Consider the following 144,179-nt stretch of genomic DNA (forward strand, 5'->3'; position numbering starts at 1 on the left):
TGACATTTATAGCCTCCTTGAAGACGGATTTGCCGCACAGTCCAGTGTTCAGTTTTTTCTCCATAATGGCATAGATTTTTAACGAATAAACCAAAAATCAATTATCCTAGGTGACTTCCTTGTGTGAAACCTATAGGCATATCAATTGACCGAGTTACTCTAACCCTTTATAGGCTGTATTAAGATATTAGATTTTAATCAATTATGATCAACGAGTGAGAAACGACGCTTCTCAACCGACTGACCTCTATTGAATATGGTTGAATCAACACTTGTACTTGGACTAGCTCCCAATATGAGTCTTGGGACGATGTTGGCCAGAAAAATTTCCACATGACATCGAACAGAATTTCTATTTGTGTAATCAGTGAAAGTAAATTGAAAATTCATTGAGATGTTGAAATTTCTTATTGATAATAAAGCAATTATTCAATTTTATGTTTTGCCGAGGAAAAATAAGTAAACATAAAAAGCGCAACAAAATAAGAACAAACTTTGATATCTTATATGTCAATTATAAGCTGAAATTAAATTAACATTTAAATTTGAAGCTAATATTAAAATATTATTTCGTTTTTCTGTAAACGCTTTCTGAGTTTATATTGCTAACAGACCTGCTATAGTGAAACCCTTCATATCGCCCATTGTATCCTGATCGATTGCGTAAAATAGGGCTTGACTATCTGGAAATTAAAAGTATTCACCACGTGTTGTTTATGTTAACAAAATCAATAGCGAAATGGACTCCTTGACGATTAGTAGAGAGAAAAGAATCACTAGGATTCAAGGATCATCCAGATAGCGACACTGGCTATATTTCCAAAGGAAGCTGTCTCTCGTCATAGGCGGCTCCAGCCGGCTGGCAATTGGGGGGGGGGGGGGCACATCTTTCGGACAAAAAGTGTCAAATTTTGGAAATTTATTTCTTAACACGATTCGTATTTAGAGATATACGAATAGTTAGACGAATTATTCGTATATCTCTAAATACGAATCGTGTTAAGAAATAAATTTCCAAAATTTGCCACTTTTTATCCGAAAGATGTGCCCCCCCCCCCCCACTTTGCCAGCCGGCTGGAGTCGCCTGTGGCGAGAGACAGCTTCCTTTGGCAATGTAGCCAGTGTCGCTATCTGGAATTGCTGCTGTTTGAAGAGGGGACTTCGCCTGCTTCGACCACACTGATTGTGGAATATCAAACTCAGAACAAATGAAACCTCTCGAAAGCCAAAAAGTACGGCAATACTTGCGCTGCAGACATTCAACTCGCTGACCGCATGAGGGCACTGTATAATCATTGAAGCGTTTATCCACCGATATGAGCCAATGTGCTAAGTACGCAGTTGCAATGAAAAAATCGACAATTAATAATTAATCCGCAGCTTTTCTTTGTTCCGGCCATTTTTCCTTTGGTCCTTCGAGGATTATTGGTCCAAAAACTACGCGCTACCTGACGACAGTAAGCTCCATTCCGAAATTTCGTTCCGTTCATCTGCGACGCACTATAGGCCGAAAACGTTGACATAATTATTTTATGCTATTCTATATATTATTTTGCAATTATAATTCAAGAGAAGCTTAAATATTTGATCTTGAGCACATTGTTCATTAAAAATCCACCTAACAGTGTGAATTTTGTTTTCTTCTAATATTTCTTCAAAAACTCAATCTAAATGAAACCATTGTGAATGGTGGCTATAGTAACATTCGAAGGACGATTTTCTAACAAATATAATTTTCTAGATTATATTTGTTTATTGGAGACAATACATAAATTACCTTGTTTTATTGATGATCATTCCAAAACTTGTTATGTTATTTTTCTCAAAGCAAAAAGTAATATTTTTAAAGGAGTCGATAACTGATTACTACAGAAACTGCTGCTTTGTATGGATGCGTTCAATATTACAATCACAATAATGCTCGCCTAAATAAATTATTTGTGTCGACATAGATGATAAATTACTAGGAGAATCTCATTCTCTAGGTAAATAGTAAATTCAAGAAAAAAAAACCTGTTTTAATCCACCTAGAGGTGCAATTGTGCCTTTCTCATTTCTTCAAACTATGATTTAATAGCTGGTTCGTACAATATAACATTATAGAAATGTCTTTCATTCTTATTACACTTGGTAAGTATGTATAAGAGCACCTTTTTGCATTCATCGCGGTATCGATTTGAACCAGAGTTTTCTATGTTATCGCACTCCACAACCCGTAACTCCGGAGCCGGATGTCGGATGGAGATGGAATTTAATATCAGTTTCCGGGGACGCAACACCTTTCATTTGAGACTAAGTTGAGCAAATCTAGCCATTTTCGAGAAACCAATATAACCGTTATTCTGACTTTGGATGCTTCCGGATCCGTCGATGGTGGCCAGTGTGGCCAAAGAGACTTTGAATGACTGTTGGGGACCTAGATCTACAAATTCAACAGTTGTGTTTACATTTTGGAAAAAAAATCACCTTTTTACATTCATCGCTGAATTCGTTAGAATCGGGATTTGCTGCGTGATCGTACGTATCACCCTGTAATTCAGGAACCAGAACTCGGATCCACACAAAATTCAACAGCAGCTGATGGACCTTTCATTTAAAATTAAGTTTGTCAAAATCGGTTCAGAAAATTCCGAGAAACTGATTTGGAAAAATCAACAAATTTTGTTTTGTAACCATACTCTTCAACTCGTATTTCGGAACAAGATGTCGGTTGAAAATGAAATTCAATAGCGACCTATGGGAATATTATACCTTTCATTTGAATCTTAGTTTGTAAAAATCGGTTCAGCCATCTCCGAGTAACCGATGTGGACATTTTGTTAACAAATCCGCACATACACACACATACATACACACATACACATACACACATACATACATACACACATACATACACACAGATATTTTGCGATCTCGGCGAACTGAGTCGAATGTTATATGAGACTCGGCCCTCCGGGCCTCGGTTGGAGAGTCTGTTTTTGGAGCAATTGCATAACCTTTCTATATAAGAAAGGCAAAAGAATAATATTTAATTAGCTTAATAAGCATTAGTTCAATGTTATCTTCATGTGATTATAATTTGCAAAGGTTGGTGGAATGGGTTTGAAAGTGGAGGGAATGGGTAGAGTGGGAGTGGAGGATGCGTCAGAAATCCTTCATCTTATTTCGGTATACAGGGTGGATGAAGGAAATGCGGGCGTGAGGGTGGTCCAAGGGGAGGGGAGTGATGAAGGAGGGAGGTGCCCGGGCAAGGGGGGGGGGGAGAGGCGGCGACGCAATACTCAACTGCATATTTTGCCTTCCATTTGAGACTTGGTTTGAGAAAATCGGTTCAGTCATCACCGAAGAACCGATGTGACTATAATTGTAGAATATGCCCGGAATTCCGGACTTCCGGAATCGTCGATAGTGGACAATATATTCAAAGAATGTTTGATTGGCAATCAGTTATCTAGGTCTGCGATTAGAAGTAATTTGGTGACCATTTCAATAGTTTTTAGCCTCTGAGGTATTACGATTGTACCGATTTATATGGGAAATTCCAGTATATCCTTACTAACACCCCTGTAACTCCGGAAGCAAAAGTCAGAACCGAATGAAATTAAGCAGCAGTCAATTGTATTACTGTATCTTTCATTTGAAATCAAGTTTGTAAAAATCGGTAGAGAATTCTTTGGGGAATGGGTGTGATATTAGCTTAGGAACTTGGCGGGTTCCCCGGGGGCGTCATGCACCGTCATAGGTGGCCAATGTGGTCAAAGCTGCTTTGATTGATCATTAGTGATCCAGACCCGCAAACTAGAGTAATATTACATCAATTTTAATATGTTTTACATCATTTGAACATCATGGTGGTACCAGTTTATATGGGAATTTGCTGTGTGATCGCACTCTTGAACCTGTAACTCCGGAACCGGAAGTCGGATCAACTAAAAATTCAATAGCAGCTTATGGGAGCGTTATACCTTTCAGATGAAACTAAGTTTGCGAAAATCGGTTCAGCCATCTCTGAGAAAATTGTGTGAGTTTAAATGACACACACACACACACACACACAACCACACACACACACATACATACACACACACAGACATTTGCCGATCTCGACGAACTGAATCGAATGGTGTATGACTCTCGGCCCTGCGGGCCTCGGTTAAAAAGTCGATTTTTACAGTGATTGCATAGCCTTTCTTTATATGAGAAAGGCAAAACACTTTCAGTTTATCAACTATGAACAAAAGCAATAAAAAACTGTTTTTCGGAAGTGCTACTGTATACTGAAGAAAAGTGTGTAACGTTAACATTCCTCGATGACTCTTTGTTCCTCATCTACAAGTTCTACCGCTGGTTTGAAAAGGTGAGGAGAGAGGGAGGTGAGGGTTTGTCATCGAAAATGTATGCCTATTATAAACGGTAAACAATTTACGAAACTGATAAAAAATCTTAGCAGCGAATCAGTTAAATAAGACTTATAGTTGCTTATAATGTTCGATGAAAAGCACCAAAATTATGAAAAACTACAATTTTCAAATTGCTCTCAAACCAACGGTCGGACGCGGTCGGATGAGTATCTACCTGCGATGGACTGACAATAACCGATAGTTTCGAATGCTTTCAACCTTTTATCTTAATTTGACTTAAATTGATAACTTTTTTAATTGCGAAATAGTACCAAAATCACAAAACAAACAATTATCTTGTTTGTCAAAACAAAATACTTTGACTTTTTTATTTCGATATATCCAGTTAGAGTAGTTAGAATTGGTCATTAGCAACGTTTCCTAGTATAATAATACTACATTGATTGTATTGTTCAATTTCAGTAGAAACTGTTTCCTATTGTCTGATTTAGCAGAAAAAACGTGCTTATTTTTAATAATGTTTTGACCGTGTGTCGCAAATTAAGACCAAAGTTTTTAGTTATCATTTCAATGGTACACGATGTAGAAAATATTGAAGAATGTTTAAAAATATAGTTTCACAGTCTACTTTCTACTTCTGCCCAAGTCAGACGTACAATCGAACCAAGTGAACAAAAACTAGCAACCTCTCGATCTAGTGTGCATTGTCTCGAGAACAAAGGAAACTTTTAATTTATTCTTGCCATCATGAGTAAAGTTGACGAAAAATCTCTGCTTCGACCCAACGCAGCGGTCGTTGACTTTAAATTCTGTTCAATAAGATTAAGTTTTCGTGAAGTGGAATACCTGCTGAAGGTGAAGATGCAGCTTAAGCTCAAGGAGGTTATGTATCTACAGTATCATCATCTTCGTAATGTCGTACTCATATCATTCAACACGTTAGCACAAGCCGAACGTTTCGTTTTGCAGAACAACTTAAAGCACGTGGCTCAAAGTGATAAAGTTGGAATTAAGATTCCCGTGTATATAGAAAAAGACTATGTAGATGTAAAGTTACATGACCTATCACCACGTAGCCCTCCTGATCTAATCGCAAAATACATGTCGCAATACGGCGAAGTAGAATCAGTTACACGTGATACGTGGAGAAATTTCTTCCCGGGTACACCTAACGGTGATCTTGTGGTGAGGATGCGGATCGAAAAACCTATCCCCTCCTACTTGACTATTAAACTCAAAACCCATGAAGCTACTATTAATCAAACTACGTTATGCACCCATGAGGGGCAAACTCCCACGTGCAAGTATTGTAATCAAACAGCACACCACGGACAACCTTGCGCTGAAGATACAGAGGACAAATGCATCTCTACCGATTGCCAACGAATCCACGGTAAAAACGAGTTTTCAATACCAATACCTGAACCACAAACGGTTGCCAAATTTGTGGCAGCTGTTCAGTCCACATTGACAACTGCCAAAGCAGCATCCAGCACCCCAGAAACCACTGTAAGCAACATCGGTGATGAAGATAATAGCAATGACGACGGATTTACATTGGTCACCCGTAAGTGCAAGAAGCAGGAAAGAACATCTGGACGCGAGCACCAAGGCACTTTTAACGATGATGACCTTGATGTGGAGGACAGGACAGAATTAAATGGTCCCCATGACGCAGTAGGCGAGCCGCGAAAGAAGGTCTCCGCTCGCAATAAAAAGTTGCGCGCACGAGATCCAACGGACAATCAATAATATTTGTTTTATTTTTATTTTTTACATATTGTAAACACATAAAAGATCCACGGCTCCGTTAAGCTACCGCTATGAGCCGTGTCAAATAAACGAAATAAAAAAAATATAGTTTGATTAAAAAGTTTTTTCTCTATTTTGTCCAACTTTTTGTTCTAGCCACCCCATAGTGCGACGGTGAAATGCGATCGATACTACCTGCTATTTGAACTGATCCAAGTCAATACTGTGCAAGAGTCCGAAAAAAAGAATATTTTCTCGATGTTGATTGAGTAATTGTCTGATATGGATGTGGTTCATATGATTCACATGATCGTTCAGGATCGCGTGTATGGCACTCCCTTTGTCTTCGCCAGAACCATAGCGCACGTTACAGAACTGTCGGTCTTCGTGAAGCGGAAATATGCTGCGCCGCTGAAAGCCTCTTCGCTCGCATCGACGAACGTGTGAAGCTGTACTGAGCGAATGAACACCTGAAATTTAACACCTCGGACTTTTTATTGCATCAAATTTAGGCGATAAGTTTGTCAATTTTATCCAATATTCGAAAACCGACTCGTCGATTTGGTGATCCCAGTCTACGCCGATTAGCAATGGAAAAGCTTCTGATCATGCACCAAATAGGCCAAAAGATCAAACAGTATCTGTCGCTTAGTCTGCTTCTGATCTTGGCCAATGCGTTTATTAGATTTGGCCAACTGAAGCCCCGAGCAACACTGGTTGTTGACTAGCAATTTCAGCAACATAAAGCGCACTTGTAAAAGCTTATACTTATGCAACTAATCGTAGTCGTTTGCTTGTTACAAGTGCTACTTGGGGACCTTTACCTAGGTTTGTTGGGACCGAGGATTTGGGAGCCCGCTTAAAAGCTCTAAAACGATTACTTTTCGTGTTTTGCGAGATCGAAAACCTAGGATAACCGCGAAGTATTCAAGCGATTGTATGTTAACGCGTTTGATCGCGTGGGCGTTTGTATGTCTTTTGTGCTAGTGTGTAAGTAACTTCGCGTGTATGAATTCGATTGTATAACCGTGTTGTTATTTGCATATTCGCGTGGATTCTTGAATATTCGCGAGGACCGCTGGTCTGATGCTTAATTTTGAGTGTAAGGCTCAGATGTTAAAACGTTCACTTGATCACGGGGACGTTTTTATGTTTGCCAGACAGCAAGTGTAGTTTTACGTGAATGTTCGCAATTGAATGTTCGAGTTTGTGACCTAGGCTGTATTATCGCGGAGGACTCGAGCGTTTGTATCGTATGGGTTGGATCAGGTGGGCGTTTATGGCGCTTGTGTGTAACTTCTGATGCATACATTCGTTTGTATATCCGTGTAACCGCTTACACAGTCGCGTTCAATATTTGTATTTGTATTCAAAAGTTTGTGTTCAACAAATAGTGTGACAATAAGTGTTAATGAACTAAACTAAAAAAAAAATTAATCTAACAGCATACGGCGACGAAATTGAGATGAGTTGGAATCGAAGTCGAAGTGCTCAGCAAACTCGTTGAAGCGACGAACCATCGCTATAATCGGACTATTGGCAGCATAGTTAGTGTTACGCATTTCGATGGTTAGCGAGGGCGAAGAACAGTTTGATTTGTCCAAGAAGATCGAGTACATCGTCTCAGCCAAGATAAGCTTTGGTATGAAAATGGTTTGCGAAGCGTGTCTACGTTCTTGAAAAGTTTGTAGTCCTAATAATATCGTATAAATTTGCGCTGGATAGCGCTTTCACTCCACGTTGCATGATAAGGACACCAGACAATGTTTACAATTAATCCTGTTAAGACAGGTGTCTTCCCTTTAATTCCACTATAGAAATAATGATGAAAAACTGTTGCTTTTCACTATAAATAAGATACTAGTATTTCAAGTTTCACTTATAGTCTTCTTCAGTGTTCAATATCCAACTGAGAGCGCACCAGTGAGCAATATAAAGCCTTGAAAAAACACAGAGAATCTTGGAATTCGCTGTAAATTTTGAACATAAAATCCAGCAATCGATTTGCTTGCTCAACAGTCGCTGATAGGTGATTGGTATTGGTATATGTCGAATTTGAGTGTTCGGTTGAGGGGGAGGAGTAAGCTCCCCAATACCACTAGAGTATCCAGCCTTGGTGCCCTAAGACTTCTAGTGTATGTGACATTGTTTTTTTTGAGACCAAGATTGAAGGCTAGGCTGCTAGGGCCAAATGTAAAGGTTTCCGGACGTGACCGATTCATCTTCGCGTGGGAACGGGTGTTGAAATAATCGCACTTCAAACCAAAAAAAAAAATCGTAGGTGTTAATATATTGACTTGATCACCGAGGCCTTTCAATGAATGCCAAATAGCGTACATAGGTGTGCGCAGATTATCGCGATTACATGATCGCATTACTGACCAGGTTTGTATTATCGTGAAGGACGCGAGCGTTTCTATTTTAATGTGTTTGATAGTGTGGGCGTTTGTATATTGCGTATGGTATCGTGTTTATAACTTTGCGGGTTTCTATTATATCACCGTGTAGCCTCTTCGTATATTCGAGCAGTTTATCATGATACTTTACTTTGAGTATACAGTTCAAATTAAGGTTAGAAATGAGCTTCCTAAATGCAGCTCTGTCGGAGCGTATTGTAAGAAACATTTTGTCAGGTATGGTCCACTTCCATAGCTTTGGTTCAAGAACCGTCTTTCCATAAACGAAACTTCTATGTTGGAAAGCTATTTAACCCCGATTTCGTAGCTTTTGACAAAACTCGCATGGTAAATCCACGTGAAATGCCTCGTGCATGCATACTTGGGAATAGTGCTATTGACGCATACCTTATATACGACCTCACGCCTCGCGATATTTGTACTGTCACGGTCAATATGATTGTTGATAACATAACCAACAAATAGGTCTATTGTTCGGCATATTCGCCGCATAATGAATCATTACCTTATGAGGATTTCAAATGTGTTGTATCATACTGTGGCAGAAATGGATTTCTGCGGTGGTGCGAATGCCCACTACATAATTTGGGGCAGCTCAGATATCAATTTGAGAGGCATCGAATTGATGGCATACTTAAGCAGTAAAATTTTTCACATACTCAATGCGGTAAATCCCTAACATTTACACGAGTTGGTAGAGTAGAGGTGTTAGATGTAACTCTCTGTTCTGACATTATTACGCCTGAGTTGGCAAACTGGCTGGTATTGAACGTCTACATTGTCTTTTATCATTTAAAAGTATCGCCATCACATATCGTCATCCCAAATCTTCGAACTGGGACCTCTACGATCAAGGTTCGGCGACCAGGTTTCATGGGTATCTTTCGATGATTGAATTTCCAGGTGACTTGAATGAGGTCGTGGATAAAATAAACTTACTCATAGTAGCAGCATACCAAGAGGCTTGTCTGCTTCGAGTTATGCGTGCTTCTAGAAGAACAGCTTGCTGTTCGACTCAAAAGGGCCGGAGGCATTTAAGTTGACTCGCAAAGTATACTGAAAGGCCCGTCGATTCTCTGAGCGAAGTGGCTGGAAAAGCCTCTGCAAAAATGTCTCAAGTCTCAACAAGATTAAATAAGTTACTTTCGAAATCGAAAGACTTTCATGTCAATTCCATTAGAACTGCTAATGGTGAGTAGTCGTCTGACGAAGTTGTAGTACTCAACTGTCTTTTTGACACACACTTTCCAGGCTGTACGGAGCCATCACTAAAGACTTCCCCTGAGTTCTTTTCAGGTAGTTCTGATTCTTGTGCACTTGCCCGTAGAATTGTGGTGAATACTGTCCACAACATTGAAAAAGCTTTTTCGCAAAATCAATCAAGTTTAGGAATTTTTTTGGATATTGAAGGTGTTTTTAACAACGTGCCTTTCGTATCCATTTTGGAAGCAGCACGAGGTTATGGCCACCTTTACATATCACGAACTGGATACACGCAATGCTTAGCAACCGACATCTGTGCCCATCGTTGAGAAAAGTAGAGATTAGTGTCTGCGAGTGTCTGGGGATGTCCTCAAGGTGGTGTGCTGTCACCACTTCTACGGAACCTTGTCGCGGATGGCTTGTTGAGGAAACCTAATGAGCTTGGGTTTCCGACGTATGGTTTCGCCGATGATTATCCAGTAATGATCACCAATAATTGCATTAACACACGTTTTGATTGGATGCAGCAAGCCTTATGAGCAATGGTGTCTTCTTGTTGGACTACCAGTTAATCCAAATAAAACATCAATGGTACTTTTCACGTTACGAAGGATTACAACCGAAGCTCGTCCGTTGCAGTTCTTTAACTCTGAATTTATTGTCGCAGATCAAGTAAAGTACGTTGCGATAATTCTTAACTCATAACTTAAATTGATAGCTCACATCGATTTCAGAATCAAAAATCGACTTAATCCACCTAGCAGTGAGATGAGACATTTCTCACATATATCACTGTTGGATTACTCATTAAATTGCAGAACCCATGTAAAGTAGGCACCCTACTAAAGGTGGGATACAGTTTCGAGTCCTGCACAATTAAAATCCCGTATAAACAAAGTAAATTATATTAAAGCAATGAAACAAATTAAATTTAAAAAAATAAGCAAAAAAGTTGACGAATTCATAAAATGAGTAGAATGATTAATTTAAATCAAATTGATAGAATAAATAAACCAAATTAGTTGCGTTCATGAAAAATTAGAAAAGATGAAAAATAAAAATTTAACGGAATAAACTAACAAGTTGGATAAAATTAAAATAACTGAACGGAATTTATAACGTTAATAAGACGAAGAAACAGAATAAAGTATATGAACTGAAAAAAAGAATAAAATGCGTAAGATAAATGATGAATAAATCGTGTAAAATTGAAAAAATGGCTTAAATGGACTAATTTAATGAATTTTGTGAATTAATTAATTAAATGAATTTTGTGAATTAAATGAATTTAATGAATTAAATAATTTCGATGAATTTAATTAATTTAATTATTTTAATTATTTGATGAATTAAATGAATTATTTGAATTAAATGAATTGAAGTAAGTAATTTAAATTAATTGAAATAACTATCGTAATAAAATAACTTTATTAAATCAAAAATCAATCCGTAAAATAATAAAATGAATAATGTGAATGAAAGGATTAAAAATTATAAAATGAATGAAATGGATGAATTGAATAAAATAAATAAAACAAAAAATAAACAAAGTAAAATTAATGAAAAGAACAAAAAAAAACATAAAACGAAGATGAAAGAAATGAATTAAATAGATGAAATGAATAAATAAAAAAAAAAAACGAAGTGAATTAAATTACAAAATAAATAAAAAAAGTAATTATATGATGGTTAAAATGTTAAAATCACTAAAGTGAATAGATTGAATGGAGTAAAAACTGAATAGGGAAACCCGAATGTCGTTCATATTCGTGGAAGTGCCATCCTGAAACATTAGTTTTGACAGATAAATCTCATTTTGCAGTTTTTTAGTAAGGAGATACATCGTATTTCATTTTTTCACCATCTTTTAAACAAAAATCATTATACTGATAAAACTGTGATTAAAGTAACAAATAAAAGTGAAAAAAGTAACTTGTAAGCGTTATGGAAAGCTTGAGGCTTCTATTTTAGGGAATGTTTTTTGTTTGGGTGAAAACACAGATATTTTAAAGACGCTCACCACTGTTGTGCGAAATGAGCGTACGGGGCTATTCGGACCCCCTATTCCATCAAACACCGTTCAGCGGCTAGCGGCCATGCAAACGATTGTACACGCCACAGTAAAGAAAATACATGATGCGCCTATCGACAGTTGTAGCTAACCAGAATAAGTTTTTGCAACAAAATTTATGTTTTTTCTTCCTAAAGAGTTCCTCTAATAAATATTTCATAGGTAAACATAAATATTGTAAAAAATAAAATAAAAATGACGGGCATTGTAAAAGGATGGAAAAACATAGAGTTTTGAAAATCGTCGGCTAGCGCTACCACTGAGTGGTGTAAATGAACTTTTATGGCTGGTTTCAAACTAACGATTAGGACCTTTGACCGACAAATTCTTCACTTCTATCCACCTAAAAGGGTGATTTGCTTAGGTAGGTCCGAATAGCCCCGGGTTCCCCTATAATTGATTAAATGAATAAATAGAAGACAAGACAAACAGAATAAAATGTGAAAAGAATAGGTCGAAAATCCCGTCGTGGTGGTCATCATTGTTTTGAGTGAGTCAGAAAACGAAAACATACCTAAACTATTATTCTACACGTATATGTCTATATTTCCTCCAACCTGTCATTTTTCTTATCACAATAGTATTCTATCTTTTTCTCTATTGTAAACAAGATTACATATATTTATGCGTATAGTAAACTATTTCTATTATTTGCTAATGATCGTACGTCCTACAACATACCTATTTAGCAGCCAAGAACTCTCAAAGTTGTCTCTGTTGGTCTCGGAACGTGTCCGTCCGTCTGTGTCCACATCGTGACAAAATGTGCCATTCCCCATTCCGATAAAGGTGCTCAACGGATTTGTGCACTGGTCAGTCCGTAATTGAAAGGTCGCACATCAAACGAGCCCCCGTCAATAAGTTATGAATTAAATAATCGTTTACATAATTTAGGTAAAATCGAAATAAATATGCGAGATTTGTCATTTTGTCACTTTCTTTTTCTCCTCCCTCATTAGCAGAGGAAAACGGTCGCCACGCAAATAAGTTAGCTAGTTTTATATTACTTCATAATCCTAAGTCAACACGAGTTCCAGGTCGGCTGCGCTTCACTAATTTAGGTATACTAAAGGCACTACAACGTATGATACTGTCTCGAATCTAAAGTTAAATGGAAATTTCGTTTCCCCTTCCCGCTTCCTAATCATCCTTTGGCATTTCAAATACAGTGATAGTCAGGTCTTGGCTTCCTTCGTTGCGCCATATCTGCGATAGTTGCATAAAAACTGGCGCTACCTTCTGAAATCAACACTTACGCAGTAGTACGGATTTTTACCCTAAAAACTTCCTAATCGGTAATTGCCTAACCACTCTTCTAACCGCTGTTGTTTCGATGGGGTTTATTCTCCTTTCTCTTCGCCAGCCGGCGATTTGGTAGCGATTTCGTGCGACGCTCGTTACGCTCGCGGATGACACACAAATCGCTCGCAGTCGTGCTGCCGGATGGCATCGGTTACCTCCGATAGGTGATTGGTCAGAGTAGCTCCCAGCGTTGGATGCATCCTAGAATGAGATGTTTGATTAATGAGATTCATAATTTATTCGCGACCTTAGGGTTTACTATGCCTATGGTATGTATTTTTTTGCTACATTAACTATATCGGATAATCAGCAGTTGGTTGTAATTTATTTATTCTGTCAGAAATTGTCATAACTTCAGTCTACCTTCTCATCTTGTCGTATGTTTCATGAAAATTGCCTGTACGAAACTAATTCGTAGCGATTTACGAATATGTTCTATCAGTGTGTATCGGCTACGAAGTGAAAGTGGTTCTGCGGTTCAATATCATACTTTCGACAAACTTGAGCTAGACCGTACGATTCGTAATATGGAGCAGCTATTAATAGTGGAAATGGATCTTAACCTCCCTACGTAATTGCTTTCCGCCTGTAGTTAACCTCTGATAAAGTTCAATAAGTAAGCCAATCATTGCGGCGAAGAATACCCATCAAATCCTAACAGCGCCCAGTTCCTGTAAACCAACAGCCAACACCGCCAACCCAGACAAACCCACCAACGAAAAGAAAAGAACGCCAAAGAAGACGCATACACAATCGTAACCGGCAAATCAAAAAACAAACAAGAACATTCCTCCATGAGTAGAACAGTATCGATGTCGACCTGGACGTGTGTAATAACGCGAGAGAAAAAGGATCTCAACAAGTAGTAGGTCATTCGTTATCGAGCACTCAGTCGAGATAGAAGTCTTTTGTCATCGGTCCGTACACTCTATAGCGACAAATAGTGTTAATCCGCGTTCAAGGTTATTTGCACACTCTACGCCTAGTTGAGGTTTCAGTATTTTTTCCCTTCTTTTGTGTTTCTGTTTCTGAGTACCGTTAGCCGGTCAGTGAAGTGAAAGAGTGTTCTTCTATTAAGCCGTCTGGATACCGTTACGTACACAAGCTAAGTATTAGTTTTCGTTTCCCCTTCTTGGTTGTCTTAATAACGTGCACTGGGCAATAGGCCCGTGCAAAAATGACTTCCCCTGACGGCGGTTCATCTCAAGGTGAGATGGACGTCGAAATAAAATCGGCTCCCCGGCTCAAGGTATATCCGAGCACGGCCACCGGGCCATTTGTGATCTTCTTTCGGACCAAAGAAAAAAAGTGTTTGAATCTGTTGCAGATTTCTCGAGTTCTGACGGATCGGTATTCGGCCGTGACAGAAATATCGAAAATTCGCCCTGCTAAGCTTCGGGTGGTGGTTAACAGTTCAACTCAGGCAAACGATATTGCTGGCTACGAGCCCTTTACGAGGGAGTACAGGGTGTATATTCCAGCTAGCAGGGTTGAAGTCAGTGGGGTCGTTTCCGATTCGAGTCTGAATTGCGAGGACCTGCTAAAATATGGGACTGGCTGTTTCAAAGACCCCATGCTTAAGCCAGTGAAGATACTGGAATGCAAACGTTTGCATTCAACATCAGTCGCAGCTGACGGGAAGAAAACATACGTCAACTCAGACTCTTATCGGGTGACCTTCGCCGGCTCTGCCCTGCCCAATTACCTCCTCTTTGACAAGGTTCGTCTACCTATTCGCCTCTTTGTGCCGCGGGTCATGAACTGTACTAATTGCAAACAATTGGGACACACAGCCTCCCATTGTAGCAATAAAGCCCGCTGTGGGAAATGCGGTGGGAATCATGCGGATGATTCCTGTGGTAGAGATGCCGAAAAGTGTCTACTGTGGGGGAAACCCACATGATCTCCCTTCATGTCCCGCGTACAAACAGCGCGAGGAAAATCTTAAGCGTTTCCTTCAGGGACGCTCTAAGCGATCTTTTGCAGAAATGCTTAAGATAGCTACGCCACCTGTCTCTACGAACATCTATACCAACTTGTCTACTGACGAAGGCGACTGTGATGAACCCCAGGAGGGAACATCTTCTGCTGTGCCTAGAAGTAGTAGAAAAAGGAAGAACATTTCCTCTTCCAAGCTTCGTCGTAAAGGCCAGAAGGTGTCTCTTCATGGTCCCCCTAAAATAATTACTCAAGGAAGTACTGGTGCAAAACCGAAGCAAGTCGCTCCCGGTCTCAGTAACCTGAGCTCAGAAAAGGAGTTCCCAGCACTTCCAGGAACATCAAAAACCCCAAGTGTTCCCATATCTCAGCCAGAGAAAGAAAACAGTGCTGGCTTAATAAATTTCTCTGACATTGTGGACCGTATTCTTACAGCGTTGAACATTTCTGACCCCCTTAAAAGTATCTTAATAAGATTTCTCCCCGCAGTAAAAACATTCTTGATGCAGTTCACTGCGAAATGGCCCCTCCTTTCAGCGATTGTATCCTTCGATGGCTAATTCATCGAACGAGGTCAAGGATTTAATCACTGTTCTACAGTGGAATTGCAGAAGCATTATCCCGAAAATCGATTCGTTTAAAATCTTACTAAATAATATGAAATGCGATGCATTTGCCCTATGCGAGACATGGCTCACTTCAGAAATAACCCTACACTTCCACGATTTTAATATTATTCGCTTGGATCGAGAAGACTCTTACGGAGGAGTACTTTTGGGGATCAAAAAGTGCTATTCTTTCAATCGGATCGACCTCCCCTCGACACCAGGCATTGAAGTTGTCGCTTGCCAAACCAGAATAAAAGGCAGAGACCTTTGCATTGCTTCCACCTACATCCCCCCTAGAGCCTCAGTTAGCCACTGACGGCTTTGCGATATTGCGGAACTTCTCCCCGCACCGAGGCTAGTTTTAGGTGACTTCAACTCCCACGGCACGGCATGGGGTTGCCTTCATGACGATAATCGATCTACCCTACTCCATGAGCTTTGCGACAACTTCAATATGACTATTTTGAATACGGGTGAAATGACACGGATTCCTGTCCCTCCAGCGCGACCGAGCGCCTTAGATCTGTCCCTCTGCTCGACATCGCTGCGGTTAGATTGCATGTGGAAGGTAGTCTCTGATCCCCACGGCAGCGACCATCTGCCAATCGTAATTAATATTTCTAACGGTTCAGGGCCACCGAATACAATCAATGTTTCGTATGACCTCACACGAAATATTGATTGGAAGAGTTACGTGTCCGCGATATCCGACAAAATCGAGTGCACTCAAGAGCTTCCTCCGGAGGAAGAGTACGGGTTCCTGGCTGGCTTGATTCTCGATACCGCGATTCAAGCTCAGACTAAACGCATACCAGACGCGAACTCACGCGGGCGTCCTCCCAATCCATGGTGGGACAAAGAGTGCTCAGACGTGTACGCGGAGAAGGCCGCTGCGTATAAGACCTTCCGGGACGACGGGCTGCCAGCTAGCTACCGACAGTACGCGATGGCGGAAACGCGCATGAAGAGTTTGATAAAAGCCAAAAAACGTAGCTACTGGCGCCGGTTCGTCGACGGACTAACGAGAGAAACATCGATGAGCACTCTTTAGAGTACGGCCCGGCGCTTACGAAACCGAAACAGTACTAATGAGAGCGTGGAATATTCAAACCGTTGGATATTCGATTTTGCCAAAAAGGTTTGTCCGGATTCCGCCCCGGCACAGAAGATCTACCGCGCCGCGTCCCCTCACAATAACGCGAACGAAACACCGTTTTCGATGGTGGAGTTCTCACTTGCTCTCTTATCATGTAACAATAAAGCCCCAGGGCCAGACAGAATCAAATTTAACTTGTTAAAGAATCTGCCAGACTCTGCCAAGAGACGCTTGTTGAATTTATTTAATAAGTTTCTTGAGGGTAATATTGTCCCTCATGACTGGAGGCAAGTGAAGGTCATCGCCATTCAAAAACCAGGAAAACCGGCCTCCGACCACAACTCGTATCGACCGATTGCGATGCTGTCCTGTATCCGAAAGTTGTTCGAGAAAATGATCTTGTTTCGCCTCGATAATTGGGTTGAAGCAAATGGCTTACTGTCAGATACACAATTTGGTTTCCGCAAAGGCAAAGGGACGAACGATTGTCTTGCGTTGCTCTCAACAGAAATTCAAATGGCTTATGCTAGCAAAGAGCAGATGGCATCAGTTTTCCTAGATATAAAGGGGGCTTTTGATTCAGTTTCTATCAAAATTCTTTCTGAGAAGCTGCACCAGCATGGTCTTTCACCGACTCTAAACAACTTTTTGCTAAACTTGCTGTCTGAAAAACATATGCATTTTTCGCATGGTGATTTATCGACATCACGAATTAGCTACATGGGTCTTCCCCAGGGCTCATGTCTAAGCCCCCTTCTCTATAACTTTTACGTGAATGACATTGACGAATGTCTTGTCAATTCCTGCACGCTAAGGCAGCTTGCAGATGACGGTGTGGTCTCTATTACAGGTCCCAAAGCCGTCGATCTGCAAGGACCATTGCAAGATACCTTGGACAATTTGTCTGCTTGGGCCCTCCAGCTAGGTATCGAATTCTCCACGGAGAAAACTGAGCTAGTCGTATTTTCAAGGAAGCGTGAACCAGCGCAACTACAGCTTCAATTAATGGGTCAAACTATTGCTCAGGTTTCAACTTTCAAATATCTCGGGGTCTGGTTCGACTCTAAAGGAACCTGGGGGTGTCACATTAGGTATCTGAAACAGAAGTGCCAGCAAAGGATCAACTTTCTCCGTACAATAACCGGAACATGGTGGGGTGCCCACCCAGGAGACCTGATCAGGCTGTACCAAACAACAATATTGTCGGTGATGGAGTACGGGAGTTTCTGTTTCCGCTCCGCTGCGAACATACATTTCATCAAACTAGAGCGAATCCAATATTGTTGTTTGCGTATTGCTTTGGGTTGCATGCACTCGACACATACGATGAGTTTAGAAGTGCTGGCGGGCGTCCTTCCGCTGCAAGATCGATTTTGGGAACTCTCATATCGATTGCTCATCCGATGCGATATCTTGAACCCGTTAGTAATTGCAAATTTCGAAAGGCTTGTCGAGCTCAATTCTCAAATCCGATTTATGTCCTTGTACTTCGATTACATGGCACAAAATATCAATCCTTCTTCATACTATCCCAACCGTGTCAATCTCTTTCATGCTTCTGATTCAACTGTATTCTTCGACACATGCATGAAAGACGAGATTCGTGGAATCCCGGATCACATACGTCCGCAAGTGATCCCAAGCATCTTTCATAGTAAATTTCGAGAAGTCGACTGCAACAAGATGTTTTACACCGACGGGTCAAGCCTCGACGGCTCCACTGGCTTCGGTATATTCAATCAAAACCTCACCGCCTCATTCAAACTCAATGATCCTGCTTCAGTTTACGTCGCAGAACTTGCTGCTATTCAGTATACCCTTGGGATCATTGATACTTTGCCCACCGATCATTACTTTATTGTCTCGGATAGCCTCAGCTCAATCGAGGCTCTCCGTTCAATGAAACCTAGAAAGCACATTCCATATTTTCTGAAGAAAATCTGGGAGCACCTGCGTGCTTTATCTGTAAGATCGTACAAGATTACCTTAGTTTGGGTTCCCTCGCATTGCTGCATTCCAGGTAATGAAGAAGCGGACTCTTTAGCTAAGGCGGGCGCTTTACAAGGTGACATATATGAAAGACCAATTAGCTTCAGCGAATTTTTCAGTATTACTCATCAGAGAACCCTCGAAAGTTGGCAAACATCATGGAGCAATGGTGAACTGGGAAGGTGGCTACATTCGATAATCCCTAAGGTATCGACGAAACCTTGGTTCGGAGGGATGGATGTGGGTCGGGATTTCATTCGCGTGATGTCTCGGCTCATGTCCAATCACTACACGCTGGACGCACATCTCCGGCGTATTGGGCTCGTGGATAGCGGTATCTGCGCTTGTGGCAACGGTTATCACGAAATCGAACATGTTGTCTTGGTATGCGCCGAGTACTGTTCTGCCAGATCTCAACTATTCGATTCCCTTCGGGCCCGAGGAAGATCACCCAATGTCCCGGTTCGAGATGTACTAGCAAGCCGCGATATTCTCTACATGTCCCTTATATACACGTTCCTCAAAACCATCAATATCCAAATTTAAATGCCCCTATCTTTTCTCTTATCATTCCCAGAAGTGCCCTCTTCCGACTACCGTACCCCAACGATGGTTTGATACCACTCCAAGACGAGACAAAACATCTGTCGAATGAACCAACAACACGAGATCTACAGTACAACATCACACGCGCAACGCGATGTGTTCCCGATCCGTATCTGAGCCGTACTACGAAATCGTCTGGAGGAACCCCTGCCGACTCGAGGAAAACCGCCCGGCGTCCCAATACTTGATGCATCCGTTCGAATCTGTAATCCTGGCCGTTGATTCCTGATGCCGGAAACTGAAAGTTTATATCTCACCCCCCCCCCCCCCCTCAGCCTTGTCCACCCTCTCTCCCATGTCTCTGATACACAGATGTATGTCTTCACCCCCTTCTCCCCTTGAATATCTTCCCAAAACTTATGTGCCCCCCTATCTTCTAGTTTTAGTTGATCAATATTTAATCTCGTTAAGAAATGCACAACAGTACCACTACTTTTAAATAGCCCTAATTAATTCCCCTTAATCTTGAACCACTCTCTCTAGTTATTTCTAGTTAATAAGCTTGTGAAATGTTCCGCTTAGTTAATAATTAATTTCTCCTACAAACTCCCTTCTAAAAATCATAAAGTGAATTACAATACAAAGAACACACAAAATGACCCGTTCCCCAAATCTTACGAATATTATATTATACCCTCTTTTATATGTATAAGTTAGCTGTAAAGTTTTTTTTTAGTTTCATTATATAAAACAAAATAATATTGAAATGTGTAACCCCCTAGTTTTAAGAAATTCAAAATGTAAAACAATGAAAAAATGGCACCTTTAAGCTAACGCATACGTGCCTTATCAAATAAACAAATTGAAAAAAAAAAAACAAGTATTAGGAGATATAGAAAGGAATTAACATTAGGATTTTTAAATGTCAATTTGTATAAAGCATGTACAAGATTCTGGTACGCCTTCTATATCACATTGAATACGAATTTCGGCGCAATTAGCAACCAGTAATAACTTTAAATCTATTATGTTTGGCAAGCACCCTAAATGTGTTCCTAATAAAGTTGAATTGAGTTATTTTAATAAAGTTTTCAACTAAGTCGAAGATTCCTCGGGTAACACATGATTAGGGCCTAAAAGCCAGCTGTCAAAATACTGTCAAATTCTGTTCGGCACATCTGCTGATAGAGAGGGACAGAGAAGAGTTTTCATTCGTACGGTTATTCTCAGATCGCTTAGACGCTCTTTCTAGTCCGTGAAGTGTAACGCAATATAGCCCCAAGTTCACTAATCCGTTACAAAGGTTATATTTTTATCATCTCCGTCTCGTAGAAGCTTTATTATATTCCCCATTGTCGTCTCTCCTATTATCCTGCACTAGGCTCTAGGCCTAAGCAAAAATGGCTTCCCTTGACAATGATTCTCCTCAAGGTGAAATGGATGTCGAAATAAACTCTAACCTATCGACAGAGCCGTAGTGTGGTCTTCTGGCGCCCTTGGCGGAGTCTCATTTTGCGCCCCTTTGGTGTTTACTTTGGATTTGGAACCTTCAAATAATAATTTGTGTACATGGAAATGGCCAACCTACTCCCTATTTAATTCATGTTTGATAAAATCATGTAAATTTCTGTCACAAATCTTTTACTGAATGTTTAAGAAATCAGTTGACGCTAGGTGTTTGAAGGCGACGGAGGGAGCATCTATTCAGACGACCGTATATCCGAGTGTAAGTATGGAAAACAGGTGATCATCGAATTTAATAACCGGACGCACCTCAACAAAAACGCAAAACGGCCAACATGCAAAAATTTTCATCAGTGAAAAAACACCCTTAGAATATTCAAAAATTCAATGCGATTTTTTTATGCTAAATGTCTTAGGATGTAATGAAACGTCGAGATCTACTGCCACCGTGAATTTCGTTTTAAGGTAGCCTTTATGAAACTTTATGAAATTCTGGATTTGAGTTGATACTGAGGATTGAAAAGGCTGCTTTCAATTTTCTATGCCAAACTGCATGAAACTATGTATCTTGTATCTTCTCGTAAAAAATATTTTGGCAAAAGTTGTTTAATTTTTAAATTGAGATTTTCAAATAAAAATCGAAAAACTTTTTTTTCGAATTAGCACCAGATTTCGACTTTTCGTTGATTTCTAAGAGACACACAAAACAATAAAAACTGCATTTCCAAATTCAAGTCCCAACTCAATTCAAAACTATTTTTCTTGTACCACAAAGACATTACACCAGTTCTCGATGCTTCATTACATTGTTTTTCGATTGTGCTCAAATTTTATATGAGGATTTTTTTTTGTCAAGGTAGGGTGGTGGCTTTTGGGGTGTGTTCGTTTTGAAATTTCAGGAGGACCATAAATATTGGCACTCTACCCTATATTAAGTGTGGATGGATGTCTAACAAGATTCGTCGTCAAAGATCCGAGCTTCCATTTAAAATCAAACAAATTTAACTGGGTTCGACCGTATCCGATCTTCTTTCGGATCAAAGATAGTCCGCGAAGTATTCTAATATTCCGCAAGACATTGACATTGATAGATTGTCAAAATAAAATTGACATGAGATGTTGGCTTTCAGATGCTTTTTAGTTGGACAATGGTGCTACTAGCGGAGGTCCAACTAAAAAGCGGTCCAGTTAAACAATGTCCAACCAGCGAATCACGACTGTATCTGGTAATTATACTTCTATCCTGACTAATTTCATGACTAAACCTCACTTATTTTAAAAAGCATATCAAGATTTTAGCGCCACCCTAAGGTTGGCGCCATTGGCGGGGTCCAATCTGGCCAACCGCACGTTACGGCTCTGCCTCTCGATTAAAGCTATATACATGCTGCTCAACCGGGCCCTTCGTGAGATAGTATAGCCCAGTCGGTATAGCACTGGCAACAGTCGACAACTTAAACGCCACTTCTGTTAGATAGGCTGCCGAGTATGTTAAAGTGGTTCAAACACCGTTCTCACTTAGCTAATCCACCGACGAGACCCCAAAAATAGCCAAACTGAATAATATCGTTGAGAACATCTTTCGCGTAAAAACCTAACAATAAAATGGTAAAACGAACGAATCGTGTACACTTTAATCGAGTTGGTGTCCAACCTTCAGGGAGATAGAGAGACACTAGGGAGCTGTAGATCATTGACTTAACCCCACCCCCTAATTAATAATTTAATTGCCGTCTAATTTTGAAATAACTTCAAAACCAACTCTACACAGTAGGCCTGACCGTTTTAATATTTGCGACATATGAAAATATGCTTCAAATTTTAATGTTGACAAGAAAAACATAGTACAGAATAACGGCACTGTTTTCCAGGATGCTTTTCAATACTGGCTGTGTAAAGGTTAGAATAGAATAGAAAAATGGAACAACAAAAAGCCTAGCGCCGCCACTGTGTAAAAAGGTCCTGGGAATCGATTGCAGATAGTCAGAATGGCCGCATGAAATATGTGAACCCGTTTCCCTCTGTATTCTTCATACAATTCAAGATTAAAGTTAAACTAGGTTTTACATTTAGGGAAGAGGTCGAATACGGCGTAGTTATTATTATAATAAAAAGTCCGGAAAATCAATTAAAGATAGTTAGAAGGAACGCACGAAACTTGTGTATCCGATTTACCCCATTTTTTTCTCATTTTAGAAAAAGGCTGAATGCGATTGTTCAAATGTACTAATTGTTATATAAAACAGGCCGGAGAATCTGTTGAAGATGTGTACATTAAATGTGTAAAATTTACGAAACCTTTCGTTCAGCAAGCGGCTAGAATATATTCGTAAATCGCTAGGAATTAGTTTCGTACAGAAAATTTTCATAAATATACGAATTTTTCGTACATATAATGAATCGTTCGTAGTTCTATTGAAACTCTTTTATTTTTAATTACGAGTTTTTCGTGAAAACCGCGAAACGACTTTCGTTGGCTTACTACGAAATGGCTTCATTAGGCAAACGAATTGTTTGCTGTTATATACGAATGTCTTTATAATATTTACGAGCACCATTCGTCAAACCGTCAACGTCAAAGGAGCTTAAATGGAGGTAGAATATGGAGTCATTGTCGCTATACGTCAGATAATTGTGAATCATCACGACGGTCTCGGTCTGACTATTTAGTAGCCTAATCCGTGTCCGCCGGTTTCAGGAAGATTTCCTAAACCTCTTTCGCTTCCATTTGATCCAGAATCCAGAGCAGTACGGATTCAGTTGAGCCATCGCGAACTGCTCGTTGGTTCTGTTTGAATAAGTTTGAGTTTTTCTCTGCAGGAGCAATGTCAAAATAATATGCTATTAAATACGAAAATTTCTCTTAGATGAACGAAATGAATTCGTGCGACCAACGAGATTGTTCGTAATATACACACACATTTATTAAAATAAACAAAACATTTCGTTTCATTCACAAAAATAATGTCGTTTTCAACGACGTCATTCGTGCAATGTACACTAAATAAGTAAAATTTACGAAAACCTTCGTTCATCAAGCGGCCATTTCTAGATACCACAATAAAATCGATTTTGCCGGATCTATTTCTTTAATTAAAATAAATCGGTGTTGTCTAACATCGATCCCAAAAGATCGAATGAATAAATAAGACGATAATAAATACGAAAACTTTTCTAAGATGAACGAAAAGAATTCGTGTGACCAACGAAATCGTTCGTAATATACATAAATGTTTATTAAAATAACCGAAACATTTCGCTTCATTCAGGAAAAATAATGTTGTTATCAACGATAACATTCGTGCAATGTAAACTAAGTAAGTAAAATTTACGCTTTCTTTAAATTAAAACAGTCGATGTTATCAAACATCGATCCCAAAAGATCGACTGAAAACAATAATAGGCTAATAAAAACCTGTCTAAGATAAACGAAATAAATTCGTGCGAGCAACAAAATCGTTAATCATATACATATACATTTAAGGAAATAAACGAATCATTTCGTTTCATTCACGAAAAATAATGTCGTTAACATTGCTGCAATGTACACTAAATATGCAAAATTTACGAAAACTTTTGTTCATCATGCGGCCATTACTTCACACCGCAATTTTTCTAGTCCCCAATAGAGGTGAGCAGGTTGAAATAAAATCGATTTTGCCAGATCGATCCTTTTAGTTAGTTAAAAAGTCGCCGTTGTTAAACATCTAATGCTAACATGTTAATGAATACGAAAACTTTCCTAAGATGAACGAAATAAATTCGTGTCAGCAATGAAATCGTTCGTAATATACACAAACGTTTATTCAAATAAACAAAACATTTCGTTTAATTCACGAAAAATAAAATCGTTATGAACGATAACATTCGTGCTGTGTACATTAAATGTGTAAAATTTACGAAACCTTTCGTTCAGCAAGCGTCTATTCTTGTTCATGCAATAAACGAAACCTACTATTTACAATGCATGAAAAGACTTCGTTGCAGAAAACGACGAATGAATTCGTGCATTGCATGCTCGATTTCGTTATATTTAAGAATTTATATTATCAGAAATTTGGTTCGGAGGGGGTTTTGGCGAAAATCTTAGATTTTTCAAAAATGTTGGCGGGTCTATTGATGTCATTATCAATGTGCACTGACCTCACGAAGCCGAGAAAGATGCATTTTATGCTCAGCTGGAGCATGTCTATGATAGCTACCTATGGCGGAATGTTAAGCTCGTCATCGGTGACATAACCATCCTGATAGGCCGGGCGTATTGTATAAACCGGTTATCGCACAGGATAGTCTGTACACCTTATAAATAATGTGCAGAAATTCTCACGATTGATAAGTATATTATGACGAACACCTAAAAAGCGAAGTAGTAGAAGACAAGAGTATTGCAAAAATCAGCTTGGAGACGCGTGCAGTCGACGACAGATTCCGGTTCTACCTAAGATTCATGAAAAAATAGGACGGTTGAACCGCTGGCAATGATCAACTGTCATGTGAGCTACTCAACCATACAGAGTAAGGAATTGGCTAGAGCACTCCACTGGCTGCTTTTGAAAATCTGGAAGGAGGAGATTTTACCGAAGTGTAGGATGTAGGGAGTAGTATGTCCCATCTATAAAAATGGTGCTAAGCGGGATTTTTGCAAATAATTATCGATTAATTACATTACTGAACTGCCCTTGTAGGCAAAGATGACGAAAATGCCATCGAGTATATTTTTCAGGAAATCAATTTTCAAATCTTGCATGGTGCGGGTAAAAGCATGCTTTCTTCACTTTGTCTTTCGCATTTCAACAGGTTATTTTTTATTTTTATTTGAAGTCGTTTGAACTGAAAGATGCGAATTTTCGTAGTGAACTTAAATACGAAAAAGTTAAATTTGACCAAAGTGGCGTTGAAGTCACTTTTGCATACTAGGATAGTAAACGTCATTTACAAGTTGTTCTCCCAAATTCTTTGTTGCCGCCTGTAACCGTTAGTAAGGGAATTCGTAGTGTAATATGGCCTATAATGCACAAATACGGGTTGCATTCATATCTTAAACCAAGCTATTTGCAATAACCAGAGGTGGGTAAGAAAACCAACGGGTGCATATATTCACCGGTACGGTTGTAAAAATCTCAACACGTGTAAACGAGTGATCAGAGTTAAAAATATTCAAATTCATTGAATGAAAATTGATCATATTCAGCTGCATTCATTTTCAATATTCAGAGACGCAGCTGAAAACGTCAAACGAACGAACCGCCCTTTCATCCATGTAGATTTTCATTCGTCTCCGATTATTACACAAAGGGACCGTGCAGCAACGAATCAAACGCATCAAAGTAGGCCCTAGCACAATGTAAGCGGTGATGATTGTTGTTTCATGTGCTTTATCGGCATTTGAAAACATTTTCCTAGATAATTTGTGAAATGAATATATTGTACGATATTCAACTGAATGAACACCATGGATATTTGAATGAATATTTTTTCTATTCACCGCGAGTAGCATCAGGTTCATTTTTTGCCGTCAAAAAAGAGCTTCGATTATTTTTAACTCTGCGAGTGATACACATCGTATTCGGTTTTGATTTCGTTCACACGGTAAACGAAGTCAAAACCTCTACCGGGTCTCAGTTTCTAAAACCAAACCGAGTCATTCAGCACCGTTTACATGTGTGCACGAGTTTCTACTTGTGTTGATGTATTTTTAGCAGCGGTTTCGGTTCGGCTTTAGAAAACCGAACCTGGTTTTTTTCTATACACGGTGCTGCGGTTAAAAGAAGAAGCAGTAAATTCGTATGCAGTGCTGCCGAATAGACAACTGAATTGAGTTCAATTGGTTGTTGAGAGTCGATGGGGCAGTATCGAAATGGCTGGTTCTGAGCTAAGAGAAGAGAAGACAATCGCGTAGCTAATTTGATCCAGTCCTAACCTCAATATTGAACCAGCTTCTGATTGGTCTTTTTGCCAGTCATGAGCGTTCATTATATTTACAAACGGGATAGAAAACAGTGCTGCTGAATCTATTCTGGCTACGTTTCATTCACATCAACCTTTCATGCACATTTTAATAAAGTCCTGAATGACGATATAGCTACGTGTATGGTTAAGAGAGACATAATTAAAAATTTTATTTAATTTTTAAATGCAGCTAGCATTGTAAATTCTTGGTTGCGGTGCGATCTTTGAGATAAAATTATTTTTAGCAATTGTGAAAAGCATACAAAGGTATCTGGCTTGTTGTCTTCAGGGCATAGTCGAGAAAATTAAGAAGAGCAAGAAGCCTGTTGTCGTCTCTTCTCTTAGGCCGCTTACAGAGTGGCGGCGAGAAGCTGAGCTGGGGCTGGTACTGACATTAGAGTGCGAGATGCGAGAAACCTGCTTGCAGCATATTAATAGCATAGCCTGTCAGAGTGAAAGCGGGCAGTCGGCGCCGATCCGCTCGGCTTTCACTCTGACATCACCCATTTGGTTTGCAGCAAGCAGGTTTCTCGCATCTCACACTCTAATGTCAGTACCAGCCCCAGCTCAGCTTCTCGCCGCCACTCTGTAAGCACCCTTAGGTTCTGAGCAGTTGTTAACAGTTCAACAATTGATGTTTGTTTCAAGGTTGAAAACCAAGATGGCGTACACCAAACTAAAAACCGCTACCTTGTCTTGGCGAATAATTGCATGGAACCGAGAAATGTAGATATATTTGATTCGGCGAAATTGTCTAGAGCATATAAATTGATGATAATGTCGAAATGTTTAAATTGACATTAAAGAAAACAATGAAATCAGCGAAGTCAATGAAATAACGAAAACAAAAAAATCCATTAAATTAATGAAATCAATAACTTCACATTCAGGTCCTCTAGAAGGTTTGGTCGCGAACATTAAGAGAAAACTGCCACTCAATTATTCAATTAGGCCATTACAAATCTTTTTTAAAAATTATGTCCAAGTACAATTTTTTTTCTGAAGGGGGGGGCAAACAAAAAATAAATATTTATTTTAATAAACACAATTTTTTTTTCTTTTTGCATTTTCTTTCGATTGTTCTCGTGGACGTTTCCGCAGGGTCATTTCGTATAGCGGGGTTGAGCTATTTGTTTTACTAGAAAAATTCAAGCAAACATTACTGAATCAATCAAAAGTTCACATAGGAAAGGGATGCTAAAGTTTTCGTTTTAAATAATTTTCCCAACAGTGCAATTTTTAAATTCCCAATAAAAGCTTGAAAGTTCTCTAAGAACTTAATGTAAACATTTAAGAGTACTTTAAGGTATTAACTTTTGGTTGCTTGAATAGTTTTCGTTCCGTTGTGGCGGCACATGGACCGACTGTACACACAAGACATGAAAATCGGTCAAATGTGAACCTGCTTGATAACAATGTACAGAAACAGGATTGCAACATTTCACTTATGGACTTTTGGAAAACATTCTGGAATGAATCCAAAGGTAAAGTGTGCGTCAATGGATTATTCATCTCAGATATGGTTTTCTCTGATATTTTTTTTACTATTACGTATTTCGTATACAGTAGCCTGGCGAACGTACATCCTGTGCATACTATACTTTTTAGAACTCTAGTGGAAACATCAGCTTTGGTTTATCGCTTGTGCTTGAAGACTTGTAGATTTGTTTGCTTGGTACATGATAGTAATTCGGCTCGGTTCCGTGTACATCTTCGAAATCTTTGCATGTTTCTCCATCTTGTTGCGCAGTAGGTAGCCACATCAGAGAAACTCATTTGATAGTCGTACGGATTTATGAAATGTATAGCAATCATCAGTTCATTTTTTGCCTTTTTCATATAAGGAAGACTGTGCAATCACTCTGAAATTCGACTTTTTAAGCTACACCCGGAGTGTCAAGTGTCATATACCACTAGATTCAGTTCGTCGATATCTGAAAATGTATGTATGTTTGCTACTAATAGTCCTTACTTCTCTTCCTTCCTTTTGTTCCACGAGACTGCATCGAAGTGTTATATCGTGGGGAGGCTGATTCAGTCTTAAAACAAAATGATACATTAGAGCGGTTTAGCTCCGAACACATATCCGGCTAATCGCAGTGGTGAACTTCCGTTAGCCATTTGGCTCCCGTTTCTGTGAACCATTTAGTTCCTGTTTTCGCGAGCCATCTCAATTCCTCGTCGGAAGTTCTCCCGATACCGATGCCTTTTACGTGAGTCATTTAGCTCCCAGTTTTGTCGCAATCTTCTCGCATAGTCCATAAATCCTACTCAAAGGGCCAACCAGTACTTGGCGAGGACGGTTCGGCGATACCGGATGGAGCGTAGCTTCTGGTTCGCTGCTTCCGGTTCGTTGAAAACTCGACGACCCACCGCTGGTGCTTCACTCAACCTACTCGATCTTGTCCCTGACGGTGAAACTAGTCTGCTCACATGCTTCGGTCCGGCGATTCCAACTGGTTCGTGGTGCCCAGTACACTGGCGCCTCAAGCAAAGCTGTGGTTGCTCTCACAGCCTTTCCCTTAACATAATCATCGTAACTTTAAAAGTTCAAGTCGATGATATATTTTCCGACCGCGCTGTCTTTCGGCTGCTAGTCATCACCAACTCTGTTTTATGATGGGCAATCGTCTCCGTGTCGAGTGTCTCCTCTTCTAGCGATTGTCCGATTACTTGGAACACCACATCATCCGTGAAGCCGAAAATCGTTATATCTCTGGGAAGGTTCAGCTTCAATACTCCATCGTACACTGCGTTCCACAGCGTCGAGTCGAGGAACGTCAGTTGTAGTTGTGATTCTCCCTTGTCTGTTTCGTAGATCTGTGTTCGGTACTGAAAGTAGCTCTATAATATCCTGCAGAGTTACTCATGCTGCACAGCGAATGCGCGATTGCTTCCCAGCTAGTACTATTGAAGCATTCTTCACGCCTAAGGGAACCACCACGCAAAAACGATATCCTTATCTCTGCTGTCTCCAAAGCTCCCACAACCGTTTGGATGGATTTCACTGTAGACCTGCCTATAAGGAAGCCGAATTACATGAGATGCCGTTCTCACGGTCCGCGTACTTCGTTAGCTTGTTCAGGATTACTCCTTCTCTCTAACATTACCAAGGGATATATTGACTACGCTGAAAGATTTCCACGTTGTCCCGGCATCGGAAGCAACATCAGCTTTTATCGCTTCCAATTATCGGATCGTTTTGAACATATCCGGGCTCTCATGTATCACTTCACTTTTATGGCTTTTGCCATCTCGATAAGCTGTTTGTTGGTAAATCGATCTTCATCTTTGTGATCATCCTCCTCACTGTACGGCGAAAATAGATTCATGTTGTGGGGAAAACCTTTCGATGGTGACCTCCATCTTTTCCGGGCATCTTTCAGGTGGTGCAGCTGAGCCTTTTATCTTTGTTATGCCAACTTTGTAGGTCTCTCCTAAGGAAATTCGCGTTGGCTTTGTGGCAAGGCTTTCTTGTACAGCTTGACTGCTTTGTTGAGAGCGGTTCTTGCAGCTCGCTTCCCTCGAGCTTTCTGACTTCTGTTTTAATTTTAAATATATTTGATACGGCTCAATGCGTTAGCACAACTGAGCCGTGGAGCGCACCTTGGGGGTCATTTGGTTCGTCTTCTCTCGCGTTTTCGTTTACGTCCATGTCATCATCGGTACTGCATTCATCTTGCTCATCGTCGGACGTTCTTATTTGTTGTTTGTGCTTACGGGTCGCTATTGTAAATCCTTCTTCATCGGCATTAAATTCCTTATTGGTGGTGTTGGTTGTTGGTTTGGAAACATTTGCTGTAATCGTTGTTACTTCGTTGTTGGTAATAGTAGTTGGTTTAGTGGTACTGGGGCCGATCGTTGTTGAGCTGGTGCTTGTGAATGCCCGGTCTGCAGTCGTTGGTTTACCAACTGGTTGTGGTTTAACATACGATGATTGTATACCGGCTTTGGTCGTATCAGGTGGAATTTCTTTAGCATTCTCTGCGCAAGGTTTCCCGTGGTGTAGCGGATGATCACAATATTGACAGTTAGGAATCTGTCCTGGGTGCGTGACTAGTATTCGTTGAGAATATTCAACACCATGAGGTGATTTGCATGTGAAAGTCAAGTAAGAGGGAATAGGTTTTGTCGGACGCATTCTCACCACACGAACGCCGTTGCGGAGTCTTGGGAAGAAGTTCCTCCAAGTATCTTCCTTAACACTATTCACCTCTCCGTATTTTGACAGGATTTGTTTGATAGCGAAGGAAGTAGTACGTGGTGCCAGGTCATGTATCTTTATTTCAATACTGTCAACATCTATATACGTTGGGATGCTGTATAAAATGTCATTACATTCGATGACGTGTTTCATGTTGTTCTGGGAAGCGAATGATTCTGCTTGACTAATGTTTTTTAACATATTCAGTACCGCATGACGTAAATGGTGGAATTGCGCCGCATAAAGTACCGCAAGCTACGTTGAACTTCAAGTTCACCTTCAACATTTGCTCCCCTTCATGAATTGATGGTATTACCGGATATTTCGTGTAGTAAAGAGCAACACAGTTTGCCCGCATCGTGATGTACTTTTGCTTGGCATTGTCACTCATTGTTTGTTCACGTTTCACACACTAGGCAGAAGGAATCAATTTTTGCCTTTGCAAATAGACCAAGCTTCGCGCGGGTAAATTTGATTATTTGCCCTGCTATTGCAGCGGAGCGATTTCTAGCTTCTGAACTGAGCGAGATGAGAAAGCGTAGTGATCTCCGACTTCTTCTCCAAGCTCGGAGGCAACTTATACGTAGATCGATAATCGTCGTATTGCACCCGGCGACCGTTTCTCGGTTTCCCATCCCTTGGTGTGTTCGCGTTACACGCCCTTGTTAGTAGTGCCGTGAACTCGTTCGCATATAGGTTGAAGAGGATACCCTCAAATTCAAGTTCTTCGACGGACACGTTCCTGTGAAAAATCGCTGTTTTCCATCTTCTCTCGTTTATATATCTCCCACATGTTCATATTCATGTGTAGTTCATAGTCCTGTTATCAATGCTGTACCAGATCGCTTGGTGGTCGCTGTGGATATATCCTCGCACACTTTTCAGTCCATCTTTCCGGTTACTCCAAGGCTACAAAAATTGACATCGATAATGGATTGCCAGTTCCCCCTGCGGTAAGTGCCGATGATACCGTTATTTGTAAGATCTATATTTAGCTTTGCTAGAGCATTCTTGATCGCTGATGGCCAAACAAAGTTCTTTTGATTCCAGCGTCTATCTCGAAAATTTCGCTTGTTTCTGGTTCTTAGAATATTTCAGAATTAATGTCTCTTCGGCTTCTTGGAAAACGACTTATTCGATTTTCACAAGCTTAGCCTTAAATGGAAGGTTTGGTAGCAGATTTTGATCTGATCAAGTTCATAAGAATCGCACATATGGCTGCGGAAATACGGTATGAACACTACGATCCCATATGAAATCTTTAATTGTCAAAAACTTTTCGGTAAAGCTCATGTATATTGAATATTGAACCACATATAAATCGCCAGGAGTCTGATTTGAATTCAGATGTTTCCTTATCGAAATTATTTTCGAATGCAACGATCGATTATGTCCCTATCGACTGTTGCGTTTAAAATGGAATCGATTCAGAAGTCGGTCTGTACACTCAAGTTTTTTTACGCGGTTTTTTTCGCGCGGTATTTTTTTACGCGGTTTTTTTACGTGGATTTTGAAATTTACGCGGTTTTCATTTACGCGGTTTTTGAAATTTACGCGGTTTTCATTTACGCGGATTTTGGAATTTACGCGGTATCCATCAATGAGGTTCCCTTTAACGCGGGATCTTAAATTTAAGTGGTCTTCATTTACGCGGACTTTGAAATTTACGCGGTTTTCATTCATGCGGTTTTCATTTACGCGGCCTGTATCCCCCGCGTAAAAAAAACCTGAGTGTATTAGCCTTTCCATGAGATTTTCGTTTGATAATACACAGATGGGTCCTTCCTTCCGCGACCAGCAAACGTTTCATTTGATGTTGGACTGGATCGATGATCTCATTTAAAATTCACATTTACCCGAGAATGGTCAAAATAAAAATTATCATGGGATGGTAATTTCTAAAATTACCATAATAGTTTTCAGTTACGAAAAGCAAAACTCTATGGAAGCTATTGTTGCTCTATAAAACGTGACAATTTTTTGAATTCTGGTTATTTTAAAAAAAATTATTTGCCCCCTGATTTTTTTCAGCGATTTTGAAGGGGGGGGTGACATAATTTTTAAAAAAGATTTGCAATGGCCTTACTAAAAAAAACTTAATTTATTGAGAACAGCAACCAACTAACGAATAGCAAGAATACTTTCATTTAATAGGCCGCCGTTGGAAACTAAGTTTCTTTAACGAATAAATATTTCCGGCGATACCAGTCGATGTGTGTATACAAATCTACTGCAGAACAATCAAATTTAAAAAAAGATTTGCGCGTACATTCGAATGAAAAAAAAAAAAATTATTCACATTGTAACCAATTACGAAATTGTCCGTCTCATTACAACACAACATATAAAACGTCCTTAAATCATTAATGTGGATATTGGTCCATATTGTAACCATGCTAGTTGTTAAATCATCATAAATAGGCCATAATTTTTTAATATAATTCCGCCATTTTGAATTTCTAATTTACGACGCAATTCAAGTTTCGTTTCCTTGGAATTATATTCCTATTTAAATATGCATGCTTTTAAATGCTAAATCGTCGTGAAAATAACACGATATTGGGATGCAAATTGGTGACGAATATTAATTTTTAATCTCTAGACAACTTTTTGATATCAAAAATTCCCTTGTTTCATGATTTTTTACCATTAAAACGTTATTGAATGCCAGTAGTATTGAATAGAGCTCGCCATATCATATTTTAAATGACGGCAGGCATCAATTTGTGATCTTTTAACATATGTCTTATATTAAAAATGTCCATGTCGCATGATTCTAGATGATCTTGAATATACCGTCATCTTCAATTTTGATCTGTTATCTTTAGGGTTCGTCGCGGTTGCGGTAACCGCGCGGTATTTACCGCATCCGCAACGCAAAATCTGCGGTACGGTTAGATGCTTTTTCCCGCAGATGCGGTGCGGGAAAGAGCTTTTACCGCGCGGTTTTACCGCAACCGCACCGCAAAAAAAATTGATGAAGTGATAATTTTGATTATTCTAAATTGATCAACAGACTGCTATTACGAAAGAAAATCTAGCTTCGTCCGAAATATTTAGACGCTATTATTTTTACGACATATTTTGGACTAGTTATTTTATACTTCCAAATTAAACTTCACAAACTAACCATATCAAATACAAAAAATGCAAGATCCAAATAGAGACAAAATTATTAGATCATTTAAAAATAATAAATTTGTACTCTTAAATCCAATTTAAAAGTGCATCATTTCTCCTGATTTCTGTTGGAAATCGTGGAATTATGAATCGTTTTCGATATCAATTTTTCAACTGTGAATTTTGACTAATTTAAAGGAATTGGAGATGAACTAATTATGCTGGGACTTAAACACAACCCAAAGAATATAATTATCTTCATCAAACCAAACGAATTTGGAGTCATTGGCAGTAAAGGATACAAATGTATGAAAGCGTCCAAAATAAGGAGGGGTTCAAATTAGGATGATTATTCTATTATTCGTTCATCAACATCGTATTTCTATCTTCTTTGATTGGTGTGTAAATTTAATGTGAATTTTTCTGCAGTCAATTTTATTGGACTCTTTCTCAAAAAGTATGTTACATAACTTTTTTTTCGCATACAGGTCGGACTCGATTATCCGGGGATTCGATTATCCGGGGATTCGATTATCCGTGATTCGATTATCCGGGGAAAATGATTCGATTATCCGGGTGTTTTAAAAAAAAATCAAATATCAACTATAATGTCTTCTTACAGTGCTAATTCGATCATTGCAGTCAATAGAGCATTTTTTCGGGCAATTGGGGGGTCTAGGATTTTACCTCCTTTCAAATTTTAACCTACCTCAAAAATAGCTTCTATATGGGTTATTCCGCGCAAAGTGACCTAAAAAAACAAAACTTGGAATCGATCTTCATGGATTGGAACCAGCTTTGAAGAAATTGTTCATTTAGAGCCAATATATAATAACCTAAATTGTTGTGTCGTTTAAACAGCCCCTCAGTCCGTGGGAACACTCTTAACCGTTATGTGTCCGAGGCGGTATCCTTTTAGGTTTCAAATAATGAAATTCCCATGTTTTATCCGTAGCTGGAAATTGAAACTTTGTGACATCTTCGAACATCACTAAGTCAAGATTTTGGGTTAATAATGTTTTTAAACTAGTAAGAAGGGAGTGAGGAGGGGCTCCTGATTTTTTTTACTACGTAACAGGCCGACGTGGGCACCCGGGCACCCACAAAACAGAAATGGCAATAACTAAGGTAATTTCCAACCGATTCTGATGCTTCCGGGTGTTTTGGATTCAAGAACTCATCCACTTTTACACTTGGTGAAAACTGCAACCGGTTCCCGGAAATCCGGACTTCCGGAAGCATGCCCCAGTGCTGGGATACCATTAGTGAATTTCAATGGAATACTAGCAATATGGGTATAAAAACTCTTGGAATTGCACAAATAGGCTATATCTCGTGATTTTGAAACCATTTGGTGATTTGACCCCAAAACGGACATTCCGGAGCAGGTTCCCGTAGGGCCGTGGGTGGCTATTCCATTCCAATTCCATTTTTCAAACTGCCATAAGGTCCCGTGACAATAAATAACAGACGTCCGAGACAATTTGAAGAGTCTTGATACTCACATTGCTACACCCTTAGAAAAAATGAAAATTACATTTGACGTAAACAACGTAGCAACGAATTTTTGTCTAATAATAGGATTTTACGTGTTCTGATATGTTAAATTGAATATTGTGACTCTTTTGATTTAAAATTCAGACTGAATGAACTGGTAAAAGTCGAACAACTCACAATATCACATAGTTGAATGTAAATTTATGTGAATTGGGACGCTCCTTTTATGTGCATCTGGCAAGACGTAAAATTACAAGATTTTTTTGCTGTGCAGGGCATTAATTAAATTTACAAATCATACCCCAGCACTGGAACATTACTCCTGAAAATCCGGATTACCAAGAACCAGATCCATCCATCCGGTTCAATGTTACAGAATCAAGTGGACGAGTTCCTGAATCCAACACATCCAAAAGTGTCAAAATCGGTTAAAGGAAGCCATAGCTATGAGCATTCCAATTTGTGGGAACCCGGGCACCCTCGTTGGCCTGTTATAGGTGTTTTTCTCTGTTGGACACATAACGGTTAATTTGAACATATTGTTTAAACAAATGTTTTTCTTCGGATTATATCTCTGGTACTGTTTGCATCAGCGAGATAATTTTTTTTAAGATTTGTTTAGGGATTCAAAAACAAAGCAAAGTTTTAACACCAATATTGCCAAAAATTTAACCTTTTAATTTTACACTAAAAGTACATTTTTCTCGTAATACACATATCGGTTACTGTAGGCCACATAAAATATACCTATATTGCTCGGTCGGTTTCTGGCTATCTCTTGGGATAATGATGACATGGTTCTCTGGATTCTGTTTGGATACTTTCCAGGATCCTGATCGAAGTTTTCTTAGCATCCCAATGGAATCTATTTCAGAACTTCGATTCAATATTTATCCGTATTTCTACGGTTTTTTCTCTGAATTTTGATGCAGAATTCTAGAGAAAAGCTTCTTAAATGTCTTTTGGAATCCCTCTCAAGATAGAATTCCGCTGAAGATTACGCTTTATTCTAGATACTGATAGAATCATGGTCCTATTTCCATTGAAATTCTGTGTAATGTTCTGATGAATATCCTGCTTTGAGTTCCAGTAGACTTTGACACAATATTGCTCTTCTCCCATCTTTAACCCCCTCGTGTCCTTCTTGTTGATAAACAACCACGTTTCAAAATGACTATAAGTTTTGGTTTACACAATAATAAGTAAGGCTAATAACAGCGACTAAGACCTTTCATTTGAACACTAAAATTTATAAATATTAGCGTTAGAGCAGAAGTTTAATAACTTTAATAACAATTAATTTGATTGGGTTCCGCTGAAGCAGTGCTGCCAGGGATAGTTTCTGTTAATGGTGGAAATGAATTTTTGGAATATTTTCGTAGCCTGGGAATATTATTGAAAACTGCTAAAACTTTCTAATTTAGATTGCCCTAAACTGGAGCCAAGAAACAGACGACCCCAGTTTACTTACTAACTTTATTTTTTCTGGAATTCGAGTAATCAAATCATTTACCTCGGAAAATCGAGCCCCGGGTAATCGAGTATGACTTGTATTGCAAATTAAAAAGTTTATCTTAGAATTCTTGCACAAAAAGCTATGAACAACTGATACATACCGTTAACTCGTTACCAACATGAATAATAAATGAAAACCAACTGAAAATACAAATCACACCCTAAAAGTCTGAAAAATCGACTAGGGCCAAAATAGGCACATTTACCATAATAGGAAAATTTACCCTGACCATTTTATTTCCAAATTCTCCACGAATAAAGCTTGAATTAATAAAATAACGCAAAAAAAAAAGTTTGATTCGATTATCCGGGGTGAGATTTTTTTCAAATCCCCGGATAATCGAGTCCGACCTGTACTTCCATTCAAATTTACTATAATTTTCTACCAAATTAAGTCCTAATGTTTTTCAGTTAAGACTATTTTGTAGCTTTTTTGAAGCTTTTTTGCCAAATACCACATAGTTTGACTCCCGTTCACTTCAATTGAAGTTTTTTGCCATTGGCTCTTTGGGAAAATATTAGAGAAAAATACATTAAATGCTAGAACTTTCGAACTAGCCATTAGAAAATTACACTTCATACATTTTTAAAGGGAGCAATCTTAGTTTTTCAATGAGATTACATCTGTTTCTTGAAAAATGCAGAAGTTACAGTTTTGAGATATGTTGTCCGTAAAACCCCATATTTTTAAAAATCATTTCTGCTGTATGCTACAAATCATACATTTTTTGCAGTTTTTGTAATGTTCAATAATTCTGTACCGGTTGAGACCGGACTCCTGATTAGATGTAATGTATAGAGCAATTTTTTTCGTCAAATATGGCGTCGTTCTTATTGATGAAATACAATATGTTTTTATTTCACCGTATTGGAATATATGCGCTACTATATAGAAGTACTGGCATTTCGACTTTAAATTTTTTTTGGTGAAATTCCTTTGAGAATGAAAGGTGGTTTTTACTACGTAAATGCGAAAATCATCCATTTCATTTTCATATGTCAAAAACATTGAAAATATGAAAATTCAAAGAAAAAAATATGCAACTTCATATCTTATTACATTTTTATTCCACTTTTTTCAATTAATTGAAGGGTTGCTAAAATAAAAGTTTTCCTATTACTGCAGTAGAACGTTTTTGAATGTATAATGTTTGTCTTAAAATGAACGGAATTTTATTAATAGAAAATGCAAAAGTTGATTTTTTTCATAAACATTACATTCTGTGGAGTCTTTTAAAGTTAAATTTCATGTGAATAAGAATAACATTTTATTATAGATGGTTACACAAATGAACAATTTTTCAATACTATTTTTAAAAATATAAAAATTTTACTGAATTACCGCGCGGTGCGGTGCGGTAAATAAAGTGCGGTTGCGGTAAGCGGTGCGGTTTTATTATTTTTTTGCGGTTGCGGTGCGGACAATCCATTTACCGCCCACATCCGCACCGCTACGAACCCTAGTTATCTTGGATATAAAAATAGCGGAGACTATTAAATTTCCTTTTACTTTCGATTTTTGGGCAGTTTTCTATACCAAACATACTCATATTGCAAACTTCCTGATGATAAATCATTATGAAAATGTCGCAATATTGAGTTAAGGAACGCCATTTATGACAACGAACATAATTTATTTGAACAGAAAGATGTCTGAAGACATTTTTTCAATTACCGAAAAGATACCTTATATTATACCCAAAAGAAATTTGTTTATAATTCGTAATAAAAATACTAGCAGCACTAGCTTAGCCGATAAACATCAACACGAATACACAACCGATACTCGTGCACCGGTAAACGAAAATCAAAACCAAGCCGCGGTGCTGTGGAAACGAAACTCGGTTTGCTTTTCGTGTCTCGTTGAAACACAACCAGCGGTAAGACCGCACACAATGTATAGGAAACACAAACATGTGTAGAAATTTGGTTTACCGTACCGGTACTCAACCGGTATTTTCCCACCTCTGGCAATAAGATTCTTGAAAACTTTGCTGAAGACACTAAGTCTAGACAACTCGCCCGCTCTTGATTCGATGTAGTCTTTTTGGAATATATCCGTGTTCGAAATTTTAAGATATTTATGAGGTTATGAATACCCGTTTTTCTTTAAACTGTTCCTATGAACCATCTTTGTTAAAAATGTATTTATCTAACATTAAACCATGATTTATGACAGCCGTTGCATAATAACGATTCCTATAAGGCCCCGTGGGATCGAAACGGTTCAATATTTATTATGTACGTAACATAAATTTTAACTGATGAGCCCTCAGATGTGAGTCTGAATCATCAAAACACGCTGGTTCACCCATAACTGAAACAAGTGTTTTTTTTTGTTTTGTTTTCGACAACAACCCAAATTCACATCGTATCGCACTGTCACTTTCACCTGTTTCAAAGAAAACTCGCCGAAAGAGTAATTTACCAATTATCTCAAGGGATTGTCGAACATTTCTTGGGAGTCCTTTTGCACTATACGCTGTGGCACAATACATGCGGCGGCAGTTCCTCGGATCACAGGGTCTGCTTTCGTAAATGTCTCATCTTTTATCGCTGCAGCCAGGCGAAAGCCAAAGGAACACACTGATATGGTACCGCATCAGGGTGCAGGGTCGCGATAAAGCAAAATATGAAAGAAAAAAAAACGTTGTTGGAAGAATGTGGCAGACGAAATAAGTTCGCGAATTTTCGAAAGTGATTTGGGCTGTAGATGGGCATGGCCGCTGGTTGGTTGGTACTAAACATGCGCTTTTTAGCCACGGAACGAGACGAAAGGGTGGCAGCGAAAAAAAAAATAAAAACCATTCATGAGAAAGTTGTAATGTTTTATAACTAACCGAGGTGTGTTGCGTGAATGATAGCTGCTGGACGGAGGAAACAAAACAAAATAACAAAGCATAAAGTCCTTGCGGCGAATTGTTGCGTGTTTCTTTCGCGTATGATTCATACTCACATCTCCAGCATGGTGTACATTTTTTTCTCCATCAGTACCACGTCGTCGGCACCCTGCTGGACCATGACGAGGCAGAAGGTTCTTTTGGCACAGGAAGGATTCTTCCAATCGGTCTGCTTAAGTTGCTGTTCGAATGCTACCCGCGATGGACGAGGAAGATCACGTTCAACGTCTTGCAGCATTTGGTTTGGACCATCATCAAGACCCTCGATTGCTCGCTTTCGTCGGTTACTAATCACCCCATCGGTGCCGTCTAGAAGTTGGATATTGTCATCGGTTGACCCATCACCTCTCTCCGGTACATGTAGGTCAATTATTTCAATTACGTCCCCCTGATCGTCGAATTTATCGTTTCGAAAAATGTCATTGTCCTGTTCACTGTCATCCAACAGCTGATAGCTATCATCCACTGAACGTTTCGATCGACGTGATTCCATCCTATTTTGCACCGGTTCCATTCGGGTAACGGCAGTCGACGGAACGAACAGATAGTATTTATCCGGACGCGACTCGATTCCTTCCATTGCTCGTTTGTGCTGCAGATCATCTAATTCCATAACAAGCTGTTCCCCGGATCGTCGTAGCATATCCAGATCAAAGAACCGACCAACGGCAACGGCACCGAGTCCCAGTGCGGCTCCACCGGCGAGCATTCCTAGAGCCGGCAGAACAATTGAACTTGTAGCTGGTGCCACCACCAGATCAGCTTTGTCCTTAGCTTCATGATGCTTTTTAACAAATCCCAGGTTCTTGGAGATTTTGTGACCGGCTTCGACAAGCGGGTCCAGCACTGGTTTGGTGAATTCGTGCACGGTGTGGATTCCGGTTTGAAAACTATCTTTTACCTTCTCGGTCAGCTTCATCCAGAGCGGTCGTTCGGGTTTTACACGACGAATGAATCCGTAGGTGTACGGATAGGTGGCTGGCATTTTGACCGGTTGGTACAATTCGTCGTAGGGCGTTTTCGTGGGAAACTTTACCCCGGGTGGGTGATCGTAATATTCTTTGCCTAACATCGCCGGTTCAATTGCAAAAGGAGAATGATCGTTGTGCTTAGCAAACTCTACGTTGATGATCTTTTTCGTAGCCTTCGGAGTTGGTTTGTTCTCCGGTGGAACAAACTTCGCCGGTTGCACGCCCAGCTCCGGATGTGCATATTGAAGCACGGGTTTTCTAGAATCTTCCAATTCGCTTTGCTGCTGATTCGAACCGGGAATAGAGTACAACTTAGACACCGGATAAACCGGATTTCCCGGATTCTGAAGCATTCTTCGTTGGATCTTTGGCTGCTCGGCGAAGATTTCTTTGTTTGGGGTCCGCGCGAGGTAGTAGTGCTTTCTACTTTCCTGATCATTGATCTTTTTGATGTACTCAATCAACTTCGCGTTGGACACGCGCGAATTATCGGCTCGTGAAAAGGGTCCAATGTTCGTTGGCACTCTCATCAAATGCAGTGGTTCCGCATCGTTGACTCGCACACTGGATCGCAAATTGTCCTCGACGCTAAATGGACCGAAACTTTTCGGCTTGTCGTCCAGTGGAAAGTTGTCAGCGGTCGTGAATGGACCGATGCTTCGTCGTCGACCCATTTCACCACCGGATGGACGGGCAAATATCAACTGTCCATAAGCATCCCCGGTACCTTCCATCTTTTTTGGCATGTGACCTTTTTCGTACGGTACCAGTTCACCGTTAATTACACGAGCATTTCGCCACACCTGCTTTTTATCTGCTTCATCATCTGGAACTCGAATCCCATGAACAACCGGAATTCCGTCCGCTCCGATTTCCTGCAGAGATCTAGCTTTTTTCTTATTTTTGCTGCCGAACAGATTATCTTTCATATAAACTGCATCCGAATTGATAACAACGGGAGCGGGAATACTTGCCGATGCATTTTCATCCACTGGACGACTACTGACCGCAATCCGTACTGGTCGACGATCATTCTTGATCGAACTTTCATCTTCATAAAATCGTGCCGGTCTCTCGATTCGATTGACATGCTCCAGGAAGGCATTGATTATGTTCACAGATTCGGGGGAGTTATCACTTGCGACCCGATACCCATCGGAAGCGGCAGGTCTGCTATTCTGTGGCACTTGAGTTCCCCTCAAATTATTATTTCTGTCGTCTTGTTGCTTCTTGACGATTATTTCTACCATACGACCGTTGTTAGAGCGAACGTTCAGCTTCTGTACATTGTCCGCGTCGAGGCTTCGGGACACCTTCAGTTCGGTGCGAGTGAAGGACGGTCGAAGAAATCGCAGCCTCGGTTCCGGTGGTAGTTGCGGGGATAGTGAAAATGATGACGATGAAGAGGATAATGGAGATGTTATTGTTATCGTGGCATTGCCGGTTGATTGTGCTTGGGTAGTGTAGCCGAGCAGAAACCACGCGGTTAGCACCAGTAGGGGTCGGGAAATCTGTGGGGAAGAGAAAGAGAGAGAGTGTTAGCTCGTCCTGTCGTAATGTTTGACATCTTTATCTACATGTATGTAAAAATGAAAAAAATATCGAGTATCTGCTACACCACCATGTAATATTCGAGTTCGTTTAATTTATTGATGCATTATGGTGTAAAGTTTTTGTTATTCACCAACATGTCCAAAACAACACTTTCCATCAATAAGCCGTGCAATATTTTAACTTTTTAACAATCATCTAAAGATTGAGGCATGCCGTGCCGTGTCTGAATAGAGAATATCGAGCTTCGAGCAAAACGAGCAGAACAATTTGAACTGTCAGTGGGGCCCATTATTTGTGTGCCCGCTGAGATGTTGACTTATGTCAGCTCAATACAAATGGGATATGGGGTGCCATATGCGTGGAAAATATAAAGAGCAAGATCCGAAAGGGCGTTGATCGCGAAAGACGTCAAAAATGTTCTGACTTCATTTTTACGGAAAAAAATTTGGTGGTTTACATTGAAAATGTGAATGGTGATAATCGTATCGCATGTTCGATACATATCGGCATTACTCTGTCTTGGAAGTGGGATAAAGTGTGGCCTTCATAATTTTTCGAGTATCGGGAGATGGTGGCAAAAAATGTAAATTGATGAAGTGAAATTTTTCCCACATATTCAAATGGCAAGTTGTTTTTCATGTCGTTTTCGTTTTTGATATTGCACTACACCAGTGTGGTTGGTGCTACACTTATTCAAACAGGGGTGTAACCAGTCAGTCTCTTTTTTGCACTACATAGGTGTAGGAATAGGTAAAAACGAAAACGCTATTAGTGTCAGTGGCGTAGCCAGAAATTTGTCAGAGTTTTATAGATTAGTGATAGTTCAGAAAAAAATTAATCTAACAAATGTTTTATAATTTCTTTTATAATATGTCAATGGAGTTAAAGAATCCAAACACAAAGTGCACTTTTAAAATGGAATAAATGTTTAACAACTTTTCTAACGGTTAAGATCATATAATTTTGAAACCATCAACTTTGATAGTTTGACAAGCTCGAATAATCTGTTCAACGTAGAGAGCGCTTCTTTTGATATAATTATGTTGAATTATGAAGTAATTGTGGAGAAATAATTCTTAAAAAACAGTAAGAGACTTGGTGTCTTCAGCAAAGTTGTTGATAATGTCATTTTAAACAACTTTGTTGAAAATATGAAGGCCACGTAAATGCAATATATTGAGATATTAAAAACGAGCTTTAAAAAATTTCCTCCAACCAGTTCCGTTAATTGTAAGCTTCAGAGACTACCTTGAATAGAATGTGAATTTTATTGTTTATACACAGCAGAAGAGATTTATCAATTACAGTAATATCAGAATAACTTGTTTTAAAGGATTTCTCTCATATATAGTCCAATAAATTTTCAAATTTTCAAACACGGAGTATTCATGTCTTCAATCAAATTAGTTGTGGAATGTCTTCAACAAAGTTTTTTTCCATTTTGATTATAGAAGCCTTAGGGTGTCTTTTGGTTCTTTTTTTCAGGTTAGAAAAAATTTCTAACCTTATGTGTGGGGGTTGGAAATCGAACCCAGGTGAGCTGCGTACACCTTGTTGACTTAGCACTAGACTTGTCCCGCCCTATTCAACAAAGTTTAATGACATAACATTTTCGAAAACGTTGATGCTTTCACCATTAAAACTAAATTTGTTTGAAGAATAAATACTCTATATATTACTTCTAGGTGGATTAACCGCCAAAAATATTTTATTAGAAGAGATGCTGCTATACATTGTAATATTTTGTTTTTGATTATAGAAATTTTAACCTTAGGGTCATTCGCCTCTATTCAGGTTAGAGAAATCTCTCGTTTGGAAAAATCTCTATCCTATGTGCGGTTTTGGGAATCGAACCACGGTGAGCAGCGTACAACGCAATCGATTTACCAGATTTCTCTCACCCGAAAAGAAGTGAATTACCCTAAGGTTAAAACCGCTATAAACAAAATAAAAAAAAAACCATTCAATTCATAACTCAAATATACATCATTTATAGCCATAACTTGAAATATTTTGAAATCTTTATTATTTTCAGTCCTTCCTAGAGGCTAATTCTAGAGAAAATTTAGAATAGGACGTAAGTAACAATGAAAGATTCTCTTTGGGGTCTTTCTCTTCTGTTCATTACTCGGTGGTTCAAACATTTACTACTCTACTCTTTGCATAATATTCTAGTGAAAACTGTTGGCTTTCGATATGTACTGGAAAATTAGTGCAAAGTGTTATGGTAACGTCGTAATAATCGAAAGAGAATGTAAACAAAGAGAAGCTCTGAATGTTACTTACGTCCTATTGTAATGTATTTATGACGCTTAGAGCAGATTTGTTTTCTTTCCGGACATCACGTTGAACCATATCAAATGAAAAACGATGTTCGAGGTCCTAATAGTTTTCTTATATCTGCAACTCGAACCTATGACTGGCCGCTAGTAGCTGGGCAAAACAATATTGAGACTTGGCATTCTATTTACACACTAACCCAGCCCAAACTTGTTCAGTAATTTCTTTTGACGACTTTCTCAGTAAAGTGATATTTTTAAGGAGCTGTCAGCAAATTGTTTAAAAATTTGCGGAATAGTTCTCATTTTTTAGCGATTTTCAGTAATTTTTCGAATAATTTACTGAAACCCGCAATATTTTTCACTGAATTTATCAGGTCTTCTGTTTTTTTCGGTACATAAACATTATCCAGTAAAATACTGACTGATTGTTCGGCAAAATTGCACCAACGTTACCGAACCTCGTCAAAAACTTACAAAACAGGTACAGCAAATCATCTGTCAAGTCGCCATTTTCAGAGGAAACTGCTGACTGACCAGTGTTTTTTGACGTTTGGATAGAACGGATTGCGGAGAGTTCGGCACCAAATTGTTTTTTACTGAATTGATCACCGAACGGTTTGCTGTTCAAAACCCCAGCAAAATTTTACTGTACCCAGTAATTTAAATTAAGTGTGTATACAGGATGGCTGAGTACTTTGGTTGAAGACTATTAGGCGTTTTAATGTGTTAGGTACCTATTGTGTTGTTATTGTGCTGTTCGAGTGAGAAATAAATTATAAATTAAATTGACCCCCACCGGAGCACGTTACACTATTCTAAATGTTCTCAAGGATTAAATAATTGTTAATACAACAAAAATCTTATGCGCATCAAAACCGATCCTGACCTGCTAGAGACAAACGGAAAACGTCACGTTTCATCATTTTCTGCTTTCCAAAATATTATGGTCGTTGTTACTCACATTTAGTTTTTGTTTCAACTCTACGCATTCTCAAAAAAACATTTTGAACAAATATTAAAATTTATGCAATTTTTCGATGAGCAAGTCTTTATTTACTGTATCGATTTTGTTGGCTATTTTCGGCAAATTTGAGACTAAGAGAAACGAAAGCAATGAAATTGAAAGACGGATAGGTATTCTAGAGCGAATCAGTTATAAACTTAGAACGGAAAACTAGAACTAGGAAGGCTTATAGGAGCATGATCGAAAGGAAATGTGAAGAATTCTTTGCCTTCTGCTTAGTAGGAGTTGGGCGTTGCACCCTAGTCTACTGCATGGTTAAGCTGACCAACTGTGGGCTAAGAAAAATCCGTACACATTTCATTTCAAAATTAAGAACACAGAGGTTGATTTCTAAGACTGCTTAGTATTTCTCTTGTTAGTTGGTAAATCGATTGGTTCGATTCCCAATCCCGCACACAAGGTTACAGTTGTTTCAAAAGAAATTTTTCTACCACGAAAAAGAGGCAAATGACCCTAATGTTAAAACCTCTATAATCGAAATATTTTCTGGATTCAATGTAAGTGATGAAGCACAGAAATTATATGCCAGAGTTGCCTGTTGCAGTGTCCTGATCAGTTTCCTCCATGTACATTTGTTGTTTAATTTGCAGTTATAATTTATGGAACCAAACTATATTTAGTTTACCATCTAAGTCTAGTTCCACCATTCCGAGACATCGTTTCGTCTTCGCATTATGTTTTTAAACAATCCAGAAAAGATACCTTCTTTTTAACATTCTTCATGTTAAGTTCACAACGAACTGAAATTTCTTGCCATGCAGGAAGGTTCTTTGAAATTATATGGGTTTCTGTAGAAAATTAGATATTCCGATCGAAATGAACTTACGAAATCATAACAGACTGTTGCTCAGCACATTGGATTCAAAATAATTGGGTTTCGAATTTAAATATCCACGACCATCCAATCCCGGGATTATGAATTTTGATTAGAATTTAGTACAGAGACCAAAGACCCGAAACGTGCACAGATTTTTTTTTTCAAATTCAAATTTTGGAATAAAAAGGATGTATTCTATTCTTCAAATTCACAAAAACAGCTGTTCGTATAAACAGAGTTCTATACAAATCGTCAAATTAAAAATAAAATGCTTATGCGTTTCGAATTCATCTCATCAGTACATGCACGGTTGGATCTTCTTTCTTTCTTCGTTCCAACTGAGAACTCTGGCTTTTGATTTGAAGTTGCACACAGTTTTTACGGTTTTGCAGTTGCCGTTATTGCCTGAACAAGTGCCTCAAAGTTGGCAACCATTTGGGGATCAGGCAACGGAATTGAAGACTGTGTATTGGTATTAATTGTCAGAGATGAGTTTCCTTAACAACTGCTGTTACGGTTTATGATAGTGAGCCGTTTCATCATAGAATATGGAGGTAGGAATCTGATAACTGCAAAGCATTATTTGTAGAATAATACTGTCGTGTTTTGTATTGTCGGATCAGGTAGGAAGAACGCAATCTTACCGCGTAATCAAAAATGATTTTGTTTGCCTGGCGCAATCTATCGAAAATTATCATTATTGAATGCCTGATACGATGGCATCTGATAGAGGTGACTTTTGCAAGGCTAGGCTATGAAACCTGTAACTAAATATTCCAAAAACTCGGGCTAATACGGAAAGACTCGAAGTCCGTTCTTTGACCAGCGTTCCACTTTTGTTTTTAATATTCACATATCTCGACACTAAACGATCACTTCGGCAAGAATTAAAATATTACAGCGATTGTTGTTCAAATTGCCACTTCCCGACAGATTTTACAATACAGTACTTCCTCCAAGATTCACCCAAAAATCTTTAAAATCGCGAACGACCATCTTCGATGCAGTTGAAACATTAGACGTTTTAGCGGCATGGGTTCTGAGCATTTTGCACGCAAAGCAAAGCATTTTGATTCAAGCGCAATACTTTCAAAGGGCCTAAAATTTTTTGCAGGCATCGTTTAAAAAAATGTGTTTCGAGATCTGTATTTTGCACAGCAAAACACTCCGAGAAAAAATTGCAGACAATAATCTCTTCTTCGCAAAAAATAAATGCTGTATTAAAATTATAAATTAATGTATTAAAATCAAAAAATTAAAAAAAATTCTTATAAACTAAAACTACAAAAAAAAACTGATTTTTTAAAAAGTTTTATTTTTTGGTAACGAAAGTCTGAATGAAAATATATTTAATGTGATTGCATCGCGGAGAAGTAATTGGTAAAAATATTTTTCTTGCAACTGCTTTAAATATGTTCCTAAATTTCATACTAACTGGCAGACAAAAACATAATTTTATTAGATTCTCATAGATATTTTAAATTTTGTTATCTTTCTTTCTATTTCTAGAGTTTTCCTACTGGAGCTGTAGAGACCGCGTTAATCGGATTAGAAGTGCTGTAGGGGTTACTAAATCATTGGGGTCGTTTTTGTGTTTATGAAATCTTGGGCGCAGTTGTACATGAATGATCGCGATTGTATGTTCGTCTTTGTGTACACTCGCGAATGGCTCGAGCGTTTGGATGTTATTGTGTTCGATTTCGTGGGCGTTTGTTTGCGTAGATATTTGTGTGCCGCGTGTGCTAGCGTGTCACTTCGCATGCTTAAATTCGATTTTAAAACCGGGTATCCATTTGCATATTTGCGTGTGTTCTTGGATGATCGCACGGACCGTTAATGTAATACTTAATTTTCAGTTTATGGTTCAGATGCTAGAAGAGAGTGAGTTCTCTATCACTATCAACTCTATCACTAGAGTTCTCGGTCATGTCGCCATGGAACGTATTGTCTAGTAGATATTAGCGTCATTTTTCTGATTAGTCCAGCTGAGGCCATGGACCTAGGCGGCTAGGGCCGAGAGGAAGAATTTCCGGACATAACCAATTCATTATCGCGCGAACACAAGCGTATGTAGGCTCATTCTTCAGACCGCGTTTGTAAATTTATAAGTACTAGAACGTTCACTTAGTCGCCGGAGTGTTATACTGTTTGTAAGATCGTAAGCGTAGGTATGCGTGGATGATCGCGAAGGGCTCAAGCGTTTGTATGGGAACGTGTTTGTCGTGTGCGCTAGCGTGTATGTAACTTCTCGTGTATAAATTCGGTTTTATAACCGTGTGGCTAGTCGCATATTTGCATGTATTTTTGAACGATCGCGCGCGGATTCTGAATCTGATACTTAATTTGCAATGTACCCGATCAGAAACACATAACAGAAATATTTCAAAACTATATCTTGCATTGCTACTTGTTATAAATTTCTGTTATTTTAACTACTAACGAGACCTAATTTATAACACAATATGTAACAAAAATTGTGTTCTGTTTTAATCTTGTTATTTCATTCTGATCGGGTATGGTTCATATCCTAGAAGAGAGTGAGTTCTTCCATATTACTAGAGTTTCCGATTATGGCCAAAGAGGCATCCACGTAATATAAAATCACCCCAATAACTGAAATAAAAGTAACAAATCTCATCACAACAACTTACAGCAGTAAATATGGACGGTTTTTGATGCAAACGAGCCTGATATATAACACAATTCCTATTATGCCGCTATTCTATTATGTATCGCTGAGGTTTCTATTTTTGGGTTGTAACCGGGTTTTTTCCCAAATCATTTTAACCCGGCCGAATTTTTTTCGATTGATCGACTATACAATGTTTGTTTAGCGCTTTTTAAAGAAATAAAGTCGCAAGGATAGAACATGCTTTGTAAAACCCACTTCAACTATCTTAAAATGTTAAAATCGAATATAAACATCAAGCATAAAAATCGGACAGAGATACTTCAGCATGAGAATCACTTAGAAAATTCTCACTCGAAAAAAATTGCAAGAAACCTCCAGCATAATTGGCTTGTGGCTAAATCCGTATAACGTTACATTCAAGATTGAAAGTCGGATGAAGAAGATTACTTTGTAAGAACCCAATATATTTATTACGGATTTTATACCGGTTTTTTTAATCGACTGTTACATGGAAGAGCTTCTTTTAGCTTCCGATTTTAACATTCTAATATATTTAAAGCGGGTTTTATGAAGCATGTTCTGTTCTTACGACATTTATTTTCGGTCGCTCATTTAGTCCGCAGCCAAAAATTTCAGCTCATTTTTATAATACATCGAACCATAGTCATAGTTCCCCTAATAAAAATCAGAATAATCATGTGATGCCTAAGCCACTTTTATCCTGCTTGTTACTCATTTTAGAAGTTGTTTCACTTTTATTGAAGTTAGATAATTTTTCACCCAAAATTTACTAAAAATTTACCCAAAATTTACTAAATGCTTCATTCGTTGAAAAGTAAAAATGAGTAATATGCACAAAAACATCGCACCGCAATCAGAACTCTCATAAATTGCAATCCGAATTCTTTCGGCCGGTGGTTGATTCACAGCAAGAAACGCAATCGACTTAGCTCAGCTTGTGTTGGAAAGCTATGTAAATACAAAATTGGTAAATAAATGTTGGATCGGCGATCAGACAATGATTATATCGAGAAAGACATATCAAGATTTTCAGATTCAAACCAATCTTAATGACAATAATGCTCATAAATCAAAAAAATTCATTAATTTTCTATTATTAAAACATCAAAAACTCAAAAAACCTAAACTTCCCATGAAAAAACCGTTTTAACCGGGAAAGAAACCTTGGTTTTTTTCCCCGAAAATTATAAAAAACCCGATTTGGTACATCACTGTACGCCATAATTTTATAAACGCACAACATTATACTGCGTTCACACTACGAGTTAAAGCGTGTTTTAACGCTATCTATGACATCTATGACATGTTTCTTGTTGCTAATTATAATAACGTATTTTAACTTTGTAGTGTGAACATAGTATTAAAGTCAAAAAAGTGCTTCTTTGTACAAGAAGAAATTGATTACGGAATATAAAAGTGAGTGTACACGAATTTTGCACTTGTACTCATCATGTTCCTTGTGTGTATCAAGCTACCCAATCAGTTGATCTGGCTGAAAATCTAACGTAAATATAAAGACTAGAGTCTTGTACTTAACAATCTCGATTCTGTATCTAATGTTCTTCGAGTATGATTAAATTTTTGTTTCAACCTTTCAAATTAAATTAAAGGAAAACGTGTTAATCTATGTAAATGGAAAATTTTAGAGAGTTCTAGTATCCACTGCATATTTTAATTGTATTATATCTCAGAACTACAGAATACAATCGAACTGCAGTGGTAATAATTTGGTTCCGAAAAAGATTAAAAATAGAAATTGTATAATTCGGATCATATTGAGATACCTTCATAGGAGGCAAATTGAGTTGAACCAAATGTGTACTTCGAGCACTATATTTTTCATAACGGAAATTAATCGGGTAAATTGCGTTTCGACTTAGATAGAACGACTTGGCTGCTGCTAGACACTGATTTTCAAAATACCACCCAACTTGGGAGAACGACTTAAACAACTAGTCGAGGCGGATAGCGAGACACATAAAAGTTAATTTTTTTCTTTTATGTTAGAAAAAATCGCAAAGTTTGCTTAGTTCCACAGCTTATGAGAAAATTTACAAAAATCAAGTTTTAGCACTCTTCTTGTTCGCCGGTTTCCATTTGCTAACAAAAATTGCATTTCTGGAACCTGGGAAACTAGTTTGCAACATTATTTAGTCTGTTTCCATTTGTGGAAGATTTTTTGTTGTCCCGGTAGTACTTCCACTTCCACTGAAGTTGGAAATTCCGTACAAATTCCGGACAAATCCGTACAAGTATTTTTTCCGGACACACGACCAAAAATCCGTACTGTCCTCCCAAATTCCGCACGGTTGGTCAGCTTATGCATGGTCTATGGTAGAACATAACTCATCATCATGTTTTACCGCCGACACTGTGACTCAACTATCAACCCTGGATCCTACGTGAAAATCATCCGGAAGATCCGGAACATCAGTATATTTGGTCAATTCATGAATATATTTCTAGAGATCTGAAGTTTTTTCGAAAATATTTGTTGCAATTCGTAGTTATAATTGGAAAATTGGCCACAAAATGACATTCCGGAAAATCTGGAACATCCGCGCAGCTGGTAAAATAATGAACCTTGTCCTAGAGCTCTGAGATATTTTCGAAAACATATAAGGGTATATCATTCGTAAAAATTGGTACTTGTGACTGGGACAGAGACCCATTGACCTTTCGGATGATCCGGCGTAGAATTGGTCAGTTCACACATACGGTTTCTTTGCAGTAATAATTCTAAAAAAAACTTTCCAGAAAACCATAGACTTCCAGAGCCAGTTCCGGATCTTCCGGAACGATACGAATAGTGTCTATATCCCAGTCACAAGTATGAATTTATGCGAATGATATTCCAACAAAATCTTAGAACTCTAGGACAGAGTTCATGAATTGACCAGTTCCACTAATGCTCCAGATCTTCCGGAAGGCCATTATGTAGCAAAAAAAAACATGTGTAGGTCATAAGTACGAACTCGTTCAAATGAGAATTCAAGCAACATTAAAAACCAAGGGGTTAGTCGCTTAACACAAATCGAGTCGTGCTTGCAAACAGCGTGATAGCCTGTGCCACAATGTGCCATAGTTCCATAGTGTTCGAAATCGGGGTCAATATGACCCGCTAACATCTTATTCGTAACTTTTTTTGTACTGCCCTTCAGGATTGTCCGAAAATTTTAAACTGGATTGAGAATCGTTGCTCTCTATGAAAGAGGAAAAGTAATAAAATTCCAAATTTATAGGTTCAAAACTTAAAAAGTTATCGCATTTCTTTGAGTATTGTACCGACTGGAACTACAATTTTCTGTGAATATTTACGGCTTTCTCAGTCAATTTAGCTTGAGCAAACGAATTGTTTTTAAAACTGCCCGACGTTTCGACCGTGTTTGGCGGCCTTTTTCAAGGGAAATTTAATCGTGTCGTTTTTGTCGTAGTCGCATTTCGATAGTTCATTTGGGGTCATATTGAACCCAACACCTAAAGAAGGTTAATAAGATATGGTGAGTTCATTTTCGATACCGTGTTATTTTGAAGTGTTGACTTACTGCAACGTGCTTTTATGAAAATGCTGAATTTTTACGCTGTACGGAGCTTTTGGATACGTGATATTACTTTTAAACTTTTACCCTGTACACTTGTTGGCTGTTTAACATAATGTGTTTTATTCCATTTTAAAATCTTACGAGCTAACCTAGCTAACCTGACTTAAACTATTCTATGTACATCAAAATGTAATTATGTACGGGTAGCGTAAAAAAGGGAAAACAAATCAATGAATAAGTATGGGTGCATTGGTTGCTATCGGTGCTTGTTTGGTTACGCAAGGCCGTTTATTTGTCGCCTCAGCATAATAATGACCTAGTGAGAATGTTGCTATAACAAGTGGTGCGACCCAGAATGGTTTAACTGGAATGCGCCCATCTGGTTATGCAAGTTGGATTTGAAAACGATCGGTCAAGTAATTTACGATCTGTGGGAAAATATGAGTGTGGCCTCGTTTCAAGTGGCTTGACTAAAGGATATGTTAAATTTGGTTTTTATGACCTGTGACCTGAGAAGGATTCACATTGGTGCATGTAGGGATTGGTTTTGTGGGAATAATTTGTGATGCTAGAAAGTAAGTCCGTTACAGAGCCATCACTGACGACTGCCCCTGAGTTCTTTTCAGGTAGTTCTGATTCTTAGGCATGTGCTTGTAGAATTTTGACCACCGAATCGATCAAATGGGCGATTGAAAGTTTTGTTCCGTATAAGTCTCCGGGAAAGGATGGAATCATTCCAGTTCTACTACAAAAAGATATAAACACTTCAAGCATATTTTGAAAAAAATTCTTACTTGTAGTCTTGCAACAGGATACATTCGATTAGCGTGCCGGGAAATAATTGTCAAATTCATTCCCAAAGGTGGCCCCGTCACTTTTGAGGAGGCAAAGAACTTCAGTCAGACCTCCTTCTTTCTCTAATCAGTGGAACGTTTAATCGACCACTACATTCGGGATGGTAGCTTTCAATGTGAGAATTCCTCTTAGCGAGGAAAGGCTGTCTGGCTGGATGAAGCGACAACTTGAAGAATACGTAGTTTGTTATACGGACGGTTCTTTGTTGGAGGGCCGAGCCGGTGCTGGTGTCTATTGTCATGAGATGAGATTAAACCAATCTCATTCGCTTGGTAGATACTGTACCGTATTCCAAGCATACATCTTTGCGATTCTGTGTGTCGAACAATCAGCACTTCAATGGGGAATTTTCGGTAAAAGAATCTTTTTTTGCTCTGACAGTCAGGCTGCCCTGAAAGCACCTAGTTCGGTAGATTCGAGATCGAAATTAGTAATCGCATGTCGAACTCAAATCGAAGAACTTAGCCTTTCAAATGCTATTTACCTTCTGTGGGTATCTGGTCATTCCGGTATTACTGGAAATGAATGGGCGAACGAATCGGCTAGAACTGGTGCTGCAACTGACTTCGTTGGTCCAGAACCAGTTCTACCACTGTCGATATGTTGGATAAAACACAAGATTCGCTGTTGGGCTGCATCCGAACGTGCCAACCATTGGCGTATCTAGATCGTTCAGCATCCCTTAGGGGGTGCAGAATGATCTCTTTTAATTGTTCTGTGTCGTTATTTTCCCTACCCCCAACCCCCAACCCCCAACCAAAATGATGAAAAGACGATTCTTGGCAAGGCACAAATCTCCGATCAGCATGGGGAACTTGCCATTTGAGCCAGACAAGAAAAAAACAAAACAGAAAAAAACCTGTTTTAATCCACCTAGCCGTGCAATTGTGCCTTTCGAATTTCTTCAAACTTTGACTCCATGACCGATTATGTTCAATATAATTGTGAAAATGTCTGTTACATTCTTAATGCACTTTGCACCTACACACGCTCACTAGCCACGGACCTGATGTCCTCCTTTCTTCCCTAGCAACGCTCCTGTAAAATCCTTAAATCCTTTGTCAGTCCATAGAAAATTAGGTTGAAGATTTTCAGAGTGATTGCATAACCTTTCTATATGAGAAAGGCGAAGGCAAAAATTTGCCAAAATGCAAAAAAAAAATCAATCTTTGTTAAATTTTTTTTCGAGATTTCATCAAATTTCGACGTTTCGTGCATTTTAAAGACATTAGGTATCAAACATATAAATTCGATTTTTAAATGTTCCTATTCAGTTCCTACTTTTATGAACTCAGAAACCGTCGTAGATAGCCAATGTCAAAGCGACTTTGGGGTGTCACTAGTGATTTGGACTGTTATAGTGGTACCAGTTTATATGTGTGGTCGCACTCTTAACCCTCAAAAAGGCAAGCTATAATTGTGACTTCAAGAAGCATCACTCCTAAGACCCAACGAAATTGTAAGACTCTTTTTTGTCGTTTTATCAGTGAGAGAATCGAAGCCCCGAAAACATTCGATCATTTGTATTTCAAATCACAAGTTCATTGAAAGTAGAGAACAGTGACTAACCGGGCCTCTGAGATTCTTTGCTTTTTGAGGGGTGAAACCGTAACTCCGGAAACGGATTCAAATCGACATAAAATTCAATAGCAGCCGAACATTTTTTCGACATAACATAAAATCTGGTCGATTCATGCATTTTGGAGGTATGTATTTGGCATCGAAAGCACGAATTCGATTTCTGAAATTTCATGTGGTCCCCAAAAAAAATTGTTCCGGCTTATGTGGGAGTTTCATAGGTGACCGGAAGGATCGGTCTATATTTCCGGAACCATATAACCGATTCGTACGAAATTTTATAGACGTCTATGGCTTTTATTCCTTTCATTTGGGACTAAGTTTGTGAAGATCGTCCCAACCTTCCCCGATAAACTGTTGTGAGTTTGTTAATTTTTATAGGTGGCGATTCTTCCGGGGCACTTCCGGAACTGTTTACGATGGTCAATGCGGTCGACGAGACTTCGGTTGGCCGCCAATGACCTAGAACTGCTAATACAAGTTGTATGACACAGATATATTCATTTTAGCGAAACTTTTACCTTTTTGCCTTCATCGAGGTATCATTTTGAATCGGAATTTTCTATGTGTCCGCATGCCACAACCCGCAACACTGGAACCGTAAGTCGGATCAGAATTAAATTTAACAGCAGTTTACGGGGTAGCAAAAGCTTTCATTAAAGTCTGGTCCAAACGGTCTTGCCACCTCCGAGAAACCGATGTAATTGTTATTCTAAGTTCGGATACTTCCGCCTGGGCCGCCGGATCCGGCGATGGTGGCCAGTGATGGTGCCAATGACTTTGAGTGACTGTTAGTGACCTAGAACTATAAATCCAAGTAGTTGTGGTCGCATTTTTGAAAAAAAATCACCTTTATACATTCATCGCAGTATCCGTTGAAATCAGGATTTTCTGCGTGATCTTACTCATCATCCTGTAATTCCGGAACTAGAAGTCAAACCCACACAAAATTCAATAGCAGCCAATAAAAACGTTGTACCTTTCATTTAAAACTAAGTTTGTGATAATCGGTTCAGAAAATGCCGAGAAACTGATGTGGACAAATTATAACAAGATTTTCTAGGTAACCGTACTTTTCAACTCGTATCTCCTGAAGCAAATGTCGGATTAAAATAAAATCCAATTGCAGTCGATGGGAACGTTGTACCTTTCATTTGCGACTAAGTTTGTGAAAATCGATTCAGTCATCCCCTAGAAACCGATGTGGAAATTTTATTGTCATGTCTGCACATACACACACATACATACACACAGACATTTTCCGATCTCGACGAACTGAGTCGAATGGTATATGACACTCGGCCCTTATTTTTTGTCCATTTCAGTAGATATTGAACCTCTGAGATATTACGATTGTAACGGTTTATATGGGAAATTCCTGTGTGACCGCATTGATCAACCTATAACTCCGGAACCTATAGTCAAATCGGAATAAAATTCAATAGCAGATAATGGCTGTGTCATTTCTTTCCTTTGAAATCAAGTTTGTTCAAATCGATCAAGAATTCGTTGAGAAATAGACGGGATATAAACTTTGGAATTTCGCAAGTTCCCCGAGGGCATCAGGAACCGTCATAGGTGGCCAATGTCGTCAAAACTACTTCAATTGGCCATTAATAATCTAGACCCGCAAATACAAGTAATGTTGCATGCATTTTAATATGTATTGCATCATTTGGATATCATGGTGGTACCAGTTTATATGGTAATTTGCTGTGTGACCGCACTCTTTAACCCGAAACTTCGGAACCGGAATTCCGATCAACAAAAAATTCAATAGCAGCCGATGGGAAGGTTGTACCTTTCATTTGAGACTAATTTTGTGCAAATCGGTTCAGCCATCTCTGAGAAACAGAGGTGACATTTTTTTCCACATGCACACATACATACACACACAGACATTTTCCGATCTCGACGAACTGAGTCGAATGGTATATGTGAATCGGCCCTCAGGGTCTCGGTTAAAAAGTCCATGTTTGGAGCGATTGCATAACCTTTGTATATGAGAAAGGCAAAAATATTATATTTTCGTGCATATATCTCTATTATTCTTTAAAAAAAATTTCATAAAATGTATATTTTTGAACATGGAAAATTTTCAGGAACAAAATAAAAATAGATTCGTTACCGGTAAAATTCAGGAACATCGAATTTTTCGACATTTACTCTACAAACCGCATTTTTTTTCTTTAAATGTTCCAATACCCTGAAACTTTTCTCATATGATAATCAAGCGTATTTTCTACTAGATTTAGTAAATTAAATCATAATTTATTGTTAAATGAAGTTGGTATGTGCAATTTAATGATAAAAATGAACAATCGAGACTATTTGTCAAAAAATCTGATGTTTCTGAATTTTATCGGTAACGAATCTATTTTAATTTTGTTGCTAAGGATTTTCCATGTTCAACAAGGTACATTTTATTTAAATTGATTGAAGCATAATAGAGATATATACATGAGAAAATGATAAAATTTAATATGAATGACAAAAGGCCCTATAATTCCAACTTCTCGTAATCGGACAAAGGTCGCAAAGGTTTCGTTCGAATTCTGAGATTTTTATATGTATGATTTGCATCTTGGAGCAGTAAAAATATTAAAAATAGGATATTTTGGTGCCAAAATGACCCAGTACCCCACTTTCTCGAATTTTTCTAGAAACAAAAGTATCTCCATTCAAATACTAAGATTATTTTCTTTAAAATGAGGCATAAATTGTAATTTTCTGAGTGCCACTTCAAAGGTTAATATATTTTTTCTCCATATTTTCCAATAGCACCAATTTCAAAAATTTCAAGCGAAGTGTCCAAATGATGTGGAATTTACATCTGAGCTTACTTTGACATTTGTCACAATATGAGAGGAGGGCTTTTGTGAAATTTAAAAAAAAATATTTTTTTTGCAATACCCTAATGTGTAGATTTGAATAAACTAGAGAATTTTTGCATATCATTCTAGGTTCTAGCTTCCAGGTAAATGAAAACCATTTTCAATACCACGCCAAATAAATACAACGACCTTTGTGAGCGCATTACAACCTTTAATAATGGGGGTGGGTGTAGTGTAGTTGGTAAATCGATTGCCTTGTACGCAGCGCACCTGGGTTCGAGTCCCGACCCCGTACATAGGGTTAGAAATTTTTCATAAGAGATTTTTCTAACCCGAAGAGGCGAATGACCTTTATGTTAAAACCTCTATAATCGAAATAAAAAAAAACCTTTAATACATATTGAAGTGGTCCCTTTTTATTTGTCAATTTTTGGTTGGTATAATTCATGCATTTACGAAAGGCAATCAATTCAATATCATTCTAGCGGAGTATAAATTAGCTTCACTACTTTTCGATGTTATGAACAATTTGAATCAGTTTACTCTTTGTAAAATTCTCTATCGTAGTAAAATATTCGATTTATATATTAACACATGAAAAAAGCTAAACTTTACTTCCCAACTTGCATAAAACACCGTGCGCTAACCGTAAAGCAAATGACGTTCCACGCAATTGGAACGACCATCGGTTTCATAATTGGTTAAAATCGTGACCTGATCGGAAAACGCAGATTTAAACGCGGCGGCGGCCAGCCACGTAAACCAAAGCTACACGGTTCGTAATAGCCACTCAAAAGATATCTATAAGCAGTTTGGTTTTCTTTCTTCATCTCTCTCTGAGCAACGCTATTATTTCTTCGCGAAAGCAAAGTCGTAGTAACCGCCGAAAAAGAAGAGAAGTTACGATAATTTATTTATTATGGCATCTCTTCGCCGTCGGCGCACTGCACTGCTGTGCGTACGATCCCCGGTCAGTGTGTTACCGGCCCGCGGCTGATAGCGATGGCATAATAAGCAATTTTCAGGTGGTTTTGTGCTGTAACAGAGCTTGCTGAGATTGGGTGATGTTTTGAATTCGTCGGAATTTCTGGTTAATTGGGGTAACGATGCTCGACGTGTCGATTAGGAGGCGTGAGATGTTTTAATGCGCGTTGCATATTTAGGGTCAACTGGAAATATTTTTATTTGTGGGTGAATCGTTATCTGAATAAAAGGAGACTTGGGAGCCGCTAAGCGATGAACCCGATTAATCTGCACCAAAATCTTGCACGTTTGCATAATTTTTTTAATACTAGGTATCTAATTTAATAAAAGTTCTGTTTTTACTCACCACTAAAATCACTGTTTTGGCCATTATTGCCTCTAGGAATTATCGGATGGTTCACATGTGGGCAGCACCCGCCCGCTGACTCGTGGTTTTTCCCTACTTTCAGGAGTCACTCACTTCCGACGTATCGCCTCTGTGTATCAGCCGAAGTGGATGGCTGCCTTGTACTCTTATATTCTATATACTCGGTCTTGTCCTCGATTCGATAAGCGTTCTCCTCTCGTCCTTTCAGTTGTCACACCTTCAGTGGCAGTGACTTTTTCTCCGCTGGTTAACAACACTCATCTTGCGCTTAATCTGCGAACGAAAGCAACGAGAAAGAAAGGGGAAGAGGAGAAAACAAATCTTTTCCTTCGATTAAGTTGTTCAATTGGAAGATTTTTTGTGTGAGTGTGTTTTTTTTCAAAGGGAAAGCCATGCACAAACTTAGAGTAGCGTGATAAGATGGGTGTTTAGCGAAAAATGCTGTTTGAGCATGGTTCGAGCAATTTCTCGACCCATAGCAGCGTGAAAAGCCAGAAATTGTAGCGATAAAAAGCACAAGTGCATGAATGTTTTACAAATGAGCGGATTTTTTGGTACAAATCAAGGCAGTTGATTTTTGGTGTGCATGTGTTTTGCATTAGCTGCTATTTTCGGTTACAAACCGGAATGAATTTTAATCATTTAACGGCATAGAAATTTTATTTTATTTTAGGATGCGCAGCAAAGTTCATTGTGTCTTTCATTTTCAAATACAAACAATAGGTCACACTTATGACTGGATCTTCGGATTAGTGATGATTAATGCATTACATAAATAATATTTACATTATTTTCAAATCTGGAAAAAACACCACCGAACCGACTTGGGACACGAAAAAAAACCCAATCCGAGTAGTTTCACTTTTGTATGAATCGGAGTGTCGTTTAGAAGTCCACAAATCAGTTCCACATGGTAGAGCCGCTAAACGGACGTTGTGATGTGTGGTAATTGCCTATACTGGGTTGGAGCTTTCTACGAGGGTCGATGCCGGTAACAACGCGAATGTAAAAGTAATATCCATTACTCCACATCTGCACTGAGGTGTTACGTTGTTAGTCTCTCTCTCTCTCTACATCACAGCTCTGTCATTGCCATCGTCTGTTTTTTCTTTGCGTCATTGTGAAAGCGAGCGCTCGCAGCTATCGGTTACAACAGCTCAGTCAGTTCCTGGCGGCTGTTTCGTCGTTGGTATAAATTAATTGTTAAGGACTAGCAACAATGTTTGTTTTATAGACGTTCTGATATCATCTATAAAACAATTCAAACAATTTTATGGGTTGATCACATAGTTTAACGAGCCTCTAGAGATCCGTAATAAAAGCCATTTTATGATTAACTAGTCGCCTTTTATTGTGATCATTATTACCTAAGATTCAGATACTAGGAAGTGGTGATTTAATAACGTGATTGTTAAAGCTGGAAACGTTAGCCTAGATAGAGTAACTTTGTATTCCACAAAGGAAAATGATCTATTATGAGACATAATTAAAATTAAGCAACATTTCCTAATATCATACATTCATGTATGGAGAAAAATCCAAAGATGATTAACAATTAAGTTTTTGTCAATGCACTGGAATCCATAATGCAAATTTTAATTTTTTTTACGATGATAGGAGCTGTAGAACAAGGGTCTCGGCAGGGCTCCCCGTTGGAATCACTCACTGCAATTGGTGACGAGACGGAAAATGTCACCCACTAATTCACTGCTTAAGGCCAATTGCAGCAAGCTGTGATTCTGCATGTGATATTAATTGTACGGTTCAGATAAGTGCGGGCGCACGGATTTCGCGAGCGCGTGAATCAACGCGAAGGGCTCGAGCATTTGTACGTGAACGTGTTCAATCGTTTGTATGTCGCGTGTGTGGAACTTCGCGTGTATAAATTTGATTTTATAACCGTGTATCTTTCGCGTATTCGCGTGTGTTCTTGAATGATCGCACGCGCACCGTGCATCTGATACTTTTTTTTAATATTATAAAATATTTCCGGGATTACTTGCGGGCGTATGCGATCCGGGATTCCATAGATTTATTCTTTCATGGATGTGTCGAAGAATATAGTTCAATCAGAAGTATCAACGAGGTGGACACGATTGGGATTATACGAAGCATGATTAATATTCTGTGCCATCTAATTGAAGTACAAGTACATAAATTGGGTCTGAGAATGTATTTCAACAAGCCTTTCGAAGTTTTCAATTACTAACGGGTTCAAGATATCACATCGATTGAAAAATCGATAGGAGAGATCCCAGAATCTATTTTTCAGCGGAAGGACGCCCGCCAGCACTTCTAAACTCATTTTATGTGTCGACTACAACCCAAAGCAATATGCAAACAACGATACCGGATTCTCTCTAGTTTGATGAAGTGTATGTTCGCAGAGGAACGGAAACAGAAATACCCCTAATCCATCACCGACAGTATCGTTGTTTGGTATAACCTGATCAGCTCTTCTGGGTGGGCACCCCCACCATGTTCCAGTTATTGTCCGGAGAAAATTGATTCTTTGTTGGCATTTCTGTTTTAGATACCTAATGTGACAACCCGAGGTACTTTTAGAGTCGAACCACACCCCGAGATATTTGAATGTGAAAACCTGATTGATCGTTACACCCATTAATAGCTGAGGTTGCGCCGGCTCAAGCTTCCTAGAAAAAACAACCAACTCAGTTTTTTCCGTGGAGAACTCGATACCCAGCTGGTATTTTGCAATGGGCCTTGCAAATCGGCAGCATTGAACCCTGTAACAGAGACCAGCCCGTCTCTGCAAGCTGCCTTAGCGTGCATGAATTGGCAAGACAATCGTCAGTGTCATTCACGTTTTAAATTGTAGAGTAGGGGACTTAGACATGAACTCTGGGGAAGACTCATGTAACTAAATCGCGATGTTGTTAAATCGCCATGCGAAAAGTGCATGTGCTTTTCAGACAACAGGTTAAAAACAGTTATTTAAAATTGGTGAAAGACCATGCTGGTTCAGCTTCTCTGACAGAATTTTGATAGAAACTAAGTCAAAACCCCCCTAATATCCAAGAAGATTGATGACATCTGCTCTTTGTTAGCATAGGCTATTGGGATTTCTGTAGAAAGCAACGCAAGGCAATCTTTCGTCCCTTTGCCTTTGCGGAAGTCAAATTGTGTATCTGACAGTAAGCCATTTGCTTCAACCCAATTGTTGAGGCGAAACAGGATCCTTTTCTCTAACAACTTCCGAATACAGGACAGCATTGCAATCGGTCGATACGAGCTGTGGTCGGAGGCGGGTTTTCCTGGTTTTTGGATGGCGATGACCTTCACTTGCCTCCAGTTATGAGGGACAATTTTACCCTCAAGAAACTTGTTAAATAAGTTCAACAAGTGCCTTTTTGCAGTATCAGGCAGATTCTTCAGCAAGTTGAATTTGATTCTGTGTAAGCCTAAGGTGTTATTGCTGCATGACAAGAGAGCAAGTCTTCGCATACAGCTCTGAGCACTCTTTGTCCCACCAAGGGGTGGGAGACCGTCCATGGGTATTCGCGCCGGGTACTGGTTTAGTCTGAGCTTGATTCGCACTATCGAGAATCAAACCAGCCAACAACCTGTACTCTTCCTCCGGTGGAAGTTATTGAATGAATTCGATGTTAGCGGGTATCACGGTCGCATAACTCTTCCAATCAATGTTTCGTGTGAGGTCATACGAGACATTGATTGTTTCTGATGGTCTTTAACCGTTATAGCAATTGAAATTACGATAGGCAAATGATCGCTACCGTGGGGATCAGGGATCACCTTCCAGCTGCAATCTAACTGTAGCGATGTCGAGCATAGCGATAAATCCAACGCGCTTGCGCGTGCTGGTTCTCCTGTGTTTAAGATGGTCATGTTGAAATTGTCGCAAAGATCTTGGATTAATGTTGATCTATTATGATCATGAAGATAATGCCTGATGTCGAAGGGAGGTTAATTCGGTTGAAATAATAGCACTTTTTAATCCCCAAAAGTACTCCTCCATAAGGATTTTCTCGATCCAGACGAATTATATTAAAGTCGTGGAAGTTGATATTTATATCGGAAGCTAACCAAGTTTCACATAATGCAAAAACGTAACATTTTAAACTGTTCAGTAAAAATTTGAAGGAATCGATTTTCGGGAGGTTACTTCTGCAATTCCACTGTAGGACTGTGTTCGAATCACCTGTTGAAGTGAAGGGTCCTTAAAGTAGCTAACCCCGTACTTCAACAGGTCTTCGCACTTCAGACCCGGTTCGGCGACGACCCCATCGATCTCCACTGCCCTACAAGGCGCATACACCCTAAACTGCTTTGTAAAACGCTCGCAGCGAGCAATCTGGTTTGCCTGGTCGAGGTCATTCACTATAACGCGTATCTTATTAGCTCGAACACGTGTTATCTGTGCTACGGACGGATAGTTAGCAGTCAGCTCCCGTGAGATCTCTAGAACATTAGGCGACTTCGTGTTGGGCCGGAAATAGACCACCCAGGGTCCATTTGAACTGGCTGGGTACGTTTTAATACGGAGAGGATTGGAAGAATCAGGGGAGGAAGTTGTTTTAGGAATATCCATTGGTATATCAGGGGATTCAGCGATAAGGTTTGAATTCTTCTCATCCTTGGCCATTTAGGCACGAGAATTTATAGGGAATGGCAACTATTTAGGAAACGGATGAATGAACTCTGCCGTAATGTAGGTATAGTCAATAAAATGTCAATGTTTGGATAGAATACCGATAGTAGAAGGTATTCGGAGTGCCAAATCATGTCGCGGAGTAAATTCTTTGACAAACAAATCTTTTCAGCCTTTCCCATATTGAAAGGTTATGCAATGCAATAAAAAATGTTGCCTCTGTTTCTCAGAGATGGCTAGATCGATTAGCACAAACTTAATTTCAAATAAAAGCTACAACCTTCTCATCGGTCAATATTGATTTTTTGTTGATCGATTTTTCGGTTCCGGAGTTACGGGTTGAAGAGTGTAATCGCACAGTAAATTCTCATAGGAACTGGTACCACCATGATATCAAAATAATGCAAAACTTATTAAAATGGATGCAAAATTACTTGGATTTGCCCGTCTAGATCAATAATGACTAACCAAAGTCGCTTTGATCACATTGTCCACCTACGACGGTTCTTGGCTCCATATAAGCAGGAACTGAAAAATGTTCAAAGGAAAATTTCAATATCAAATTTCTATTTTTGATGCCAAATTTCTTTAAAATGCGCGAAACGTCAAAATTTGATGTTATCTCGAAAAAACGGACCGTGGCAGATAATGTGTGAACATGGTTTCCCGACAAAACTGATTAAGCTGATTCGCAAGATGCTGGATAGAATAGCAATACAAAGATCTGACGTGCAAAGGAATGGAGCTTTCATCCCGGGATCTCACATGGTTCTTGGCTTCGCAGACAACATTGACATCATTGGCATTGCTCGCAGAGCAGTGGATACGACATCGTTGCCTTTTAAAGGGGAAGCTGCGAGAATCGGACTGATCATAAACTCTGACAAGGTAAAGTACATGGTAGCTGGTAGAGAACGTGGTGGTCGTGTAGGTTTCGAGGTGGTAATCGAATTCATTTATCTTAGAATACTAGTGACATGTCGCGAAGAAAAAAGGCATATTGCGGCTACGAATATGATTTACGTAGTCATCTATGATCACATAGTTTAAGGACGCGCACAAAACCTGCTCTATGCATATCGCTGATACTCCCTGTTGCACCTGGCCATGAGGCATGGATGCTGACGGAAGAAGGCTATTGAGTGCTCGGTGTTTGAGAGAAGAATTCCGAAAAGAGAATGGGGAAGATGCATGAACCATAAACTGTATCAAGTGTGTAACCCTGCTGATATCGGTAGGCTGATAAAACACGACAGACCACAGTGGGCTGAACTTGCTATACGAATGACGGTAGAGGAACACGCCACTACGGTAATGATGACGATTGTCAATTTATTTACGAAAATATGGAATTATGGTAGATGCAGCTTGGCCGCTCTTTCGCCTAGGGTCCCAATGTGTGACTACTTACAAAGCGGAGGTATGAGATAGAAGCTGGTGAACACTGGGAAGTATTCACTATTCGACGACCTTGTTATTAGTAAACAAATACTACAAATACAATAAAAAAAATTATTGACTCTTGTACCATAATGAATAATTACATTGTTCAGCACACGATCGAGGATCAGAACGAAAAAAAAAACTGGTGAAAGTTTGGGGTCCCAGGAAACCCCTGGTGAAGGAATTTTTGAAACTAATTGGAACGGGGCTTCGCAGTTTAAAATCAAAGTTTCTGTAGAGAGCTAGGGGTGTCCAAGAGGGAAGATATCAATGAAAATGGTCATCATAAATTTGCCCATAAATGCTTATTACGTCAAATAAGGAATCTATGGGGTGCGGTGTTTGAATATTGATTTCATAATTTTCGAAAAAATCCAAAGGAGTACATGAAATGTTGAAAATCGAATTTTTTTTTTCTCGAAATATGTCTAAAAATAGCATGAAACATTAGCATGTAGTGTCAAAACAAACGAAAACCGCTAAAAAAAAAAAAAAATTAAAAAAATGTTAGTATCAACGAGGTTATTTTTTCAAATTTCATAAACCTTTAGTTTCAATCTGTGAAGTCCCGTTCGAGTTTTTTCCAAGATTTCTTCACAATGATTTAGTTGGAACCCTAAATCTCTGCAATCTTTTTAATTTGTTCTGCTCCCAAGCCCAGTTCGTTGGGAAAATTCGATCGAAATTGCTCATTTTCACATATAAGGCAGAATGCAAACATTCATCGATCTGCCTGTCGGTTGGCCAGTCAGCGTTGACACCATGTGCGTTTTGGTTGCTTGCGAGGTGATAGGTGATGTCAAATGCAACAGGGGTATTACGCGGATTGAAAGTAGGTCCACTTTAGTATTTTTGACATATTATCGATGTTCTGGCAGAAGGTAGCACTTGAACCCTTTAATTCGCTTGAGTTAACCAAATATTTTTTAAATGACCCATTCCAAACTTATGTCTATATTAATTTTCACCTGAATGATGTAATTTTTTTTTGAAATTTCGCAAAACTTTATTTATAAACTATGAAGACCCGTTCCATTTTTTTTCAAATATCTTTTCACATTGGTTTAGTTGGAACCCCAAATCCCTGCCATCATTTGGATTTGTTCTGCTCCCAAGCCCAGTGTATTACAAAAATTCGATGGTCAAAAGTTTTTCGTACTCCGAAAAAAGTCATTTTACAACTAGAATGTCCCCAAAAAAAATATTTTTTTTCGCCTTTTACCTTTTTTTTCTTTGTCAAAACGTACTTTTTTCCTTTGACATCAGATCTCGACGGCTGAAATCATATGACATCACAATCAGCCATAATATTTTTGATCAGCGTACAGTCGCACACAAAAATAATAGTCATGCAATAATTTTAAACAAAAACGATAAACTAGGTCGAAAATGAATGCTGAATGGACCTGGTTGTAAACTTTTTGTAGACCAGTGATAGCTCCATTCATACTATAACTAGTGCGTCGGAATGGTAATCAGAACATAATGTTATTACGTAACGCTCGAGGTGTAACTTTTCTGATTATTTGTTCCAAAATAACCGGGTCTATACGATCTATACGACCTTGCATAGTGACAGCGAGGAACAAAGCTCTTGCTGTATTCCTTCGAACATACAGGGATTCCAGTTGAATCAGCTGAAACCGGTTTTTCATAGCTCCGTAGTCGAACAGGAACTTTCCACGACAATCTACGGAGCACGAACCGGAAAAAGCGATGCTGTGCCGTTTCAATTCTCTCAATGCCGTTATTGTAGATTAGGCTCCATACTTCAGGGTATTATTCTAAACACATACGGTTTGTGTTAAATCAAGCAACAAAGACTTGTAACTGCTGTTGATGAAATCTGCAATTTTCAATTGAACGAATTAGATGAAAAATCTTGACGAAGACACGAGTGAAGTCTTCAAAACTTGGTACATCATTGAAGTATAGTAGAAATATCAACGGCCCCAAGTGGCTTCCTTGAGGTATTCCTGGTGTGAAAGAGAAAGTGGGGGCCTAGCAAATTCCTATGACAGCCGCTATTTCTCGGTCTGTGAGGTAGGATAGAAACTACTGCAAAACACTACAATTTATTCCAAGTCGCTCCATTTTTACTATATGCGATATGGTGATTTATCTTATCGAACGCGGTAGATAAATCAGTGTTAAAAACGTAGGTTTGAGCGCTACGTTCCACTCTCTGTTATGTGTCATCGTTCAACCCCGTTTCGACAAAGACAATGATGTCAAAGCTCCTATCGGAGACTACAATGCGACATTGCTCAACGATTGAGTTGATACCACCATCATTCTGGTAGTATATCAGTAGCTTATCCCGTCGTTGACCAAGGCTGGAAATCAAAGAGCTTTCAGGCAAGGAAGAGCTCACAGATGCATTGCACTAGCCTGGGATAGGTTTGTGGAAGACCACTTATCTCAACTCCACCATAGGACAGGAACGGCGGGTGGTCGCTAGCAGGAAGAGCTCGACTGTGATGGGGAGACCAAGGGCTTCTTCACGACTGGTGGCAAGGGTGCGTCCCGGTGACCGAAGAGACGAGATTATGCGGGATGTATGCAAATCACCTGGACTAGGTGCCTCTCGTTAACAGCTGGCAGGAAAAACGGCATATAGTGCTGTTACAAAGGTGAACTGGAACATTTCAATGCTTGAATTATTCAGAATGTTTAGTAAGCATCGCGGCATATCAGGAATACAAGAGTGGTGGAAAACCGATTCACAATGGCCAGAGTATGCAAATTTCTCAATACCATTAATGGAAAAGTCCCATGACTTGCAACTCGAACTCAGGGCTGCTTTCAATCCGCCCTATGCCTGGCTTTTTTTATTCTACTTCGCCATCGAGGAACTGTGATAATGTCATAAACAATTCCCAACAATATCGTTATCACCGCTATGTCCCCAATACCCATCGACCCCCAATGTCTCCTATAAGCAAATCGTCACAGCTCCCTCTTTTCGATGAACTATCGTAAGATGTAAACAAACAACCTAATGGTTCATAAAGATCCAGAAATTTCAGAATACAAATATTCAAAAATCCCGTAATCCATACCCGATCAGAAGGAAATAACACAATTATAACTCATGCTGATATTTTGTTACGAAAAATTTCCTATCAAATATTGTTATAAAGTAGGAACCGTTAGGTGTTAAAATGACAAAAAATCTAACCAAAAATTCTCTATGAATATCACATTTTTAACAAATGTTGATAGCAATATAACACGATCATAACTCGACAAACATATGATTACGGCCTAAAAGCCAACTGTCAGAATCCACTTTGAATGGAAATTCCGGACAAACCGTTACACGCCAATCACGGATGTTGGTAGTAAACGAAAGAGAAAAGTTTTCTGTTTCATAAACTTTCGTGAACTGTGTTCGACTAGTAACGGTTTGTTTTGTAATTTTCATTCAAAGTGGATTTTAACAGATGGCTTTTAGGCCGTAATCATATGTTTGTCGAGATAACAACTTGAGATATCTTAATTGACCCCAACATAGCTTGTATTACTTATTGTATAATATCAAAAATTTTAGCGTGCACGTCTAAAAATAGAATACGAGAAAAATAAAGCATTCATTAAGGCGCTTTTTGTTTGGGAGGAAAAAGCTTCTTGCAGCAAAAGCTTTTATAGCATTGCCAAATGATTGCATACATGTTGGATGATTGTTATTGTGAATATATGACACGCAAATTATCATTTGTCGATATTGCCGCTTTGAACCGGGGTATTCTTAGTTTGATGGGGAAGTTCCCTGCATGAACCACCGTTTTCGACTGATGTTTAATGTTAGCTAAATATTCCACGCATCCGTCAAGGGCAAAACGATTATAGATGCGGAGTCTAAATGCTGTTTGTTTTCCTGGTGTCATACAGAGTCGGAAAATGTTTTTTTTTTTTCATTTGCCAAAATCAGGCGAAACTGACGAACGAACGAAGCTTCTTTCCATGGCACTAGCACTTTGCGAAAACGAAAATGAGACAACGGCCTAGGACAAAGTATGAATGTAGCAGAGCGTTTTCATTGTTCACTTCGCACACTCGTTTTGGCTTTGAGATTCAGCATGATACTGGTACCTTCGATATTGAACTTACTGCTGGGGAAACGAAAATACACTAGCAATGATATTTATTTGTCGCTGCTCGATTCTGCAGATTTGCAAGCTAGTGATGGTATTGTAAGACGGAAGCCTGATAGATGTGCATATTTCTCGTTTTAACTATAGTCTAGTTGTATTTTTTGATGCACGTTGCTTTAATTTCATTTTACGAATGAGAATCGAATATTACTGAGCGTACATCAAAATGAAATTGAAACTTCGGATTTTCATTGGAAAACGAAAGTCGCTACTTCTGCTACTCGTTTTCGTAGAGCCGAGAGAGGAGGTGCCTTTATTGTTTTATTTTTTATGCAATTAGCGACGAAAGAGGCGTGGTAAAGACGAAGATGAATTCTTTGAATTTCATCGTTCATTGAATAGGTATGAAAATTTTAGGCTCTGGTCATACGCTTTGTTTTTATTCAGTTTTACTCACTAATACAGCTGCTTATATGACGATAGACTGAATGGCTAATATCTTTTCAGATTAGGAAAGAGGGGCTATTTTTAGATTCTAAATAGTGCACTTTGGTACTTTTCTTGCACGTTAACGTGTTTTACACGGCTTTAAGAAATAATGTGCAACATGGTAACATTAAGCGGATATTTTACGTACATTGTTTCACTGAGAATACAACAAATCGCATAAATTCGAAGCAACAAATGCCCCAGTTTTGAGGTTTCAAAATAAGTCTCTTTTGAGGATTTGTTATTGGCATTTTTGATATGGGGAAGACTAAACAAACCAGTGCAATTATCTCGTACCTAATAAATTGATATTAATACAAATCTTTCACAGAAGTTATATCTATCAACTGCGAATATAACAGATATATTAGAAAATTCGAAAAATTGTTGATTTTTATTCGATGGGACGAATTCTTGAATATTTCAAGTTTTTTTCTGTTACACATTTTCCCCAAATTTGATTTAAGTTTAAGGAGGAAATTAATAATATTTTTGCACTTGTTGGTTGAACCATTAAATATCAAATCTATGTTAAGGGGAATGAAAAGATATAGTACTCAAGTAAACTCAAACACTTTTTATGTGGAGGATAAAATAAAAAAGTCGCAAGAGTTTAGAAATTCAAAAAACGCTCAAACTAGAAACCCACAAACTCGATAAGTTTTGAGTGTTCATAAAAACCCGCATAAATTGGAGAAATCCCACTGAAAGTCTTATTAGGATCCTCTAAATACACTACAAAAAATTTTAAGATCAGTTTAATATATCAGATAGTTTTTTGTGACCTGAAAATTCGTTTTCGCAATATGCAGCATAGATTATAGGAACATTTATTATATACTATTGTTTTTATTGACTAAACAATAAAAACTAGTTTAAAAATCCTGTTTGATTTCAATTCGCGTTTCTCTATTTCATTTGGACTGCTTGATACTTCCTGCATATTCTTCTAAATAAATTTTGTAGGAAAATTATAATTTTTTGAAAAGCTCTTTGGTAACTTCATGATTCCATAGCTTTTTATAATAATGGCTTTAACATTTAAATCATAGGCCTCCTATTCGAAGTTTTGTGTTAGACGAGTGTCTCAGAAAATAGGTAATGTCATCTCTTAAACCAACTGCAACCAAAGTCAATCAAACACCTAACTGACAAATTCTCCGACCACTTGTATCTAAAACTTGTCTATACTCAAAACGCGGAATTCCAATCGAAATCCATGTGGAAAACGCAAATATTAGGAAATCAAAAGCTTCGAAAATTCACTTTAAAAAGTTAAATTACTACGCATAAAAAGAGACTTCAGTGTATTAGCAAATAGACTGTCATTTGGGTAACCGTAGCGTTCAAAGATAATTGTGAAAGAATATATAACTTATTGTAACATCATCGTTGTATGCGTACATTATTATCATATTATTAATCCAATGATTGCACCAGAAGATATAATCTTGATATAAGTTTTTTTTGCATTCCTGATCGGTATATCATAAAGATAACACCGAGAGTAATAAATATCAACATGAGATATAAATTTGACAGCTTTCTGTTCTGATATTCTGATCGGGTAAGGACCGAAAGAGCCACAGCTGACTCAAATATCCTCAAAATCCAAAAATTTATTCCAAAAATACAAAGATCCGAATGAACTGAAGTTCGAAAGATTCTACAACCCGACATACAAGTCTGTCCAAAGATTCAGAGATTCAAAGATTCGACGATCCAAAGAGTCATTCAAATTAAATAAAGATCTGATAGATCCGAATGAACCGAAAGATCGAATAATCTAAAAATTCAAATTTCCTAGAGATGTATAGATTAAAAGATAGAAACGGTAAGAAGATTACAGTGATGCCCTTATCTTATGATTCAAAAATCCAATCCAAAAATCTGTAAGATCGAATCATCGAAAGGTTCGATTCGAATGATTATGCAAGATCCGAGAGACCCAAAGGAACCAGAAGATCTAAAGAATTCAATTAAAAATCCACTAATGAAACGATCCGAAAATTCAACGATTGACGCAAGATCAAAATATCCAAAGATTCATGCTTTTGAATGATTTCAAGCTGCAATAGATTCGAATTATCTAATAGTTCAAAGATCTAATTATTCGTGAATACTGAGATTGAATCTAATAATCCAAACATGTAAAGATACAAAAGATGCAATACAAAACTCGGGCTTCCTCAATAAAAACCCTTTTTTAGCAGTTTGATCGAGTCACTTTTCCCAACTTCCTACAGCAAAGTTCATAGTTGATCGCAGCACGTTTTGTTCCATTTGATTTTTTACCAGTTTGACAACGTCTCGCATAACAGATTAATACACCCAACTCATTCAATCGCAGTGAACCGGTTATTCTGCACTTCGCTGCACTTGAAATTCACGACTAAATACCAGCCGCTTACGAAAAACAAACAGTTCAATTTGCGCCTGATTTCTTCAAACGGGCAAACACCAAAGGCGCGCGCAAAATAATACCTATTATGTGAGCGCAGTATGCCGTGTGCCGCACCGCATACCTTACAACCGCAGATCCCATTCCGATCGGCGCAAAACATGCAAATTGCCAAGTGGAATAGCTTCGGAAAAGGAAAGTGAAATCTCGCCCGGCCCGGCCTCATCAATTCACGAATGTATTATGTCATCGAAACTTTGAACGATCCCGCGATCATTTTTTTTCTCCTCTCTCTCTCTCTCTCTGTTCGACTAACCGGTATATGTGTAGAAGGCTTGCCTTGCAATTGAATAATTAAACGTTCCGTCTAACAATAATGCTTACAAGGCTCGTTAATTTCAGCTTAGTTTTTACCTCGCGCTGGTCATCGTGGCATGAGTAATGAAAACCCGAGTCTCGACAGGGCGACAAAAGATTAGTCCCGTTCGTCCACCACTATATGCCCTCGAGACAGTATCCAGACATCAATGGAATAGACAACAGCAACTCTTCGTACCAATAGACGCGGACCCGTTTCAGAGAGTGGGGCGACGCGTAGAAAGCTGGTCAAGCGCCGCGAGAAAAAAAAACGGCGAAACTAATAAACTTGCATCATGTAAGCAAAGGAAACCCGGCTTTTTCTATCCACCTAATGGCTAACCGGTAGATCACGTGGCATCGCAGCAACCTTGAATAGTCTTTTGGATTACAGACACAACATACTTATTAACGTGGGCTGGATTCAGATGAGTTGTATTTTTTTGTTCGCCTTCCCTAGGACTAAAAGTCATTATTAAATGACACGATTGAATTAATTGTTGTTAATAAATCTTTGAACTTATTATACTTGTGTGACTTTGAACCTTTTCCTACGAGAGCAACACAAATGCTTACAACAAACTGGTTGAAAGATTCACTTTTACTACTAGATGTATATTTTGTAAGCACTGGTGATGACTAACCAAGCGCAGTACGTACATGCAAGGGTTACAAACTTTAATGGAAGGAAAGCTAAACCGGTGTGGAAGAAAACTGCCCTAAAGTGTTACCCTGTAGCTGTTGTAATAACTTTTACATTCAGTTGCAGGTTTTTCACCACTTCATTTGAGGCAACTTTTAGATTAAGTCATGGTTAATGTAAAAGCGATCCCATCTATCAAGCTGCTAATAGAAGCTCAATTAATGTTTAATTTTTCACCGTGAATGATTTTTCAGGATTGAAAATAAATATCCTCATGTTATCGGGTTGAGTTCGATTGTCATTGTAGCGAACTAGTGTTTTAACCAGTAGTTACGTTCTATGATTAAAAAAAAACAAATTCTTGGATTTTTAATTGCCATCGCGGTATGACATGTTCATATGGTACTCAAATTCTTCGAATTCTTAGACATCCATTGTTATGCACTTTACTTGCATTTCGAAAAATATTATTTCCAAAAATATTTTAAGTCATCGGCTCTATTTAAATTACATGTTAATTTTTTCAGCCTTTTTCGAATCTAAACCTAGGATACTGACTTATGACCTACTACTGAAGTCTACAAACTAGTGATGGCATGTTCAGCTTTAAATTCACTCGAATTCAATCGCCACAACCGAGGCGTTCCCTCTGCTTGCTGCGATTTTTTTCGCGATTTTCGAAACTTAATTTTCTTGATAAATTTACTATAAACATCATACATTGATTAATTAATTTTGTTAAATTCAATTAAAAATATAGTTCCATCGATCGTACTTGGGTTTCGTATCGTGGCTCTAGGACCCCAATTGGAATCGAAAAAAATTACTTGGAGTAAGATTCTGCTATTTTTTCGCATAACAGTGCTCCACTTTATTGAATGTATTATAAGCATGTTACACCCAAGTAAGTTCATTTCCTGAAAAGATAAATTATAGCGTAGTGAATTCAAAACCAAATTAAGCCTTTGTGAATTAGATTACGGGACTTCAGATCATTTGATGTAACGGCCTTGCAGCCATGCAATTATTTATACGGATTTTTGATTCTCCATACATAGACGTATACAGGGTGTTTGGTTCATGAGTAAGAATCTCTCAAGGAGTGATTTACTGTCATATTTGGAGCAAAAAATCGTTCTACACATACCATCAAATCTCAACCGTTACTAAGTTATTGAACTTTTTGTGTTAAAAACTTAGTTGTTTAAAATAGCTCTAACTCAAAAAATATACTTTGTATTTCAAATATTTTAGATCCATTGGATAGGTGAGAAAATTTTCCACTGAAAAATGTCCTCAAATGTTTCAGCTAATTAGGTTAAGTAATCTTTTCACAGTAATTTATTTAAAATTTAACAATTTTGATCGATTTTTCGTTCACTTCGCGAAAATCTTAATAGTTAACATCACTATTTAATAATTCAAATTGTTAGTCTTGAAAAGTTGTATAATTTATTCTTTGACATGATACACTTATCTTGTCTTGTTTTCATGTGTTTGGGTTATTGAACTTGGATATTTTTATCTCATATTCACTAATACTAGCTCTTATTGAAAAAGTATGGCACTTATTGTACCTTTTCATATTTTTATTCGAAAGCCAGGAAAATTTCGCTGAGAAAAATGTATTAATACCTTTCAGTTAAGTGAATTTAGTATTCTTTTAGAAGTTAATTAGTTTAAAGTTAGTGTTATTATTAGCATTTTCGTTATTTTCTTAAAATAGTAAATAATAAACTTCACCATTATTATCATGGAATTAATGCATTTTAGCACGTTCTACAATTCTTCCTTTGACTTCATTCAATTATCTCTTTTAGTTTCGAAGCAAAATCATTTTTATCTTCTCGTTTCATATGCAAAAACAGCGATTTCGATCCTACTGCATTTGTGATAAGGCCGTGCTGTGTTAACTATTAAATTGCAGCGAAATAAAAAGCGATAGGGATAAAGTGTCAAATAACAAGTTATAGAGAATATTAGGGGCAACAAATGAACGATAGTGACGATAAATTTAGTTGATTAATAATTAGAATATTTACAAAAATCACCAAAAAACGCAAATTTTGAGTTATTTTACTAGTAAAAAGTCATGTAGTACACTTAACTAAAAGATATCTGTACAAACATCGAATGGAAATTTTCTCAGCTTTCCAATGAAGCCCTGATAATAGCGATATAAAGCATATTTTTTAAATTAGAATCTTTTAAGAACTTTCAAGTCAATTGCAGGAAAAGTTTAGAAGTCAAATTACAAGGAAACGAGAAGATATAGGAATATGATGTTGAAGAACAAATTATGAATCGTCCTCAAACCCAACTTTTGGATAATAGATATTGCTGTAGTCATAATTCATTATTTTGAGAAAATTAGCAAAAACCTCATCAAAAAACTAACTTTCAACTACTTTACAACTAAAAGTTAATTAAAACTAATTATCTGAAAGATATGAGAACATTATTCAATAGAAAATTTTCTCACCTTTCCAATGGCACTAAAAGATTTAGAATACGAGGTATACTTTTTGAGTTAGAGGTGTTTTAAGATAATCAATTTTTTTACACAAAAAGTTCAATAACTCTGTAATGGTTGAGATTTGATGGTATGTGTAGAACGATTTTTTGCTCCAAATATGACAGTAAATCACCCCTCGAGAGATTCTTACTCATGAACCAAACACCCTGTATACGGGAAGCCAATGGATATTTTATTGTATCTAACCCAGTTGGGTAAACAGACTTTATCAGTATTCCTTGTTTGAGAATTCACCTCATCTTCTCTTGCCATCAGGAATATAATGAGACGATATGGCAAGACACAAATCATTGAGTAACTTGCGAAGTGTGTCAATCGAGCCAATTTAATCTGATACCTGAGAAATTCCACGAAGATGCGACCGAAAATCTTTAGAACCGTGACTGATCTTCTTCGATTCCGACGAAACTTTGCACGTTGCAATGGTACGGAAAACTACCAATTTTCCACAGTCATTAGATCATTTTGACTCAAGAGTAATTTTTCGAAAGGCAAATTTTGGCATGCAAGTACTGCAAGTACTGACTTGCAATCAATTTTTTTTCCTTCAGGAAAAAAATGAATGTACCAATTTGCGCTTAAAGGCACAACACCTAACTTAGAAAAAGGGGACTTTAATGTTTCGTGTAGCAAGTTGGTGTCAGTTATTGACGAGTGGAACACCAACCATTCAAATGCAGTACTCAAAAAAATCTTCGATTTTCCTATTTTAAACAGAAAAACCATCCAATAATTAGTTAAATGGAAAACATAGTTCTGCATGAAAAAATATACACTGAAAAAATGTTTTACAAAAATAAAAAATTATAATTAAGATTTTTTTTAATTTTGCATCTTCAAAAGAAAAGAAATATTTGAAAAAAAAAAAAGAAATATAACTGAACAATGGAGAACTTATCAGTAAAAATGTTTTCTAACAATAACTTCATACTAATTGACAGACAAAATTGGAATTTATTACGTTTTAACGACATTCAATTAGCTAGAGATTACTGGGTAGGGAAAGTTATGAAACTTAGAGCCATAGTACTCAAGTGAGAGCAAGGATGTGAAGTAAACAGATCGGAAAACTAGAAGTGGCAGGGTCATTAGAACAGGCTTAATATCGTGCGGGCTTAATTTTTGCCTTCTAATAATGAGGGTCGAGCTTAGGCAGAATAACTACGAATCACCCGAGTTCACTATCATGTGTCCTTGATAAAGGTAGACGTATCTATCTTTACCGTGACAACCGGCAAAAATTAAGCCACGCAAGATCACCACTGAAAACCTGTCGACGATTAGCATCAATCTGGATCAGTGGTGATCTTGCGTGGCTTAATTTTTGCCGGTTGTCACGGTAAAGATAGATACGTCTACCTTTATCAAGGACACATGATAGTGAACTCGGGTGATTCGTAGTTATTCTGCCTAAGCTCGACCCTCATTATTAGAAGGCAAAAATTAAGCCCGCACGATATTAAGCCTGTTCTAATGACCCTGCCACTTCTAGTTTTCCGATCTGTTTACTTCACATCCTTGCTCTCACTTGAGTACTATGGCTCTAAGTTTCATAACTTTCCCTACCCAGTAATCTCTAGCTAATTGAATGTCGTTAAAACGTAAAAAAGAAAATGTGACTAACATAGTCGAAATAAAAAAGGAAAAAAGAAATTGGAATTTATTTACAAAATATGGTTCTTAATGTAATTTAAAATCAAAATGCATTTAACGAAAATGTTCCAAAATGTGATAGTTTTCAAGATATTTGGAATTTTGTTTTCAAGGAAAACAACTAATTAGTGAAATAATGTCCTTTTTATAAGTATTAACCCATCGCGCGTTGCAACTTTCAACGAAATATGAGGAAAACACAATTTGTTCCGAAGCGCCATCTGGCGGGCAGATAATCCTCAACCAATAGAACACAAACACGCTCCATAACAAATGCCTACTATGTATAATCTTTGTGGCAATCGGTTAAGCCGTTTTGGAGTCCATAAATCATATACATACAAACATTGATTTTTATATAGATAGATAGATAGATAGATAGATAGATAGATAGATAGATAGATAGATAGATAGATAGATAGATAGATAAATAGATTCGCATTTGTCCTTCATGAACGACCAACAATCAAATGTTTATAATTTTAAACAATAATTTTTTTCATAGTTTTGAATTATGGAGAAGCTTCAATAAGAAAGTGCTACTAACAACTACTAACGTATTTTTGCTATTTATACCATTTGCAGTCAAAAGTGTAATTTGCTGGACGTTTGACATAAAGACATTAGGCATAATGGACGTTAGGCATAATCTACGTTAGACTTAATGGATGCTAGGCATAATGGGCGATTGGCATAATGGAGGGTAGGCGTAAATTACCATGTTGATGCATCACTAAAAAACTCATTTTTGATGGAGATGGCGTTAATGTTTGAACTTTTGTTGATCTGGTAGAATTACTCGGGATGCTGATCAAACTCGATCAACGATTTATTCGGCTGCACATACTGTAGGAAGCAGACCTACTGCTTGACATGGGGAAATTATACCTGCACAAAGCTTACGCGTATAACCGATTGCGCATGACTGGAATGGGCTCAACAGTCTTGTTTAAAATCTATCTCATTTGTATTTAGGTATGGATACCGCACATTTATTTTCATTAGTTCGTACATACACGCATTTAGCAACCAGTTAAGAATAAAATATTTGCTTCGAAGAACTGTTCATGAAATGAAGAATAATACGTTTTATTTTTATTGATTTATTTACCATATTTCTAATTTAAATTGGAACAAAGGGATGAATTAAAGTCAACGAAATAAATGTACTCAATAAAATAATATTTTGATTTGAAACAAGCATTATTTAAGTTTAAAAAAACCTCCCTACTTTTTGTTGTTTCAAACGGGCCGGAAGGATCATCGTGTTTCACAAGCAATGTGAAAAAATTCTCTTTTTCAATGCTTACGTTCATACATTAATAATTATCATGGTTTACTATGACGAAACTAAAGAAATATGTTTTCACACCAAGACATGGTTTTTTCGACAATAATTGCGGAACTATTTAAAATATTTTTAAGTTTCCGAAGGGATTGCATTTGTAGGGCCAAATGTTTTGTATATATAAAGATGCATTTCTATGGAAGTTCTTTAACCCTCTGAAGAACAGTTGTTTAAAAGGTCATGGCTACGTTGGTGACAATCGTTTTGATTTAGAATACTTTCACTACGTGCGGATGGTGTACACCAATCTTCAAAAATCTGGAATTGCATCAAAAAGTATTGCAACACCCATATTGAACCTATAGACCAAAAGTGTTCGAAGGGTGAACCTTTCGGTTTAGAGTTGTCACTACATGGCGCTAGTGTATATGTGGTACTGTGAATTTCATCTCGTTTTTCTTACGTTCCAGGTTCGTGTTCAGCAAAATTGCTCAAAAGATCATGGGCATGCGTAAGCTGACCAACTGTGGGCTAGGAAAAATCCGTACACATTTCTTCTCAAAAGTTAGAAAACTAAAGTTGGTTCGATTCCCAACCCCGCACACAGGGTTAGAGTTTTTTCAAAAGCGATTCTTCTACCACGAAAAAAGAAGCAAATGACCCCAATGTTAAAACCTCTATAATCGAAATATTTTCTGAATTCAATGTAATTGATGGAGCACAGAAATTATAAGTCAGAGTTTCTGTGTTAGTGTACTGATTGGTTTCCTCCATGTACATTTGTTATTTGATTTGCAGTTAGTATTTATGGAACCAAAATATATTTAGTTTACCATCAAAGTCTAGTTCGACCATTCCGAGACATCGTTTCGTTCTTCGCATTATGCTTTTAAAAATCCAGAAAAAAATCTTCTGTTTAGCATTCGTTATGTTTACAATGAACTGAAATTTTTTGCCATGCAGGAAGGTTCTTAGAAATTAAATGGGTTTCTGTAGAAAATTAGACAGTCCGATCGAAATGAACTTACGAAATTATAACAGTTATGTTGCTTAGAACATTGAATTCAAAATGATTACTGATTAGGTTTCGAATTTAAATTAAAATATCCAATTTGATTAGAGGATCTGAATGCAGAATCATAGAATTTTGAAGTAGGAATCTGTCATTGATAACTGCAAAGCGTGGTTTATAGAATTATACTGTCGTGTTTTGTAATATCGGACCAAGTAGGAAGAACACAATCTTAACGCGTAATCACCATTGAAATATCTAGGAATAATTAGTTTTTTTTCATGTGTCCTTTGTAACGATTCCACTTTTCTGTACAGCGACACTTTTAAAAACCGTATCGCAAGCTCGAGATGCCATATCGTGCAGTCGAATCTTGATTTTGCCATTATCCATAAACACTAATTGTTGTAGATTGTTCTGCAAAATGATTTTATTTGCCTGGCACAATCTATCGAAAATTATCATTATTGAATGTCTGATATGATGGCATCTGATGGAGGTGACTTTCGCAAGGCTATGCTATGAAAACTGTATGTAAATATTCCAAAAACTCGGACTAATACGAAAAGATTAAAAGTAACGTTCTTTGACCAGAGTTCCTCTTTTGTTTTTCATTTTCACATATCTCGACAATAAACGATCACTTCGGCAAGAATTGAAGTATTACAGCGATTGTTGTTCAAATTGACACTTCCCGACAGATTCTACGATACAGTAATTCTTCCAAGGTTCACTCCAAAATCTTTAAAATCACGACAGACCATCTTCACTACAGATGAAACATCTAGACCTTTTATTCAAAACGACTTCTACAATGAGTGACTCTCTTTGTTTACTTTCTCTTCTGTTAATAATTCGGTCGCTTTAACATTTATCCCTCAACTTTTTGCATAATATGCTAGTCAAAACCACCATCTTTCGATCTGTACTGTAAAATAAGTGAAAAGTTCTATAGAGACGCCGTAAAAATCGAAAGAGAAAGTAAACAAAGAGAGTCACTCATTCCCGGTCAAACCATTCGGAATTTGATTCGGAATCCTGAATGGAATTCCAAATCAAATGCAACAACCGATTCTGAAACCGATTGAGTCGGAATCGCTTGTTGCATTTGATTTGGAATCCATACTGACTCCATTCAGAAATCCGAACTGGTTTTGGAACGAGTTTAACTGGGTTGTAGATATGTCGTTTTGAATAAAAGTTACGTCATTAGACGTTTTATTGCGCACTTTCCGCCAACCTGGACTCCGCACTTTCAAAGGGCAAGTGATCAAACTGCTACTGAAAACTGCGAGCTGTCAAAACACATGTATTTCAAGTGATAGAGATGGTACTTTCATAGACAGACCAGTCGAACTAACCAGTCTATGAGAAGAATTTAATAGAAGAATAGTAAGTGCGCAGTGCGGTTAGAATCCAGTTTTTAGTGCCTCAAGCAACACTAGCATGGGTTGTGAGCATTTTGCAAGGCAAATCAAAGCATTTTGATTCAAGCGCAATACTTTAAAAGGACCTAAGAGTTTTTGCAGCGTTTTCAAAAAAAATGCGACGAGATCTGTATTTTGTTCAGCAAAACACAAATAAAACAAACGCAGAATAAAAAGTTGCGAATTTTTCAAAAAAATAATTTTTTTTATCAAAAATTAAAACTACAAAAACTCATTTTTTGAAAACTTTTATTTTTTCACAACGAAAGTCTGAAGAGAATAGAAACATATTTATTGTGGTTGCATCGCGGAGAAGTAAGTAGTAAAAATGTTTTTATTGTAAATGTTTTTAACATGTAATTTCATACTAACTGACAGACAAAAACATAATTTTATTACAGAATACGATTCTCATAGATATTTTAAATTTTGTTTTCTTTTTCGAGAGTTGTCCTACTGGAGCTGTAGAGCTGAGTGCACGGAAAGGCTGCCTATCAGAATTACTCATTACTACTTAAGTCCAATTGCAGCAGGCCATGATTCTGGTTGTGATATCGAGTGTACGGTTCAGTTGTGCGGGCGTATGGGCTCTACGATTGCGTGAGAATGAGCGTTTATTGGTGTGTACTTGAGACAGCGTGAATCGGATTGGAAGTGATGTAGGGGTCACTAAATCATTCGGGGCGTTTTGTGTTAGCGAAATATTGGGCGTAGTTGTGCGTGGATGATCGCGATTGTATGTTCGGCTTTGTGTACAATCGCGAAGGTCTAGGGCGTTTGTATGTTATTGTATTCGATTGCGTGGGCGTTTGTTTGTCGCGTAGACGTTTGCATGTCGTGTGTGCTAGCGTGTCACTTCGCATCCATAAATTCGATTTTAAAACCAGGTCTATTTACATATTCGCGTGTGTTCTTGGATGATCTGAATCTGATACTTATTTTCAGTGTATGGTTCAGATGCTAGAAAAGAGTGAGTTTTCTATCACAATCAACTCTATTATTAGTGTCATGTCACCATGGAACGTATTGTCTAATAGATATGAGCGTGATTTTTTTCTGATTGGTCCAGCTGAGGGCATGAGGCCTAGGCTGCGAGGGCCGAGAGGAAGAACTTCCGGACATAATTAATTCATGATCACGAGAACATGAGCGTATGTAGGCTCATTCTTGAGACTGCGTTTCTGACTTTATAAGTGCTAAAACATTCGCTTAGTCACCGGAATGCATGCATGCATAAGAACGGTGCTGCATCCTGTGCACTGGCTCATAATGTATCAGAGCTAAGTTCATTGAGCTAGCAAGTAGCACGAGCACCGATGAGCGAGAGCTCTTGCTAGCCCGGTGCTAGCTAGTACGCTGTTCCAAGCTATAGCAAAGTTGAAAAAATACAACACGTTAGTGTGAGTAACAATGGTTGTATCGTTTTATTGCAGAGACTTGTCGCACATTTACCAAGATATTTTTTTCGTGCTTTGTCCTATTCTTTCGTTTAATGGCTTACTCTATTGCGTTCTAGCTCATTGGGCAGGCTTACCGTGCTAGTTAATTGAGCTAAATCGTGCCAGATTACCGAGCTAGCTCTTCGAATCCTACAGCTCGAGCACAAAGGATACGTAGCACGAGCGTTGTCAGTTCTAATTGCATTTGATTCGTTCAAAGCGGCCTCTGAGCTCGTGTTAGACTCTCGTGCTGTGCTTCATGCATCCCTGCCGGAGTGTTCCTGTTAGCAAGATCGTAAGCGTAGGTATGCATAGATGATCGCGAAGGGCTCAAACGTTTGTATGTTAACGTGTTTGTCGCGTGTGCTAGCGTGTATGCAACTTCGCGTGTATAAATTCGATTTTATAACCGTGTGGCTATTCGCATATTTGCGTGTATTCTTGAATGATCGCGCGCGGACTCTGAATCTGATACTTAATTTGCAATGTATGGTTCAGATCCTAGAAGAGAGTGAGTTCTCCCATATCACTAGAGTTTCCGGTTATGCCCAAAGAGGCATCCACGTAAAATAAAATCACCCCAATAACTGAAATGGAAGTAAAAAATCACATCACGAAAACTTACAGCAGTAAATATAAACGGTTTATGATACAAACGAGCCTGCTATATAATTTGGTCCCGAAAAAGAATAAAAGTAGAAAATGTATAATCCGGATCATTTTCAGATACCTTCATAGGAGGCAAATTGAGTTGAACCAAATACTAGGGGCAGATCACTCTAGGAATACAAATTACCATCAATTTAAAAAAAATGCATTTAATTTCCAATTTTGCATCAACTTTGCACTCCCTCGTAGAAAAGTTTGTTTAACAAACGTCCTACGCTGATCCACTTTGTTCGACATTTTGTTGAAAGTAGGGCTAGTTGTTTTGTAGGGTTTTGACGTCTTACACGCAGCGCAAAATACATCAAGAATTTGTATTTTCATGGAAAGAAATTCAGTTAATTTCGCTAATTTTTAAAAATGCATCACAAGTGATCTGCCCCTAGACCAAATGTGTACATCGAGCACTATATTTTTCATTACGGAAATTAATCGAGTAAATTGCGTTTCGACTTCGATAGAACGACTTGGCGGCTGCTAGACACTGAATTTCAAAATACCACCAAGCTTGAAAGAACGGCTTAAACAACTAGTCGAGGCGGATAGCGGGACCTATAAAAGTTCATTTTTTCTTTTATATTAGAACAAATCGTAAAGTTTACTTAGTCCCAAAGCTTATAAGAAAATTCACAAAAATTGATTTTTTAGCACTCTTGTTCACTGGTTTCCTTTTGCTTTTAATTGCATTTTTGAAACCTGGGAAACTAGTTTGCAACATTATTTAGTCTGTTTCCATTTGTGGAAGATTTTTTGTTGTCCCGGGAGTACTTCCACTTCCACTGAGGTTGAAAATTCCGTACAAATTCCGGACAAATCCGTACAAGTATTTTTTCCGGACACATGACCAAAAATCCGTACTGTCCTCCCAAATTCCGTACAGTTGGTCAGCTTAGGCATGCGCATGATATTCATTTTAATTCGGAGCTCTGCCACTACGTGGTGCTAGTGCACATACATACAGTATTGTACATTAGATTGCCTAGAAAAAAAAACGAATTGTTTAAAACTCAAGTGGCCCACTCCTGAGTCGATTCTTAGTCCCACCCAAATTTCGGATAACGTATTCGTTGTTTGTGTGAGATTTTTCGACAATTTTCATGGAGAAAGATCACTAAGTTGCATTTTCATCACTAGATGGCACTGTATGCATCAGTTTATCACTGCAAGTGAAACATAAGAGAAATAATTTTATTGCCTAGAACATGGTTGAAAGCTGCAAATTTATTACACTTCCTTAAGAGAAGTTATTAGCCCTCAAAAAGGCAAGCTAGAATTGTGACTGCTCCTACGACCCAATGAAATCAAAAGCCTCTTTTTTGTCGTTGTATCAGCGAGAGAAACTAAAGCCCGAAAACACTTGCATCATTTGTATTTCAAATTACAAGTTCGTTGAAAGTAGAGAACTGCAACTAGCCGGGCCTCTGAGATCCCTTGCCTTTTTGAGGGTTAAACTTTTGATGAAATGATATCTGGGTCAGTTTGTTAAAGGGCCTAACAGCACATGGTGGCGAAACAGTTGCCGATTCCCACGATTTAGTTAGGTAATAATGGTTGGGTTCAACTGAATAATATGTTTGGAACTATGTTAGTATATGATATGACTACAAAGTTGTTGTTCCATATCTCATCGCAAAAAGGGAGTCAATATTACCTTTTAAAGGAGCAGAAAAGTTAGTGTTGGTGCTCTTTATGTGCTGAAATGTAGAACTAAAATTTTCTAGTTAAAAGATAAATCGTATCTTGTACTAAATCTATTTAGCCAAATCCAACAATTGTCCCGAAAAAAAAATGTTCTTGGAAATCGACCACTGATTTTCCCCCATATGCTGTTAGGCCCAATAAAAAACTAACTCAGACATTATTTCACTAACAGTTTAATAACTTCTCCCAGAGAAGTAAGATTTATTTGCAATTTTCGACATAGTTATGGACAATAAAAATATTTTTCTTATTGTCACTTACAGTGATAAACTGGTGCATGCAGTGCCACCTTGTGGAGGAAATGGAAGTTAGAGTGCTTTTTACACGTAATGGTCGAAATATCCCATACAACTTCGAACACGTTGGTCCGGTAGCAAAACTTATTTGATTTGGCTCAAATTTGGAGCACCCACCCCCCGTGGGACTTGGAATCGGATCAGGGATGGACCGATGGGCGTCATTTTTACCCCACCAGTTAAAAAACGATTGTTTTTTCATCATTTTAAAACTTCATGTTTAATCAACAATTTACGACAAAGTTACAAGTAGAGGAGACCGGGGCTAGTTAGCGGTGCTTTCAGTTTTCATTTTTTACCGCTTTGATTTTGGTAGATCTTGCAAAATAGAACACGTTGCATGAAAGGGCAGACTGTTGGCAACATCTCTGAACTAACTATGAAACATTTCTATAGACAAAAATATGTAACACGGAAAAGCCGCCAACTTACCCCAGCCTCGGGGTAAGTTTGCGGTATGTATGGAGCAAGTTGGCAGACTGCTAGAAAATAAGCAATCCAATGGAAATACAATTACATAAGTGGTTCATATGAAATGTGCCGATTGTATTTTTCAATATAAATGTATAGTATTCGACACTTTTCATTATATTTGTCTCAATACTCCTTCGACTTCGACGCGTACTCCATATTCAAAAGCAAATTTTCGAAATTTTAATTGTCCCCTGCATTGACGAGAGACACAATAAAAAGTTTCTCTTACTTTGGATTCCAGAAATAAAAATATATTATGACTATTTTTGCACTATAAATATTACCGCCAAATTGCCCCAACCGCATATTTTATAAAAAAGGATATAAAAAATTACTTTTGTGTATAGATAGGTGAAATATCTATACGGATACTGAAAGCTCTTTTTACGCACTATCGAAAAATATAATCTTTCGAGGAATAGATTTAAAACCACCTTAAATAGCACAAAACGTTTAAAATTATGAAAATTTACAAAGTATGCTCAAAAACACAGTATCGCCCACAGCTTCTACTAAACAAAATGTTTTGCAATAAAAACACATTGGATAATGCGTTTCACATTACTTGAGGTTCACAGTGAGAGACAGCGCTATATGTCTATTAGAAACGGAGTAAAGGGGATTCCGCCAACTTACCCCAACCGCCAACTAGCCCCGGGCTCCCCTACTATAAAAAAAGCACACACATATATACAGTAGGGCGGGACAAAAGTTAGATTCAAGCTCCAAGCAATTTTATAGGTACTCTTTGGGTCCTAGAACAACTGTGCAAATTCTTAGCTCGATCCCTGAAACTACATTTTTGCGCCCACTGTTTAAAGTTTATATGGGATTTTGTATGGGAAAATTAACTTTCATAAAATGATTCCTCCAGGAGTCGCTCATTACTTCCTAAAAATAAATTGTTATGTGGCTTTTATAGGAAACTAGCTAATACCCATCGCGCGTTGCTGCGACTTTCAACGAAGTAGTAGAAAAACACAATTTGTTCTGAAGCGCCATCTGGCGGGCAGATAATCCACGAACAATAGCACACAAAAACGCTCCATAACAAATGCCTACTATGTATAATTTTTTACGGCAATCGGTTAAGCCGTTTGGGAGTCCATAAATCATATACATACAAACATTGATTTTTATATAGATAGATAGATAGATAGATAGATTTAACAAAGAAACAAAGTCTCGATAACCACGAAACGATCTGACGCTTAAGAAAAAAGTTATTAAGCAGAAACCGATCGATGCGCTGACGATTGTGTGAAATCCGTTCCGACCGTTCTACGGGAATCGCCCAACATTGGCTCACTTCTTACCTAGACGGTTGACGCTTTCCTCATGAGTGCTTACTGAATGCTATCGCGCTTCAGATGGCCAGTGTTGTACGTTCTGGTTGCCAGCACGTCATGTCGGTGTTACCCGGTCGACATCAGCTATCAATGTGACCTGAGCTGATGCTTAACGTGCAGGGTTACATCAATACCACACAACGATTGATGAAATAGTCATTTTTTCTACCACCACTGCTGTTGGTTGTCCAATTACACGCAATTTTTTTTATTTCGATTGTAGAGGTTTTAACCTTAAGGTCATTCTTCGGGTTAGAAAAATTTCTTATGAAAAATTTCTAACTCTATGCGCGGGGTCGGGGCTCGAACCCAGGGGCGCTGCGTACAAGGCAATCGATTTACCAACTACGCTGCACCCACCCCACGCAATTTTGTTTTAATCTTCTCTTAATGTGTCTAAATCATTTATCTATACTCTTTGGCCACTTCGCAAGAGATTTGAGGCTTCTTTTGTATATAATAAGAGAAAGTTAAAAATTGTGTATATAATTCGACAGTCAGCAAAGCAGCACACTCGGATGCTGGAAGCTAACTGACTCGTTAGTCGGACGAATGCCGGATGTTATAGGATAGGATTAACGCTTCGACCGTGGAGTGAGATAGCAGGCTAACCAACGCAAGAGGTTACAGATTATTGGAAGCACTGGCATAGCTGAATGTAAACCTGTGCAACAACATTCTGTAGTCCGTCGCTGATGGATAACATAAATTGCTCACTAGTACACACATAACGACCACCAGGCGATCCACTATGCCACTGGTCGGTGGAGCTGTATTGTAAGGCAGAGGAATCCAACAAGGGCCGAAGAACTTCGTGCAGACAGCGTTGCTCCCATTCTGTCGGAAACACCAGGGCCGAAGTATCATTATCCATCACCTTAAACTACGGTTTGTTGATACCTTTGGGATTCCTAAACATTCATTATTCCACGAAAATTGCCAATTTTTGAGCATCCTCTGACAAGAAATACTGAAAAACTCATTGAAGCTATACGATCTTTCATAAACATCATTGAAAAAAGATGCTTAGCTGTCATAATCTGACGAACGTTACAGTGATATGCGCATTAAATTGCTTAGCGCGAGCATATTTGCTGTCAAATGACAGCAAATATAAATCGTGACATTTATATACAGTATGATCTATTCATCGCAAAACGTCTATTCTTTGAATATGTTTCCAGGGAATGTTGCTGCCGATGAAAAAGGATTCTTGGTTCCGTGCATTCCGATCAAAGAATAAACAACGTAGGGCCTAGCAACCAGACGAAACACCTTAATCCGTCCACGAACGGGTGCCAATAACCATGTTTTTCAGCTTTCTACTAGTTTTTCAATTTTCTACAAGTAGCTCTTTCACTCAATGGGTATACTCTAATAGTAGCGAAGTCGAGTACAATGATAAACCTAATGCACTTGGGCGCGTTGAGGGAGTTGGCATTCGTGCAGGCATTGCATTTATCGCTCATATGAGTAAATGCGCCCGGATAGTTTGCTATTCCGACAATAAAAACTCACATTTTCACACGAAAAGTTATTGGCACTCACACAACTTCTCCGGATAAATACAACGTGTTATTTCTCCGGATAAATAAAACAGCCGGAGAATGAGTGAATGAGTTTATCACGGTATCCTTTTGGCGTTCCCTGCTTTGCTGTCGTTATTCCAAAACACGATAAAACAAGTCCATCATACTTCTTTGCCGCTTTTCTTTGTAATTAAGTGTATTTTTTGAAGTTTTTATTGATTTCCACGAAATTAAAATTTTATCACCTTCTCCGGTGAGAAGGAAAAAGTCAAATAAATTTTATCCGGAAAATCATTCTCACGCTATTTGTGGAGACGGAGAATTTTGCGACTCATCTTATCTCGGAAAAGTTGGACATCGGATAAGCTACTTCTCGCATGAGTGAGAGAGAATTACAATCCCTGCATTCGTGTCATTTCTACCGACATCAATATGGTCATCGTGAAGACAACCCAATGACATACCGTGTGAGTTGAAGTCGTCTAAAACCAGCTGAGGTGCGAGTGCTACCTGAAAGGCTTCGGTGGGATGTATATGCAAGTAATCTTTGCCTTTCGTACTTGACAAGCGACATCTTCAATATTTTGTACCGAGCAAAGGTCGATTCGATTGAAAGAATTTTGGTCCCAAAAAACGTTCCTCTATAGTATTTTCTCGGTCCTGGCGAATAATGTTAAAATTGTGGAAGTTAAGATCTACGTCGGAAGTTAGCCACGTTGTGTATCATCTTCTGCAAACAGATACGATCGCTCATGGAGGGCCATTTAGTGGAAAACTCCTTCAAAAGTGTTCTCACTGGTGAAGGTTTTTAATATCCACTCAACGATATCATATCTTTCATCAGTCCAGTACTAGGTTGAATCTCGAGCTGAAATATGGGACACTTGGAGTTTTTGATGTTCCATGTGGAAATTCCTGCTAGTTTCGAAGATTTCTGAGACCAACAGCAACTTGCTTTGTTTTTATAACAGCACTTACTCGAGTTCTTTTATCTGCAGGTCCATCAAGGGACACTCTCAGACCTTTACGAGGAAGCTTGGGAGAGGAAATGTTTTTTTCTCTTTCGAAAATTTATAGGCACATTAGATTGTTCCCTCAATGGGTTGTCGCTCTTCAGTAAACAAGGGAGTGTAGAAATTAGTCGTGGTCGGTGGTATAGTTTTCTTCTTAAAAGAATGCTTGTTTTTTCCCCACACAATTTACACTCGGAATTCTCGAGAGATCATGCGGAGTCTCTCAAAAGTAGGAAAAATTTCCATGATTATTTTCACATTTTCCACACCGTGCCAACAATGAGTAGCTGTATGGCCCAATTGTTTGCAGCTCAATAGAGCAAAGTTTGGAAGAGCATATCCGGCAAAAGGCCCGAAATGACGCTGATGGAAAACAACTTGTTTTCTTATACTTCTCGATTTCTGCTGAATGAAATTGCTTGCAAAGGATTTTTGGAGGAGCCAACCCCATACTTCAGCAGCTCTTCGCAATTAAGGACTACACCATCAATCTCTACATCCCCGGCGGGAATGTAGATAAGATACTTCTTCGTACACGAACGATCGAGTGTTGTTTAGTTAGATCACGCAATATATTGATGATGTTAAATGGCTTATCTTTGGTCCCGAAGTAGACCATCCAGGGGCGGGTTCTATTAGATGGATATAATTCGTATCGAAACGGAGACTTATCGGCATTGTTTTTGCCATCGGGGAAATATTCAAATCGACTTTCATTCAGCCTAAGGGAATGTTAAGGACACCTTCCCATTAGCCAACACTATCATGCGGTCCGGATTTATTCGAACATACGCATTGTGAATTAGTATACGTGTTTTCTATGCGAAAATGCCAAAAAAAAATCTAGTAATGCAGGGATCCTCACCCTATGCTTGGCATATTGGTGGAATGAAAGTCTCAGCACCCTCCGTGAGGCCTGCCTAGAAACCAGAAGACGCGTTCAGATAGCAAGGTCTGAGGCAGTTAGAGAAGAGCCTAAGGTGATATTCCGGGCGACCAGGGCCGCTTTTAAATGTGAGTTAGTGTTGGGCAAGTCCACCGGCTGTAGGGATCTGTGCAGAGAAGTAGATGCTAACCCCTGGAACAATGCAACGTGTTGGCCAAGTTCAAGACTCCAACGACGCCATCTTAAAGATGCGCGGACAAATTGAAGACTATCGTGGTGGGTTGTTCACCGGAGTACGACCCAACCGCCTGGCTGCCTACACCGTACGTCGATGCAGATGCTGGTAATGTAGGTAACAATCGGGTCTCTAACTTGATGCGAAGAAATACCCCGGTCCGGACAGTATCCCCAATGTGGCACTGAATACCGCGATCCTGACGTTTCCGGACATGTTTAGGACAGTGCTATAGATATGCCTGGACGAAGGATCAGGATGCAACAAGAAACGTCTTCAGGCGGGTATCTTATTCTTAATTAATTTCGCCTATGGTTGTTCGTGTTGCATGCACGTACAGAATGATATCATCTGAGGAGGTATGCGTCATTGCCGCGATGATTCCCATCTGAATCACTCTGATTCAACACGTAGAATGTTACCAACGGAGGAATACACGAACTGCAAGGAAACTGGTCATAGCCGACTCGATCAGGGTTTGTTTGCAGGTTTTTGACCTTAACCTCCATAAAAAAGAAGCATTCATACACACATACATACATAACAAACAGAGATGAACAGCAGCAATTTAATTGATGCTAAAATTTTCAGTGGTGATCTTACGTGGCTTTTCTTTTGCCGATTCTCACGGTAAAGAGGGATAAGTCTGTCTTTACCAGGAGGCATGTTGGTGGACTTGAGTGATTCGTAGTTATGCTGCCTAACCTCGACCCCCATCAACAGAAGACAAAAGTTAAGCCCGTAAGGTATTAAGCCTGTTCTAATGAGCCTGCCACTTCTAGTTTTCCGATCTGTATACTTCACATCCTCGCTCTCATTTGCGTACTATGGCTCTAAATTTTCATAACTTTTTTTAGTCAATTGAATGTCGTTAAAACGTAAAAGAGAAAATGTGACTACTGTATGTGAAATATCAAAAAATAATTACTTTGAATCGCCATTGTCCGAATAATCAGCTTCAAACGCTTAACGATTCGCTCTCGAACACCTCTTGTGGAGTCCCGACGCATCATTTACTTCTAGTTTTTGAGATTTTCGTAGCATAAATATCCTCTTTTCACTCCGAAGTATGCAAGATAGCGGAAACGAGCGCCACCATTATGAAATTTTTCAATAATCATCAACTGAAATTCGAACATAATATGTCTACATCGAACAAGGAACAGAACGAAACTAAAACTGCATCAGTTCAAATACTATAATAATCATGCAACAAATAGTTATACAATTTACTTGATTGTGTGAGTTTTAAATTCGTCTTTAAGCGTATCTTTAAGCGTCCAGTCTCCCTTGGGTGCGCGACGTTTGGCATAAATACACTGAAGTTTTTTTTTATGCGGGGGATACGTACCGCATAAAAAAAATCGCATAACAAAACCGCATAACTTTGAAAATCCGCATAAAATAAAACTGCATAGTTTTGAAAATCCGCATAAAAAACACAAAAGGTGTGAAATATTTTCAATATTAAGAGCCATAGTCCTCAAGGAAGAGCAAGGATTTGAAGTAAGAAGGTTTAGAGAAAAGCGTGGAGTAGGGTCAAATGACTTATGCTGTCAGAACCGTGACTCCCCAGAATCGCAAGACTGACCTCGGCACCTAACCGACCAGCATCCAGATAACGATTTCGAGAGAAATTTAAACGTCGGGATATTTCTCCGTCGGAGTAGACTATGCCCACCGCCGGGGACTAGTTCGAATAGATCGGAAAGTAGCTCCGGCAGATGCTCGTCGGGGCGCCTGTCACCCTCCACCCAGAATCGCAGGACCGACCTCGGCATCTGCCCGGGTAGTATCGGTTTCGGAAGATCTTCCACTGCCGGGGAACTCTTCGTCGGAGTAGGAAAGATCCACCGTCGGGGACTATTCCGAGTAGTCCGTAGCGAATCGCCGGCTTGAATCAGCGGGGCGCCAGTGAACCGGACGCAATCCTCCACCCAGAATCGCTGGACTGACCTCGGCATTCTGCCGGACTGCATCTAAGGAAGAATAACGTGTCCGTCAACGGTTGCAGGAGACATTCTTTAGCCGGGGAACTCTCCGCAGAGGTAGGCTAGCTCCACCATTGGGAACTACGCCGAGTAGCACCGAACGCGACAGACCCTGGTCGTTGGGGCCCCATTGAACCGGAAGCCACCCTCCATCCGGAATCGCCAGATCGACTACGGCATCCAACTGGTCAACGTAGAGAGGAAGGCATGTAGAATATCATGCCGTGCAGGACTGATATGGCGGTTACGAGACAAGCGAAATCTAGCACGACCAGCTAGACCTGGAATCATGTGAAGTGCGTTAGCACGCCTCCCCCAAAGTAGTCATGTCAAATGGAATCCGGGGGATCAGGCAAATGTCGGACTTCTTGGTGGAGTTTAGAGGAATAGGGTTCATCTTCTCTATTCAGAGTCCCTCACTCTGGCACTCGATGGACGAAATCGGTAGTATGGTCTAACTACTGAACGTGTGCCGGGTCGGCGTAAAAGCTTTATCACCAAGTAAAAAAAAATTCACGCTCAGAGACTTTTTTCCGATCTCGCCGAACTGAGTCGAATGGTATAAGAGATTCGGCTCTGTGGGCCTCGGTTAAAAAGTCGAAATTCCGACCGATTGCATAAGTTTTATTATGAGAAAGGTAAAAAGATATTCAGTCATTTTCAGTTTTTATTTTCACTGCATAAAGAATGCTTCTCATATCCTTAACCCAAAGACTAGTAATTTATAACCTAAAATAAAAATATGAACATTTTTTGTCTTTTGTTTAAGCATGTGCATTCACGAGGATCTATCTTTCGATAAAAGTTGCTTCAGGTGATGCCCTAGAAATTAGAAGGAAGCTGCATAAAAAGAATCGCATAACTTTGAAAATTCGCATAAAAACCGCATAACTTTGAAAATCCGCACAAAAAACCGCATAAAAAACCGCATAAAAAGACTTCAGTGTACGATAACCTTAAGTACGTTAGGCATAATGTGTGTTACACATAATGGGCGTAATGATTGGCATAATGTACGTGAAGCATAATGGACGATAGCCATAACTCAAAAAAAGGTAATCTTTCTTACGCTAACAAGACTTTCTTACGCTAACGCTCGTTTTTTCTGGCTAGAAAAAATACTCTACTACCTTCATATAACTTTAACAAGAGACTGCAAAATGAAAAACACCATGCGAAATATTTATCCATTACAAGTATTTTGTTTTCTATTTTTTCCGTGGATGAGCGTGACGCTTTCTTCGTTTAAGCGAACAGTTTTGGCTCAAGCACATTTGCAGCCTTAGTTTATATGCGTAATCTAAGTTAATGTGCGTTATTCATACCTTAATACATAGTGGTAAAGGATTTGAAAGGTTTTCAAGAAATCATTTATAGAGAATCAGTGTGTTCTAACATGAGAAAAAAAAATTCCCAAATCTCAAGTTTTTAGTTCGATTTGATTCCATCATACGACAGATTTTACTACCACAATCAACAGTAAAATAGTTTCAACGGCCCATGATAATAAAACACGGCTGATGCCGTAAATCACAACTCGCAGTGTCCATTGTTCAACGCCGGTTCACTGGGTCAGTTCGCGAACCCTCCGTCAATCACAGTACACCGCATCCTCTTTCGAACCACCACCAAAGTACCCATCGCAGTAGTCCAATTTTCACTACCATCAGAGTCCAGCCAACCGTATCGATGATCGTCCGCTTAGTGAGAGAGTGCATTGCATTCAGCGGCACAGGTTTAACACACGGAAAAAACGAAAGTGTAATTCAGTTCAAATTTCCATTCTGTTCGTCCTATCCACTTCGTTCCGTTCATCAGTAGCACTAGTAGGCACCCAGTTGCAATGGAAATCGAAAACTATCGGAGGGCATTTTCCCCGCATGCACTATCTACGCTCGTTTTCGTCTTCAGAGTTATCATTTCTCTCCACTTTACACTACATTTCGAATTCCGTCACTTTGGCCGGCAGACGTTCCATTGCAACTAAAGATGCAATTAATTACCGATATCTATTGCTTTTGATAATGAACAAAACACACACGCACACACACACATGCATGAACCAAACAGTAGCCTTTCTTTGTACCAATTTCAGCTCATTTGCTGCCGACAGATGCATTAAGGGAAAATATTTTAGTGGCACTTTGTAGACTGGTGATGAAGAAAAGAAAAACTGCACTTATTAGAGCATAAACTACCAGCAGGAGAAATTTTTTTGTGGAAAACTGCTACATTGGTTAAATGTTTTCACGATTTGCACGTGCGGAGATGGAGGAGTCCTAGCTCGACTTTAACCAATGTAGTTATGCCTCGAAGGTACGCACTTTGCCAGTGATTTTCTTCTCAAAACAACTCAGAAAAGCCAAACTCTTTCGTGTTACGTCAAAACGGCCACAATCAAAACGTTCAATAAAGCTGGATTATTTTTTGTTCAGAAAAATACCACTATTGATGTTTGTTTTTGTTTATTATCTTTAGGCAAACAATCGCTTCACGCTTATCAAACCATTCTTTTCATTTTTTTAATTTGGCAAACCGAGAACAAGAACTAATCCGTACAATTTCAACTTTGCACAAATTCGTTTTACACTAAACACATAAACACACACGCACATACACGAGGAAACGCTAAACGCGACTTAATCTCACTCGAGTTATAACGCTTTTTTGGATAAGATGTACGTAGTAATACACGGAACACGCACTAAGCAGGCGGTGTAGTTTGGGTAAGTCCTCGCGAGCACTGGTTGCTAGTGTCTGTCCTGAGCGGTCCACCGATATGCACTGATGTCGGTCGAAGAAAAACTGATCGTCAGCTGGAGAAAAATTAAAACTCGAAACAGCTCCAACTGCACTGGCCTGGTGGCGGGGTGGGTGCGACACTCTAAACTACTTCGATCCAACCTCTCGCGCGTTTTGCGTTCGCAGCCCAGACACGGCGGCGTGAGCGAAAATTAATAACGTAATAATGACGGATATAAATAAACAACTGACAACAACAAAAAACTCTGCAAACTTTTTGAAACAGAGAGAAAGAGAGTAAGTAGCGTATGGAGGTAACCAAAAGACTAGAGAGCTCCCCACTCCCCCCCAGCCTACTGAGGTCTCGTGAAAGAAAGATGTCATATGTGTTGGATCGGAATACGAAATTAGCTGGTTCGTAAAAAAGGGAAGGTGAAGAGGTGCGCCAAAGATTTACCGCGGAATCAATCGACCCAGCGGGGGGCATTGTGTTTGGTGCGAGGTCTGATTAATTGGGCATTGTGCAGTAAAGAGTTTAAATATGGATAGACATAACAATGGTTCGTAATATGATTAGTTTCCTTGGCAAGTGTGTAGCTGTACGTTTCCGGTAATAGTGCTTGTGCCTAGAGAACAATCAAAGAGTTAATAATTGGCTAGTTGGGGTTGAATGTAAAATAAAATCAAGTTCTGATTCGATGTGCTGTTAACTGGAGAAGGTTTTTTTTTGGTTCATCCATGTATCTTTTCCTAATAATGATTTAATTGATGATTCCTCCTAAGATTTTTAAATATTACTCTCATTTTCACATTGCGGATGATATTAAAAATTCTAGCAAATTTTTTTGGTGGGAACAGTATGAGTAATCTACTGGCGAAATGAATACATAGCAATCTGTTTAACATAGTTAATTTGGGTGGTCTGAACGTAGAGGATTTGATTACAGCTGGACTTTGAGATAGAATGGGCTAGGGAAGACATATCTGCTGCCTTTAAATGAAATTTTAAACATCGTATACCGTATTATAGTAACAATTTACGTTCTTGGTCAAAATTGGACTGATTAATAATATATGTTGGGATTATTTCGGTTTAGCAGTCATCCAATGTTTCTTAACTCTTATGAAATTATTTAACCGACGATTCGGCTCTACATGGTATCATCTTTAGGGGAGATTATGAGTAAAAGATAGCATTCATTAACTGAAACTTACATACCGAACAGAAAGAACTACCAAGGCCGGCGTAACACTTTTGGCCCAAGTGGGTAGTAAGCATAGGGTGAGGGTAGTAGAATAGGGATTTGTCTGATTTCCGCAATACACATACTTGCATTACATTTACATTAAATCACTTGCGGTGTGTTTGTGCAAATGTAATTGTCGTACATCGATATTTTCAAATGTGTGCCCGAGATACATACATGGCAGATTTCAAATTTATGAAAAGGTCCAAAATTTCGAGTGGGTAATTACCCACTCGGTTATTTTCGAGTGGGTAGTACTACCCATACTACCCACGCTATCCGCCGGCCCTGAGAACTACCCATATTAAAGTTGTTCATTCATAATTTCTAAGCCTTTTAAATATTACCTAGTCATAAAAGAGTGTCACAAATAGTGAATATTGAGGACGACAACCAGAGTTGGGAAAAAACCGGTTTAGTACCGGTGCGGTAAACCAAATTTCCACACGATTTTGTGTTTCCTTTACATCGTGTGCGGTCTTACCGCTGGTTGTGTTTCAACGAGACACGAAAACCAAACCGAGCTTCGTTTACACAGCACCGTCGTTTGGTTTTGATTTTCGTTTACCGGTGCACGAGTATGGAACGAAACACGAGAATAACGAAACCAAACTTCGGCTGTGTTGCGGTTGTGTATTCGGGTTGATGTTTATCGGCTATGCTAGTGCTGCCAGCATTTTTATTAGAAATTTAGTGCAAATTTATTTTAGATATAATATCAGGTAAAAGTGGGTTAAAATATTCTCTTAGATCCGAAATGGTATATTTATCAAAACTTCAGGCAAAAGCGGGTCAAATATCATTTGGCGCAAAAATTGTTCGACAAAATTTTCAGAGCAAGAATGGTATAGAATATTAACCCATTTTTTGCGGTACGAAAATAATACATAGGTTCATAACAGGCGTTCAGAATATTTCTTATTCGGACTGGTGAACAGAAATCGTAAGATTTTGGATCCGCCGAAAATTGACCATTACCGACATTTTGAAATCCAAGATGGCGACTTCCGGTTACCACAAAATAGTGAGAACCACAATCAATATGGGTGTCATTTGAAAGGATATGGTCAGCAGACACCGAAAATTGACCATTAGCGCCATTTTGAAATCCAAGATGGCGACTTCCAGTTACCACAAAATAGTGAGAACCACCACCAATATGGGTGTCATTTGAAAGAATATGGTCAGCAGACACCGAAAACTTACGATTGCCGCCATTTTGATTTAATTGATTTGATTGATTTGATTGATTTGATTGATTTGATTGATTTGATTGATTTGATTGATTTGATTGATTTGATTGATTTGATTGATTTGATTGATTTGATTGATTTGATTGATTTGATTGATTTGATTGATTTGATTGATTTGATTGATTTGATTGATTTGATTGATTTGATTGATTTGATTGATTTGATTGATTTGATTGATTTGATTGATTTGATTGATTTGATTGATTTGATTGATTTGATTGATTTGATTGATTTGATTGATTTGATTGATTTGATTGATTTGATTGATTTGATTGATTTGATTGATTTGATTGATTTGATTGATTTGATTGATTTGATTGATTTGATTGATTTGATTGATTTGATTGATTTGATTGATTTGATTGATTTGATTGATTTGATTGATTTGATTGATTTGATTGATTTGATTGATTTGATTGATTTGATTGATTTGATTGATTTGATTGATTTGATTGATTTGATTGATTTGATTGATTTTATTGATTTGATTGATTTGATTGATTTGATTGATTTGATTGATTTGATTGATTTGATTGATTTGATTGATTTGATTGATTTGATTGATTTGATTGATTTGATTGATTTGATTGATTTGATTGATTTGATTGATTTGATTGATTTGATTGATTTGATTGATTTGACTGATTTGATTGATTTGATTGATTTGATTGATTTGATTGATTTGATTGATTTGATTGATTTGATTGATTTGATTGATTTGATTGATTTGATTGATTTGATTGATTTGATTGATTTGATTGATTTGTTTGATTGATTTGATTGATTTGATTGATTTGATTGATTTGATTGATTTGATTGATTTGATTGATTTGATTGATTTGATTGATTTGATTGATTTGATTGATTTGATTGATTTGATTGATTTGATTGATTTGATTGATTTGATTGATTTGATTGATTTGATTGATTTGATTGATTTGATTGATTTGATTGATTTGATTGATTTGATTGATTTGATTGATTTGATTGATTTGATTGATTTGATTGATTTGATTGATTTGATTGATTTGATTGATTTGATTGATTTGATTGATTTGATTGATTTGATTGATTTGATTGATTTGATTGATTTGATTGATTTGATTGATTTGATTGATTTGATTGATTTGATTGATTTGATTGATTTGATTGATTTGATTGATTTGATTGATTTGATTGATTTGATTGATTTGATTGATTTGATTGATTTGATTGATTTGATTGATTTGATTGATTTGATTGATTTGATTGATTTGATTGATTTGATTGATTTGATTGATTTGATTGATTTGATTGATTTGATTGATTTGATTGATTTGATTGATTTGATTGATTTGATTGATTTGATTGATTTGATTGATTTGATTGATTTGATTGATTTGATTGATTTGATTGATTTGATTGATTTGATTGATTTGATTGATTTGATTGATTTGATTGATTTGACTGATTTGATTGATTTGATTGATTTGATTGATTTGATTGATTTGATTGATTTGATTGATTTGATTGATTTGATTGATTTGATTGATTTGATTGATTTGATTGATTTGATTGATTTGATTGATTTGATTGATTTGATTGATTTGATTGATTTGATTGATTTGATTGATTTGATTGATTTGATTGATTTGATTGATTTCATTGATTTGATTGATTTGATTGATTTGATTGATTTGATTGATTTGATTGATTTGATTGATTTGATTGATTTGATTGATTTGATTGATTTGATTGATTTGATTGATTTGATTGATTTGATTGATTTGATTGATTTGATTGATTTGATTGATTTGATTGATTTGATTGATTTGTTTGATTGATTTGATTGATTTGATTGATTTGATTGATTTGATTGATTTGATTGATTTGATTGATTTGATTGATTTGATTGATTTGATTTATTTGATTGATTTGATTGATTTGATTGATTTGATTGATTTGATTGATTTGATTGATTTGATTGATTTGATTGATTTGATTGATTTGATTGATTTGATTGATTTGATTGATTTGATTGATTTGATTGATTTGATTGATTTGATTGATTTGATTGATTTGATTGATTTGATTGATTTGATTGATTTGATTGATTTGATTGATTTCATTGATTTGATTGATTTGATTGATTTCATTGATTTGATTGATTTGATTGATTGTTTTCAATTTGATTGATTTCATAGTTTTCTTTGATTGCATTGATTGCATTAATTTCATTGATTTGATTGATTACATTGATTGCATTGATCGCATTGATTGCATTGATTGGATTGATCGCATTGACTGCATTGATGTCATTGTTTTTTATTGATATATTTGAAGTCATTAATACCAATTTCAACATTTTTACATTAACATCAACGGCTTTCCCGAATCAAACATATCTACATTTCTCGGTTTCATACGATTATTCGCCAAGAAAGATAGCCATTTTGAATTTCGTGTCCGTCATCTTGGTTTTTAATATGGTAACGAACATCAATTGTGAAGCTTTAACAATCGCCCAGAAGCTAACATTTCGATATTGCCCCATCGACTCTCAACAACTAACCTTATTCAATTCAGTTGTTCAGTTGTTTATTCGGCAGCACTGCACATGAATTTACTGCCTCTTCTTTCTACCGTAGTACCGCGTACAGAAAAAAACCAAACCGAACCGATACCGCTGTTTAGAATACATTAACACGAGTTGAAACTCTGCACACATGTAAACGGTGCTGAGTGACTCGGTTTGGTTTTCAAAACCGACACTCGGTCGTGGTTGTGTTTTCGTTTACCGTGTGAACGAAATCAAAACCGCACACGATGTGGATCACTCGTTTACACGTGTTGAGACTTTGAGCACCATACCAGTGAATGTACGTACCGGTTGGTTTTCTTACCCACCTCTGACGACAACACGGGTTGAATGTTTCCGAAACCACTCGAAGGAAATTTCTGAACGAAAAAGTTTAATTCTTAATAACACCGTTACACTAAAGATTTGCTCTATTTGTTGAAAATAGATACTTTAGGATCATTCGCCTTTTTTCGGATTAGAAACATCTCTAACTCAATGTCTTGTCTTGTCTATTGTCACGATTTAGAGTCACTATCCTCCAATAAATCGAGAGTCCAACTGTAGACCACACTTTAAACTTGTTTACGACATCTCGGACAAAGTTATTGGAATTCTGCTGGCTACTGTTTTGTAGTCGTTGCGGCTTTCGGCTTTCGATTGTCCTCCGCGCTTGGCTTCCTGCTTGTCAACAAACGTTTCCCGAACACTTTTATTCCATAGCACCGTGGTCCAGAATGTAAATTTGGCAGGAATTTAAACTTTTTGCTAACATTGAATGACTTAGCTTTGCAATATGTCTGGCAAAGTTGTTGTACTTTGCAAGGCCCTCCTTTTTGTTTAAAAGAAGCTAGGGTGGTTCTAATTTTAGTAATATTTAAAATTGAACTTTTTAACGGTTAAAGATAGCGCTTCACTGTATTCGATGAAGTTGTAGAACAATATATTTTAGACAAATTTGCTGAAACCACGTAAATTCCAAACTTTTTATTTTTCGTTGCCCGAGAAATACAAATGTAAGCTTTAGGGTGTTTCTTAAAAAACGGTTTTATTTCTATAACTTTTGTAGCTTTTACTTTAGACTAAAGTGCCCTTTGGATAACTTAAAGATTATTTTAGGGCACATAACCTGCTTTAAAATACCACCTACAATTTTTTTTGTTTCAAAGTTATGAGACCTTTTATATAAAAAATAAACCTTTTTCAAATACGATATTTTTTTTCATCTTGCAATATTTATTTTTTTGCATCTTGCAATATTTACTTACAGTTCATTTTTAGTCAAAAGTATATGATACTATCTAACGAGAGAAGCTTGAGGTTCGGTAGCTTGAGACAAAAAAACTGAAAGTGATCCTTATGAAAAATCAAAAGTGCAAAAGTTATATGAAGAAAACCACACACATAGAAAAAATAATGTAAATTTACGTATCCTGACCCTGACATATACGAGCATGAAAAATGACTGACTTTTAAGTTTGATTTTAATTTTACATGTCGTTGAATTTCGTAAATTACGTAATTTTACTCCACATATAGCGTTTGTTCTGAATGGCAGTAAGTGTAATTGAATGTCACTGCGCATGTAATATATAAGTTTCATGTAAAATTAAAAGGAGCGAGGTTATATTTCGTCATTTCGTGAATTACGGTATGTTAAATTCTGTCATGCTTGCAACTATGTCAACAAAAAAATTCATATTTTTTGGTGCGCATTTTTTAAGAAACACCCCAATATATTTTGGTAAATTTCTTGTAAAATGAGAAGTACACGACATAGAGTTCCAGTGTTTTCGACAAAGTTTATTAAAATTTTATTTTCTTTGATTTTCTAGAAAATCTATCTCGAACCATTACAAAGTTTATTTCCTGATTTTAAGAAATTTAGACCCACCCTATCCACAATTTAAATAATAGGAAAGTATTGTAAAGTGCAAAATTTTACTATGAGAATGAAACAATATTTGTTATACTGTCCACCCTTAAAGTAATTTAAACATATTACAAAGGGTCAACGCATGAAAGAACAAATTTTTAATATAACTTTTTCAGTTTTCATTTGCTTTCAACCTATCCTTCAGATGTTTTTCAAAGTTTTTGAAGATGAACACTTTTATCAAAACTCTATCTTCTATAATTCAAAGGTTAAAAGTACTTAATATATCAAAAATAGATTTTTTTAAATGAATTTTATGAAATTTTAAAAAATATCGTTTTCGATATTTTTCGCTCAATTGTAACTCCAATCATGACCTTATTTAAAGTTGAAAAATAATTATTTTTTGTTTACCCCGATGAGTGATATTGTTATTTCAAAGTACCTCACTTTTGGTGAAAAAGTGCTCATAACTTTTCAACGCAAATAGTTAAATATGTGGTACCATGAAACAAATTATTCGAAACAATCTCAAAGTTGTCTGAAGCCTACTTCAGTTTTAAATCCATATCGCAAAAGTTATTTGAATAAAACAGTTTTTTCTAAGAAACACTAAGAAACAATCAAAGGTTAGATTTTATTTTTGTAGCAAAATGAAAAGTATGGCAGATAGAGTTAAAATTTGTCGTTTTACAATTTCGCTGAAAGTTGTTTCGCTCTAGCTGGAACGAATAAAAAGTTCATTAGAAACACCATAAGTGGTATAGTTCAATATTTTCCCATTTGTGCATTTGCATAACCGTAAGTGTTGTTTCAACAAAAAGAAGGGACTACGAAAACTTCGTCCAAGACTTAATAAGGCTAAGTTGATTAGTTTTAGGGAATTGTTATTCAACAATTCATTCTAAACATTTCATTCAAAGGTACCAAGTCTCTGCGATGAATATATTCTTATTTATTTAAGTTTTTAATGTTGATGTCGGTGGTGCACCGGCAGTGTTGGAAAAAGTAATTAATTTCTACATTTGGATTTTACCGTAAGTTTTAGAATCGTTATAACTATTTTTTGAAAACACGTAGTTACGGCCTTCGACAAAGTTGTTAACCAAGATTTGAACTATAGTTTTATAAAGCTGGTTTTTCATATTGAATGAAATAGCAATCTTTATTAACGTAAATGCAAAATAATTGATTTCCCCCTATAAAATCCCATACAAACTTTGAACGCAATGCGCAAACCCGGGAAGCAACCAATCGCTACCAAATTTTGTACAGGCATTTGGGACCAAAAAAGGAACCTGAAAAAGTGCTGTGCCCACTGGTTTAAATTATTTTGAAGTTTTCCCCTACAACCGCGAGCTACTCTACTGTGCATTGGTGACAGTCGATTTCAAGGGGTCCTCCACTCTCGAGGTCTGGAATTGAGCTGTATTTTGGCTAATAAATTGTAAAGCATCTACTTAATAGAGTTTAAGTTTTAATTTTTTTATTTTAAAGCTACTTGTTTGTACTTTTACTAATTTTGAAGACCAGAAAGAAAATATTGGTGACCTCGAGGTTGAATTGATTAAATTGATATTGAAGCTGCTGCCGAGTAAGACTTTTCAGAGAGGTATTGGTCCGATTTAATTTTTTTTAAATTATTCAGGAAACATACCGGTATATTTTCCCGTGCACGATTTGTAAAATTTTATAGTCTCTAATATATCAAAGAATGTCGCAAAAATTGAAAAAATTGACAAACCGTTGCATAAATTTTAAAATTCGCAAAATAAATCTATTACGGGAAGACATAGCATACGTAACTATGATAAAGGAAAATATCAATTTTGTGGTTACACCTTACCCGACTGGCCACGACATTACTTATGCAGTTTCAACTTTAACTACGCAGTTTCAACATCAATGGTCTTCAAAATTAGATACTTTGCAATTTATTCCCCAAAAACAGTTCAAAAGCTGGCCTCGTGAGTAGACGATCCCCTTAACCACTTTTAACGATTTCGCTATCAAGGCGTGTGAGCAGTCCGGACTGTCGCGGAGCGCGAGTAAACTTTGGATAAGTTACTCCCCTTACTTGGACGCCATTTGGATAACTGAAGAGTAAGTGTCAAAATTAAAACAGATGCATCGTTCACACGGACAATAGGGTATTACAAAAAAACATTTTTTTAAATTTTCTCCTTTATATGGCGCCATATGTCAAAGCAAACTCAGATGCCAAATTTTACACTATTTGGAGAATTTTTGACCCCCATCCCCAACACGTCGACAGAAATTTTTGCCATTGTCCTTATGGGAAAATATGAGGGCAAAATACGTTAAATGCTATAACTTTTGAAGTAGCACTTAGAAAACTATGGTTTCTACATTTTTTTACATCCCTGAAAAATACGAGAAATTGGGGTTTTGGGTTATTTTTCCCAGAATCCGCCTTATATATTGTCATTTCTGCCCTACGCTGCAAATCATACATTTATTGCAAGTTTCTTTATGTAAAAAAACCTCAGATATCAAACGAAACCTTTACGACCCTAGCCAGAATACAAGAAGTTGATGTTCTGGGGTCTTTTGTGTCTCCTATTAAATTATATCATTTTTTCAGGCATTTATCTCAATTATTTTCAATCAATTTTCATAAACTATAGATTGTTGATCGTAGAAAATCCTTAGAAACAAAAAAAGGAAATTGGTTAGCAATAAAAATTGGAAATATTAGCTTTTTACACTTAATCTAGGAGCCAAATTTATTTCATTAAATCCCCTAATACTCCAACTTCCCGTATTTTTCACAATTGGAATGGTGAGCATTATTTACAATAGGAATAGCATATTAAATATTCTTACAAGGAGTTGTTATCGACCTTTAATGAAAAATGTGGTATCGAGACTAAATGAGAAAAACGCTTTTAATCCACCTAACAGTGTGATGAGACATTTCTTATAACTCTTATCACTCTCTTCGGATATTATATCGTTTGAGAACATTTAGAACTTGATGCTTTGCGATGTTTTTGATACCACATACTACATGGGATAGTGGCAGGACTCAGAGAATCGCTCAAATCAGCATAGGACAACATTAGTGCTAGAAATCTCAAACCAAATCAATGGGAAAGCGAAAAAATGGCCCATAAAATAGACATACCAACGAATTATTGTTAATGCTCTGTTAATAAAATATCTAAATTGTGGTGAGAAAACTGCATTTTCCTAAAGGGGTTATATATTGTACTGAGCCAAAAAAATCGATTTTTTTTTTTAATCGATTTGAAGTTTATACTTTACTCAAATTTCCAACGTGACTGAGAACTAAGGAATCAACGCTTTTTCTTGAAAAGGGCGATACTAGCAGTGATACCATTCAAAGAAAATCAACAGTGAATATTTCCAGGCTTGGTTTTATTTCCAACTTAAGAACTATTGTGTTTTTTACATCCTAGATTGCATGATTCAGTGATCGAAACCCAAAACTTCATAAAGTATTTGAAATTATTAAATTAAAATTTGTTTTTGCTATTGAAATTGACAAAATGATAGTATCGCCCCTTTGGCGATTGTTTATTTTTTCGGCCCCACCTATCAGCATTGAAGTATCGCCCTTACGTTTTTTTACAATAACTACCGTTTTACACCACCGATTTCGTCCGGGTTTTTCAATAGCGATCATTGTTACTATTTACAGCTGGTATCAGCTTGATAATCCTAAAAAAACACGAAAATAACAGTTTCGCCTCTAAACTGCTAGCAAAAAAAGTATCGCCCTGTTTGTTTGCATGGAGCGTGAAGGGCGAAACTTTAAATAAACAAACAAAAATACACTTTCGCCCGTTGTATTTTTTGCTGCAGTTTAAGAAAGCAATATCGTAGAATCCAAATTTTTAGGATAATTTGTTGCGTTTCCAAGCCCTCATTCGCATGTATGAAAAAAGCCTTATGTTTACATTTGTAAGTATCGCCCTTTTCACAAAAAAGCGTTGAAATGAAATCGCAGCTCCTGATATCACGTTATCTCTGAAGTGCATGCGTGCATAGTTCCAAATTTTACTTCGACGTCGACTTTTTCTAAAGGTGACTTCCCAGTAGTATCATTGATTTGAATTATTATCGCTAATCCACCACGACCAGCGGGTCTAATTTAGAGCTATCTGCGCGGCGAGTTAAATCTGTAAAGAATACTAAAAATTAATATCTATTCCATAATTTTCAGTTCAGCAATTCGAGAGATCGTGCTCACCGCAAGCCATGAAAAATAGATTACGTTGTGAAGCGATGGTCACTATTTATTAAAAAATCACGGTTAAATAAAAAATTAAACTATTAAAAAATTTCAAATAGTTTATAATTTTCACAAACTTATTAGGAAAAATTGTTTAATAAGCTTTCGTAATATTGTGTAGGAAAAAAACTGAAAATTTCAGTATTTTCTCTATCTGCAACATATAAACCCTTAAGTATACCAATTAATTGGTATACGAATTGGAATAGGTTCGCCAAATTTTGGAAGAAGTCTATAGTCCCTTAAAAACTACCTAAAAATTGTTGTAGTTCGATGCAATAAAAAATACCCAAAAATGAAATGTACCTATTAATGTGAAACACAGAAATAATACATACAATAAAGACCCATTTTTATCAATCTCATGGTGTATTTTAGGCTAACAAAATGGGGACATTGACTAAATCGGGCAATTTTTTTTCTTTATAATAAACTGAAGCTGTTAAAATATTCGTCCCATCCCTTGATGTAGTCTGATAACTATTTCTGATTATGATGAACTTTTTATTTTTGCATATTTCCATCTTCATTATAAGGAAAACATGCGCAAGAAAGGATTTACTCGAATTCAGTCTTGTTCGTCTGCTAGAGCCCATCAAACATATGTTCATATTTGGTTGATAAAATCAGGGTTTCAATGTATTATAATAGATATTCAGCATTCGAAGAAGTTTCTTGTGAACGAGTGTAGAACGACTTTGTTTCTACTTACTTGAAATCAGCGGCATAGCCAGAAATTCGGTTTGGTGGGGGTTTGGTGAAAATCGATCTTACTGTCCAAACGACACCGTAATTTTTGAAGTTTTAAAATTATGCAGAATTAATTTTTCAGAAAATAGTAACAGAGTTCGTGTCTTTAGCGAATTTGTTGAGACTTTATTTTATGAATATTAACCTGAGAAAATTCGCCATAAATACTTCTTGGACGATATACCGTCAAAATTATTTTATCAAATTATGCGCTGTTTAACGTTTGTAAAACTCATTGAAGATACTAAACCTCCGAAATTGGCGGTTTCAAAATGATGCTATCTGGACCTTAAATTACTGTTTTTAAACATTTGACCTATACATATAATTGGTCATACAATAAAAATCAAATGCTCATCAAAATCGATCAGAACCTGCTAGAATCGAATGGAAATCGTCATTTTTCATAAATTTCTCTCTGCATTCGGAAAGTGTTATCCTCGTTATTAATCATATTACGTTTTCGTCTCAACTCGACGCATTCCCAAAAAAAACCTGTCTTAATCCACCTAGTGGTGCAATTGTGCTTGTCTCATTTGTCCAGACTACGATTCCATGGCTGGTTATGTTCAATACAATGGTGGAAATGAATATTACATGTTCAGTACGATTTGCACATACATACAATGGATCGACAGCCACGATCTTGAGATACTATGTGATACTGAAACGTCGCTTGAAACCAGGGGCGGATCATGGAGAAAGGTCCGGGAGCTCCAGATCCTGCCGAAAATTTTCAACTTGTTAAGAAATTTTAAACTAGTTTTAATTTTAAAGTAGCTACCCCTTACTGCATACTCCCTCCGGGCCGGTATGATTGACGATTTTTAGAGTGATTGCATAACCTTTCTATATGAGAAAGACAAAAATGTACCAAAGTCCAAAGAAGTCAATTTTTGTCAAACATCTCAATGTTTCATGCATTATAATGTCATCTGGCATCAAAAATACAAATTTGATTTTGAAAATTTTTCATTTCGGTTTATATGGGAGTTTGCTGTGTGATTACACTCTTCAACTCGTAACTGCGGAACCGGAAGTCCAATCAATAAAAAATTCAATAGCAGCCGATGGGAAGATTGTACCTTTCATTTGAGACTAACTTTGTGCAAATCGGTCCAGCCATCTCTGAGAAACAGAGGTCACATTTTTTCCACATACATACACACACATACATACACACACAGACATTTTCCGATATGACCCTCCGGGTCGGGATTAGATTGAAGAATTTTAGAGTGAATGAGAAAGGCAAAAACATTTTTAGCCAATGTTGAAAGTTATGCATTTTTTGGTGAGCAGTTCTATGTTTCATAGACATTAAATCAATTTTAACTTCGCTTCCTATTAAATAAAGACCCTTATTACAGTACACCTCTACAAAAACGAGATCAATTTGAAAATAAATCTGAGGATTATGATTGATTACAGAACTCTGGAATTTTCTATTGGAATGTTTTCAGGCAGGAATTTGATATTGATGCAATTAGACAACTGTGAAATCAAGACCAATAGATCATTTACATATCAGGACCCCATTCCGACAATTTATCAAAAGTCCTCATGACGTTTACAACAACAGGTTATCAATCTACGGATCAGATAATTGTTATTGTAATATTGAATTAAATCAGTCTGCATCAATAAATTTTCAACTTTAATCCAATTTTTTTTTTTGGGTGTGGTGGGGGGGGGGTTGTATGGTGTTAAACCCCAAAACCTTCTCTTGGCTACGCCGTTGCTTGGAGTTATTTATTTCGCTTTTCATTTTCCGATATGTTTCAGATCGATCCGATGGTTATAAGTTAGAAAAATTGCAGTCAGAAGGTTCGCACATATGAACATTTTTGCACTGATAAGTTATCAAGTTCCTTCCAGACAACTTGGAAGTGTTCGGTGATTATTTCTTGCGGTTGTAGATAGTAAAATGAAATATAAAAGTTGTTTTATCGAAATAATGTTTAGCTTATTTCAATGGATTATTACTATATTTAACAATAAATAGACGACAAGGAGTAATCCACAAACAACAAGCCATAACTTTTAAAGTATTCAAAATAGATATTTGAAGTCTTCAGTAAAGTTATTCGCAAAAGTAAGAGCTATAAATTTGCTGAAGACATCATTTCGATATAATTACTTCTAAGAAAATTTGTGAAAATATCTCACTCATAGGGGGATTAATCAGCAAAAGCACAATACCAAAAGAAAGGGCATATTGCCTCCATTAAATTATCCGAAGATACTATTGACCTAAAATAAGCCGTTTTGGCGTTAATAATAGATTACATGTTTTTGGTCATATTTCTGGCAATGGGAAATGATAAAAATCTTTCGTCCGCATTCAATGTTAGATATCTCTTTTGATAATAGTCCGATTTCAACAATCTATAGCTTGTTTGAAAGGTATTCGTTAAAGCTGTCTAAAAACATATAAATTGTTAATCTGTATTGTCAATTTCGGTAGATAATTTAAAAAAAAAGCTGCGAAAAACGCCATTTTTACGCATTCAAACATTCATATCTTGGAAACTAAACATCAGAATCAAAAACAAATTAATAGCGTTCATACTGTTTTTTAGTTCTTTCATTTAAAATTGGTTTGGATAAGATCGGTTCAGCCATTGCTGAGAAACACGAATGAGAATTTGTCCGTTACATACACACACACAGACACACACACACAGGCATTGTCCCAAATCGTCGAGCTGAGTCGATAGGTATATAAGACTCTGCCCTCCGGGCCTCGGAAAAAATCTTGAAAGTTTGAGCGAATTCTATACATTTCTTTTATAAGAAATGTAAAAATATGTTTCTGAATTTTTCCTATAACAAATCTACGTTTATTTAGTTCCTGAGGATTTTCCACGTTCAACAAGGTACATTTAAAGAAAAATTTAATGGAAAATAACAAGATGTGTGCTTGAGAAAATGACAAAATTGGATATGAGTGACAAAAGGCCCTAAAACCCCAACTTGCCATATTCTGACTAAGGTCGCAAAGGCTCCCTTTGATTTCCGAGAATTTTTCGCATTCGAAGAAATGTAAAAAAGGTATAATTTACAGCGTTGAACAGATATGTCATTAAATGTAGGGGAATTGTGGAACAAAACACCCCAAAAACCCAACTTCCTGTATTTTTCAATGAACGAGCATAGTGACTCCCATAACGACAATGATAAAAAAAAATCAATCAAAGTAGGTGGCGATGAAAAATTATCCAAATAATTTGGGATTCGTTTTAATAGCTTTCTTTGACTTTTTTCACAATATAAAGAGGAAGCTTTGAGAATTCATATGTGGTTTATTTGCAATGGTGGAACATGCACAGAATTGTCTCATTCTCCCACATTTCATGATTTTTTATTCTTTACACGTATTGCTATACATTTTCGAAATGGGGTAGACGACTCGTCATCCACTCGTCATCTAAGAAGTCATCCTCTGAAGTCCTATTTAAATCCAAGATGGTGACGTCCGATTTAGATAAATCTCTATAACCTCGACAATACAGAATTCTTCGGGATGGGGTTGTTTAGTACTTGACGGAAATCGATACCTGAAGCTATTTTGAAATCCAAGATGACGAATTCCGGATTTGATAAATTCTATAGATATAGCGTTTAGTTATGATATGGCTATAGAAAATTCGCTTTCTTTCTTGACTTTCAAAACTACGCCATTCATTGATTTCCGTCATCTACTTGTCTAGCTCATTTCAAAAATACTCTTTTGGATACTGTTATACAAAATATCGCTCCACTGGAAGTCGTTGGATTCCAAAATGGCGCAAAACTACCATTTCCATCATCTACTCGTCAACTCACCCGTTCCAAAAATGCTCAAACAGAAGTCGCCATCTTGGATTTCTAAATGGTTTCAAACATATATTTTCACCATCTATTTGTCCACTCCCAAAATGTTTATATTGTTGGTATTATCGAGAATATTGCACAACTGGAAGTCCCCCTTTTGGGTTTCAAAAAGAATCCAAGTATTCATTTTCATTATCTACTTGTCAAGCCCGTTCTAAAAATACCCATATTGTTAGAGTTACCGAGAATATTGTTCAACCAACGAATTTTCATAACAATGTGAAACGAACTTTTTTACGAACTAAATTCCAAATAACGAACACTTGCTTACGAACTAATTCAATTTACGAACCCCCGGTTCGGTTCATAAATGGAGGCTCCAGTGTTGTCAATAGGTATAAAGGTGATTTCGCATAATAGCAATTTAGCATAACAACCGGATGGCTTAACATCATTTGGCAAAATGCCATTTAGCATAATGTCATTTCTTATAAAGACCATTTAGCTAAAAACCATTCGGCATAATGTTCCTTTGACTTCAGGGGGTCTTCTACTCGCGAGGCCCAAAATTGAGCACTTTTTTGGGAATAAATTGTAAAGCATCTACTCAATGGATTTAGAAACACTTTTTTATTTTAAAGATAAGTTTTGACTTTTTAATTTTACTTTTAAAGACGAGAAGAAAAATCTCTCGCGACCTTGAAACTTCACTGCTGACATAAATGTTGAAACTGCATGGGTCTCGCTTAAGTAAAGTTGTGACATATTGGGTAATCTGTAATCAGAAAACTCATATTTTTTATAATCATAGTCACGTTGGCTATGTTTAGACGAGAGGGATTTTTTTAAATTTTTTATTTTGTAAAAGTTATGTATGGATTTGTGAAAATTTCCAATATTCACGTTATTTTTTGACCTATTAGGGGCCATAAAAATGGAACAAATTGACATTTTGCAAATGCCTCTCGACCAAATATGTTTTCTGAACAATTAGACAAAAACTATTTAAATCGGACCAGTACTTCTATGAAAAGTCCGAGGAATATGATTTTCACCAAATCCTTTTTGTGGCGCATTCTCAGAAGCATATAGAATGAAATTTAACGAAGAAGAAAAAATCGATTTTTTGAAACCGTGAGAGTAGAGGACCCTCTTAATCACGCATATATCTAATTTTTAATAAAGATAAAGAATTTAATAAAGTGGAGAGAAAATAAATTAAAGGGGGTTTCGATCTTACCCCAATGGGTGCCTACAAAAAGTCACTTTGTTTTCCAAGTTTTACAACGCATAAATTAAACCTTGTTAAGAGTTTTCTGAACAAGAATATTCTGCATAGAAATTATAATTTTATTGGTTTTGTGGCAACGCATAAAAAGTGTTAAGCTTAAGGTGTCGATTTTAACCATAATTCTCCTACGTACACATCGACATTAATTACATTAAGTACCTTATTAAGTTCAACAGAAGTATTTTTAAATACTTTCATTACTTACTTAAATTATATTCAAATCATTAATCCTTCTTCGTACAATCCCAACCGTGTCCGTTTCCTAGATACTTCTGATTCTACTGTATTCTTCGACACATCCATGAAGGAAGAGATTCGTGGAATCCCGGACCATATACGCCCGCAAGTGATCTTCAATATATTTTATAATAAATTCCGAGAAGTCGACTGTGACAAAATGTTCTACACTGACGGATCAAATCTCGCTGGGTCCACTGGCTTCGGTATCTTCAACAATACTATCACCGCTTCATTCAAGCTCAATGATCCCGCTTCAGTTTACGTCGCAGAGTTAGCTGCAATTCAGTACACCCTTGGGATCATCGACACTCTGCCCACAGATCACTACTTCATCATTTCGGACAGACTCAGCTCCATCGAGGCTCTTCGTGCGATGAAGCCCAAAAAGCAATTCCCATATTTCCAGGGGAAGATACGGTAGTCCTTGGGTACGTTATCTGAAAAATCTTATCAAATTACCTTTGTTTGGGTCCCCTCTCATTGTTCTATCCCGGGCAATGAAAAGGCCGACTCATTAGCAAAGGTGGGCGCATTAGATGGTGACATATACGAAAGACCAATCTGCTTCAACGAATTTTTTAGTATTTGTCGTCACACTCGTATGACACTCAACAGTTGGCAAACCTCGTGGAGCAATTGTGAACTTGGACGATGGCTACATTCCATTATCCCAAAGGTATCAACGTAGCCTTGGTTCAGGGGGATGGATGTGGGTCGGGATTTTATTCGTGTAATGTCCCGACTTATGTCCAACCACTACACCTTGGATGCGCATTTGCGGCGTATTGGGCTTGCGGAGAGTAGTCTGTGCGCTTGTGACGAGGGCTATCACGACATCGAGCACGTTGTCTGGGTATGCGCCGGGTACTTGGACGTCAGGTCTCAGTTAAAGGATTCCCTTCGGGCCCGAGGTAGACCACCCAATGTCCCAGTCCGAGATATGCTGGCAAATCGTCATTTCCCCTATATGTCCCTTATTTATACTTTCATATAACCGATAAATATCCCAATTTAGCCCCTCTCTTTTTATTTCTCGTTTTTAGAAGTTTTCTCCTGCCTTGTGGTGTGACCGATCAGCTCCAGATTGCAACGATGTAACCGCCGTCGCACCTACCACTACGGAAACTGAAGCGAGAGCGACTCGAGGTCCGATGACTTTTGAAGGATTCCCCGCGGGTCCGAAGAATACCATCCGCCAATCCGACCTACTAGACTGAGGCGCTAATTTGTTTCGCTGATCTCCCGTTTGCCCGAAAGTCGCAAGTTTTGCTCTTCTCTCCCGGTCACCATCTACGCTTTCTCTCCCCTGTCCTTGATACAACTGCTTCTACAGCCCCCCTCTGAATATCTTGACCAAGCATAAGTCTCCGCTAAAAAAGTTTAAATTTTTATTCTGTATTCCTAGTTTTAAGATAGTTGTAATTATACCTCTTTGTTAAAACTATTGTCTCCCATCTTGTAAATAGAATTGTATCCCTAGTTCTAAAACACCTGTGAAGCCACGGGGACCGTCTTGACCCCTGGTCAAGCCACGGGGACCGTCTGGGGTGGGCATCAAACGCCTCTTTTATCACGGTTAGCTTGAGCTTGAGAGTCTATTCTCTCAAGGTCGGCTCAGGGACACCAACTAGAAACACAAGGCATTTTAGTTTAATTTTATATATTTAATACCCACAATGTTTTAGTGTGTGTGTGTGGGGGGGGGGGGGGGGGTGGCGCTCGCCGATGCTCAGCAAAGGTGCCGGTGCTATTTTGCTTCGGGGTTATGTTTGGAGGTTGATGGGGTTTTTACGATCGGTGTGGTTCTACGAATGGTTGATTGGTCACGTGGATTTATAGGGCTTCGCTTGCGGGTATACGGCGTTCGGATCGGGTAATCGACCCAAGTGGATTGTTTCGGTGAAGAAAAGATGGTTTCTTGTCCGGATTGCGGTTCCTTGCTTGGGCAGCTGTTCGCCGTGTGGCGTTTTGCTAATGCAATCTAATGGGTCCTGTTCAGGATGGAAATGGACTATCTCAGTACGGGGAAGAGGTCGCTAGACGTCTCCCCTCTATAACCACAACGAATATCATCTTTTCTGTCATACCTGATTCGACTGTGCGCAAATCTTAATATTCATTTCAAAATTGTAATACTCTTTCTTAACTTGTATTCCGATACACTAGCTATTTACTTCAACTTACAAATCGGTATGTGCACTTAGACAGTTCAAATGGAAATGTAGCAAAGCCTTCATCTCATCTTCTCTTTTTTCTTCTTGCTTTGCATATTCTTTTCCAATTTTCTCCCTTTTCCGGCAGGTCCGCCAATTAGTTTATGTGTTGTGTATAAAAATAAAAGTGTTTTAACAAATAGTGTTCTATAAGTGGAGTTTTATTAATTTATTATTCTCCTTTTTTATAATTTCTGGTATGTAGATTATTTAATATGACTAAATTATATTTATTATGTACACATAACATTTACATTTATATTAAGTTAATTTTATCAAATTCTGTTCATGCTTTTATTGCAAATACTCGCACAAATGGGCTTGCAACGAACAGTAGTATGGCCTGTACTACTCTCACTCTCACGCTCTTTATGCTCATCTGCTGATCCAATAGGGTAAGCTACCCAAACGGTAACAAATTCTTATGTCGAAATATTCTTGGCGGTGTGTAGATACCTAGGGTAATGAACCCATTGTCACACACGTTTCATAATTTGGATATAATTTCTGTAACTTATTTTTATTTGCTAAACCCATCATTGGCGATATGGTTATTAAAATAGAAAAAAAAACCTATTAAAAATTAGATCAATCCGTTTACCTGTTGCGGACATATTGTGCACAGCGCAATCGCTATAATAAAGAAATGTTTCTGGACAATGTCCATGCGTAAACAAGGTACTTGTGGTTTTCTACGCCATAAGGAAATCAACCAGTGCGACGATCAGCAGCGACTCCGATTGCACGTCTTACCTCTTCAGCGTTAAGAATCCAAAAGCCGCGAATAATGGCGGTTTGCTTCTTTCTCGGCGGAAGTCGCTGTGAGTGTCGACTCAGTTATGTCGACGCCAAACAGTGTTCATGCAGCTTAACAGTTAGGTTGCTGCTACACTATCTTATGCGGAAATTACACGCCACACATCTCCCCTCTTCTTTAAAAAAAAGTTCAGGGGGTGCAAAAAAACGAAAACTTTACTATTCCACAAATACGTTTTATTGGCGACACCTTTACATCTTCATCCTTATAGATACGTTTAATTTATAGTATACTACAATCACTTTATATAAATGTGGGGTGGGCGCAGCGCATTGGTAAATTGATTGCCTTGTACGCAGCGCACTTGGGTTCGAGTCCCGACCCCGCACATAGGGTTAGAAAATTTTCATAAGAGATTTTTCTAACCCGAAGAGGCGAATTACCTTAAGTTTAAAACCTCTATAATCGAAATAAACAAAACTTTATATAAGCATTTCTATACCCGTTGAAAAAAAAAAAAGACATTGAAGTATTCCGTGATCAGAACAAACCAAGATCCTTTGACTTGACTTTGCATCTGTGGTTATGAAAAAGCAATCAAAAATCTTAATTATAGAGTTCGTTTTGCTTTTCGAATCATTCGGTTCTATGGAGTATAATGACAACCTACTTTATACATGAATAAATGTTTCCACCTTTCTTATTATTCTAGGTGCACGCTAAACTCCGACACATTATTACAACACAACCCTATCAGTCGCACCACAGTTTATAAACTGGGGCTATATCAACTGTGAGCCCAGTAAGTTATTTGCTTATTTGATTTCTAGAACACGTATACGTATACGAAATAAAAGTGTGGGAGTAAGATTTTCCCTCTGATTTAGCCAAATTTTTCAAGAATTTCACCCGGTTTATCCTCAATCTCGCACTAATGCAAATGCACATGGATTACTCCACAAGCGAAGGTGGCAAGCAAAACAAAAATGAGATGACAAATCATTTTGTGTGTCATTATCAAATTGTAGTTTAATAATCATGCATTTAATTTAATTAAAAAATGATATGTGTCGCCGTTGGCGGTAATTGTTTTAGCTACCGACCTTGATTGGTGCTCAAGAGTGGAATGGTAAATGTAGATGCTGACGAACAATCGAGTTATTAGTTGGAAATCCCTGGGGAGACATTCCATTCAAAAAGGTAGCAAGTGCCGATGTAATGATAACCTTGCTTTGAAAACAAATTGGAAGCAGAGCTAAGGATAAGCGTACAAGTGATGTACTGCATTAGGTAATGATTTTCTTTTGATGTTACTTTTTATTTTCTCATTTTAGTATTGTAAGTTCTAAAAGGAGTTCGAAAAAAATGTTCCAGGGATTTAAAAGAATATTGCGCTTGTGAAATTTTATTGCTGGCTTCATTTCGAATTCAGTTCATTGCTACAGGTTGCACATAATCATTCAGATACATGGGGGTTTTCTTTTCGCGAGTCTTCCGTTGAGAAACATCAGTCGAATTCGAAGCATGGTCATCGCGCCTCTCAGCAACTGGTGATTTTTCTTTTCGCCACTCAAAGACTTTCTTAGTTTGAGTAACGTGACGTTTCATCATATGACCACTTCCGTCACTAAGCGTTAGACTCCCATTATTTTCATCCGTAACTGTATATTGGATTGGGGAGAACCGCGATATCCCCTTTCCTCGAGTTTGACGCTCCACAATCACCTTATCTCCAGGTTTAACTCGACACTGGCGCGCACAACGGCGTTCGTCTTCTCGTTTCTTACCGGCTAACTTTGCTTCTCGGTCCCGCTTATTAAGGAGTTCTTCATTGACAGATACCTTATTGTATTCTAGTAGGGGGAGTTTACGCTTAATCTTCCGGCCATTCATCACCTCCTCTGGAGGTAGTTTTGTCACGCTATGCGCTGCTGCATTATGCGCATGTATTGCTTCGCGCAACTCTACGATATAATTCGTTTTGTTGATCGTTGCGCTGATCATTGCTTTGTTGATAACCTTCATATAGCCCTCAACAAGTCCGTTTTGTTGAGGGAATAGAGGGGTCGAAAAGACAGTAGTTATCCCACGATCTGTACAGTATTTTTTATATTCTTCTCCGTTGAAAGGAGGTCCGTTATCCGTTTTTATAGTTCTAGGTAGGCCCTCTCTTTCGAAAATCTCTTCCAGAATTTTCCGCGTATATTCAAAACTCGTAGATTTGACGGATCGTGCGATAAGGTACCGCGATCTATAGTCTACAATAACTAGTATGGAAATGCCTCCAAACTTAACGTATGGACCGTTGAAGTCCAGCGCTATTGTTTCCCAAACGGTCTTTGGTGCAAAAATGCGTTGCATTGGGGTAGCCTTTTCAGGTTTCCCATTAACTGCACATGTTTCACACGATTCGACCCACTTCTGGGCCTCGGTTGACATTCCAGGCCACCAAACACGTTGTCTCAAGATACTCTTGAGTTTAGCTGCTGAAGGATGGCCATCGTGAGCCAGCTTCATTGTTTTATTTCGTAGTGTAGTAGGAATGACAACACAGCCAGTTTTCACTAACATTCCGTCTCGAGTGGTCAAATCATGGGCTACGAGCTGATATTGCCTCAAATGCACTGGCCATTTCCCCGAGTTCAGAGAGCAAATTACTTCTTGCAGAATAGTGTCATCGGCTGTGGCTGCTTTTATCTCGTCGTCTGTCAGGAACCCAACCGCGTTCGCTTCAAGGAAAGCTATTTCCCAAGGGCTTGAATTATCGTCAAATGCCGTATCCTCACCGCTGTATAGTCGTGAAGGTGGATCAGCGATGTTTTCTATTCCTCGTATATACTCTACTTCATAACTATAAGGACTCAGTCTTAGCGCCCAACCGTCAGCTCGAGTTAAGGCTCTCTTGGATTCTTCCCGGGAACGGTTCAGTATGAATGAGACTCCTTGTGCATCCGTCCGTAGAGTAAATTTTCTCCCCAATAGGAAATACGAAAAGTGTTCTACTGCCCATACCGCAGCGAGAGCCTCCCTTTGGTTTTGGGCGTACTTCTTTTCTGTGGTGGTTAACGATTTTGATGCGAAGCCTATTATTCTCGATGATCCAGTTTCCTCCTCTTGAACTAAAACTGCACCCAGTGCGATAGGGGAAGCATCGGTGTATAAAATTGTTCTATCACTCTCAGAAAAAAATCCGAGTGTAACACAGTTTTGTAGAATTTGCTCTTTGATGGTTTGAAATGCTCGACTTTGTTCACACCCCCATGTCCATGATTTAGTGGTGGTGATGGCCCACAGGGGGCTGGTGATCTCAGCGAAGTTCTTTACATGTGCGCTTATGAAGGAAGCCAAACCTAGAAAACTTCGCAGCTCAGAAATGGTTGTAGGTTCTCGGAACTGTCGGATGCTTCTGATTTTCTCTCCATCCACATGAAATCCTTCTTCGTCAAGCTGGTGGCCGAGAAATTTTAGCTGCGTTTTATCATACTCGCACTTACTTGGATTCAATGTTAGGTTGTTGGCTCGTAGTATGTGTAAAACTTGGTTCACAGTTTTGTGTAGCTCTTGCAGGCTTTTTGCAAAGATAAGAATGTCATCGATATAGATGATAACATTTTCGACATCCTTAAGAATTCGTGTCATCTCTCGCTGAAAAATTTCAGGTGCACAATTCACCCCGAACATTAGCCTTGTAAAGCGGTACATGCCACTTTCGGTGAGGAAAGTTGTAAGGTCTTGCGACTCGTTGCTAAGTTCGAGGTGATAGAAAGCGTTGCTCAAGTCTAGTTTTGTGAAAAATTTGGAACCGTGAAGCTTCACTTTCATTTCTTCCAATAGGGGCAAGCGGAAATATTCGCGGTTGATAGCCTTGTTTGGAGCCCTCATATTGACTACCAAACGGAAATCATCTTTGCCTTTTGCAACTGCGGACATTCCGCTTATCCAGCTGGGCGCCGATGTAACCTTTTCGATAATTCCACGCTTTTCCATTTCTTCTAATCTCGCTCTTGCAGCTTCACGATAGGCCGCAGGCACGTTATAGTAAGCGTTCTTGACTGGAGGTACTGTATTATCGACACTGAATTTCACTTTGACTTTCGGCATTTTTGGGAATTTCTCCGCCTTCAGTGGAATTTCCATATTATTAAGATTTAGCCCTACTTGTAGTAGTCCCATGTCGCTCGCCGTGGATCGACCGAGGAGCGATCTCAGCCCTCTTGGAACAACATGGAAGATCGCGCTATCTAGTGATTTGCACCCTGGCACTATAACTTCCGCTTCCACTAGGCATTCCACAATCATGGGTGATGGTGAGCCGTATGCATGCAAACCTTTTAAGTTAGTGTTATCAAGAATCTTGAGCTTCGCAATACCTGATTTTAACTCTTTTTTTAGACGGATCCAGTCCTCCCCACCGATGACGTTGACATCTGCGCCCGAATCGACCAGGAACTGGATAGGGCTAGATGATCCTAACTGGCAGTTGACCAGTACGTCTGCTAGAGAGAGTGTGCACACAGTCTACAATAGGAGAGACGGAATTTTTTGTGTGAAATGCAAAATAAAAATATGTTTACGAGATGTATTTCGAACAAAAATATTACAGCAAACAAAATAAAATCTTGTTATACCTGATTATCGTCTAATTCATTTTCTCTCTTAGAAGGCTCATCCTTCGTCGTTCCAAGTTGCCGTATAATTGTTTTACGACACGCGACTGCGTAGTGTCCAAACTCTTGACACGAGTTACACTTTCGTTTCAACGCCGGGCAAGGATAGTTCACGTGGGGGAATCGATTGCATCTTGCGCAACGGTTTCGACGACCACGATCCTTCAGGTCACGTCGATAGTTTTGTTCATCATCGTAGGGTCGCTTGGCTGGTTTTCGATTATTCCGATTCTTGGTCCATGTCCGTTTCTTATTGTCGCGTTGATCTTGCGATTGTTGGCGGCCACGGTATACTGTACACACTTCTGTCGAATCCGTGATCGCTACTTCGGCTTGGTATGCTTCGTCACGAGTCGCAGCCTGTACGATGTATTTCGTTACGTACCCGTATGTACGAGCGGCTTTCACTAACTCCTTGTTCCTCAGGCCTTTCAAGAGCTGTGCTCGAACGAATCTTTCTTGATCTGCTGGGCTATACTCGCACAAGCGGACTTTGCCCATTAGACGAGCATGAAAAGCAATTGCCGACTCAGACTTTTCCTGCCTCATGTTTGAGAATGCTTCGTGCTCCGCTGCTGAATCAGTCATCGACTGAAGATAGTTCTTGATGTTGTTTACGAAGGTATTGTAACAATTTGCATCGGTTAGACTTGGTTTTAAGTTCGCTGCTCTGATGATCTTTTGCAATTCTTCGCCAACCGATAAGAATAGGAGTTGTGACCTTCGGACTGGGTCGTTAGCGTTATTGAGAGTAGCAGCAATCTCGAAATTCTCAATATAACGGTTCCACGCCTCCCACATTTTGTTAGCTGCCACACCATTTGGGAAAGGTTTAATATTATCCCAGCGGATGCTTGGCGCGACGGCGTCGGAGGTGTGGGTGAAGGCGGTTGGAGCGCCCCAACTCTGATCGGTGTCCTTGGTCGAGGTCGAGGTTGAGGTTTGAAAGAAATTCATTGCTTTCGTAATATCAGCCAGTACATTTTCCATTCTCTGAAGACGGTCATCGGTGCTGATCGGTTTAGGGCTGCTTACAGTGTCGACGGGGGCTTCGCTGCTATTGCTACTGGTCGCTTGGAAAGAACTCAGTAGTTCATTAACCGAGTTGACACCGCTAGTGGACTCATCCTGCTCCCGTTGGTGGCTACTGTCGCCAACCTCATTGCACGAAAAACTGTTTTCCGCTTCAGAAACATCGTCAGGGAGCTGGTCACTCGTAACTTCCTGAGTACATTCTTCATTCCTGTCCTCACACGCAGGTGCTCGAACGTATTTTCCGTTATTTGCCATTTTTTAACTTAGTCGCAATCTGAAATATGGGATATATTCGGAACATGTAAAACAATATTCGCAATTCAATCGGGTGGTATTTATAAACTACCATTATTAACATAAAAGATCTGTCAACTAAAAAAAATTATTTTTACAGGGGTCAAAGAAATACGTTCTATTCCATTTCATTCAATTCCATTGAAAACTGTCAAAGTATTTTAAGTAAATTTCCGCGGATGTCCCGTTCCACAAGTGCAGTGTGGTCTTACTGTGCCACTCTACATTTTTGCATGACTCGTTTTGCTGGGCATTGTGGTCTTACTGTGCCACTTGGATTGAATGGCCATTTTGTTTGGCGGACGTCCCGTTCCGCCGGAGCACTGTGGTCTTACACCACTTCGATTACATACAAAGAGTACTTTTATTTATTTTTTGAACGTTCCATTTCACTAGGCATTGTGGTCTTACTGTGCCACTCATATTAAACAGCCATTTTGTTTTGCGGACGTCCCGTTCCGCCGGAACGCTATGTTCTTACTGTGCCACTGAATACAAGTACATTTTCCGTTTTCCACTTTAACGTGAATAACTTTGGCTGTGTAATTGCTTACCTGAATTAGAACACCAACGTATTTCTTTACCAAGCCACTAACCGATTTTAACTAATTTATTGCCTCAAATTCAGGGAAATGGGGGTTCAATTTGAGCTTCTGGTTGATTTCTTTTGCTTTTATAATCTAAGCCAGGTATTTTGATATAGAAATAATGTTGAAAGACTGGCAGGATCGCCAATGTGGTTTTCTACGCCATAAGGAAGTCAACCAGTGCGACGGTCAGCAGCGACTCCGATTGCACGTCTTACCTCTTCAGCGTTAAGAATCCAACAGCCGCGAATAATGGCGGTATGCTTCTTTCTCGGCGGAAGTCGCTGTGAGTGTCGACTCAGTTATGTCGACGCCAAACAGTGTTCATGCAGCTTAACAGTTAGGTTGCTGCTACACTATCTTATGCGGAAATTACACGCCACACAGTACTTATCCTTGAAGAAATCAGGAAGATCTTCAAAGGATTCTTATCGGAAAGACACTTTGAGCACTCTTTGTGTAATTATTGCGCATGTCGAAAATAAGATTTATTTCTATAATTTATTTTTATAGCGAAAAATTAATCCTTATCACTGCACTGTTAAGTTGATCTGATTTGATGGCATTTTTTTTTTATGAAAATTACAAAGTTGATTGAACATAAGATAAACAAATCATGGCCTCAAACTGCAGAATAACTCAACATAGCAAAACTGAATCTATAGACAACTTGCCATGCGTGAATGGACATTGTAATGCAAATCACGTGTGAAGCACTGTCATTTGGATCAATTATTTCTCTGCGTGTCGTGAGGTGCCAGCTCAGGAAGCCAGGGCCGCAGAGAGAAAATACGGGCCCGGGGGGTCCAACGTACGGGCCCCCACCACTGTGTACAGTACAAAAAAGTTAATGTTTGAAATTCATTACTGTGGGAGTTTTTTTAATACCTTTTCGACAGTTTTGGTGACTTTGAAAGCGTCATTTTTGTCAGTAGTATTTATAAAAGTACGGAAATGGAAAGATTAAAAATGTAGTTATTACAAAAGTTAAAAATATCTAAACGGCGATCAACGGCAAAAGATAAAAGAAAAACAATAGGAAAACTAAATATTAAAGGAATGTAAAAAAGAGCTACAAACAACAAAATCAACCAAATAAACAAATTTATGTCAATTGTCAAAAAATGTTTAATCTAGAAAAACCAAAATAAAACCTATAAAAATTTGATAAAAAAAAACAAGAAACTAGAAAAAACATATTCGAACATTATTGAACAAATGTGGAAAATAATGAAAAATCGATAAGAAAGTAGAAAAAAATTTAAGAATAAATAAAAATGAAAGAAAAACTACTAAAAAGAATACAAACATTAATATAAAAAATGCATAAAACTGAAAAACTCGATAAATCAAGAATAATAAAATTTATTTAACATTTAAAACAAGACATATTTAAAGCAATAGAAAAAGTAAATAGAACGTTAAGAATGCATAAAATTACAGTAGTGTATATAAAAGACAAGAAAAAAATAACCATAGAAAAATTAAAATAAATGGACGAACTGGAAAATTTTGAAAAACTGGAAAAGTGGAATGATAAAAAGACAAAAAGTAAAGAAAATTGGATAATGAACAAAAACGGAGCAAACAGACAAAATGAAAAACAAAGATAGTAGGAAAAAGCTAACATGGTATACTATAGAAACACAAAAAATGGAGAAATTAACGCTAAGAAAATGAATAAAATGGATTAAATTATTTAAAGAATAGAAAAACACTAGAAATGAAATTTGAAATAAATTAAAATAACGAACTAAATGTAAAATCAAGGAAAAGTGCGCATAGTGCTAAAAAAAGATGTGTGATCAAATGTTTTTAGGAAAATAAAAAAAAATCAATATAAACGTACAAGAAAATGGTCAACAGAAAAAGTACTTTCAAAATAGGTTAAATGGAAACAATAAAGAAATAACAATAACGAATAAAATCTTAAGAAAAAGGTATAAGAAATAAATAAAATTATATTAAACGATCAGTGGGAAAAAATAAAACTACGAAAAACGAAAAGTTAAACACATAAGGAAGAAAATAGGAGAAAGGTACAAAATTAAACAATAAGACAAATTGGAATGAATTTGAATAAGTAAAATTGCTTATGGAAATGCAAAAAAATATGAAAAAAACGGAAATCGAAAAGGCTATGATAAGAATAAATGTAGTAAATAGACAAATTCTAAAAAATGGATGGAATGAAAAAAGAAACAAATAAAAAAGCAGGGTATTAAAATATGAAACAATAAGAAAAATGAAATAAAGAAAGCAGAATTTTCTCGAAAAATTGTGAATAAAATGAAATAACAGAGAAAAACTATAAATTAAAGTAAGTGATAGTGATAGCAATAGAAAAAAGCAAAAGTAAGGAACGTAAAAAGATGGATAAAATAAATGAATGGAAATAGATAAAAAAGGCAGAATCTTACAATTGTAGAAATACAAATACAATCAACAACTTGAAAAAATAGATAAATGAAATTTTAACAAAATAAAAAAATCCACGTAAAAATTAAAAAAAAAATGAGCAACATGGATCAAATTTCAAATAAGGGTTGGGGTTGGATTTTACGCTATGCTGGTTTCGAAAACATTCATAATCCTATAAAAACATGAATTATTCTTTATTTGTGTTGGTGTGTTAGCACACCTTAAAATATTTTACAAGAATGTTGTAACTGATTTCTAGTAAATAGTTCAAAAATAAAAATAAAATCGTTACGTTCAGGAAGCGACGTTCAAAATCTCACGCTCGCTCCTCCAAGACGAAAAGATTTTGTATGCGGATTTAACTTGCTACATTAGTTAGCTAATCTTGCTAATTAGTTGATTTAGTTTGGTAGCAGAGTTAAATTTTCTCTTCGAAATCAATCAAACACAATTTAGTAATTTAGTTGAACGTATGCTTCTTAGAATAATTGGCAGCTGCAAGATTGTGAACTGAGAGATCATCTCTTCATGCTCCACATATAAAATTCAAAACAAAACTATTAACACTATATTCCTCATAAAAGGGGCTTGTTGTGTACGCAATTTGCTGTTATAATGAAAATGTTGATAAAAGGAAAGAATTGTAAAACGTATTTATCTTTTTTCCATTCCTGGCCGCTTTGCAAGAAAATCTCCGAAAAAAGCTACATCATTTGACTCCGACCCCTAGACAAAAATGTTTCGGTATCATCTCGTATCTGAATATGATTTTCTATGGATTATGTAACAATGAACGGCAAACAAAATATATTAAATTTTAAATTTAAATTTTTGGATTATTTCGAATTATTTAGGTATATCAAGAGTTTTTGATGACTCATTTGACCAAACTAATAGAGGTAGGGTTACCGCCTCTAGTAGTACTTTCATCAGTGGAGTTTTACTGTGCAGGGGATAGACTTCAAGAGACACATGGGTATCAATTACAATTTCGAATTAAAGTGATCACTCGACAGAAGTTTGGAGCGCTTCCATTGCTTTTTATTATATAAAACGCTTAAAAACAACAAAAAACAATATGCACTGTTTTATTTCTTATGCAGCTCGTAGCACTAGGAGGAAAAATATCTTATTTTCTTCACATTCACCGTAGAGTGTAATGTTTTGCTAAAGCATTCCACCTTTCTGTGCCGTTCACATTTAGTTGTATGTTTTTGCATTTGTTAACAGTTTTGTTGATTTATGTAGTTGGGTGTAGTACTTAGCTCTCCTTCCTTCCCACAAAGAATCTAAAAGCACCAGCCACTCTCGCTGTGAAGGATAACCCGAGCGAGCTTTGCTCTGCTCCTCAATAAACAAACACGGGGTGTGAAATCACACTTCAGTTTCTTTCGAGAATCTTTGTGAGGAACAATGATACATTGAACCGAAGGTTCAATGGGGTAAAGTAAACCCAAATGGCACTTTTATAATAATTTTTGTCAATACCAAGAGGGGCCCTCCTTAACAATTAGGGCCTGCAACCCGATGATGATGTTTATGAGGACTGTGTGCTGGACGATTCCTGGTAAAGAAAAGGGCAACGCAAAATAGCAAAATAATCCAATGGATTCTTCCGGGCGAATTCGGATTTACCTGAACGAAGACACGAAATTCGTCTCCAAAAACCGGTGTGGCAACCCTAAGCAGGGTTTTTTTTTCAATAATTACTATCGATACTAATCCAACGCTTTCGAAGATTGGAAATTCAATAAATCAAAAAAATAGAGGGTTGTCTACAAGACACGACTACTTGTTACTTGTTGTTACTTTTATTGTTATTGTTCACTGATAAAGATACAGAATTGATTATTAACAAGCACAGATTTAAGACAAGCTAATAAAAGGGATTTTTGCACAATGTATGAATATTTGTTTATGTTATGATTCACTGGTAACCCAAGTAACAATTGAAGTTTTATAGCACGCTACAAGTGCAATATAAGTTTTATGAGTGGCTATAAAACAACCTTAAAACCTAATTTGTTACTAGGGAATTGTACAGAATTAACAAGCGCACAATTAATACAAATTAATGAAAGGATTTTTCTAATTGAATTCTTTTTCCATTATGTATTCGTCCTAATAAGGACTGTTTGCTGATAACTATGTTTTGTGATACGGAACGAGAATCCTTTGAAACGATTCGAACCTTGCCGGCGATTCGTTTCTGCTACGTACACACACGAACATTTTCCTTTCGCAGCTCATGTCAAATAAGCACTGAAACAAGGTGATCTCTTTATTCAACTTTTTGGTGCAGATAGAAGACCATCCTTTTGTACGACAAATAAAAATATTTTTATCATTCTTTTTGGAGTGGCTTTCGCGTAGTGGCAGGGTTGCCACGTTTATTCATTTTGCAAAAGACTTCTAGTTTGTAAATTATTAATTTGAATAATATTTGCTTATATTATAATTTACTGGTAAAGATACAGAATCGACAAGCACAAACTTAATACAAATTAATAAACGGAATTTTCTTCATCAATTCTTTTTCCATTATATATTCGTCCTAATAAGGACGATTTGCCAATAACTGTTTTGTGATACAGGACGAGAATCCTATGAAACGATTTGAGACTTGCCTGTACGGCTAAACGCACTGCATAAACCAGCAATTCGCCATTTGTTCAGCCATCGTCGCTTGGAAATGCGAGCAAAATCCTTCCAGCACACATAAACGCTCCTTTTCCATGGCTCGTATCAAATGAAAGATGTATCTGAGATCCTACCAGCCGCAGTAGCAATAACCTACCTTGTTCCATCAGCAGAGTAGGTATGGCAGTGAATTAATTCGGTCAGAAACAATCCTTTTATGTCATGCGATGAAATGTGTAAGACGTTTATGAGTGTCGAGATGAGGTCTGTGTTAGGGAAAGTGTTGCGCAAATTTGTGAAAATTGTATATGTTTTCCCTGCGGATTTACGGATTTTTCAATAGTGTGCTAATAAAACACACAGATAAATTTGATAACAATTTTTTACTGGCAATTTTCTAAATCGATTGGTGTTCGAATCATGAAAATCTTTCAACAATTAATAAAACGTGAGTGAATACTTGGTACGTCTTCTTACATTTTTCCAAAGCATTTCCAATAATACGGATTTTTCAATAGTGTACAGTTGAAATACCAATTTAAAGTTGCAATCAATTTTTAAGTTGGACTTCTCTGAATCGATTGGTATGTAAATGATGCAATTCCATCAACAATTAACAACGCTGCAGTCGTTTAAAATTATGCCACATTTTCGCGACGCGGATCGAATTTTAGGTTTTAGTTTTACACCTAGTCTCAGCCCCATATAGTGGAGTAAAGCATTTTCAATGCTAAAAATCGATTTCATATTGGCGAAATTTGAAGACAACCTCATGACTTCTAATCAAACCATTTAATTGTTTAACCCTTACAAGTCTGATCATATTTTTGTTTCGATTATAGACATTTTAATCTTAAGGTCATTCGCTTCTTCATTCAGATTAGGAATTTTCCTATAAAAAAATCTTCGAACCCAGGTGAACTGCGTACATGACATTCAATGTACAAATTCCGCTATGCCCACTCGAGTCTGATCTTGTTTCGATGCGAGAATTAGGTTGGTATAAATATAGTTGATATCAAATATGCAGTAGTTTAGAATTTTCGCTATTCTAGTTACCTCATGCACAAGATATTGAATTTTCAATTGCATTCTCAAATAAATTTTTGTCGAAAAAGTATTTGTCAAAATTTTAGTTTCTGTTAAAAATCCGGGCCCCCTTCAAAACTCCGGGCCCGGGGGGAAACACCCCGCCCCCCCCCTCTCGGCGGCCCTGTAGGAAGCAGCAACTCTCCAGGCCCGTAGCCAGGATTTTATTTCGAGAGGGGCTTAAAAATTATTGCATAAATGTATTAATTCTGATGATTTGAAATAATCACTGGAAACTGAACGTAATTATGAAAAGTTCATAGTGAAAATGATTCCAAAACTAAGACAATAGACACTAAAAGCCCTAATAATATGTTGTCTGTTACAAGAAAGGCTATAGTGCATCGTCGAATTAAATTTGATTATTTTTAATTTACAAGTTAGAAATTTCTCTAGTTACAAAAATTAATATTCAAGAGTTCAGTATTTAGGGCTGCTTGAAAATACTATGCTGCTTGCTACGCTGCTTGAAAATGTTACACATTCGCTACACCTTTACAATTTGTAGAAGACGCTAAATTGGAATGAGTAGAAAAATATCCAAAAATCCGTCTCACGAAACTTTACACGCATTTGCTTATCAGGAGAACGAAACTAACGTCAATGTTGTCCCCATGGATAGGAATATATCAGCGTGAAATCAAAGTTTATCGTTGCAAAGAATGTCGAAATTTGCTTCAAATCTTCTGATAAGACAGGTGATTTGTAGATGCAGAAAATAGGTTCAACTCCTATTTTCATGATCAGGCGTCTTTCTACTATTACTAGTTCTGTGACTTCATCCGAAGTTTGCGTTAACTCGACTTTATGAAATTTTCAATTTAAATGATTCTGATCTTGTCGTAATCAAAACAATCCTGCGAAAAACACATGTTTTTTCATTTGGCTCTCATGGGGAATGGGTTGAAGACTATCTTCGACAATATTATCAGGCAACTCAGAATAACTATATTTTTATCTATTTAAGTAGATTCTTTTTAGGTACTTTTTATATCATTATACATACGAATTAAAAATATCGTAGACTGATTTTCCTAGATCCCTGAAACTATAGTAAAAGTCAAAATGTAAAGTGAGTGCAAAAAACTACTGATTTCAATACAAAGCAAGAATACCTTAGCTTTATTGACTTTAACAATCTTGCAAAACCGCTGTAACTTGAGAAGATTACCTAGATTAAGTAAATATTATATTCGAACATTTGAAGGTTTTATTTCGGATTTTGTGGGCTTTTGGACAATGTCAAATATATATATTTCAATGATTTAATCTACTAATGGAAACTACCCACAGTTTAATCTACTGAGCGAAACTGCTCAGAATTTATTCACTAATCGAAAGAAAATTTCTTAGCACTGATTAGTCAATGCTTTTAATTAATGTAAAATTTGGTAAATATAACATTGATGACACCACCAAAATACCTAGAAACTATAAACATAGATAATAATTTCATCATCACTTGCTTCCGACACATGGAAGAGAACACATCGCACTTGCATCTAATTTGCCGAAGAGGCTTTCTTTTAGAGTGGTCTGTTTATAAATTACAGCAAATTATCCGTTTCCTGTGAAACTTTTGCAAAACTTTTTGTCAATTCATTAAACAAATATTTGAACACTAATCTGTTCAGTAATAGGTTTGTTTATGAATAAAAATAATTAGCTCTTGATTTTTTTTCAATCATCATCAAGATTGGAAGAGATGTATGATTTCTTGAAGAAAGTTGTAATGTTTGTCTGATTACATGTTTGTTTTACCACTATTTGGGAAAAACTTTCAATTAAAGTTGTTGCACCTAACGCAACGAAGACGAAATGAGAAGATCAGAGCACAATTCAGAAAGAACTCGTGTTGAGTATATAGTAAAGATAGAAGAGTGATCTTGAGTCGATTTCGATTGGTTGATTTTTTCCTCTCTTTTCTCTCTTATTTAAGATTATCTCTCTCATTTTATTCCATGACGAGCAAAAACGGAACGAAAGACTGTCAGACACTGAAGACATGGAATCGAAACTCTTATCCCAACTTATTGACTTATAGATTCAATCAATCCCAACATTTTAGTCCCTCTTCGTGATTGCCTATTGTTTTGTCACTTTTTGCCCGGTCCACTTTTAAAAGAATTTTCTTTTACACGTTTGTTGCAGATATCACGGATTTACGGATTAACAGTGTATTAGTACGGAACGAATTCCTCGTAACAATGAAATGAAGCGTCAATAAAAATGGTATTGCGTTAAAATGAAGCGAAACAAACATTTTCTTCTTGGCTCAATCGTTCTCAAATTGAAATACTTTTTGTGTAGCACAGTATAGAGAACAGAGTGTACAGTGTGCACTGACCTAATACAGAAATTCAAAATTGTGTGCAATTCAAAAACTTATCATTTAAAAATAACAAACGAGGTCGTGGGTCTTTTATATATTTCCTTATATAAACAATAAAAATAATATAACGAGTTTAAATGGTTGTCCTACAGATCTCGCGCAAGCGCTTAGCCATTGCACGTGGAAACCTGTTTACGAGGCGAGGAAATATTTTTTTCCTCACCAACTATGTCTTGGGGGGGAGGAGTTTATCATTTCTATCTCGCTATTGTACATTTCCGTGTCATAATCGTAGTTGCTGCCTTTATGGTCGCGAATATCTTCCTTGCTTCTTGCCCTCAATAATTGCCCTTCCAAATAGATTCCATTTCTCCAAAATGTGACATTAATCTGCGAGTAAGCGGTATCCGATCTTGTAGCGGAACGTTCATTTTCTCAACGTCCATATACAGGAGGATCTTAATTATAGCATTGTCACACACAACCTTGTGCTTTAAGTTGTGCGAAATGAATGGTTTCGTCTGGGCTAATTTGTTGAGCGCTAAATTCCTGTCATGGTAGAACTCGATAAAGGCGGTTTCCGAAAGTCTAATCTCCATTTACACCTTCAGGAAATGTTCGACATTATAAATGCTCTGTCCTATGCAAATCATCAATAATTTTGTAATCACCGTATTTGGCTGGAGCACCAATTCTTGCTTCTGCTACTCACTAATCTCGACAGATTACTACAGCTACAATTAAAGTAACAGTTTCTTGTATTCTTCAGACAAGGCACACAATATAAAAGTTACTGTTTTTGTCGTTCTCTTCGCACTGGCTCGAGCAAAAGCATAAAGCACACTGAATTTCGTGACCATTGCCTTCGGTGGTTAGAAATAGCCTTCTTCTTTTTCTCAATAATTTGTTCAAACCAAATGAGCAACAAATTTTGTTAAAAGTCGCCGGTTTTTTAAATTTATTTTTGAAAAATTTCGGAAGGGGCTTTAGCCTCCTAGCCCCCCCTCTGGCTACGTGCCTGCAACTCTCCTTATTCAACGTAATTGCCAACAGCGTGAAATTTCGGATTTCTGCCGAATTCCATGCGGCTTATATCTTGCCATTCCACCTGATGTGTTGCAAAACAGTTTGAGTTTAAAAAATGCGCGGAATGTCACATTTTACGAGTCACAACCAGACGACAGTCAACGGGGCAGATTGATTTATTCGAACCGGGTAAGTATAATCTTTCACTCGCCCAGCATAACCGGGGTCATGGCACACCAGACGTTCGGATGGTTGGTAATTCCCTTTGCTTAATCCCTTCAATATTGATAGCAAGTGAATGTCACTTTCTACTACTACTACTACTAAGTAGCAAATGCACCGGCGACAACGACGACGCACGCGCCGATTGCCGATTGGAGGGAGTCTGCCGGTGATGGTTAGTGAATGCCCGCCAATAAAGTAGAAAGAAAGCCCTAACAATTAAACCAATCGGACCGGATGAACCATTCCGTATCACACTCGATAGATCGTCCAATAGGAGGATCAGGTTGTTCGGCACAATCGGTGCGTTTTGTCGCATATCTAAAACGCAGCAATTAATGTACGGGAGTTGACGTAAGCTCGGTTGGTTTTTCTAGCATTTCAGAGAAAAAAAATGCGTTTCAATAATCCAGAGTTGCTGTCAACTTGTATCACTTGGGGAAAAGTACATTTATATACACCTAGTAGGTATATCAACTGGCATAGGAACTTTCTCCGTTATTTTTTATCTGCCGGCCGAGCCTCGTTGCAGTTCGAATCTATACTTGCAAATGAATGTGACATTCGCTTTGCTGATTAGAGAAAAACAACTGGAAATATTGAAGATAGGCATCTGAAGCATGATTGCTCACTCGTCTGTAATCGATTGATTTTTAAGTCCGTTTCGTCTTGCGGTGATTTATTTTTTTGCTGGTAAGATTTATGTTGCAGTTATAAATACTTTCAATAAATTGAACTTCCAATCACCAGTATGACAAGCGATTGCTTTGAACCAACCATCTAGTTTCTATTGGTTTTGATAATGGACGAGAAACCACAGTGTACTATCGTCGGTATGATTAGTTTGTATGTTTGTAAATCTGGACATGGAAAAAAATCATTTACAATCATATTTAGACAAATGTCAAAGTAAGCTCAGATGTTAAGTTTCACATTATTTGGACAATTCTTGACGCCCGACCACTTCGATTGATGTTTTTGCCATTGTCACTATGGGAAATTGTGAAGGAAAATATATTAAATGCTAGGGAGGGTAAGGGTATCAGCGTGAAAAAACACTTTTTTTTGCGATTTTTTAGAACTTTACGTGAAGCGAATTGCATCGAAACATTTGGACATTTTAGTGCATCATTTCAATAACATGCTGCAATTTTTCTATTCAAAAATATCGACAAAAGACTCGGTGACGAAGCTTTTAATAGAACGTCTCTGGAAAAAAACATGATTTACGGTGTTATCTGCCGTTCCGAAACTACTTAACCGATTTCTTTCAAACTTTGCATACACATTCTATGTGAAAAATACCTAACCTCTACGTTGAATTTTTGAGATCATTTTTCATTTAAAAAACAAAACTTAGTCATGCGATTATAAACGGATAGCAACAAACAGTTGCTGTTTATAGATGTGTATATCAACGTCAAGATGTACGTATAGGTTGATAATCGTTGTCTTCACCAGGGCCGGCGGAATGCGTGGGTAGTATGGGAATTACCCACTCTAAAGTTTGGAACAACCCAAAACCTAAGATTAACCACGATAGACAATCAATTTGTAATGTTTTAACATGAACAATCATTTATTAAAAATGGGAACAAGGAGAAACAATAACTAGACAATCAGTAGACTTTTTATAAGGAAAGCAAAAGATTGTTGATTCCAACATTAGCGGAGAAAGCGAGGAGAGGACTTACAAAAATGACAGGGATAAAATGAAATTAAACTTGAAGATTTATAGCAAACGGAAGATCACTATCAGGGCATTATGAACCGGATCGCCGAATAGCGTCCTTGGATCCGCTGGGAACTCTTGGGATCACATTTGTTGGTAGCTGTTTAGCAAATCAACCAATAGAGAAGATATAAATAAATTTGGAGGAAAACCAGCACATCTCGGACTAGAACCGGGTCGAAGGGATTCGTTTACCGGCGATCTGGCGCTACACACAGAAAAATTCGTGTACATTTACGTCTCCTGACCATGACATAAACGAGCATCAAAAATTACATGTACAATCAATTACATTACATTTTACATGTCGTTGAACCTTGCGAGTGACGTAATTTTACTCCACATATGACGTTAGTTTAAAATGTGGAGAAGTGTAATTTTATGGCACTGCGCGTGGAAAGTACATCTTTCAGGTAAAATTAAACAGAACACGGTTATATTTCGTCAATTACGGTTTGTTAGATTGTGGCATGTTTGAAATTACCTCAACTGCAAAATTCAGATTTTTTTGGTGTGTAGAACCGTAGGCGCACGACCCGACAACATGTTTAATGTCACGATAGCTGTCATCGCAAGCGCAGATAACACTCTCCACCAGCCCAATACGCCGGAGATGCGCATTCAACGTATAATGATTGCCACCCGAAGGAAGTGACTACCTTCATCATTCCTTTTTAACTGAGGTTGGTTAATGCATTTGGTATCCCTAAACTTCCATTATCTCACGAAATTTGCCAATTTTCGAGCGTCCTCTGACAAGAAATACTAAAAATTCGTTAAAGCTATGCGATCTTTCACAAATCTTACCTTCTAATGCCTAAGTGTCTGCCTTCTCATTTTAATCTAAGTGCCACTTGTCTCATTACCCGGAATAGAACAATGTGAAAGAACTCAAACTAATATTTGTATAAGGCAATCAGGAACGATTTTAACATAAAGAATCTAGGAACGCCCATATTTCCTTCAGAAAAATAAGGAGTGCTTTCCATGCTCCATCGATCGAAGCGGCTACTTGGAACTGTAACGGTGTGGACATGGTGGTATAAAACCATAAGTTTTGTGGAGAGAATACTTAGCGCGAGTATCTTTGCTGTCATATAAATGTGTGTATTTGAAGAACAAATATTACGTTTATTTACATTATCATATTTTGATCGCGAAACGTCTATCATTTGAATGTGAATCTACGTGGAATGCTGTTGTCGCCGTAAAAGGATTCTTAGTTCCATGTATTCCGATCAAAGGCCGAATCGAGTACACAACGTAGGGCCCAGCTGCTAGACGAAATATTGTTTCTCTCGTTAATCCGTTGACGAACCGGTGCCAATAACCACGTTTTTCAGTTTTCATCAAGTTTTTTATTTGCGTTTCTAACGTCGCGAGCATTCGAAAAAAATTTAAGGGTTGTGTACAAGACACGACCACGATGACATTAAAAATGCAGCCAGTTTTATGAGCAAGCAATATTATCCGTAGCCAAATTAAAACCCCTTAATGCCATCGACTGTTTCAGAACTACACACAGGCATGCTATTCTTCACTAGAGATAATTGTTGAATTTTTAAATTAAAATCGATAACCTGTAGTGTGACAAATTTAAGTTTTTAAAAACTTTGATTCAAATCCCCGAAATGGGAACATAAATTAATGATGCTCACAAACAAAACCTTATATCTATCTTTCAATACCTGCTATCAAATTAAATGTTTGCAAGCACGATAGAAAATAACTGGTCATAACTCAAATATTTATATATTCGGTGGTTTAAATAACATTATCTCTGAAATATTCTATATTTGGGGTCCATTGGTGGAATCCTGAAAAGAACTATTTGTGGGATCCACAAACACACGTGCTATGGAATGAAAAGTACTAAACTAACTAAGGGTTTTTGGTTTAACAAAAATAACATGCAGAATGGAACAATTAGTCAGCTTCAACTGAGGTTTGCCAACTCTTCCAGCCGCGCGCTATTTACATCGGATCATCCCCAGCGGTAGCAGTGATCAAATGCAGCACTCATCGCAGCGCATTGTCAACATGCATGATTGCTATTGCTGTTCTTCACGGCCCGACGTTCGACGGGAGAATGAAGTCGCTCGAGGAATGATATTCTTTAAATAGTCGATGATGACGTCATTCATAGAAGCGTAGTATGCTGGGTACTCAAATCTGTCGCACGAGACGCTATAGGCACGATGTTATTTGTCTGGAAAAAGAGCAACAACTGATTCAAGCAGGCACACGGCACATTTATCTATAACTTTTCGTGTTCGTTTGAATCACTAAGCTGCTCCCTATTGACGGCTCTGCTGGGGATAGATTAACTGATGTATGGGAGTTTTCACGTTTCCGAGATCTTACATTTTTGCTTGTTTTTCAATAGTGTACTATTGAAATACAAAAACACTATAGCAATAAAACAAAATTTCAGTTAATTCCAAATTGTTTGGTGATAACCAGACGGAAATTTGTTCATAAATAACAAAGTTATTAGCGTTCAAAATAGTGACGCAAAAACGTGACATCGTTTGATTTTAGATTTTAGAATGACCCCCAGATAGTGCAGTAAGACATTTTCAATGTCAAAAATCCGACGTTCCAAAAGTCCTCATAGGACCTTTTCGCATTCTATTCTGAGCACTCTCTGACAATAAAGGAACCGTCCACGGTTGTTAGTGCCGGATATTCGTTTCATCTGACCTTTAATCGCAGTGCAGAGAAACCAGCCAGTCGAAACGTTGGGTCTTTACACCAGAGGAATATCTTATTTTGATTCGATTGTATCGGATATAGTGACGCGTTGCTCTATCGATCAATGAACACACTAATGAGGTAGAGTACAACGATAAATCTAACAAGCTTGGTGGTAGGTATTCGTTTCATTTTCACTGTATTCATATTGAAATTGTCGCGAGTATCACGCAGTAAGATAGATCGGTTATCAGAATGAAGACAACTCCATGACATAGTGTGGGAGTTTAAGTCTTCTAGAACCAGCTTAAGTGCGATGTATATGGAAACAATATCAATAAATCTTTATCTATAGTTCGGATTTAACAAGCGACATTTTCCACTCCACATTTTCCACACCGTGCTATATTTCTACAATGGGCCCGTTGTTTGCAACGACGGCAGTCCATGCCTCGCAGCACTAAAAGGCGAACAAATAGACGAGCCTCGTTCAAAAGAACAAATTCTGGAAGAACAAATCCGGCGACAGGTTCGAGGCTGCTTGAAAATAAGTTTTCTTTTACTCCTCGATTTTTGCTGAACGCAATTGCTTGCATACCAGAATTTTCACTGACTGAAGCACAGGGATCTGGATCGCAATTAAGGCACTTCTCGGAGACTACACCATCAATCTCTACTTCCCGGGCGGGTACGTAGACAAAATATTTTTTCGTCCACGGTCGAGTGTTATTTAGTTAGATCACGCGATATATCGATGATGTTAAATGGCTTGTCTTTGGTCCGGAAGTAGACTATCCAGGGGTCGGTTGTATTAGATAAAATTAGCATCGAAAATGAGACCCATAGGCATTGTTTTTTGCCATCGGAGAAATGTTCAAAACGACCTCCACTACCTTCCCATTAGTCAACACTATCATGCGGGCTTCAGTACCGCGAAAGGAAGCTAATAACAGTTCGACACTTACTTTGATCGCTTGAGTAAAACATTGCTCACAGAAACGAGGCTTGCTACTCCGCGAATTGACAGTTCTCGCTGACGTCAGAGAAATCGTTGAGATAAACAAGCGGATTTTTCGAAAGTTGATAATTGACTATATTTAAGCTCTTGCGGTGGAAAAAACAATGTGCAACGAATTCTTGACGTAAATTATGCCATAAAATAACGAGACACCGGGGATAATCAGCGCATTTATGTGATTATTAGCGAAAATTGGGAATTTGGCTGCATGCGATAGAAAACGTATCTAACCCTAGTTTCCTGTTCCCATGTTTTGGACATCGGCATAGCTTCCTTGTGATCTATCAGATGCCTATCATTCGTTAACGCCCGCTCGTCAAATGTCTACACTCTAATGAGCTAACCTAGTATATGTAAGCCATGGGGTAAAATTTCTTATTGTTTTGGCTTATATTGGTGAAAAACCACGTGTGGCGCTCCCCTCGGGCTCGATTATTGTGGCTGATGGAAGAAAAGTAAGTAATTTGGGAAAATAATGGGGACGAGTGATCGGTATTCCGCGGATGTCTTCATTGACTAATTGAGAAGTCTCTGTACAGCCAGCCTCACTACCGTGAAAATCAAAACAATAATTCTGGATCGAATCATTCAAAGCTCTATTTGATTACTAATGTAAATTTTCTGCATGATATGGTATCTAATCATCCTGCAAGTTTCAAAACGTCGTGTGGAATACTTTATTATTGTGCATAGCGCCACAACTAATTCATTGTTTGGGGCTTTATAGCTATAAAGCCCCATATATGAGGTCGCTATCAAACTCCATATGTTGGTTTAGTTGGTTTTCATTTGACACTAGATATTGACATTTCATGCTGATTTTCCATTTTCAACATTGTCAACAACCTTTTCTAAATATAAAAATAAATTTACGATTCGAACTCAGCTAAAATACAAAAATGCGGTCCGAATACTATTATCTCATATGGAATCTTTAAATGTCATAAACCTTTCAGCCAACCTTATGCAACAAACTCCACACAAATCGCCAGAAGTTCAATTTGAATTCAGATTGGTTAATCGACAATTTTGCCGGACGTCGAATTCACCCGAGAAACTACAAAACGAAAAAAAAATCTAGTATGTCTCATACAGTGCGGATCAAAACCCGGATCGTTTTTGACGATAGGATGAAAACGTGTTCTCAAACAATGTAAAATATAATAATATGGAATGTAATTTCCAAAAATCTACCTTAAAAGTGTTTAATGTCGAAAACCTAAACTATACGACAATAATTGTTGTTTTATGAATCGAGCGAGTTTTTTTTGGTTATTATGAAAATAAATTATTTGCCACCTTATTTTTGTCAGCGATTTTAAAGGGGACAATTTTAAAATATTTATAATGGCCAACTATCAAAATTCAAATTAATTGTAAGTGTTCGCTATCATTATCGATAACCATAAATTATAAAAGACTCAGCAGACTTTGTACACTTGGATGTAATTTTCCGGTGTCTAATTTGTAAGGTTTATTGTGAAAAAGATAAGAAATTTCAATAATTTAATTCTGAAAAGACACCTTAGTCGAAAAATAAAACCATATACAAAAAATATGTGCACTGCGGTATGTTCGTTATTGCGACTGAGGCTAAATACAGAATTATTAGATTCTGGGGACAAGCATGTAAAGTGCGAACACGAAATTATTGCGACACCGAAAATGTCATGCCAATTTTCTTATAATGTTTAAAATCAAACCAAAATTTTAGGGTAGTTTTATACATATATTTACTTCAAAATTCAAAAGAAAAGTTAATCGATGGAGCCTTGAGTGTAAAATTGAACGCATTTTCACTTGATGCCCTCCATCAAAGTCTTTAGAGTGTCATCCGGTACCAGTTTCTCAGTTTTTTTCCATTTTCTTAACATGTCCTTCTCGTATTTGACTGTCTTCTTGCTCCTCCGAAGTTCCAGCTTCATCATTGCCCAGTACTGCTCCACCGGGCGCAGCTCCGGACAGTTTGGCGGATTCATGTCCTTTGGAGCAAAATGAACAGAATTGGCCTCATACCACTCCAGGACACTTTTAGAATAGTGGCATGATGCCAAATCTGGCCAAAATAGCGGAGCTTCGTCGTGCTGCTGCAAGAACGGCAAAAGGCGCTTCTCGAGGCACTCAGATTTGTAGATCTCGTCATTTACTGTGCCCTTTGTCACGAAAGGCTCACTCATCAGTCCGCAAGAGCAGATGGCCTGCCAAATGAGATATTTGGAGGCGAACTTCGACATTTTCTTCTTCTTAAATTTGTCGTCCTTTATAGAACTTGCTCTTGCCGGTGAAAAACTCCAACCCCGGAATTTGCTTAAAATCGGCTTTTATATACGTTTCGTCGTCCATTACACAGCAGCCATATTTTGTCAGAATCTTCTCGTAGAGCTTCCGTGCCCGAGTTTTAGCCATCGATTGTTGCCGCTCATCGCGGTTTGGGAAGTTCTGTACCTTGTGTGTATGTAGTCCAGCTCTCTTCTTTGCATTCTGGACGTAGCCCTGCGGCATGCCGATCTTTTTAGCCAAATCACGGCTTGAGACGTTGGGATTTGCTGTAATCATCCGCTTCACCTTTCCCTACGTCGTTTTGTTCTCCGGTCCCGGTTTTCTTCCAGCTCCTTTGCCGTGGTCCAACGTCAACCGCTCCTGGAACCGCTTCAACACTCTGGAGACGGTTGAATGGTGAATGTTCAACATTTTTCCCAACCTCCAGTGCGACAGGTCAGGAAATTCCAGGTGTTTGGAAAGAATTTGTTCTCTCGACTCGCGTTGGTTCACCTCCATTTTCGTTGAATCGAAAAACACGACTTCGAGTTTGACAGCATGTAAACAATACACATCAATGAGAAAGTGTGCAAAATTTGGTTGATTTTTACCCAATGATAAAAAAGTATGCCCTGTTGAATGTGTCGCAATAATTTCGTGTTCGCCCTTTAGCCAGAAAAATAGTGTTGGAAGGGGCCCAAGAGTCGATGTTTCGATAAACACTGAAATTCTGATTTTTTTAATTAATGCCTCATTAGGTACCTAACAATACACTTTAGGAATATCATAACGACGAATAGCTAGAAAATTGTCCTACAATCAGGGACCCAACGGTTTTCCTTCAGTACTTTTGAAAAGGCACATCGACGTTTTAGTGACACCGCTTCTTCACATCATTAGAGAATCTATTGCCTCTAGCATTTTTCCATCTTCTTGCTGGAAGTCCGCGAACATGTCTCCATGGCTTCACGTCTGGGCGTTCGGCTGCGACTAACCTGCTATGCCTAACATCCTACGTAACAGTAGATATGGAACGCCGTGCTCAAACCGATGTTATCAACACAGACCATTCTGCCGCTTTTGACAAAGTGATCTCTTAAATGAAGAGATTCAACGAAGTTATTTTAATCTGCATGCGGTTATCTGCTGTCATGAACCAAGAGTTTGTCTATTTGGAATCAACGAGAGTTTGTTACAGCTGGTTCGATCCTATCTTACAGATCGAGAAATAGTGATTGTCATTGGAGATTTCCAGGGCCCCACATTTATGACATCGTCAGGAGTACCCCAGGGAAGTCACTTGGGGCTGTTGATGTTTCTGCCTGTCCTGCGCAGACGATCTCAAGATTTTTCTTCTCATCCGTTCTATTGAAGATCGTAGATTACACCAACAACAGTTTAAAACCTTCGTTGATTGGTGTAGCACGAAGCGCATGTATGTACATCCTAAGAAGTGCTCGGTGATCTCATTCTCACGACAAAAACCCGATTTGTTTTAACTACCGTCTACAGGATATAGGAATTTAACGCTAATTGTTTGATGCAAACCTAATGTAAACCACAAGTCATTTAACAAGAGCCATCCATGCCAGTGGCGCAGCACGAAAATTTTTCGGAGGGAGGGGCGGCATATGAATATTTTGTGTATCTATACAACATATGTACGTATGTATATATGAATAGGTATGTTTTTTAGAGAGCAAATTTCTATTCTATTCTATTCTAGCCCTTACACAGCCAGTATTGAAAAGCATCCTGGAAAACACTGCAGTTAGTCTGTAGTGTTTTTCTTGTCAATATTAATATTTGAAGCATATTTTCATATGTCGCAAATATTAAAACGGCCAGGCCTACTGTGCAGAGTTGGGTTTGAAGATGTTTCAAAATTAGACGGCAATAAAATTATTCATTTAGTGAATAATTTGATTAACGAATTGTTTTGAATCTTAAAGGAGGAAGAAACGAGGACAACCGTATCGACCGTTTCAGTTTAAAGGGGATATAATAAATAATAAATCATAAATCGTTGGGAGTGACTTTGCTAAGAGGGTTAATGTCACTCCTTTGGTTCCTGGGATGGGGCAGAGGTTATTAGCCCTGTCCTGGCTAATGAGCCAAGGTTATAGCGCCTTTACTCGCTCTCTGAAATAATAATAGAGAAAATTGGCGAAATCGGTTAATTAATACTATACTGCCCATGATCGAAAATCAGTCCCATAAAGATTGGAAATCCCATAGAAAACTGGAGAAATATGCGATCATGGGTAGTATACCTAAAGACAAAAACCCTAAAATATACGAAAATAAAAAGTGTTAGAAAAGTAACAAATGTTGAACATGTAAAGAGTTTAAATAAAACTTTAAATATGTTCAAAAATAAAACTGTAAATAATGTGATCGATGTAAAATGTGAAAATTTAAGGATGCTAAACCTACATAAAAGTAAAACTACACAAGAGACGTAAAAATTATAATAGGTGTAAACAATATAATAATTTTTACATCTAATGTTAGAAATTTAAACAACCATTTAGTTCAATCCTGCGGATTTTGATTAATCACTATTTTATTGTCATTCTATTGGTATGACTTTTGAGAGAAAAAATATTATAGAAGCACGTAATCAAGTTCACGTTCCAATTTGGAAAAGATTAGATAACAATAAATATAATATTATTTGAACAATAAAAAAATCAGAACGAGCTCACCAACAATAAATCTGGGGTCCCAAAAATTCCTACTTCAAAGCGACTGAGAATCTGAGATGCTTCATACGGAGCCACTTCCGGCGATGGAACACGCGTGCCGACATATTTGTTTGAGTAGACAGAAGCTGGCGTAGACTTTGATTGTTCCACCGCCATCACCATTGCCTCCGTTGGTGTGTCGGCCTCGACTGATACTGGATTTTGGACCAATCCTCCTGAACGAGAAACGAATCCGAAAAAGCCCTCTTTCCTCTTCTGTTCGCGTAGACAGCAGAATCTGTTACCATCGTTGATAGGACATCGAAGGATTTTCAGAGTTCAGCTACAGGCGACTTGACCACTGTTGATGCGAACATTCACTGGACAGTTTAGCTTTATGAACCATCTTGCATTTATTCAACGGAAATCTTTACTCGTGCAAAAACGCGACAGGCTTCAAACTTTGTATTCTTTGTCTTTCCAAAAATGATCTAGACTTTTGTAAAGGGTCAAACTTTTTCTTTCGATTTTTTTTTAAATGGCTACAGTTTAAAAATGTCAAATCCAACAATATTCTGGGAGCGATTTTCACAAAATTAGTTAAATTTTCGAATAAAAACATTGAAAAAATTCCTCATCGACTCCTACATTGAAAAAAATCGATTTTAAAAATTTAAAGTCGTTTTACAAAAAAAAACCCATCATTGATTTGGATGAAATTTTGTTCCAAGATAGGTAATTATGTTCTCTACTTAAAGTCAAAAATTCAAATTGGGCACTTTTAAGGGCAAAAAGTTATTTGAAAAAAAAAATTCCTTGTCCGAACTGAATTTTTTTTCAGTGTATTTTTATCGAAAACTAAACCAATGAAAGTCATAATCATGTCAGAATCCACTTTCCAACTGCTAGTTGGCTGATACATGCGGTATATATTATATTGCGTTGCGTTGCGTAAGCACGGTATACTTCGTAGATTGCAGACTGATGACTCTCATTTCCAGCCAGACTACTTGAGGAGCATTGTTTGGGAATAACAATTGATCCTAGATTTTCGCCTGAGAACCACCATTGAGGGCCACGACCATCTTTACCGTAACTTGGGATGAGAAGGGAAGTGTTGATGTGGTACTTACTTAACGGAAGGCCCTGACTCAGTGACACTTCCATAAGTACCACGGATTGGGTAGTGGGTGGGTTGTTAGTCAGGATTCGCTTCAAGCAAGCGATGCGACTGAGACTATATTTTCGTGCATATTCGAATAGTTTATTGACTGTAGGATATGTAAATCTTCTAGGCGTTTAAACTCTGGCTAATCGTTTATCGAGATTGCTTCATCGAAAACAACTTGAACTCCGGAAAGCCGGCTGTCGTGAGTGTTGTCGACAATGTAAAATGGATCGTAAAAAATGAGTTTAAAAGTGGTATGGTGGAACGTTCATAAATAATGTCACGCAAAGATTACCCAATACTAACTAACTCTCTGTCATATTACCACGTTATTTTTCC

The 144,179-nt window shown here is 37.8% G+C and overlaps 2 protein-coding genes across 8 annotated transcripts; one reads left to right on the forward strand and one right to left on the reverse strand.

Moving 5' to 3' along the window:
* Positions 1-12,360: 12,360 nt before the first annotated feature.
* On the reverse strand, positions 12,361-95,732 carry LOC131686007 (uncharacterized). 6 transcript variants are annotated; one of them, XM_058970105.1, is made up of 4 exons: positions 95,598-95,732; positions 59,373-59,666; positions 39,989-42,414; positions 12,361-13,307 (listed from the first exon to the last, which is right to left on the reverse strand). In XM_058970105.1, the coding sequence occupies exons 2-4, from the start codon at positions 59,394-59,396 to the stop codon at positions 13,202-13,204; spliced, it is 2,556 nt and encodes an 851-aa protein (XP_058826088.1). In that variant the 5' UTR covers positions 59,397-59,666; positions 95,598-95,732; the 3' UTR covers positions 12,361-13,201. The 6 variants fall into 6 exon arrangements, with proteins under 6 accessions (XP_058826088.1, XP_058826086.1, XP_058826084.1 ...); XM_058970103.1 differs by having other exon boundaries at positions 95,508-95,732; XM_058970101.1 differs by having other exon boundaries at positions 95,273-95,732.
* A 21,259-nt stretch (positions 95,733-116,991) lies between these two features.
* On the forward strand, positions 116,992-120,593 carry LOC131686009 (uncharacterized). Of its 2 annotated transcripts, none has more exons than XM_058970107.1 (4): positions 116,992-117,259; positions 119,980-120,027; positions 120,122-120,304; positions 120,362-120,593. In XM_058970107.1, the coding sequence occupies exons 1-4, from the start codon at positions 117,246-117,248 to the stop codon at positions 120,582-120,584; spliced, it is 468 nt and encodes a 155-aa protein (XP_058826090.1). In that variant the 5' UTR covers positions 116,992-117,245; the 3' UTR covers positions 120,585-120,593. The 2 variants fall into 2 exon arrangements, with proteins under 2 accessions (XP_058826090.1, XP_058826091.1); XM_058970108.1 differs by having other exon boundaries at positions 120,134-120,304.
* Positions 120,594-144,179: the final 23,586 nt, after the last annotated feature.

This window comes from Topomyia yanbarensis, chromosome 2 (genome assembly GCF_030247195.1).
Source record: "Topomyia yanbarensis strain Yona2022 chromosome 2, ASM3024719v1, whole genome shotgun sequence".
In the NCBI taxonomy this organism is placed as follows: domain Eukaryota; kingdom Metazoa; phylum Arthropoda; class Insecta; order Diptera; family Culicidae; genus Topomyia; species Topomyia yanbarensis.

Coding starts and splice junctions, on each gene's coding strand:
- LOC131686007 (XM_058970105.1), bottom strand. CDS start 59,396: ATGGCCAAAACAGTGATTTTAGTG. Junction 42,415..59,372: donor CCAAAACAGTGATTTTAGTG/GTGAGTAAAAAC, acceptor TCTTCCCCACAG/ATTTCCCGACCCCTACTGGT. Junction 13,308..39,988: donor ATGTACACCATGCTGGAGAT/GTGAGTATGAAT, acceptor ATCTCATTCTAG/GATGCATCCAACGCTGGGAG.
- LOC131686009 (XM_058970107.1), top strand. Junction 120,028..120,121: donor GTAAGCGTTCTTGACTGGAG/GTACTGTATTAT, acceptor ATTAAGATTTAG/CCCTACTTGTAGTAGTCCCA. Junction 120,305..120,361: donor TATGCATGCAAACCTTTTAA/GTTAGTGTTATC, acceptor CTCTTTTTTTAG/ACGGATCCAGTCCTCCCCAC.